This window comes from Ammospiza caudacuta, chromosome 22 (genome assembly GCF_027887145.1).
Source record: "Ammospiza caudacuta isolate bAmmCau1 chromosome 22, bAmmCau1.pri, whole genome shotgun sequence".
In the NCBI taxonomy this organism is placed as follows: domain Eukaryota; kingdom Metazoa; phylum Chordata; class Aves; order Passeriformes; family Passerellidae; genus Ammospiza; species Ammospiza caudacuta.
In genome coordinates, this window is record NC_080614.1 from 2,782,372 (window position 1) to 2,902,524 (window position 120,153).

At 52.3% G+C, this 120,153-nt stretch overlaps 1 protein-coding gene across 2 annotated transcripts; it reads left to right on the plus strand.

Moving 5' to 3' along the window:
* The first annotated feature begins 54,326 nt into the window (after positions 1–54,326).
* Positions 54,327–108,420, plus strand: EPHA8 (EPH receptor A8). 2 transcript variants are annotated; one of them, XM_058818800.1, is made up of 17 exons: positions 54,327–54,411; positions 67,448–67,512; positions 76,938–77,601; positions 90,576–90,731; positions 92,951–93,286; positions 96,791–96,915; positions 97,040–97,202; positions 98,315–98,411; positions 99,053–99,120; positions 99,540–99,716; positions 100,453–100,638; positions 101,247–101,308; positions 101,670–101,879; positions 103,849–103,998; positions 105,729–105,919; positions 106,878–107,033; positions 108,306–108,420. In XM_058818800.1, exons 1-17 carry the CDS (start codon positions 54,327–54,329, stop codon positions 108,418–108,420), a joined length of 3,006 nt encoding a protein of 1,001 aa, XP_058674783.1. The 2 variants fall into 2 exon arrangements, with proteins under 2 accessions (XP_058674783.1, XP_058674784.1); XM_058818801.1 differs by having other exon boundaries at positions 99,591–99,716.
* Positions 108,421–120,153: the final 11,733 nt, after the last annotated feature.

Sequence of the window (120,153 nt, forward strand, 5' to 3'; positions counted from 1 at the left end):
TGGATCCCTGGCAGTGCCCAAGGCCAGGCTGGGCAGGGCTGGGAGCAGCCTGGGACAGTGGGAGGTGTCTGCCATGGCAAGAGGGGGCACTGAATGAGCTTTAAGGTCCTTTGTAACCCAAACCATTCTATGATTTATGCATCTCTGTCCTGGTTTAACCCCAGCCAGCAGCCAAACCCCTTGCAGCCACTCGCTCACTCCCCCACCAGTGGTATCGGAGAGAGAATTTGAAGGGCAAAAGCTGGAGAACTTGTGGGTTGAGATAAAGACAGCTCAACAGGGAAACCAAAAGCTACACACACAAGCAAAGAAAAACAGAATTAATTCCCTGCTTCCCATGGGCAGGCAGGTATTCAACACCTCCAGGAGAGCAAAGCCCCATCCCATGGAACAGCAACTTGGGAAGGCAAGCGCCGTAACTCCAAATGTCCCCTCCTTCCTCCTTCTTCCCTCCAGCTTTATATACTGAGCATGATGTCATGTGGTCTGAAATACCCCTTTGGTCAGTTTGGGTCACCTGTCCTGGCTGTGCCTCCTCCCAACCTCCCCTGCATCCCCAACTTCTTCCCCAGCATGGCCTTAGGAAAAGCAGAAAAGGCCCTGGCCCTGTGTAAACCCCACTGAGCAATAACAAAAGCACCTCTATGTTATCAACCTTGTGTTCAGCACAAATTCAAAACACAGCCCCACATCAGCCACTATGAGTTAACTCCACCCCAGCCAAAACCAGCACAATTTCCTCGCATTAAGGGTGCAGGACTGAGCCTGTGACCATTAGTAAATGTCTGTTTTCTACACAACTCCCATTTGTGACCGGGTGTCTGTCCTGTTGCTGTGGGATCCTTTGTGTGGGGTGCACTAGTGGCCCTGAGCAACCCTCACTTGACATTTCCCATGTAAAGTGTCATTTCACAGCCCCCAGGTGCTATTTTAACACAGTAAATGCAAATTTGGTGCTCTAGGCTTTGTTTTGGGGTTAAGGTTTTGTTATTTTGAAATCCAACCTGTCCTGTAATCAGGTGCAAAGATCTGCTGCTTGCTCAGAAGTGAGGGATGGCAGTGGTGGGAGCACAGAGGCAGTTTGGATGTTTCTTGAAGCCTCTTGTGAGGAGAGCAGGAGAAGAATTGATACTAGTGGTCTGAAAACCCTCCTTGTGATTTGGACAAGCCCCGGCAGCCCCAGCTGATGCTGATGTCTTGGCATATTCTATTATTGATCTGGCAGACTGCCAGCATGTCCCCAGTTAATTTGAGCACTGGAAAAGGAAAGTGATGTCTCCAGTGGCCTCCATCCAGCTCAGCAAACCTGAGTGCCCTTTCACAACACAGACATGAGCTGCTTCAGCAGCCAGAGGCGCTTTCCCAAATTCTGGTGGTTTGCTGCAGACAGTGAGATCTGAAGCATGTCCCCAGGAGATTGGCTCGGTGACCTTCTGTCCTGGGGAGGAGCAGGCTGGCTGGTGGGTGTTCAGCTGCCTCTCCAATTTATGTGCCTGAACCCCCAGTACTGTCAGCTGTACGGAGCCCCCTTCAGTAAGTCACCACAAGTGCTGATTTCCTGTGTTAACACAATAATTCCTTTTATTGGGAGCAGAAGCTCTTGCTCTTCTTTCCCTGCACTGTTTATGATCACTCAAGGTAGGAAATCTACCCAGACTTCTAATCACGTTAAGCCAATTTGATAAAGTGTAGTTCTTAGTCCATGTAATAGCAGACACATGGATGCTCGGTAAGTCGTGGCACAGAGCTCTCATCTACAATGGGAGACACCCATGGACTGGGCCACAGCACTGGTTTCTGTGACCTGCAAGGAAACAGAAAGCCCTTGCTGAGACAGAGGCTGAAGGAGCAGTAAGGAGTAGTAGGATCTGAATTGCCCAGCACATTTGAGCACAATTGAGCATGGGCACAGTTGAGCACCTCTGTGCCTGGGAAGAAGCAATGCTGGCTGCATGGGGACGGGAGGGAGCTGGTCAGACATGTAACCTCATCCTGAGGGCTGCTGGTCAGAACTAGAGGCATGCAGAGTCCTGAGCGATGTTTTTGGGCTTTAGGAGCCGCTTTTGGCACGTCACAAGGCATTCTGTGCTGCCCCTGCTCTGAGCCTTGCTGCAATGACATGTCATTGCCTACAGCTGCTCACCCATAGCAGCACATGACATGTAAATGACAAACTGGAGACTGTGCAGGAAACGACTACCAGCACGAGTCAAGAGGTGGGAAATCTGCCAAAGAGTACAAGAGTGAAGGAGCTCAAGCTGCTTGGCATGTCTGGGGAGCGAACTGGTGGCAGCCTTTGCCCCTGTGCTGGTGCTCACTGCCATCTCTGCTCTCTGGCAAGTGCTGAAGAGCGTCAACACTAGTCAGGGTTGATCTGTGCAGAGCACAAATGCTTAGATTGGCCTTACTTCCTTTGTCTTGGACAGCCTGGAGATGCCCAGCATTGCAAGCAGTCCAGACAGTGACCTTTCCACCTCTAATGGGAGTAGTCAGTCCGTGTCTTGCTCCCAGGGAGCTCAGGGTCGAGTCTGTTGGGATGCTTAGAGGCCTGTAGCATATGGAAAGCTCTTCTCTGTGCCTCTTTCCTGCTGGCCCCAGAACCTCCTGCTGATGGGGAGGGTTGGCCAGGATGGGTCTGGTGTGCACATCCTCGCTAGCAGCACAAAGGAGCTGCCAACAAATGGATCTGTCTGGGTAGATTAGATCTAGCTTGGGACTGTGCAAAATTGTCTCAACTCATAGGTTTTCCATCCACTGGAGGTGTCCTGCTGGAGATGGAGTTTGCCCTTCTCCTCCTGGCTGAAATAAGGTAAGTAGAGCCCTGCCTTGGGTTTCAAGCTGCCTGGGGAGATAATCTGTGCCCCTCCAGCTGTGCTGAGCCTGCTGACGGGTATGATGTGAAGCTGTCTCTCTCTGCCCAAGGAGGCCAAGGCCATAAGTCACCTACTTGATGGACTCGGCCTTCTGGTCACCACTTTGAAAGGGAAAAGTTAAACTCCAGCCCTTGCCAGCCACCCTTGTCCCTCCACTTTGCTGTCCTTCACCTGGACTAGGTCTTCAGCCACTCAGCCCAGCCCTCCACCCACATTCCCCTGGTCTGCCATCACCCAGACCTTCTTCACGAAACTCATGCTGCAGAGGTGGCACCTCTCAACATGTGTCTGCCCATGCTCTGCTCTCTGTAGAGATGTGTAGAGGCACATCTGGACGGCCTACAGCTGCAGGTAAATACAGCTGCATGTAAATACAGCTGCAGGTAAATAGTTCCCATTCTGGCCTTCTGCAGGAGTCACAAGGAGGGCTCTGTGCTGGGTAGAAGATGGGTGGGATGACTGGTAAAATATACTCGGCAATTACAAGTGAGGGGGTTGTTCCCTTTATCCAACTTGTGTTCTTTTCATTTTTTCCAGCTCAGAGGGTCCAGTGAGATATTGCTTAGAGTGGAGCTGCCCCATCTGTTGATCCTTAATGCTGTGCTAACCTCACCTTGGTTTAGTACATTGCACTTCAGACCTGAAGTTGTTTCTTTTGTCTCTGAGCATGTAAAGCTGTTACTATTGAGCTGTCTGTTAGACATGGGGCTTTCTCCAGCGGGATTATAGTTGATGGTGAGTTTGGTGGCACTCAGGAGCAAGCCAGATGATCCCCATGGTGAGTGTGAACTCCTGTTTATCACCGCTGCGTTCCCCTCGCCCCATGACCGGTCTCTGTGAACAGTGAATTCCCTCCCCAGCTCCCTCCAGCCTCTCACACAGACTAACCCAGATAATCCTTTGCTATCTGCCACATCTCAGTAGATCTATTAAATACACACGAGTTCTTGTGTCCTTGTGTGTAACCAGGATATGCTCAAAGATTTCAAATCCCCCAGTGTAGGATTCTTATCAAAGTTTCTGCCAAAGTCTAAATAAATACACCCCTTTTACTCATCCATTTCTCGGCGGCTCTGAGGGTTTTTCTGTTTTAAAGGCAAGGCATTGCTGTTCCCACCAATGAGCTGGTTCACATCATTGGTGGTACAGCAGGCCAAGAGCTGATGGGAATCCGTGGTAGGGGACTGGATTTGGGGTTCCAGGAGCTTTGCACAAGTGAGATTGGGTCTCCCTGCAGCTCTAGTGGAGGATGAGGACAGAGGGGACTTGCTTTGGGGGTTGGCAGTGACTCATTTAATGGTGATGAAACTAAACCCTCAGGCTTGCCATGCGTCAAGACTCAGCCTGTGTCCCTCTGGGATGTGCCCAGCTGTTTGCCAAGTGTTGGCACTTAGCAGGGCCAGCAGAGCAGGTAGCACAGAGAGCACATTCCTGCTGATACTCTCTTTGCTGAGTGCCAGTACCTGTCCCCGCCTCCCTGGCTCTCCGCAAAGGGCTCTACCACTCCTGCATTCCTAATGCAAACATTGCAGGAAGATGATTCAGCACTTAGCAAAGAATTGCAGATGCTCCAGAGATTATTTTGAGCATTTGGAGCAGCTCTGGGAAGTGATGGGGTGCTCAGGTCCCTGCACTTCTCCATGTGTCAGCCACAGCCCACACAGGGATGTGGGACACAGCCCTGGGACAGCCCCACGCACTGCTGTTGCTGTGTTCCTGTCCCTGAGCCTGCCTGGCTCCTCTGCCCCTTCCAAATCCCTGCAACACCAGCAGGGATCCTGCACTCCCCTTCCCCTCAGGGAGCAGGCAGCTCATCTTGCCAGAGCGATCGAACACAATTTCCTTTTTCTGTGTCACAAGCTCATTCCTGGGGTTGTGCTCAGGCCAGGTGCTTGCAGAGAGAGGTCTCCTGTTGGGAACAATCCCTTCCCCTGGGCTGGAAGGATTCCCCTGGCTGTATTTTGAGTGGGGACTAACTGGTGTTGGTTTAAATATGGAAACTGATGTCTGCCATGATGGGAAGCAAAAAGAATCCAAAAGCAGCTGGAATCAATGGCTGCAGATGAGGGGGATGAATGGAGCCCTAAGCTGATGATAGGCTTCAGCAGGAGTTGTAGGATCTTCTCATCCCTTGGGGACACTGGCTGGGCTCTGAGGGTTCAGACATTGGCATCTCCAGTGATCTCTGATCCTCAGAGCACCTCTGCTGGCTTGGCCCTGTGCCCCACTGAGCCCCAGCACTGATGCTAGTGCCCTGGATGAAACCACACTGCTGGAGCTCTGAGCATCCTGAACAAGCTGTTTAATTTGGGGCAGTGATGAGGGCTGGCGCAGTCTTCCTCCCTGCTCTGAGGGGAGCTATCTCCACCCTCTGGTCTTGTGTGTTTGGGGCAGGTCTCTGCTCATTGAGGGGTTACTCTATTTAAGAAAATGCCCTTTTCTGGCCCTGCTCACTGTGCCATGTCACTCCCTGACTTCTGTGAGCTCTCCTGCTGAGTCTTCCTCCATGCTCTTTCCCGCATGTCCTGGACAGGCTGGATGATGTTTCCCCTCACAGCCCTGTGGAATCATGGCCCGCATGATTCCCCTGTCTGCTGAACCTCTTTGCCTCCTGCCTTGTCCTGGCATTGCTGATGGCCCTGTTGGCACTGAGAACGGGCACTCAGCGTGGCCGCTCTGCCCTGGAGGCAGCAGGGAGGCGATGGGGGGCCCAGAGATTCCCAGCTGCCTGTCCAAGGGATGGTCTAGGAGGGCATCTTATATGCATGCACAGGTGGATCAGGGCACTGGATGGCTGCAGTGGGAAAGGGGGGAGCAGGAAGGTGCACACACAAGCCTTATCTCAGAGGAGGGGCAGGGACAGACCCAGGCAGCTGTTGCTGGGCAGGATGATGGAAGAAGAGGATTATGGCAAAAAACAATATTAACAGGGTGTGCTTCCCCACCTCACTTTTTTTTTAATGCAAGCTCAGATAATGCAGAACACAGCCACAGAGATTTTGGCTCAGATTTCCCAAAAAAACCCTTTAATCTGTGATGAAGCTTGAGACATCTCCAGCACAAAGAGATGGGTTTTTTTAAAGTTGTTAACGCCTTAAAAGAGGGGTTTAGGAGAGAACAACATTTGGTGTTGATTATAATCTCACGGCATGAGTCTCTAATATCCCTTGTTCACACAAATAGATACACCCAGCTACCTCCAAAGCATCCTTCAAGAAAATTCATGAGGAAATGGGATTTGCCATGTTGGTCCAGCTCACTCAGGGTCCCCTCTTCAGAGGTGACTGGACTCATGCACTAAAGGTGGAAATCCTCTGCCACCCACATGAACACTTCTGCAGCAGCCTGAGAGGGAAAGAAATCCCTTTGGAGCACTGTATCCCCTCATATTTTAAGTAAATATTTTGGCTATCACTGTTGGAGGGCCAAACCCTGTTACACTGCTGCAAAGCCTTTGGTGTTTTCCAGGTTGGAATTAATTTAGGGATTGGTTGGCAGGACTTGCTCCAGGCCCCCCTTATCTAGGGAGGCAGTTCTAGGAAACTCCAACAGTTAAATCATTACCTCAAAAAGAGCAAAACAAGTGAAATCTGATGGGCACTGTTGATGTTGATGTCACCCATAGAAGGATGCCAGCTGTGTGTCCTGCTGTGCCTCTCTGCTGTTACACCCTGAGATGTGACCAGCACCACCAGCGTGCCATCTCTGAGGGCTTAGTGCAGTTGGGAGAAAAAGGTACAGCAATGATTTGAGCAAGGTGTTGTGGTGAAGTAGGTGATTTTCAGAGCTTCTGTCCAACCTCCATTTACTCTGTGATTGCAAATTTTTGACATATCTCTTCAATTTTTCCCCTGAGGATTGAATCCATGGCTTTAACTGTTTTTCTCTAACTGGAACAGAGAACTATCAGAGAAGCTTACAATGTTTTGGATTGGACAGGACCTAAAAGCCCACCCAGTTCCACAGTGGCAGTTCCACCCCCTGCCATGGGCAGGGACACCTTTCATTATCCCAGGTTGCTCCAATCCCCATCCAACCCAGCCTTGGGCACTGCCAGGGATCCAGGGGCAGCCACAGCTTCTCAGGGTAACCTGTGCCAAGGCCTCCCCACCCTCACAGGGAAGAAGTCCTTCCTAATTTCCATTCTAAATCTACCCTCATTCACCTTAAGGCCATTTCCTCTTGTCCTGTCACTACAATGCCTCTGAAAATGTCCCTCTTCAGTCTAAGCAAATCGTGAACTCAAGAGTGCTGCTTCCATTCTTCAGCTAGAGAAGATATGGAGCAAACCCAAAAGACTTTTAAGTGTGGGCTTCAGTGCAATCCTCGTGCCAAGACAGGTTGGAGCAGGACAGCTCAAGGTGGACTGTTTGTCTCACCGCGTTCTTGAGGAAGGAATATCTGACTCAAAGTTATGCCACTTATCCAGGGTGTGTGGTACCTCAGCCTGAGCCACGGGGAGGTTTCCTGCAGTTCAGGTGACCATTTGACAGCTCTGTACCCACTGCAACAACCCTGTGAGAGCACTGTTATGACTGTTCCTCCTTTTATGATGAAACAAAGAGGCAGTTTCTCACCTATTCCACTTCCCACAGGTCCTACCAGCTCTGTTTTAATGTGATTTGGACCCAGCTCTGGAAGTATCAAGCGATAGGTCCCTCTGTCCCTCTGTCCCTCTTGTCCTGGTGATGTTCATCTGACCATGCAGGCTCCATTAGTATTCAGACATCCAGGTGGATAGCAGCCCTGTTGCAATGCTGGGGCCTCAGGCTTGTTATCACACCACACACCTGAGCAATGCATCACTGTGAACATCCTAGCTGGGGCAGGCAGAAACATCAGCACTTCTGTCTGTGTTCAGCCTCTGTGCTGGCTATGGCTGTTTGCCATCCTGATGCTGTACTTCCAGAGGTTTCCTTTCTTTGAGGAAGCTGGTGTTACTCAGTAGTGCCTAATGCCTGTTCCTCTTCTCCCTGGCAGGGCCATCCCTCCTCCCCCCCGCACAGTTGCTGCAGCTCCAAGCCACATGCTCCATCTGTGCCAGGGACACAGTGGTTCTTGCTGCCTGCAGGCATGTCCCAGCATTCACAGAACTGTGCTAACTTTGCCCTTCTGCCTTCTGTTCACCACCTTCCAGATCTGCCCTTTCTGGTTCTCTCCACACTGTTGTCTCCAGGACTTTTCTAGCTCTAGGATGGTGTCTGGTCCTGGATGCAGGACATTCCCACTCTGGACTGTCCTCAATGGGAATGGCAAAACTCTCCTGGTACCAAGGTGAGCAGTCAGTAGTGTTCACTTCAAAACCCCAATGCTCATCCAAGCTGTAAATGCTCTAGCCACTGTTATTTCTACCAGGAACCACATCAGGGGTTAGCTCGAGTTTCTTTCTTTTAGCAATCACAGAATCTCAAAGAGATTTGGGTTGGAAAGACTTTGAAGCTTATCCCATTCTACCCCCTGTGTTCACCTTCCACTCTCCCATGTTGTTCTAAGCCCTGTCCAGCCTGGCCTTGGACACTTCCAGGGATGGGGCAGCCACAGCTGCTCTGGCAACCTGTGCCAGGGCATCACCAGCCTGCCAGGGAAGAATTTCTTCCTAATAATATAAATTTTCTGTGTCAGTTTAAAGCTATTCCCTTTTGTCCTATCACTACATGCCCTTGCAATAAGTCCATCATGCTGCTCAGAGCAGCCTGCTGACTCACTGCTGGTCGCAAAACTGAGCTGCAAAACCCACCCACTTGTGTCCCACCGCTGCTGCGGTGCTTCTGCCTGCACTTCTCTGGGTAAATCCAGTCCACTTGCAAAATTTCCTCTCCAGCAGGGTGCACAGAGGCATGTGAATTTCTAATGACAACTGAGATTTGTGAGTATTGACTTCATTATTCAGTGATTAAAATATTCCAGCTTCATTGCAACACAGGGGTGCATTAATGATTTATAGTATTGCATGTTGATTTGACACCTTAGCAACCTTTAGAAGTGGATTGTGCCATGGATTCTTCTGAAATCTGGAAATTAAGTCTTAAAATTTAGCAACTCATTGACTTGAAAGGTAGGGCAGTGAGCTGGACACAGCAGAGGGGTATGGTGGCACCAACTGCCTGAGGGAGTGCCACTGGCCAGGGGACACCATCCATTTCCAAACATGAGAGGGGGCTTGTGCCTGGCGTGGCTGTGCTGATTCTCTGTCATTCTTGAGGGACCTTTTTCAGAATTTTATGTCTTTTATAAAGTGATGGGGTCCTGGGAGCACACAGGCTTCCAGGAGTATTTCTGGGCCATGACACTTCTCTCCATGCCTCTGTCCCACCTTTCCATGGGACAGAGCCCCGTGACCATCTGTCCCAGCAGAACACCCCAGCCCTTCTTGCTCCTCTAGTGAAGAAGGCTGAGAATGAGACACAGCCACTTGTGTCTTTGCTGTCCCTGCAGGGAGTCCATCACTGAGTGTCCATGTCCATCTTCTGCCTTACCTGTTATTATCAGCAAATGCTTTGAGACCTGCTTGTACAGTCTCTTGTACACAGTGGGGGTCCCCATCGATCCCTTCATCTCTTACCACTGCTCTTAGCGGACTCCTGCGGCCGTGTCTTTTCCTCTTGCCTGTGTCCTGAGAAGAGCAGGAGGGACAATTTCAGAGGTACAGATGGGAGGAGGGATGCTTCATTCCAGACATCCCTGTTACAGAATTTCCCCCTTGCCTGCAGCACCCTCAGCCCCTGGGGACCTCCAAGCCCCTTTTGGGAGTTTCATCCTATCTCCTTTTTATCGCCACTCCTTCCTATCCCAATTAGCTGCTTGTTTAAGGTGCTGCAAACTTCACTTGATAAGTTTACCTAATTGCTTCACTTAAGTTAATTTCTTCTTGGCTGAACAAGAAAGCATATTGTCAAAGCATATTTGTCACTTTCATTAATGTCCCTGTCCATGGGAGTAGGAGAACTTGGGCCTCTACCACCACAGCACCCTTCCTTGACCAGGCAGCACCCTGCTCCCCAAGGCTCCTGAAGGCTGGAGGAGAGTGGAGGTGGGTGCTGCACCTCAGGCAGCCCTGCCTACCTGTGTGCCCCCACGGGCAGGTTACAGTGTGCTGGTGATGCTGCCTCCTGCCCCCAGTTCTTGCCAGACCCTGGGAACAGGCAGCAGTTTTGAGGCGCTCTCAGCAAATCCCATTATCCAGCACTGCCTGTCTGATGCATAGGCAGGGCAGGTGAGGGCAGGGAGGCTGCCCAGAGCTCAGGTAATGAGCCCCATTCCAGGCAGCAAACACCTCTGGCATTAACCTGTTGTGGGTAAAGGGATGATCCTCATGGATCAACCTGCCTGACATGGGGAGCAGCATCATGGGGACACCCTTGGCCAGATCCAGAGCAGACCCTGCCCAAGGCTAAATCCAGTCCCTACTCTGCATGCAGGCTGGATTTGGGCCAGGATACTGTCTCAAGTGACTTCCCTGAGTCCTAGCTGCTCACTGGGAGTTAGCAGAGCTGGCAGGATGCTGAGCTGAGGTCTTTGCTGCTAAATGAGGCTGGCAGTGATTGTCAGGGAGTTTGCGTCTACTTCTTTCTTCTGGAGGGTTCTTATTTTTGTTCCCTTTGCATGTGAAAGGATTTGAGGCAGTAGGTTAGCTCATAAAAAGGTTTCCCTGGGAGCAGCTGCCTGCTGGACTTGAGGTGAATGCCCTGGAGAAAACGCCTCCCACTCCAGTGAAATCTTCCTCCCGTGACCTGCACTGGGAGGTGAACTTTTGTGCGAAAGAAAGATAATCCCCTTCGCTCACCGGGACTGAAGGCGCTGTGATAAAAGCTTTATTCAAGATCAAAGACATATGCTTTTTTTTTTTTTCCCTTTTTTTTCAAACTACTACCTCAAACAAAAAGTTTGGTTTATGCTGGATTGAAGCTCAGAGTGGTGACAGCTCCACAGCTCATCTTCCTGGCTGGTCAGTGCCAGTGGGGATGGGGACAGTGTGGGGATGGAGGGCACCGGGACCATTATCCCAGCACAAAGAGGGTTTAGGGGCTCAGCTCCATTTCCCAGTGCACAAAACCACTCAGGGTTCAGGTTCCCTTTCAGTCAGAGGGATTATCAGGCAGCTGGAGCAGTCGGGGGTGGCGGGGGGGAAGCCTGGGGAATGGTTTGTGTTTGATCTTGCTCAGCAGTTTCATCTGTGCGAGTGTCCGGCGGGAGCTGTGCTTGGGGGTCCAGGAAACCTTCTGCGCTGGAGGTGACATAAAGGGCTGGGGCTGCTCCCAGGGTGAGCTGAGTAATGGGGGGTGTTGTGCTGGTTTGCACTTCAGAAGTCAGGCCATGGGCTTCCAAAACTCTGGGCTCAGATACAAGTTGCAGGGTTGTTTCTTCATTATCAGAGCCCCAGTGCTGGGACCTTTTATGAGGCTTTCTGCCCAGCTGCAGATATTTCCCTGCAGCCAGACAAGCTGGTATCCAGTACAAGTCCACCCAAAGTGTCTCTTCTCAGGGTGCTCAATGTCTTGTATCAATATCTGTGTTGTCAGGACTTTTCCATTCTCTGGGATACCCTGCAACTGAGGATAACTTGTGTGGTAGGGTGTATCACAGGATACCCAGCTGCAGGACTTCCAGTGTCATGGGACAGCCCCAACACACATACTCCATGTCCCCAGACACCCTTTGGTGTAAGACACCCCATGCCCCATCCTGCAGAACAAAGAGCAGCTACAGCATGAGAAGCTTGATTACCAGGATCACGTATTTCAGTCAGTGAAATAAGTCCTACATAACCCCACTTTCACCCCAGCACTGATTTTCACATCACAGCCGTGCGAAATGGCAGAGGTTCTCTCTCTTCCGCTGCTATATCCTCTCCATGTTTAGCCCTTTGTAAAATCACAGGCCGAATATGTGCTCAGGATAACTCCTCTGAAGCTAATGGACTTATTATGGTCCCTCATTTCAGACCTAAGCTCAGCAAACCTGGTCTCAGGGGGAAAAAATATTTCCAGGGATGAAATTCATTCTGTTGTGTGCAACACGTTTTGCATGGAGATAAAGTTCCCTCTGTGTGGCTTCTGCAGGGCCTGGTCCCCTTGCTGTCCCCAGGCACAGCTGGGCATGCAGCCCACAGCCCAGATCCAGCTCTGCTGCAGTGAAGCAAAGCCCAACTGTGCTGAGGCAGGGACATCAGATGATGGTTTCCAGCTTGTTCTGGTGAAAATCTAGCAAACAACAGGTCAGGGCATTGGAAAAGACCTATTTGCCTTATGCTGTTAGTATTTAGAGAATTTGCTCTCCAGCATCCTCCAGCTGGCTTAGGCACAACTGTCTCACCAGATCAGCATTAGGCTGGGAGAAGATCCTCCCTGACAGCACCAAGGAGCCAGGAAGGGTGGACCAGCAGCTGTATTGCTGATAGGATGCCACCACCTGCAGCTTGAAACCTCCCTACCTTATGCTCCTCCTGCACAACCTTCCCCTGCACCCATATACAGATGCCAGCTTGGATGTGTGAACATGGCTACTGAGATTGAAATGGGAAAGCAGGAAGCCCAGGGGCTGGCTGAGTTCGGGATCTCATGGCCCAAGCAGAGAGAAGGGGTTAACTCACACAGATTTGGGAAAGGGGGATGTTTTCCCCGAGGAGCTTATTGAGACTGTGGCCATATCATAGGCTGTTGCAAACAAATATGTTTTGAGAGGCTAAGATAGAGATTGCTCCTGATTCCTGCTGGGAATCCTCAGAACAGAGTGTAAAATCAGTACAACATCCTACGTCCCTCCAGAGAGAGGAGTGATATGGACACCTGGTCCCACTGAAGGGTTGCAGGGCTCTACTTTGCAGTTTTGAGGTCTGTCTTTAATTAAAGAAGAGCAGCTGAGCTGGGATAGTTCCCAAGTCTTGGGGAGGACTTCCCTTCTCTGGAAAGAAAATGCAGGAAGTTTTTGATGTGGGGAAGAGCTTTCACTGAGGCCTTGGCCAACACCAAATTCTTCTGTTGTTCCTGTGGGTGGAGCAACACCACACTCCATTCTTGTGGCTGCCAAAGGATGTGGACACGAGCCTCACAGAGCTGTCTGACAGAAGTCAAGGAACAGGTGGATAAAGGAGAGGGGCACAACCCAGACCTTCTCATAGGAAAGCTGTCCTTTTCTTTACAGTCAAAGCTGCACTGTCAAAGGGGTCGTTCTGGACACGGGGGACTGGCAGCACGGTGGCTGATGGAAGTGCACTCTCACTGGGTAATCCAAGAACTCTAACGATCTGCCTTTGATCTCCTATTCAACAGGGAGATTTATTACAGCTTTCATTTCAAGTCAGAACTGATGAATTTCAGTGGACCTGTCGAGTGGCTACAATCTGGAGGCATTTATCTTTCAGGAGGAAGAAACCATCTCCTCTCTGTCTCTTAAAATGATGGCGGGGAGACACGGTGCCCAGCCAGCGAGCCTCAAATGATGTCTGCAGTGTGACAGCAAAGTTTGCCTTGCTCAGGGCAGGCTCTCTGCTCCAGCTGTGGACCAGAAGCTGCTTCAGGGGTTTTTCTGCTCTGACACAAAGTTAATCTGCTGATTACGTGTTGCTCTCCCTCTCCCCTGCTTCTGCAGACAGCCCAAAGGGACTGAGATCCAGCATCACAGGCTCCCAGGGCCATTTCCCTGCAGCTGAGGATCCTCTGGATCTGAAAGATGCCTCTGCTTCTCCAGCAGAATGTGACCTGGAAACCTGGTGTCCAAAACTGTCTTTTATGTTTTAGATTGTGCAAAAGTTCTCAGTTGCATTTAAACGATTTTCTGCAGTTTAATCAGAATCTACACATTTTTCTTCTGGGTGCTCATAGGTCCTGGAGGGAGCCCATGCCAGACTTTTCTTGTAGGTGCAGTTTACCTGTCCCATCTAACTCTATTTTCTCTCAACACCCCCCTGCTGATGCAGGTCTGCAGCTACAGACCCCTTAGAGGAGTTCCAGGATGGCATGTGCCATCCTGCAGCAGGGGAAAAGCTGGGGCTCTTTGCTGAGTAATGCCAGATTTATCATTCCTAAGGGCCACAGAAGGAGGCCCTCAGGAATTTAGCACAAAGGCTCATTTAGCAGCAAAGACCATAGGCACTATTTGCAGAGCTCCTGGGCAACTCTTGATGGTGTTGCTGCTGGTCTCTCTCCACACCATGTGGCTGCAATGGCAGGAGTGTGTTTGTGTTACATGTTGGCACTGGTTTGGGATTTGCACTGAGAGATGAAGTCCAACTACATCTGCAGCTATTTCTCCCAGTCTCCAGAACTGGTACCATTGCTTTGGTTCATCCTCTGCCGCCTCCTGTCCCCGTCCATCCCTTTGGGGAAGAGGCTTTCCCCTGGTCAGAGGCTGTACCTTCTTGAAGCTCTGTCTCAGTGCAGCAATGAGTGTCCCAGGAGCACCACGCAGGTGAACACAGCATCCATGTAGCTCCTGTCTCAGCCTACTCTTCCAACCCTGGAACCGTAACCCAGGGGCACATGGCAGAGTTACAGTCTGCCCGGAATGCTGGTGTTGCAGCACATCACTGTCAGAATGGCAAGAGGACACATTGAAACGTGCAGATCTGTTTGTTATTACTGTGTGCCCACCTGCTTACAAGGACTTAGGCTACTCTGTTATCAGAGACCTGTGGAGAGTGGGACAGGAGACTGTCATTCAGTTAACGGGTGATGCTGCACACTCAAACCCCAGAACACAGACATCATTACCAGAACTCTGTTAAAACTAACCTTGTTTTTTCAGTGAGCTGTGGATTTTGAAAGGATTGTTTACTGGAGAGATGCAAGGCTAGGTGTGTGAAGGTAATGCCATTCCACATGCTGTTTGCATTATGAAATTTCTTGCTTTGAAGCTGCTTAGCAAGGTCTAAATTCTTCAACAGAAATGCTGATATAGTGCATGATTGGTAAAACTTGCCATGTGGGATGAATACTCCCTTTTCAGGAATTTCGATTTAAAAGTCTGAATTAATACCAATCATTTGTTAAGTTATAATGATGTTAGCTGTTACCATGAAAATTAGAAATTTGTATACCTGGAAAAATATTTGCAAGTCGATACACTAAGAGCCACATTTATCACTGTGTGGCTAATGTTTTAGTTTGTGGACAGGAAGATTCATATTTGTAAGATATTGTGGCTCCTTAGAAAATTCAGTAGATCCCTCCTTGGAAATATTTCAGGTGGATACGAATGTAACACAATGTTAAGCCACAGCAATTGCCACTCATAAATTAAGCATTCCTGTGCTCACTTGAAGGCAAACCCTGAGTGTTATCTGCAGAAGCTATTAGAGAATTAGATATAATTAGTTCATTACTCTCTACTGTAAAGGCAGGCAGAATTGTGCTGGCTTCACCTGTTCGCTTGCTTTTTACCTCACAGCTTTGATGAACTAATTTTATTGTGAATCTTTTGCCATGAAGACACATGTGACAGCATTTTGGTTAGGTACAGCTATTTAGTGATTCAAACATAGTTATTCTTCCTTGCCACTTATAAATTGAAATTGGAGTTGATATTAAAACAGTTTAAATTGATGGACCACAAGTACAGTAAACAGTAGCTCATTCCTTTAGGATAATCTGAAACCATGACTTTGTAGCAGTTTAGTTCCACATGTCAGTCTTACACACTCACTGACCTAACTGAGCTACATGTGCAAAACTCATGGCAGTATTATATAGATCTTTGATGTTTTATTCCTAAATATTTATATCTCATTACCTTTAATAATCCAAAATCTATTGTACAGACAGTCTTGAAAAGCTGTCTTACCATCTTGGAACTGAACAGGTTTGAAGTACAATTTGGCAAGATATACACTGTTGTCATTTTTCTGAGTAAAGCTGCACCTGAATAAACCCTGGCAAACTTACACCAGAAAAGTTCTGACTGTGAGCAAGTATTTTCAATAATATTTGCACTTACCATGAGCTATTCTCAAAAATAAATAATATCAAATCATTTAATGCATTTAATGCATCATAAATGCATTTGCCACACCTTTATAATCTCTCCAGTAAACCCAGGTTGCTGCTATTTAAGTTACAAATCAGTTGGTTGCCTGCATATTGTTCATTGATACTTAACTGTTGTATGATAAATTTTCAACAGCTTTCTTGTAATGATGGAGTCAAACTTAGTTAAATTCTTTTGTTTCTGAAACTTTTAAAGGAACACTCTAAACTCTAACTTTAGTTTTGTTAAATTTAAGTGATGTTAATTTTCAGTTCTGTTATGTTTCAGTGATGTTGAGGTTCATTTCTGTTAAGTGTTGTGAAATTCAAGTGATGTTAAGTTTTAAGTTCTGTTAAATTTAAGTGATGTTAGGTTTACATTCTGTTAATTTGAAGTTCTTTAAATTCATTTAAGTTCTGTTAAATTTAAGTTCTGTTAAGGTTAAGTTCTGTTAAGTTTAGTTTCTGTCAAGTTTAAGTGAAGTGTTATTCAATTTAAGTCCGTTATTTTAAGCTCTGTTAAGTTTAATTAAGATTAATTTCTGTTCAGTTTCAGTAATGTTAACTTTAAATTTTGTTAGGGGTACTTTTTGTTATGTTTGGGTGACGTTAAGTTTAAGATCTGTTGAAATGTGCTTATTTAAATGACAAGATACTGTTATTTTGTTATAGAGACAAGATGGAACTGACTGAAACAGTTATGATGAAGAATTTGGTACGCAACTGTTTAAGAATATAAGATACTAGGTTGTGTAAAAATATGTAGGATGCAGTTTATTAGATCCTTAATTTCAAAGAAAATTCTATGGGTTTAAACATTCTACATTGATCAATTAACGTAATTATTCATAACAATCTTTGCTGTTTTATCTTCCATAGGTAACACAGAGGAATGAGTAACAATTCCAAATTATGGCTGCTATTAATTGTAAGCTGTTTAGAACTTTGTTTCTTGCTTTTATTTTGCTTTATTTTCATATATGCATAGATGTGTGGAAAAACATACTCTCAACTTCTTAGGATGGTTACTGCTGATGTATTAATGATTCTGAATATGTTGTGGATGTCACAGTGTGAATTCACTGACTTTTCATAATGGGCATTATCCATAGGATATTATTTGAGGTTGGCACATGCATTGCTTTGGTTGTTTGGAGCATGTTTGTGGTACCATTGACTGCTTAGCTAAGGATGAATGACAATGCCAGCTGGTTTACAAACTTTCCCGTACCGTTGGTAGCTATCTGAAGGACATGTATAATTTTAAGGAACTTTCCCAACTGCTATTACTAAAGGCTTGTTCATAGGATATGTTAGGGAAAGCCTTCCAGTTAAGGCCTTCACCCTGGCCAAGCCCCAGCCCTAGCTGGTTGGAAGTATGCCAACAGACCCAGGTGTTTTCTGCATTAAAACTGTACTCAGGTCACTTTGACTTGCCAATTTGGGCTTATAAAAGCTGGACCCCCTTTTGAGGTAAACCTAGAAACTTTTCCCAGGAATGGTTCTCTGGGTCCTCATTGTGAATCAGAGTTTGCCAGCTATTGCAGACTCTCGGTGATGGTACAGTATTTAGGCAATTGATGATACATCATTCTAAATAACAATGCTTTTTCTTGTGTGCTAATTATTACATGTATTACCTTGCTTATTTTTGCTTGGTGTGAGTTTATTGCTTTGCCACATTGCTTTACTTTTATGTTGCCTTCGTGTTCATAGTGAGAGACGTGCATGTTGAAAAAACAAAGAAGGGGGAATAGGCTCCTCAAGAACATTTAGATAATGCAATACTTATACAAGAATTTCTGAAAGCAGATCATCAATTTTGATCCCCGACAGAGTGATACTGCTCTGAAGATTTGCAGATACAGAACCTGTGCAGGCCAGAAATCTGGCCAAGCAAAAGCCTGCTGCACTGCCCTGGAGGACTGACCCCAAAGCCACAACGCCTTTGGTTATGGTGAACAAAAAGAGCATCCTCCATGCTCCTTGGGTTTTTATGTTGATTCCTTGTATCCCATTGGCCCTTCCCCTTTGCTCCACCCCTGTGCCCTCATCCCATTGGCCCTGGTGTTCTGTCCCACCCCTCGAGATCCCTATATAAACCCTTGCTTTCGCTGCCTGACCAGCTCTTTTGTCCTTGGATCCCTTTGAGGAGGAAGCTCAATAAAGGGTCTCCTTGGAACACCACACCATGACCCTGTCTCTCCTTCTGGATTGACTGGATTGTAGAAAAGCAGAAATCACCTGGTGTGAGCACAGAGGTGTCTTTTTCAAGACACTTCTTCGGGAAGGTTGCAACACTCTGAGCAATGCTGGCTATGACAGAACCAGTTTCTAGAAGTTTTACATAAGGATCCACCATTGGATGTGCAATGGCAAGGCCGAGCTGATTTACTAACCTAAGGGAGAACGTAGGCATGTGTTTTTATTGCCAACAGGTCTAAAGTGGTTACCTGCTTGTCTGGACAAACATTGATTGCCTCCAAGGAGATGAGGCCCAGTGAGAGGAGAAATGACCTAATCACAGCCCAGCCCTGGTGCCAATGCAGGAGCAGGGGCAGGACTGCCAGGACATGGCCTTGTCTGGAAGCTCACGAAGGCAGCCTGCTTGTGTCGCACTGCACCCACTGTATTGTGTTCCTGCTGACCTTCTTCAGTTATTCCCCGTTCCATGCTTCCAGAAGGACATTCGGTAATGCCAAAGACAGCATTTCTATCTAATGGACTTCCTCCTACCTAAACAGCACAGCCTCTGAGCTCCAGCCATATGAACTTTGGAAGAGGAGCCATTTCTTTCCATTTCCTGGGGACATTGGACACCATCTTTTTGTTTTCCTCTGCTGTGAGTGTCTTTGTCAGTGGCATGGTTATATTTGATGGGGTTTTTATTGATTGTGATCTGTGTTCCTTGTATCTTATCCTGTGTCCAGCAGATGACCAGTAATAGTCTTAATAAGATTATTACAGGTGCAGACTGTTTTGGCATTAGGGTACATGAACCCTTCGCACAAAAAACAAAGGGGGAAATGTTGATATTGGCAATACTTTACAAAATAAGGGCCTTGTTACCCTTTGAAAAATATGGCTCAGGCCTATTACTTTGACTAAGTAGAAAAGGACTATGGGAAAGTGACTCAGATGAATTACAGGTAGAAAAATAAGTTATATAACTACTACATGTTCACATTGTGGTTTATGGTGATTAGTTGAATAACATTTGTTGTGCTTAAATGGAATGTAACTGATAAAGGCCTAACTGCTTGAAAAGTCCTGGTTTTGCAATTAAGAGTTCTCTCTTGCACCTGCCTGGGGAGTCTGCATCACTCTGCTTCATAACTATGGATCTGTTAAACTCGTGAACAGGCAGGTCCTGGGTCACAGGGCACAGCCAGGGAACACTTTTAGAAGTTAAGGAACAAGTCTTCAAAGTCCTTCTGGTGTTACCTTTACTGTCCCTTTTCCTGGCCACAGATACATGAGAACCTTTCTTCTCCAGAAAAAGCCCTGGGAAAGGAAGAAGTTGAGAATCAAGGAGCAAACCCAGCCAGTGCCCAGGAATGCAGGTGCATTGCTGGACTCTGAGTTTTTTATAAGTTCTTCCCAAGCCCTACTGCCCATAATCAGATTATGAAACCTTTGACTCAAATTAATGCAAACAAACGGATCATGCAGAGAGCCATAAAAATAAAGTATCATAATAAAAAACCTAAATTGAGAGCATCTTCTGTAAACAGAGCGCTGTAAACACAGTGATTTGTCTCTCTGCAATGATATTTGGTGAGGTATGAAAGAGCCCCAAGAGATGGCAGGAAAACGCAGCTGTTCTCTCCTTGCAGGAGGTGAGGAAGGAGAGGAGGGATGGGAATGCAGCACAGCTCCGATGGCTCCAGGGTCAGCACAGGCTCCACTGCGCTCCCGGAATGGGAAGAGGGATCCTCCAGGATGGGTCAGATTGGAGGATCTGCAGTGGGTCAGTCACTGGTGCCCCCTCCCTGCTCCAGCAGGGCCATCCCAGAGCACAGGGCGTAGGATTATGTTCACACAGCTCTGGAATGTCCCCAGGGAGGAGACTCCACAGCCTCTCCGGGCTCTACTCAGGGCTGGGCACTGCACAGAGAAAAAGTTGTGCCTCCTGTGCAGGGGGAATTCCTGGGCTCAGGCCCTGCCCGTGGCTCTGGTGCCACTGCTGGGCCTGGAGCCGAGCCTGGGCCCTGCTCTGCCCCTCCCTGCACACAGGGACAGCCAGGCCTGAGGGCCCCTCTCAGCTGGGGCTCCTCTCCAGCCTGAGCAGCCTCAGCTCCCTCAGCCTTTCCTGGGCACCGAGGTGCTCCAGGCCCTCCTCATCCTCACAGCCTGAGCTGGCCCCGCTCCAGGAGCTGCTGTCCCTGCTGTGCTGAGGAGCCAGAGCTGGACACAGCACCCCAGAGGTACCTCCCAGGGCTGGGCAGAGTGGCAGGATCACTGGCTGGCCTGCTGGGAATGCCCTTCCTGATGGTCCCAGGATCCCATTGGCTCTTTGTACCCAGGTCGCTCTGCTGGGCAGAGACGCCTTGTTCTCCCTGGGTCCTTCTCCACAGAGCTGCTCCAGCAGGTCTCCCCCAGCCTGGGGTGGTTGTTTCTCCCCAGGTGCAGGACCTGTATTTCCCTGTTCTCTACTTCCAGACAGTTCTTCTCTGCCCATCAACATATTAAGGTCCTTAGTTCCCCATGTTTTCCTTCCATTTTGCTCTGGCTCATTCCTCTCTCCACAATCCGATGCAGAGTGTTTAAACCAACACTGGGCCCTGATTCCCAGCTCTCTGGAGTCAGCACCACTTCCTGGTGCCACGGAATTGTTTGCATTATTTGCAGATTTGGATGAATGTCTGAGTGACTTCTATGTGGAAAAAGGGATTTTGGTGATTACTGAATTCCCAGGCAGGGAATCTTCTGGAGATAAGAGGATGAAATGGTGCCAAACATCTTGGGAAGGCTTGTTCTGCAAAGGGAACACAAAAATTCAACATTTGTAAGGAATATGAACAGCATTTCCATGGAAGGAGATGAGGTGGAGCAACTGGAAATTTCTCTCTGGAAAAGGATGGAAGAGGGTGACAGCTGGAAGACAATGTCAGTCCAGGGAGTGTCCTGCATTTCCCGCTGCTCATCCCCAGTTACAAATTGCCATTTAGAGCAGAGGGAACCATCCATTTCCAGCACTCCTGAGTGGACTTTCAAATCCAGGATTTTGACAATTGAACCTTCAAAAGTTGGGATTGGGTCAATTCATGGAGAGCTTCTCCCTGAGCTGAATTCCTGCTATAAAAAATGTTCACTTTTCCTGGTCTGTTATTACTATTCCTGCTCTTGAACTTCCCTGGAAAAGCAGTTTTCCACCTAGGAAGGTGTCTTAGGTTAGAAGACATAGCTGAGGGTGTCCATTCTACCACCATCAGTCAGAGCTGGGGCAGCTCTCTGCTGTTCATGGGGCAGTTTTCTTTATCTCTCCCACAGCCAACCCTCCCTCCAGGAGATCTCTGCTGTCCATGGCCACTGAGTGTCCCTGCATGGCTGAACAAATTCAATCATCCCATGGGGAGTTGCTCCGCCCAGGGGAGGAGCCAAGCGTTCTTACCTGGATACAATCTGAGATTTGGGACACCAGGGCAGCCTTTGCCCCCTGCATTCCCAGGGGAGCAGCTTTCTGCTGACCTGCATTCTGAGAGGAGCAGCTTTGTGCTGCCCTGCATTGCCAGAGGGAGCCCAGGCCCATCTGCAGCAGCCCTGGAGCTGCAGAGGAAAACTCCCCCCTTGTGCAGGATCCCTGCTGCAGCAGAGCCACAGCTGGCACTGCAGGAGGGCTGAGCCCCCATGGCATGGGGCTGGGACACCACCCTGACAGGGGGTCAAGTCCTATTCTGACTCTGTCAGTGTTGTTTTATATTATTGCATTTTTAATTTTATTTTTATTTTCTTCCCTTATAAAGAGCTCTTATTCCTACTCCCATATCTTTGCCCTTAATTTCAAAATTATAATAATCTGGACGGAGGGGGTTTACATTTTGAACTTCAGGGGAGGATCCTGCTTTCCTTAGCAGACACCTGTCTTTTCAAACCAAGACAGATTTGCTTTACAAGTCCTACTAAATAGTAATAAATAAAATTAGTAATAAACTTATTACTAATTTCTAATAATATAAAAATAAGAAACTTTTCAAACTATGACAAGGATGAAGTTTAAAATTATTTACATTTCTCCTCCTGAAACTCATGTATTGATTTTTAAAAATTCTGGCTTGGGAAATTTTCGGAAAGATTTTGAACCCTTTCTCCCAGTTCTTTGAGAAGGCTCCAAACTGTGAAGGAGGATGAGGGGCACTGGGTTTCCAGCTGGGTTCCCACAGGGAAGGGAGCTAAGGGGCTGCAGCTGCAGCCAGGGATGGCATTCTAGGGGGAAACAATGGAATTTATCCACTTATCCAGCTCTTCTGGTGGTCCATGAAGATTCAAGGCTTTTGGACAGTCATGAAGATGTTCAAGGAGGTGTCCAAGGTCAGGTGAGACAGGGCTGGAAGCACCTGGGATAGTGGAAGGCGGGGGTGGAAGAGGATGAGCTTTAAGGTCCCTTCCCACCCAAACCATCCCATGATTCCATAACTGAAGCATCCCAATTTCTCCTATCTTCAAGGGCACTCAGGAAAAAGGAGGAAATGATGCCCACGGAAACTTTGCAGCCGTGGGCTGTGAGAAGGGACCAGCACAGACTGGCATGGGAGGCATGATCTGAGAATGATTGATTCGGGAAAGGAAGGTTTGTGAAAAGAATTTCTGGTTTGGAACGATTTGGGAAGGGATGATCTTGGAAGGGAATGTTTGAGTTAGGAGGATTTGGGAAGGAATTATTAGGAAAGAAATTATTTGAGTGGGGGTGATGGTTGGGATGATTTGGGAAAGGAAGGTTTGGGAAGGGATGATTTAAGTGGGGATGGTTTGGGAAGCTTTGGCAGGGGATGATTTAGGTGGGGAGGATCTTGAAAGAAATGTTTTGGGAAGGGAAGGTTTGGACAGGGAGGATTTGAAAAAGGGATGATTTGGGTGGAAATTACTTCAGAAAGGAATAATTTGGGAAGGGAAGTTTTGGGTGGGGAGGATTTGGGAAAGGAACATTTGGGAATGGAATGTTTCTGTAGGGAGGCTGTGGGAAGGGATGATTTGGCCAGGTTTTGGTAGGGAAGGCTTGGGAAAGAGATTATTTGGGAAGGGAATATTTCAGAAAGGGATTATTTGGGTGGGAATGATTAGGGAAGGGAAGTTTTGGGTGGGGAGGATTTGGAAATGGGAGGTTAGGGAAGGGAATGTTTGGAAAGGGATGATTTGTGTGGGGATAATATGGGTGGAGAGGTTTGGGAAGGGAATGTTTGTGTCAGGAGGGTTTGGAAAAGGGAAGATTTGGGAATGGGTGGTTTTGGTAGAGAGGGTGTGGGAAGGCATTATTTGGGAGCAGATGATCTGGGAAGGAATGGTTTGCCGTAGGGAGCTTTTGGGAAAGGAAGGTTTGGGAAGGGCTGATTTGGGCAGTTGTGGTTGGGGTGGGGATGCTTTGGGAATGGCTGATTTGGGCAGGTGTGGTTTGAGGGAATGTGGTTTGTAAAAGGAAGATCTGGGTGGGGAGGATTTGGGAAAGGTTTGTGAGAAGTTTTGGGTGGGGTGGGTTGGTGAATGGAAGTTTGGGGAATGGAATGTTTTGGTACGGAGGGTTTGAGAAAGGAATAATTTGGGTAGGAATTATTTGGAAAGTAATGATTTGGGAAGTTTTGTGTGGGGGAGGATTTGGGAAAGGAAGGTTAGGGAATGGAATGTTTGGAAAGGGATTATTTGGGTGGAGATCATATCAGTGGGGGAGGTTTGGGAAGGGATTATTTGGGGCAGGGCAGGTTTGAGAAAGGGATGACTTGGGTGGGAATGATTTTGGAAGGGATTACTTGGGAAGGGATGTTTTCAGGGGGGAGTATTTGGGAATAGAAGGTTTGGGAATGGAATGTTTGGAAAGGGATGATTTGGGTGAGGTGGTTTGGGAAAAGGATGATTTGGGTGGGAATTATTTGGGAAGGGAAGTTTTGGGTGGGGAGGATTTGGGAAAGGAACATTTGGGAATGGAATGTTTTGGAAGGGAGGGTATGGGCAGGGAGGATTTGGGAATGGAAGGTTTGGGAAGGGATGATCTGAGTGGGGATCATATGGGTGGGGAGGTTTGGGAAGGCCCCTGTGCAAGCCCATGATTTCCTTTACAGCCCTGGGCTGCACACGTGTGGCAGGATGTGATCCCAGGGCCTGATCCCACATGCACAGGGCACCTGCTGCTGCACACAGCACGGCTGGGATGTGAGTGTGGGTGGCACAGCAGGGTAAGAGCCAGTCACACTGTCCCTAATCCATCCTGCTGCCTCCCTGCTTGGCAGAGAGGGCTGGCAGAGCTGTCGCTGCCTGCCAGGGATGGCTGTGCTGGTTGGCCCTGTCCTCATGTGAGGGACGTGTGGTGAGAGCAGCCTCTGGCATTAGCAGGCTGCTCAGGTGTCGGCTGCTTCAAGGGCCACCGTGGTCCCCATCCCTGCAGGTGCAGTGAGGACAGGGCTGATGGCCTCACTCAGCAATGCCAACTCCAGAACACAACGCAGGAGATAGCCCTCAGCAGTGCTATCCAAGGTACTGTTGTGTCCTGGGCTTCAGGAAATGAGGAGACGCTTGATGACACATCTGGTGAGCTCTGCATTGGCACATGGTACTGCTGTGGAAGCTTCTACCTCAGGCTTTGTGTCTGCTGGATTTGATAGTGTCTTTAGAGGGATCAAGGATGCAGGGGGGTGACTGGAGCTGGACAGTTTGGAGGTTTTTCCACAGAAAATGCTGTTTTGCTAGTCTTGAAGACATTTTAAATTATCTTGGGAAAAAATACTTCTTTAGAAAGAATGTGGGATTCAGGAGGTTCCAGATTTCTAACATGAACCGTTTGGAAGCCATAAGATTGGAGAAGATCAGAATCTCTTTGTTCAGACCTGGTCTGTGCTTCAAAAAGTAAAACTGATTCCTCTGCTCCTGCCTGGAGATGCAAAACTCCTTCACAGTCATTCACGTGCCATATGTGGCATCTGTGCCATCTGTGGGCACTGTGGTGTTTGCTGTGCCCTTTGCAGATGTTGTTTCTGTTTCTGGAAGGAGAACAGTGACCCAGTTCCAGTGAGAAGAGTTGGGGTGTTCTGCACCAGCCTGTCTGTGCAGCACCAGAGTCTGCACCAGTGTTTCCAAACTGCTCCAGCCTCTCCAAACTCTGCTCACTCACATTTGTGTGTTGTTTATCTCTTGAATGGAAAAAGAAGATATATGTAGTTTTCTTTTTTATGTGCCCCATCATTAAGATAATGCTGAGCAGGAGAGCAGACCCTGCAGCGCTGTCAGCCTTCCTCACAGGGACCCAGCCCAAAGAACATGCAGCTCTGGGAGCTTGCTGCGAGGCCATCCATCACCCACACCCAACTGTCCCATGCAGACAAAGTGCCAGAGCCCAGCAGAAAGAGGAGAGAGGGGTTCCCTCAGCCCATCACAGACCGAGCTACTCCTACCATTAATCCTTCCAGAGAATGTGGCTCCTTTCTCTCATAAGGGCCTTGAATTGAATCAGGGCAGATTTAGAATAAATACAAGGGAGGAGTTCCTGGCTGTGAGGGTGGTGAGGCCTTGCCTCAGGTTGCCCAGAGAAACTGTGGGTGCCCCTGGATCCCTGGAATGTCCAAGGCCAGGATGGACAGGGCTTGGAGCACCTGGGACAGTGGAAGGTGTCCTTGCCATGGCAGGGGTGGGACTGATGAGCCTTAAGGTTCCTTCTAAAGTTCCTGTGATTCTTGGGCAGCATTGAAAAGATCTTGGTTTCCTACTTACCTGTCTGCATTCATGGGCAGTGACTCATTTTCTGTCTCCCCAACTGCCTCAGTGGACCCTGGATTATTCACCACCAGGCACAAAGGCAGATGACAAAACAAAAGGATGATAAAGCTGTTCATGAGCACTTGAAACTGTGTTTGCCTCTCTGACAGATCTTTCTTTGGGCAAGATATTGAGGGGATGCTCTGCAGTTTGTGTGTGTTGGTGTGAATGTCCCCTTGGAGCAGCAGATAATCTCCACCAGCCTGCAGAAATTCAGATTAGTTCTTCCTTCCCCACAGGACTAAGACCAGATCCCTGCCCTGAAAACAGCTCACGACCTGGAGTTCTCCCCCTGTATCCATCCTGCACAACAGCCTTTGTGCCCTGCCCCTGGGGACAGCCAGCAGCAGAGGCCCAGTTGGCAAAGACCTCTGGCAGTGGCTTTGGCCATGCAGAATGAGGACACAACGACCAACACAACAGGCAGGGACTGGGGCCAGGGTCTGTAAGGTGGGATAAGCAAGATCCCGAGGTGAGACATTACCCTGGAATCCCCACTGCTTCCCAAAGGGTGTTAAAGGCAGTTTGTTGTCACTTCTGCTGGGGATGGTACATTGACCAACATCCCATGTCCCTTCTGTCACACACAAGGGCTTCTGCTCATGCCACTTGGACACTGCTAGGTGCCGAGGGCAAGTGGAAAGGTTCATGCTGGAAATGGCATTAAATAAATCCCTTTCCCAATGCAGTCTCCCGCTGAAGTTTTACATCACTTTTGATCTTACCAAAAGGTAAAACAAGCAGGTTTAAAAGGGGAAGTGTCAAGATGACTTCAGATGGGAGCCCTGTTGGATGTTCTCATGCAGGTCCCTCACTGATATGTGTCTGTGTCTGGGACATGAGTTCCCCACTCCCCTCCTCCAGCTCACTTCTCCTGTGATCCCATGGGAAACAATCCTGTCCATCTTAGGGGCTTTTCAAAACCCCTCAGGAAATACCCCAGGAAGAGCCTCCCACCACACACAAGGCTCTCTGGGCTCAGAAAAGGGATATTTTGGGAGCTGATGCCCAGGCTGGTGGGACCCTGTCGGCTCTTGCAATGCCCACAGGCTGGAAACCTGACCAGGGCTTGAGACTCAAGGACTGCTCTGTGTGTCACCACCTCTTGGTTTGTTAGAGCACAAAATGGTGACATTTAAAGCCTTTCTCCCTAAGAGGAAGAGGAGCACACAACGAGAAGTTGATGACGGTGGCCGTGCCCTGCAGCTCTGGGCTCTGCCCTTCCCTGCCATCCTCTCTGCTCCCCATCCACACCACACCTGCACGGCTGGGCTGGGGCTGTTGGCCTGCACAGGAGCAGCGGGGCAGCAGCTGCTGCTCTGGGGGCATGGAGCAGCTGGAAGGAACGATCCCCCCATCCTCCCAGTGCTCCCAATCCTCCCGATCCCATCCTCCCGATCCTCCCGATCCTCCCCATCCTCCCAGTGCTCCCAATCCTCCCGATCCTCCCCATCCTCCCAGTACTCTCCATCCTCCCAGTGCTCCCAGTCCTCCCGATCCCATCCTCCCCATCCTCCCCATCCTCCCAGTGCTCCCAATCCTCCCAGTGCTCCCAATCCTCCCGATCCTCCTGATCCTCTTCATCCTCCCCATCCTCCCGATCCCCCCGGTCCTCCCGTGGCTGGGGCAGATCCCCTGTGCTCCCTTCTCCCCTCCCGCTGCAGCCACGCTCCAAGCCAAGCGCTGCAGGGGTAGCAGAAAGGAGCTCAGCAGGTCCTGATGGGGTTTGGTGCTGCGGTGAGCAATGGAGGTATCAGCCCAGGTGGGCAGGAGGCTGCTGCCCTTTCCCCAGGCACACTCTTGGTGGCCTTGCTGGTGCCTGTGAAGGGATGAAGAGCTGCTGGGGTGAAAGCAAAGCAGTTGGAGCCTACAGTAATCCAGATTCTGGCACTTTAGAGAGGGCAATTAACAGTCCAGAGCTGAAGAAGTTTTGTTTCTGTCATGGCTTTCTGGCCATCCTACTACTCTTTCTGATAGCTGAGTGGCAGGATTTCTGGGGAAATGCAAGGGGTTGAGATGAGATCCTGAAAACCAGGATTGGAGGTTTGAATTTCCAGCTCAGGCAGTACCCTGCAGGAGGTAACAGGGATGTGATCCCACCAGTTGCAGACCAACTGGCCACCTGCTTATCAAAGCTTGGGAGGCTTAGGCTGGATATCAGGAAAAGACTCTTCTCCCAGATGGTGGTCAGGCGCTGCCCAGGCTCCCCAAGGAATGGTCACAGCCCCAAGGCTGCCAGAGCTCCAGAAACATTGGACAATGCTCTCAGGGACAGGGTGGGTTTGTTGGGGAGTCTGTGGAGGGCCAGGGGTTTGACTTTGATGGTGCTGGTGGGTCCCTTCCAACTCAGGATATTCTATGATTCCATAATTCTATGACACTATGAGAAGCAGCCATGGTGGATGTTCCCAGTGATCCCTGGGCACTGCTGTTCCTTCCAAGTTGGAGGTTGGTGACCTTGGCCAAACTGCAGCTGCTGCTTCAAGCCTCCTGCCATGCAGGGGATTTGGGGTTGCATGTCAGAAACGCACGCTCAGAACCCTGGCACTGGCTTTCCTGCTTGCCTGGGATGCTGGAATGCTGGGCTATATCACAGCATAGGCTGCATGACCTTCAGAGTCCCCATCCCACCCAATACTTCAGTGTTCAGCCCAGTCAAGGCTGGGAAATGCGGTTAAATGCCATAAACTAGCCAAGGGGTTGGAGAAAAACCTTCTCACTCTGCACCCTAATGGTGTATTTGCTAGATTGGATCTGTGCCTCCCTTTGCCTCTTTGTCAGAAATCCAGGGAAAATCACAGTAAGGAGCTAACAATTTGGAGGACAGGCTTAGCCATGGACTGTGTGACCTTTCTGACAAAACCCTCAGCAAAAGCCCCTGCTCAGCCTGTGCCAAGTGAGCTGGTGACAGCAGGAGCTCCTCCGCCTGGGGGTTGGTGCAATTTGCATTGGCTCAGGAAAATGTCACAGGTTACATGCTCTGGGGCAAGTTCTGTTCTGTCTCCAGCAGTTCAGGGGGGAATTGGCCACGCTCTCCACCTCTGACCTGCTCCCAACCCATCTCAGAGCCCTGTGAAATCTGCAGCCAATAGCTCTTGGCTCGAAGACATTCTGTGTCAAGACACCAGAGTGTGACTAGTGCCACTCTAAATCCCATCACATCAGCCTGGGAATGAAAGAAGCTGCTCTATCCAACAGCAACTGTCTGCCTAAGGATTCAGAGTGATAGGGAAACCTCTGCTCAGAGATTCAGGGCAGGCAAAGGAAACGATATGTTCTGGGCTGGTGGAGCTGGGGAAAGAAGGAGCAGTGGCTGGCTGCCTCCTGAAGAGAAAGAATGCTGTGGGAGGGGAGAGTGGTGTGGTGCAGGGCCCGGGAAATGAGAAGGGGGCTGGTACTCATCCTAAAAATCAGTATTTCTGGGCAAATCCTTGTTGGACTGGGTTGGAGCAGGTTGACAGACCAATTTTGTCTGTGTTGGAAAAAATCTGCTAATGGCAGCTGTTCTTGGAGCCACTGCCCACCATCCCACTGTATCCATTTCACTGGTTTCCCATGTCTCAGGGGAGTCCCACCACAATCTGTGGCTCACAAGGGCCATGAATGCCTGCACTCACCTCCAACAGGCACCTTTGGGATGCAAGGCACCTGGGGCTCAGGTGAGGAGAAGCCGCTGCTGGGACCCATCCTCTTTTTCAGGGCCGGATTATCTGAGGAGGTCTGCCTGGTGCTCCTGCTGGTGCTGCTGCAGCTTCCCAAGCGCGGCCTGGGGTTCTCCAGAGCCCTTCCTTGGGGTTCAGCTACCTCGGGGACAGCAGGATGCTGGCTCCAGTCTGTCTGGAAGGTGCTGGAATAAAGCACAGTGTAGAAGAAGCCTGGGGAGGGAACTGTCCCTGCTTTGTGGGACTGATCGTGGCCCTGCATCCCCCTGTGATGAGCTGCAGGTCCTGAGCCCCACATCAGCTCTGGCCAACGCCAGGCCCTGCTCTGGGGCTGGAGAGGAGCCCTGTCCCCTGGGTGTCAGTTTGGCTCCTCTAACGAGGCAGCTCTCACTGGCATGGTGCTGTGCTGTGGGGCTGGGAGGGCACAGACACGGGGACAGAGCTGACCTGGCTTCTGTAAGCACCAGCCTGGCCCCTGAATGGCAGCTGTGAAAGACTGGCTCATTTACACTAATGCAGTAAGAGCCCCGTCTGAGTGCGGGCTTTGTGTGGGAGCAAACTGCCTCTGCTCCCTGGAAAGGCAGCATTATGCTGCTCTCTCACTCCAATATGCTAATACACCAACTCCCTGCAATTTCATTTTCAACAGGGACTAATTTAAAAGAAATGACCAGCCTGACAGTGGACTTCAAAGATATCTTTTGATGAGTTTTAGCAGCTTCAGCAAAACTCTAATTTGAATTTCAGTGGCTGCCATGTGATTTTCTCTGTGACAGTTAAGAGAGATGATAGTGCCAGCTCCATCTGTCATTGGAGCCTCTTCTCTTCCCTCTTTTCACTGATTTGTTACAGAGTGGGGGAAAGGAGAGAGGGGAAAAGTTGAAAGAGAGGGTGGCTAAATTCTGGTGCTCTTATGCAGAGGCATACAAAGGAGAGATGTGGAACTGGTGCTGAGAAGTGATGGGAGCAGCTGGGCAGCATCACTGACACCACAGACAGGACCCCAGCCCAGGTAACACCCCAGCACAGGCAGCACCCTGCTTGCACAGGCAGTCTGCAGCTGCAGGGTTTGACAAGAGGGTGCACTGGCTCAGGCATTCTGGGTAAAACTGATAATGGAACAGGAATACTTTCACAAGGAAATTAGCAAGTGTTTTCTGTCCTAGCTGGGCACTCGGGCTGGCAGCCCAGTCAAGGTGAAGCAGCCTGGGTGCTGCAATCCCCTTTGTGTTAAATACATTTCATTCAGGGTTGCAGCATTGGACAGCAGCTGGAATCATGGCCGGGACTGGGACAACGTGTCACCCAGTCCCTGTGCTGTGAGACAGGACAGAGCATCACCAGGCAATGGGGGCCGTGCAGGGCCTGTCTCCATCTCCTCCTGTGTCAGTCCCGCACCCCACCACCATGCACCACCAGCTAAAATCATGGCTGTGCCTCCCGGGTGGATGCAGCACAGCTCCTGCTCCCCCTCGCATGTCTGGAGCTGCCTGTTATGGTTGTCACCTGTGATTTCATGCTGCCTTTTACATCTTTAGCTTCCCTTGTCAGAGACAGCTTCATTGCTGGCTGCCCTGGGCCCTGGGGAGTCCTCTCACGCTGAGCTGGCAGCTCTGGGGGCAGAGGCACCGCAGCCTTTTGTTCCCTGGGACCCGCATTTGCATCCCCCTTGTGATGCCTGTGCACAGAGCCACGGCCGGGCGTGTTCAGGGCCACTCCCAGCGTTTGAGCTTGCCCTTCTCTCACAGGGAAGCCCTGGCCCGGATGACGGGAGCCACCTGGGGCAGCTCTGGCTGCCCAGGGCATGCGGGCAGCATGGGAGTGGCTGTCAATCCCACTGTAAGCCCCAGGCAAGCGGCAGGACCTGCTCAGCTCATGTAAAATCTGGGATTAGAGACCTCTTCAAGTGCCCCTGTTCCCAGTTACAGCTGCTCCCAGAGGCCTAGGCCAGGAGTCACGCTAGCAAAGCCTTGTTTTTCTCTGGTGCCCTGCATTGTTGGCTGGTCCCTGGGAATGGGATGATCACAGCCTGGGTTTCTCAGTGGTCAGCATCCTGCTAGTGCTCACTGGTGACACCCTGAAGCCAGGCTGGGTCCCTGCCCTACAGAAGAGCCTGGAGAAGGAAAGGATGTGCCGCATCCCCATGCACCCATCCCATCAGTGTATTGCCCATGCACTCTGGAGCAGTGCATTCCCACACCTCTGGGAGCCCAGCACCACAGGGATCAGTGCTGGGAGATGTCTGTGTGAGACATGGTTTGCTGCCAGGGTGGGCAGCAGGACCCTGAAAGCTGGAGATAGTAACTCTCTGCAGACCCTGGATGCAAAAGGAGCTGGAGATGTGATGAGAATCATAGAATCATGGAATATTCTGAGGTGGAACGGACCCAGAAAGATCACTGAGTCCAAATCCTGGTCCTGTATGAAAACCCCAACAATCCCACCCTTGCCTGAGAGCAGTGTCCAAATGCTCCTGGAGCTCTGGCAGCCTTGGGGCCATGACCATTCCCTGGGGAGCCTGGGCAGTGCCCAACCACCCTTGACTGGGGTCAGCTGCACGAGTGCCATGCCAACTTTGAGGGGTCTTTGCATCGTGTGGGAACATGACACAGCAAGGAATGAGACAGAAGCAACAAGGAAACCCTGCAAAAAGGAGGTGAGCATGTCCTGAATGGCACCTGCAAGGCCAATAAAGGGCTGTATCCTGCCCCTGCCAAACCTGGGAGTGTTTGGACCAGGACTGCCAGTCCCAGTGATGGAGGCAATGGCATTCCCCTGTGTTTCTGAGCATTCCCTCTTTTGGCATAGTAGAGCTACTCCTGCTGACGATAGCTCATGGATACAGTGCTCACCCATTGCCACCCTCGAGCAGTACCCCAGGAGGACACGCAGGTGGGGACCCCTACAGCACATCCCTGCTGCTCCCACTGTGCCCTGCTGCACAGAGCTGGGGCCAGTTGCCATCTGAGCCCGTGTGACAGTGCTGCCAAGGCTCCCTGGTGGGGACCCAGCTCTCAGAGTTAGCCTCTGCTCTGAAAGCCTCTGTGAAATCACTCCGACGTTAGGCACTTCCTAATAAAGCTGTCACAGACACCCCCATTATCTCCCGGCTCAGCCCCCTGCCCTCTGTTTAACCAGATAATCTGCTTTTTAAAAATACCTTTTCCTCTGGCTCAGTGGAAGCTCAGGTCTGTCCCAGTTCCTTGTCACTGAGGCGCACTGAGGAATTATCAGCACGCAGAGCTTTTTTTTTCCTTTGTCATTGTGTGATACTGAAAAGTCTATTTTGTGGCTAATTATGCTGGCATCTGCGTGCCTCCCTTGGCGTGCATCTGAGCCTGTCCCTGCTGCAGTGGAACAGCCTGTGTGGGGAGGCTTCTCTTCCATTAGACATGCAGAGATCAGACCTGAAATTTGTCCCAGACCTATGCACAATGCTGATGCTCCAGCCTTACACATCCTTTTGTCCTCGACCCTTGGAAATCCCTATTTCTCTCCCACAGCCTGGAGGATGAGTGGGTTTTCTCTCAAGCAGCAAGGTCTGCCACCAGACGGTGGCTCTGGGATGTGTCAGGATGTGAGAACGTTCCTGGGATCAGGCTGCAAATGTCACTGCAGCATCTTGGTCATTCTGTCCTGTCCGCCATCCTGGCCGTGTCCCCTGCTGTCCCCACCAGCAGCCAGTGCCTAGGAGGCCTTGGGGGTCTGGGCAGAGCCAGTGTGGCCCCACTCCAGTTGCCCAGGGTCTCCAGCTGGTACCCAAGTGGGACAGTGCTGCTGCAGATGCCTCTGCAGATGTCACTGTCCCTTAGGCTCACCCCAAGGGCCATGGTGAGAATCTGTTCCCCTTCCCCACTGTGCCCAGCCGAGATAACTTGCCCATGATGATTGCAGCCTCAGACATCAAGGACAGCTGGGGACAAACAGCACAAAGGCTGTTCCCACCTTGTGGAGGAGCACCAGGCTCTCTGATCACCTGTGAAGTGCCAGGACGCTGCCCACTGTAAGGTGTGCCCTTCAGAAAGGCTCCCTCATCCCAGCAAGCCCTCGGCCAGGGAGGCCCCTCCCTGGGCTGTCCTCAAGGCTGGCAATTCCTCTGTGTGTTGGACAGTTGGTGGTGGCCTTTCCTTGCCTGGCCTGGCTCTACAGGAAATGGGCTGGGTGGAAAGGCTTCACCTGTGCTTTCAGTCTTGAATTTTGCTGAGAGTAGGGGAGTGGAAGGAGAAGCCACCCTGAGCCACACCATTCCAGGCTCTGCTGGTGGTGCTGGTCAGGCTCGGTGTGACACCTGGTCATCATCTGGAAACCACACATAAAAACCACTTGGCCATGAATGGGCAGATTGCAAAGCCCAGCTGCCATTGCTAATGCCTTGGTTAGTCACAGGGGAACTGGTGTAAAGCATTTCACGACACCCTAGGGGTCAGGAAAATGATGTATCAGCCTGGAGAAGAGGCTGATTTCAATTCCAGGACTGAGTTCCCCTCTCCTGGGAGGATGATGTCTCTAATCCAGCTCACCTTGCTGAGACAGAGCACCTGTAACACCCATGGCCCTCCCAGAGCTGGGGGCAGCCCCAGCTGTAATTACCCAAGTTCACACCAACGTGTCTGGGGTTAAATTGCTGCTTTGGAGAGCTACTGGGGCAACACCAGGATTTGTGTCAGATAAGAAGTGTGACATTGTTTTGCAGAATAAAAAAGAGCCTTATCAGGAGTGTACCAGCCCAAGTGTTGTTCAGCTCTCTGAGCAGCTGGCTCTGGGAGTGGGCAGTGGCTGCAGGGGCTGGATGGGCTGGATGCTGGGTCCCAGCTGGCAGAGGCCCTGCCTGCACTGGGTCCCTGCACTGCTCTCTTGGATATGAGGGAGAGGCTGAGCCATGCAGTGTGAGCCTGGCCTGTTGTTTGCACGGGGCTGGCAGCTCTCTGATGGCTGGGACAGGACCACAGCACACATGACCCACAGCTGGAAATGCCTCCAAGCCACTGCATCCCTCTGAAGGATGGCCATAGTGCCACGCTCCTGATATCCAGGAGCAAACTGGTGAGGAATCATGGGGAGGTACATGGGGCATCTTCCTATAGCACCATGAGAGGATGAAAAGAAGGAAGTTAAAGACAGCAGTGCAACAGCTGAGAGGAAGATCATCTGAAGCTGGGAACAGGACCCTCAGATGTGTTTCCAATGCCCCTGCACTGAGACAGGGCCTGGGAACAGAGAGCAATGAGCTCTCACCAGGGGACTGTATCGCCACTAAAAGGGAAGAAATGAGTTTTTCCACATGCATTAAGACAAGACACACCATCGTGAGGGCAGATGTTCCACACACTCAGAAATGCACAGAGAACTGCGGCGTCTTCGTGTCTCATCACAGTGGATACAGCAGAAAGTGAAATAATGAAAATGATAATGGGTGGAGAGCGATTTCCACATGAGAAGAGAGGAGAAAGGAGCTATTTAGTTTGAGAAGGGACGAATGAAAGGGTGAGATGGATAGAATGATGAATGGGACAGGGGAGATGCATCCATCAGCCACTCTCAACAAGGCAAGAGGTGCCTGGGGAGCTGAAAGGGCCCTTCTTGCAAATGGATGCAGGAAGGAGCTTTCTCCAGGTTCCAAGTGATCTGTCTGTAGAATCTGGGGCTGCAGGGTTCAAGTGACCTGTGGGATCCAAGGCAGCAGGAAGCAGAGGACAAAGTACCAGCTCATTTCTGCCTGCAGTGTCTCCATGTCTTTCTACCTTCTCACCAGTACTGAGCAAGGCAGGATCTCTGTTCTGCTCTGTCTCCTTCCCCAAATGGCAGAGATGCCCAGCAGCTCCTAGTGTGGTGTTTCCCTCTAGTGTCACAGCAAGCAGATTGTGGCTGCGGCCACTCATAGGCACAAAGAATGTGGTGGTGACCACAGGGCCCTGGCACACTGCAAATGAGTCAGCCAGGCATGAAATCCAGTGCTGGGCACCAAACGAGTTATGAAATGACTGTGTACCGCAGACACAGTGGGCACACCCATGGGGATTGGAGTGCCCGTGTCCCAGATGCAGCATTGCCAGGTGCTGCACCCCAAGGCAGGGAATACAAGTTGAGGCAAGCTCAAAGACAGTTCCCTGCTGAGTCCTGGCCACTCAGTGCATGTATGACTGGGCAAGGAGCTCTGGAAACTGGGAAATGCTGCCTGGGATGTAGTTGGGCACTCCAGAGTAAAGGTGGGGGCAGAGGGGGAGATGGCTGTGGGGGAGCTGCATTGCACAGAGTCTCAGAGGTGCGTGTGATGTGGAAATTGGTATTCAGAGGATCCCTGTAGTATTTAGGAACAGTCAGAAGGGAGTTATCCAGCCAGAATGAATGGGCAAGGAAAGCAGCATTAATACTGTCTTTTCTATGTTGCTTTTGTCCCCTTTCTCCAGGGTCAGACAGCAATGTGCCTTCTGGGGCTTCCCATGGATGAAGAGTTGCTCTGTCCTTTTCCTGTGGAGATGGGAGCTGCTGCTCCCTGTGCCCTGTCCCTGGGCACTGCTCTGCCAGGCACACTGGGCACACTGGCAGCTGGCAGAGGAGCCAGTGACAGCCCTGTGCTCCTGACCCTGCCAGCTGACAGTGACAGCAGAAGGGGGATGCTGGGGACAGTGACATGGTGCATGTTGCTCCCACAGAGCTGTGTTAGGATCATTTGGGGTGTTTTTCCTGGGTCTGCTGACGTGACAGTCCAAAAGGCTCTGCTGCCACCACAAGGTTCTTTCCACACTGTTTCCATCCCAGTCGGTGTTCCCTGCTGGAGACCACCTGTGTCCCAGCCTCACCATCCCTGTTTGGGCCAGATGGAGCAGGTGGGGAAGGAAAAGACCCCAGGGCTCCTCACTGCATCCACATGGCACCCCGAAGGTCTTCAGAGCCACACTCTAGCAATCAGCACTGCCCTGTCTCACCTCTGTGCCAAGGATCTGCCCTGCCCCACGGTCTGGCTGTGTGGGGATGACAGGCTGGGCAGCTGCAGGTGGTGGCAGGGGCAGTTCCCACCAGCAGCCCTCCAGCAGCTGGGAATGATGCTGGCACGGGGTCTGGAGTGAGCTGAGGAGAAGCCTGCTGCTGCTGCTGCCTTCAGAGCTGTGTCCTCCCAGGATGTGGTGGCTGGGTCAGAGTTCAGCTTTGCTGCCAAGTCTGGGAATGGCACCTTTAAATCAGCACCTGGAACCAGTCCAGAATGATACTGGCTTCTTTCTCTCTTCTTTTTTTTTTTCCTCTTTCTCTCCTTCAGCATTTCCCACAAAGCAGAAAGACAGGAAAAGCATCTGTAAGGCTTAAAAAAGGTGTGGATGTGGTGCTTAGGGACATGGGTTAGTGATGGATCTGGCAGTGCTGGGTTAACAGCTGGACTTGATGATCTTAGAGAGCTTTCCCAACCCCAGTGATTCTATTATTCTGTGACTGTAAGTTGGTTTTGGGGTGAATTGAGTGATTTTTGCTGTTTCAGCATGCAGCAGATCTTGGGCTCATATGCCTGAGGAGAAAGATAACATAGGCAGGGATCTGATTGAGTTTTAAAAGTCATGGACTTTGCAGATGCCTTGCAGAGGCAGGACACAGCCAGGAAGTGGCACACAGCTTACAAGGGGATTCATCTCATCACCAGGGATCCATTGCTCAATCAGGGATGCACTGCCTTTCCAGCCCCAGCCCGCAGCAGGTTACCTGAGGGGATCTGTCCTGGTGCTCCTCACTGGTGACCCCCGCGTGCTCCTCTGGATCCACCAAGCCCAGCCAGTGTGCAGGACTCTTGCCAGACCCTGTTCTGCAGGGTCAGCTGGGAGGGCAGTGTCCAGCACATCCCTGCACTTTCCATCTGGGAGTGCCTGCACTTCCCCATGCTGACAGGGTAATTGCAGTATTGTCATGACATGTAGCAGATCAAAGACTTGGTGCAGGGGAGGTGGCAATGGTGGTAAGAATGACATGCAGTTTGCATTTAGAAAGCACTTAAAAGGCAATTATCCAGAGCTGGGAGCCCTGGCCAGAGAGTGTGGCTCATGTATTTTAATGTGGATTTCAAAGAGATGAAGATTGGTGCCCAGCAGGAGGCCTGGCAGTGCAGGCAGCTGTGTGCAGCTTGCTGCAGGCCAGGCTGCACTGCAGTGGCCTGGCAGGGAGCTGCAGGCACAGGCAGCTGCGCTGAGCCTGCTCCTGATGCTCTGCTGCAACCACACATCCCTCCTCTTCCTCTCCCTGCAGGGCCATCCTGCAGCTGAGAGAACAGGACGTGAGGAGGAGGAGGGACTCTTGGCATTGATCCCAGGCATCACTGCTTTGGAACAGCTCCTTGTTCATGGAGAGGGAGGTAGGGCTGTCTGTGCAGGGCCAGGAGATTTCCATGATCCTTGTGGACTCCTCCCACTTCAGGATATTCTATTCTATTCTATTCTATTCTATTCTATTCTATTCTATTCTATTCTATTCTATTCTATTCTCTTCCTATTTTTATTTCTATTTCTATTCTGTTCATTTCCATTCTAGATGGGCTCTGGTTGCTACAGCCAGCTACATCAATACTGGCTTTCCTGCTCTGGCCCAGGGGCTCAGGGCCTCCTTTGTGCCAGCCACTGACCATGCTGCTGATCAGGGGGGTCTCAGCCTCTCCTCTTTGCTAATCCAAGGCAGCTGCAGCTTTGATAAGCCGAGCATATAAAAAGGAGGAAATGAGAATTTTTGCACAGGCAGTCAGTGACAGGACATGTGTGTGTGTGTGTGTGTGTGTGTGTGTGTGTATGTGTGTGTGTGTGTGTACACAGTTTTAAACTAATTGAGGACTGGTTTTGATTGGGTGTTAGGAGGAAATTCCTCCCTGTGAGGGTGGTGAGGCCCTGGCACAGGTTGCCCAGAGAAGGTGTAACCACACTCCTGGCAGTGCCCAAGGCCAGGTTGTACAGGGCTTGGAGCAACCTGGGATAGTGTAAGGTGTCCCTGCCCATGGCAGGGGGTGGAATGAGATGAGATTTAAGGTCCTTTCCAACCCAAACCATTCTGGGATTCTCTGATCCCTCCACAATGGATGAGGTGCCTCCCATGCCTCTCTATGATGCACAGTCCTGCTGAGGGCTGCCCTGAGCCAGCCAGACTCCCTCGCTCCTTCCCAGGCCCTCATTCCTGCCCCACTGGGCTGGAAGGGAAGGGCCCCTGCAGCTCCATCCCTGCTTAGCAGTGGGCATTGCTGATGGAAAAGAGGGACCTCCCAGGGCAGGCAGCTGGTTCCCTGTTTTCTATTTAGAATCATAGAATCCTTTAGGTTGGAAAAGACCTTTAAGATCATTGAGTCCAACCCGCACCACCAGGTTTACCATTAAACTATATCCTCAAATGCCCCATAAATAAGTTATTTAACAATTCCATGGATGGTGAACTCCACCTTTGCCATGGCAGCCTGTTCCAATATCTGAACACCCTCTCAGTGAAGAAACTTTTCCTAATATCCAATCTAAACCTCCCCTTGCACAGCTTGAGCCACTTCATCTTGTTCTGTCCGTGTTCCCTGGGAGCAGAGCCTGACATCCCCAGCTGTCCCCTCCTGTCAGGAGCTGTGCAGAGCCACAAGGGCCCCCTGAGCCTCCTTTGCTCCAGGAGCTCCCTCAGCTGCTCCTGGTGTCCCAGGCCCTTCCCCAGCTCCGTTCCCTTCTCTGGACACACTCCAGCCCCTCTGGGTCTTTCCTGTCATGAGGAGCCCAGAACTGACCCAGGATTTGAGGTGGGGCCTCACCAGTGCCCAGCACAGGGGACAATCACTGCCCTGGTCCTGCTTTGCCTTGGCCCCTTGCCCACCTGGGCACACACTGGCTCATGTTCGGCACCCCCAGGTCCTTTTCTGCCCAGCAGCTTTCCAGACTTTTCTGCATGCCTGGAGCACTGCCTGGGTTTGGTGTGACCCGAGTTCAGGACCTGGCACTTGGCCTTGTGCAGTTGGCCTCGGCCCATCACTGCAGCCTGTCCTGATACCTCTGCAGAGCCTTCCTGCCCTTCAGCAGATCCCACTCCCCTTGGTGTTGTGAGTAAACTTATAGAGGGTACACTCAATCTTCTCATTCAAATCATTGGTAAAGATGTTAGACAGGACTGGACCCACTACTGAGCCCTGGGGAACACCACTTTGGGACAGCTGGGATCTCCCATCTGCTGACAAATGGTGGAAAGTGGCTTGATAAGCACTTCCACCCGATCCCTCACATCGCATCTGACTCCATAGACATGTGTGTGAATCTCTCTGGTGTGGTTTGCTGACCATTAACCCTTTTATAATGGTGAGTGTCATTCTGCTCCCTGGCCCTGTCTTCTAGCTCAGGGGGAACAGGCTTAGACAGAGTAAACAGGTAAAGCAGCAATCAATAAATTATCACTTGTAATTATCATAGAACTCCAGAATGATTTGGGTTGGAAATGGAAGGGACCTAAAAGCCCATCCAGTTCCATCCCTTGCCATGTGTGGGGACAATTTCCACTGTCCCAGGCTGCTCCAAGCCCCATCCAACCTGGCCTTGGACATTTCCAGGGATCCAGGGGCAGCCACAGCTGCTCTGGTCACCCTGTGCCAGGGCCTCACTACCCTCACATGGAATGATTTCTTCCCATTATCTAATATAACCCTTCCCTCTCTCAGTTTAACCAAGTTGAACTTCTTCATTGCTGGGTGGAGCAGCAAAGAGCACAAGGAACATCCCCTAAGCCAAGCTGGAGACCTGTCATAGTGCAGGGAGCACTCCACCAAGGCTCCCAGCCCCTGGGCCACCCCAAGGGTGGGCAGACAGCAGTTCCCCAGAGCAAACCTGTCAGTGGTGAGTGCTGAGCTGGACTTCAGCATCTGCATGTGAGGAGGCAAAGGACAGGACGAGGGCGAGCGGGTGCAGGCGGCATCGCAGCACGGCTCGGTTCGGGCTGGCACCTTTGGGCAGGCACCTCATCCCTCTGCAGGGCCAGATGGAACTTCACCGAGTGCAGGAATATCCGGACGTGTGTCTGCCGGCATCAGCCGGGCCCGTGCTGCAGCCTGATGTGCTGCTGACAGCGCTGCCCTCACTGCGGGCTCTGTCTGTCTGTCCGCCAGCCCATCCCCGGGCTCTGCCCTTGACAGGTCTGCCAGGGAAGGTCTGACAGCCATTCCAGGGCAAGGGGCCGTCTCCCTGCGGTGCTTGGAACCCCTGCCAGATGCCCCACCTGGCTGAGTGTGTGCCCTGCTGAGAGCTGAGCTCCAGCACCCTGAGAGCCCGAGCACACCCAGCGGCAGCGACTGCCCAGCACCAGCTCCCCCAGCATCGGCTCCCCCAGCACCGGCTCCCCCAGCATGGGCTCCCCCAACATCAGCTCCCCAGCACCGGCTCCCTCAGCATCAGCTCCCCCAACACCAGCTCCCCAGCACCGGCTCCCTCAGCATCAGCTCCCCCAACATCAGCTCCCCCAGCATCAGCTCCCCCAGCATTGCCTCCCCCAGCATGGGCTCCCCCAGCATCAGCTCCCCCAGCATCACCTCCCCAGTATCAGCTCCCCAACATCAGCTCCCCCAGCATCGGCTCCTCCGCCCTCTGGAAACGCTGCTCTGAGCTGCGGGGGTGCTGCTCGGCCTCCCCAGGCTTGGACAATCTGGCAGTTGTCTGCAAAGAGCCCCAGCAGCCCCTGTCCTGGCTGCCCAGCACCTGCTGGAGCAGGCAATGCCTTGAGGGAAGTTCAACGGCTTTGTGCCAGAGTGGGACAGGCTGAAGATAAAACAGCTACCGGGATATTAATTCTGATTTCAGATCACAATTCTGACTCCAGTTTAAAGCTGTTTGCTCTGTGTTGCTGTTCCCATGAACAGTAGTACCTACTGCAGTGCCCTCACACTGCCCTGGGATGATAACTGGGACATCAGCTCTCCTGCAGGGGAGGAGATGTGGTTAGTGGATCCAGCAGAGTCATGTAGAGAGTACCTGGCCCGGTCCTTAACTTCACCCATTGATTTTGGAAACTTTTCCTTGGTGGTGTGTATGTCTTATCCACATTCACCAAATTATTTAGGCAGGAGAAGTGTTCTAGCTTAAGTTTAGGTTTGTCTCCTCACAGACGTCCACTGAAGAAATTGTTCCCTCTGTGGGAGACCCTGGTGCCAGGCTGGAGCCCATCCTTTAGGACATTTATGCCACTCCTGGATGTAGGTTTTCCTCATCTCCTCATTTCTGCTGCATGGGAAGTACTCACAGTGTCTTGGGAGTGGATAAAATAATTTTCCAACCCTATGGGACAGGACAAGGGCATTCCATGTAATGTGTATGTGGAAAATCTTGAGACAGGACATCTGCTGGGCTTTAAGACAAGGCAAGGCAAGACTTGGGGAGTAAACCTGCAAGCAAAGGAGAGAACAGGACCCGGGTCTCTATCTGCTGTGCAAAGGCAGTTCTGTCCTCTCTGTACCCTTCTCTCCTCTTCAGTCATTTTATTCAATAACTTCTGGAACAACAGCCTTTTCTTGTGGGTAGAGGAAAAATATGGTCTGGAAATCTTCAACATTGATCATGTTATGGATGGTCTGCTGTGCAAGACTGAGCTTCCCAGTCAAGCCGGGAGATAAGGTTTTTACTTGGCTGGTTAGAGTGTGGTACAGTTCACTCTCGTGTGCCTCAACTCTGGAAGCAACATTTTGAATGGGATTTTGGCCCCACAAACCCAGCTTGATTGGTGCAATCCACCTTCCCAGTTCAAGGCACCTGCAATACTGCCAAGATGGGCTGGTGTCTTCTGGAACTTGGGAAAAGCAGAGAAGCCACAAATTCTACTCTTTCTAAGGTGTGATCCTCACTCCAGAGTGGTCTTCTGCATTTGGTTTCCACATCTGACCCTCCAGGGACCTTGTTGGGACAAAATCTATCTCTCCAAGCCCTGCAGAAGGATGAGCTGCTGCACGAGGCTCTGTGTTCAAGGCTCACATCTGCCCAAGGGGTCCAGCCATGCACCATCTGTGAAGGGCTGGAGCACAGTCTGGAGATGCTAAAGGTGGGGGTTAAATCCTCTTGGGCAGAGGGAGGTGTGACTCTTGTGTCCCCCAGCACAGGTGAGTTTGCTGGTCACTATGCCTGCAGTGTTGGTTCTCCTGACCTGCTGCTCTGTGTCCTGGGCTCTGTGGGAGGATGCTGCAGTTCCCTGGCATGGGAACAGAGCTTCAAGCAGCTTTCTCACAGCTACTGGAAGTAGAAGGTTGTGGTGAAAACAAAGGTGTCAAGGCCTTATTTTTGACACTGGCTGGTTCTGAAGCATTTGATTTCTCTGGTAGCATTCATCTGACTGAGGCTGAGGAAGCTAATTACAGGAGTGTGGCACAGAAACCCGAGGCATGTGGGAACACCATGGGAAAAAATGAAACATATAAAAGACATGCTTTAATCAAAGAGGACTGCAAGAGAGGGAAATCTCAGAAGAGCTGGTGACTGATGTGTGGCTGGAGAACTGGCAACTGAGAGGGAGGCAGAGGCAGTGAGCAAGGTGTGGTTGCAGAGCTAAAGCTGGGGCACAGCAATTAGAATTTTCCAGGCAGAAGTCACCCTGTCCAGAGTGACACCTTTGAAGGGTGAGCAGTGTGGAACCTTCATAAACTGCTGAAAACACTTGACACCACCAGAGTGACCCGTGGCGGAGATGAGAGCAGATCTGAGAGCAGGGATGAAGCCAGCACAGCCCCTGAATGCTGCATGGGCTCTGATAAGCACCCAAAGCAAAGCACCCGCAGCTGGGAGAGGCAGCAAATGCAAGAGCCTGTGAGCACCAGCAGATGCACGGGGAGGATAAAGATGAAATTGCCCATGCTATTAGCTCAGATGAGTTCTTCAAAGCAGTGAGGGAAAGAGCTGCTGCAGAAGGCAAATGGACTCTAAATATCCAGGTCAAGGCAACTAGCTTTACTTTGAATACAGATATTTGAGAGCAAAACAGAAAGTATCTCTACAAAAGGAGCCACTCTGAGAGTGGTGAAGAGACTCGTCCCTGCTGTGTGTGAACATCACCTGAGTGTGCCACTGACCAGATAAGAACATATTTCTGCTAACATCAGCATCTGAGTGCTGTAACTGGAGGACCAAAGGAATTGAATGTGTTAGGGACTGTCCTCCTGCATAGCCAGGCGATGGAAACACGGGGCATGGAGTCTACTGCAAAGCTCTCAGTGGCTGGATTGGGATGAGAGACCCTCAGGGCACGACGCAGTCAGAAGTGCAACTGACAGCAGAGCTGCCTTCAAAGGGAGCCTATTGCTAAATTAGGGCACCTCAAGACCCCCGGACACGGTGGGAAGGAGAATTACTATGCTGTTGAGAAATATTTTCAATGAGAGCTTAGAAAGAAGGCATGGGCCTAGGGGTGCTGCCTTGGTGCACTGAGTGCCTAAGCAGGAGACAGTCTTGCCTTGTGGGCAGACCAAAGCCTTGGATGGCTCTGGCCAGTGCCTGGTGCCCCATGGGACCTCACACAGCACAACAGGGCCTGTGCCAGGGTTGCTGGCAGTGAGTGAGGAGGTTTGCTGCAGTGTGCTTGGGATGGGGTACTGGAGAGGAGAACAGCCATGTGGAAAGCTGGAGTGACTAAATCAACTCTGGAGCTCTGTTAATTTTGTCTTATGGAGCGACTGTTTCCAAAGATAGAATGGGAAAAAATGTATATATTCAAAAGTTAGAGACAGCTTGCTGTCAGTCAGAGCAAGAGCAAGATGACTGGGGAGTGTCTGTCCTTCTTATTCCTGGGCATTTCATCTCAGGCCTTGCAATATCTGGAGTTTGATGACATTCTCATCTGAAGTCACTTGACTTCTATTTAGCCCAAATTCCCCAAACCAGGGGAGAAATAAACTTCCCCCATGCTGCAGGCTAGGAAAATCTCACAATATTTGAAAACATGGCATGGGGAAAAGTGCTGCCAGAATCTGGCATTGTGACCCCTTGCTTCTGACTTCAGCTGAGCAGGCAGCAATACAACACAGTTTGGTCGAGCCCTTGAAGTGTGTCCAGGGGCAGAGCTGGTCTCTGATGCTGGAGCTGTGGTGTGACCCAGCAGTGGTGGCAGGTTTGGTGCTGAGGAGGCCGTGGGGTGGCAGGTTTGGTGCTGAGGAGGCTGTGGGGTGGCAGGTTTGGACTGAGGAGGCCATGGGGTGGCAGGTTTGGGGGTGACGAGGCTGTGAGGTGGCAGGTTTGGGGGTGAGGAGGCCATGGGGTGGCAGGTTTGGGGGTGACGAGGCTGTGAGGTGGCAGGTTTGGGGGTGAGGAGGCCGTGGGGTGGCAGGTTTGGGGGTGAGGAGGCCGTGGGGTGGCAGGTTTGGGGGTGAGGAGGCCGTGGGGTGGCAGGTTTGGTGTTGAGGAGGCCGTGGGGTGGCAGGTTTGGTGTTGAGGAGGCCGTGGGGTGGCAGGTTTGGGGGTGAGGAGGCCGTGAGGTGGCAGGTTTGGGGGTGAGGAGGCCGTGGGGTGGCAGGTTTGGGGGTGAGGAGGCCGTGGGGTGGCAGGTTTGGGGGTGAGGAGGCCGTGGGGTGCAGCTGGTGGTGCCAGATGCTGCCAGCCTTGGTTCCTGTGGCTGCTCAGCTGCTCCTGGCTCCCCTGTGCAGCTGGGGCTGCTTGCACTGACCCTTGGGAGCAGCAAGCAGCCTCCTGCTGGCCTGAGCAGCGAGATCCAGAGGAGACTGTGGCCTCTGCCCTGCCCTGGTCACACTCGGTGCTTCTGGGGGGCAGCAGGGGCTCAGCTCCAGGCTGAAGGCTGGGCTTTGTCCACATCTGAGTCCCAGACCTGAGTCTTCACAGTGTGAAATACAGGTGTCCTCCCTTACCCTTTTCCACCTTCTGTTAAAACACAGGTTATATTCTGGACAATTTCCAAGTGAGTCTGTTAATTATTTCCTGAGACAGTATTAATTGAATACACTTTCTTTCTGAAAGTTCAATTTGTTTTTTCATCTTCTTCTTGAACTGATGAAGGGCTTTTCACTGACCCCTCACACCCCACAGGGAGTTAAATCTCAGTGACATGAGGTGGAGGGGTGGATGTTTGAAGAAATTAGGCTGCAATTCTGAAAGGTTACCCAAGGTAACCTGGTTATTTATAACTGCAATAGCCAGGGCTGGGTGCATAGCTCCAGTTCTTCCTAAGTATTCCTGCATCCAACATCCCACAAGAGGAAATGCTACTGGGCAGGAGGCTGGCTTCACACTGCATACACAGAGACCTATGCTGGGTAATAAACAGGCCCAGGTGGTGCCATGGTCCCTGCTACACCTGAACTTTGTCATTGGACAGAGCAAATATTAAACCTAAGGCTGCAGCTGGGGATCCCAGGATGTGTAACCAAAACCAGAGGGGAAAATTGTGGTTTTGGACTGTCCTTTACCATTGCCAGCCCCACCTTTGCATGCTGGTGGCCTCTTCCCAAATCCTCTGAAGTGGCAGACAGCACAGACAGAGCTCTGGGAAAGCACAGCCCAGGTAAGCAGGACCTGGGTACCACTCTGTAGGAGCAGCTCCTGCCTGACCAGTACCTCCCTCTGCACAGGGAAACCCTGCCTGGGCTCTGAAGTGGCTGTGGGTGTTCCCATATGTTTAGCTATTGTTTCCCCATTACTCATCCCATTTTAAATGCAGCTTTGTTTGGTTATTTTTGTAGCATCCAAATTATTTTTGGACAGCATCTCATTGTCAGCTTTCAAAAGGATTATGTCTGGGTCTACCCAGCTCTGTAATTAAGTCTCTTTAAAATTTCCACTTCCAGCAGAAACAATGTGCTTGAAGTGAAGCTGACAGTTTCAACAGCATCAGAGCATTCTCTTGGCTATGCAAGGGTCGCCAGAGATGGGGCTGGAGGTATTTTCTGCCTGTCTTGTGTCTTTGCCCCTCAGCACCAGTGATTTGGGGCCAGAGTTCTTTAGCTTGGGATTGCAGAGACTGGGAATGCCAGAGGGTGACTCTTGCTGTAATGTACTTCCAACACAGGGCTGCAGGACTCTAGAGGTGGCTGGTGCTGTTGTCCTGCTTTCCTTTCCATCTCATGACAGTGTCTGAAGAATTTTGGTCAAGAAACCAGAAGAAGAAGCAACTTTGGGAGTGCCCCGTTTGATCCTGTGGAGGATTTGTATCCCATGGCACAAATATCAGGAGTTTTGGGTGCCTTGGAGAACATTTGTCTCATTGCTGCTGGAGGAGCCTGATGGTGCAGGCAGGGTGAGCTTGAGCTGGGAGAAAAGCAACCTCTGAGCAACTCAGTCTAGGGGAAGGTGTCCCTGCCCATGGCAGGGGATTGGAACAAGATGAGCTTTAAGGTCCCTCCCAACCCAAACTGCTCTGGGATTCTCTGGAAGCAGTGGCCAGCTCTGTGAACAGAGGGGGCGGCGATGGGTGGCAGGGGATGGGGATGGAGGTGCCACAGCCATCTGGCGGGCACAAAGCTGTTCATCTGTCCATGTGGGATAAAGCCTCAGAGACAGGACAGAACAAACCATGCACATGAAAAGAAAGAGCAAGGACAGAAGGGAGTGAAGATAAGTGTGGAATAAATTGGGAGAAAAGACACACAAGCTGGGTCCAAAGATGCAAGAGGGATGGCCCAGAGCAGGGTGATGCCAGGGTCCTGTGTGGGAGGGATAGTGAGCTGGGTTGCAGATTCCAGCTGTCCTGCAGGGACCCTGTGTTTTCCCAAAGCCTGAGCATTTCAAACCACCTGCTTAGCCCACAAAGCCATTCCCTTTGGCAATGTCGGAGCTGCTGGGCTCTGGAGACTGGGGTTAAACACATGCCTGGGCTTGTGGCAGCCCCTGTTTTATTAGCTCCAGCTAATTTCTGTTTGTTTGTACCAGCCCTTCTCTAGAGAGCTCTGGGGCTGTCCCTGTGTCCCTTTCTTTTCCAAATGCATGTACACTGGATGGGGGTTGCCTGCCTTCTCCCACAGCTGCTGTCTCTCACAAATGCCATGGGCAGCCTTGTTATTTTCAGGTGCTGTCAAGTCCCAGCTCCTGGAGGCCTGTGGTTATAGCAGCAGAGCCTTTGGCCTCTATGACCATTCAGAGCAGAGCCAGGGGCATGCCAAGGTTAGAAATTGGAAGGCAAAGAAAAGATATTAAGAGTGCTGAGGTGTACTTGTGGCACTTGTGCCATTTTAGCACCTAATTCATGGCCTTTGTTTTGTGATGTGTCTTTGAAGTGGTTGGACTTGATTGTGTTGCCCCTCTGCTCCTTCAGCCAGCAAAGCATCATTGGGCTGTTGGCAGAGAAATCCAGAGGCTGTCCCAGCCCTGCCTGGATGTCAGAGCTGCAGTTTTGGCTGGAGCTCCTGCAAGTGCTCAGCTGGCCACGCCAGCATTGCAGACAGGCTTGAGACCCTCTGCAGAGCACCCCAACCCCTCTTCTGTGTGCCCCAGCCCTGCTGCTGACCCGTGCTGTAGCGCTGCGTGCTGCGGTGGCTCCCTCCAACATTCCCATGGCAATGTCCCCATTTGGGAAGCTGAGGGGTGGTCTCTGGGGTCATTACAGCACTGTGTGTCCCCAGAGTGGGGCAGAGGTGCTCCCCAGGCCTCCCTTCAGGCACGACACAGAAGCATTTTTCTCCATGCTTGGAATGTCTGGGGATCACCAGGACCCAATGCCAGATACATTTCAAGCGTGCAGCCCATTCCCTCACCATGCCTCAGGCGATGCTTCCACCTTGGGCCTGGGGCTGTTGGGGCGATTTCACTTGGTTTAAACTTCTGACTGCTCATCCCCATCTCCTCTCAGGACCAGACTGCCCTGCCAAGGCATGAGCTAACATCTCCTTTTGGGCAATAGGAACATGGTGGGACTGGGATATGCAGGGACCCAACTCATGATCCCTGGGAGACTCTTGCTGTGCATCTCTGTACAGCCCCAGTCCCTAACAGCTCCAAAGCCACTGTGTGCCCATGTTAGACAGCAGAGACTTAGCTCCACTTCAGCCAGACACAGAATAGGCAAGAAGGCAAGTGCAACCCTGGTGCTCTTGGATAAAAGGACTAATGCTGTTAATATCCAGCAATCAGAATTTCTTAGAGAGAGAACAGTGCTGCATCACCTTCCCTCCTGCTCATCCTCTGCTTGTTTAATGAAAATCAGAGACAGCCCTTAAAGAGCTGCTTAGCATTTCAATACATTTAATATCCTCACTGATAAGGGAACGATGGATATTACCAAAAGACCTTTCTTAAACTCTCCCCTTCTGCAGCTGGTTCTCCTGGCTTGTGTTTGTCTCAATTCCAGTTCCAAACAGTCTCTTTCAATGAGGAAAAAATGATGATGAAATTATTTTTTTTTAACATAAAGGATATTAATGCACAGCATTTCTGATAATGACAAGGAGAGGCATGCCCAGCCTCCCCAGCCTTGACCTGAATTAATTGTGTGCTGATTGCTCAGCTGGCCAGTGGTTCTCACAGTCGTACCTCATCACGAGTGATGCCAAGGGCTGGCCCTCTCTGCTGGCATTAATGGAACAACTTGGGCACCTGCTTGTGATAATGAGGAGGAGCAGCACCCTCCACCTGGCTGTGCTGAAGGACTGGAGGCGATCTTCAGCCATGGATCTCATGAAAGGTCCTGGCTGAATGGCTGCTCCCCCGGGTAGGAGGCCAGGCAATGATGGGAATACCCGTGAACCCCAGGGAGGACTGGGCAAGCAGGGAAGGCACCTGGCTGAAAAAGGATCTTGGCACATTAGGAAAAGCACAACCCGAAGGCACTGGAAAGGGAAAAAAGCCTGAGTCTGCCCAGGAGGCAGGGAGGAGGTGAGACATGGTCCCTGTGATCCTCAGCCTTGCAGCTGAGCAATCTGTCCCAGCCCTGACACAGCACAAGGAATTACAGTGATTTAGCACCCAGATTGCTTCAGGTGAATTGTTACATGCACGTAGAGAACTTGTCAGCATGTTTATGCAGCAGATGCCAGTTTAAAGGGCTGTCCACTGGCATCCTAACATGGGGCACACGGGAGCTCCCTGAGAATTCCTGCTGACAGCTCAGGCTGAGGCAGAAAATGTAAATGTTACTGGGGGATGCTACGGCCACCAGAAGTGCAGAGGGAGATGTCCCACCTGCATGGGGCCAGCACCCCCCTTCTGTCCTGGGACCTCTGGGGCTCTGCTGTGGAGCCAGAATGGAGGGCTCAGGATAGGGGGGGAAGGCAGTATGAATCTGACTTCTTAAACCTCAGGTTTTAAAGCTCCTTGGATTCAGGGCTGTTGCCTGGTCAAGACATGGATGGAGCATACTTTAAGGCTATTCAGGTGGAGAAAGTCCCCCAGGAGTCCTGTCCCCCTACTGACAATGATCAGTGCTTTTCTGGGAAGATCCTGGACCTCTGTGCAGTGTTGTTACTGCTCAGGGACATACACAGCTCGTCCTTGTCCTTCTGCAGACACTGATGAGCGGGAAGAGCACTGGGTCTGGGTGAGGGCACCGTGTCCCATCCTGTCTCCTCCTCCTCAGGAAGGGATGTACAGCTGGGGACAGATGGATGAAGAGGTGTCAGGGGTTATGGAGACCTGCACCACAGCTCTGTCTCTGCCCTGAGCATCTCCTTCTCTGCAGGGCTTGGAGCAGAGAGTCCTGGCTCTGCTGGTGTCCCAACCCAGAGTGGCATGGGTGTGGAGATGGTCCTGTTCCCTCGATGACTGCCAGTAGTGCCTCCACCAGCCTTAACCCTAAGGCACGTGCTCCTGCACATGCTACAGGAGAGCACAAGTGCCTGGACGTGCTGGAGAAGTGCTGGAACACCAGAGGCAGGGCTGCCCTCCTCAGTCCAGGCACAGATTTGCTCTTTCAAGGCTGCAATGGTCAATCCCTGGGTGCAAAGCTGGATGCAAAGGGCAGCAACCACTCAGGTTAGAGCTATCAAGTTACCCAGGAGGCTGTGGCCTCGCTGGTGAATGCACAGTGACATGGGAGCTGCTGAAAGGGGGTAAATCCAGGCCTGCTTCCCTCCTTTGCTGATCTGTCTGTCTGAGATGCACTCTCCTCTCTCTGCTGCATCTATAAATATCCTCCCCATCTCAGTGACAGCCAGGTGCAGGACCATGGCTGAGGGACGTGGCCAGAGACTCATCAAGGAGAGGAGGCAGCAGCACTCAGCAAGAAGGGGGAGGCAGCTGGGCTCAGGCCAGAGGTAGCTGAATGGGAGCCTGGGGACAGCTGCAGGTGGGGACAGGGATCCTGGTGTGATGCCCTCCATGCTTCTGTTCCCTGCTCTCTTTGGGGTTCCTGGGACGCCTTGTGACCACCCCTTGTGGCTGCACATGGATCCTGGCGTGGAAGGGGTCTGCATTCCCAGCCAGGAGCATCCCAAAAGTGTTTGATCCTATACCAGCTCCAGCACCCCTGACAGTGCCCAGCCTCGATGCACATGCACTGATTATGCACTCAAGGCACATCCTGACCACGAAACCAAGTGTCCAGGGAAAGCAGAACGTCTGTCCCTACCCCCACAGCCCTTGTGTGCCCAGTGTGTGTGCACTGTGTTGTGGTAGAGAGCTCACACTGACTGCACCCACCTCTGCTTGCAGGCATCCCACTACACCCATCCCCTCTCCCCAGAGCTGACAGTGTATCTGAGAGGCCTCCCATGCCCTGGCAGGGATTTCAGGGCATTTCTGGCTCCTGCAAAGCTGCTCTACAGTGTGTGACAGCCAGCACAGCTTCTCTGCAGTCCTGGAGCACAGCAAACCCACACCTGGGGGGACATGCAACAGCTGCTGGCTCTTGGCCCCTCTGCAAGCCCCAGAGGACCCACAGTCCTGTCACATGTGGGGCTGGGAGGGCACAGGGGCCTGGAGAGCCCATGTGGGCAGCTGGGATGTGCTGAAGGTCTGCAGGGTTGGGGGAATGGCACTGGGAGTGGAATCACTCAGTGCTGGAAGGCCAAAGCTAGCTTCTGCCTCCCCAGAGCTTTATCCAGAGTTTGGGACTGAGATCACAGAATCATAGAATTGTTTGTGTTGGAAGGGACCTTAAAGACCATCTCATTCCACCCCATATCCAACAGACCACGTGGCTCCAAGCCCTACCCAGCCTGGCCTTGAACATTCCCAGGGATGGGACAGCCACAGCTGAGCACACTGCGAGCCCCCAGGGCGGTCACTTATCTTTATACTCAAAACTACGTATACAATATTTACCTATTCCCCCAATACCTTTCACCCTTATTGACCAGTGCACTTTTAGTAAGAACCAATCCCAAAGTGCCACCACCACCACAGAAGATGGAGGCTAGAAAGAAGAAGAAGAAGAAGGACAGGACACGCCCCAATTCCTCCATCTCACTTCTCTAGACCCCCCTGTACAGAAATCCTAAACCCTGTGTCTTACACTCTAATTAACCTATCCCTACACCATTTATCCCAGTGAAATCCTCCCAGTCCTCATACAGGTGTCGTCTCCTGTGTAGGATCAAAGTCCAGCCACCAGACGCTTCTGGCAACATTCCAGGACCTCCGAGCCCCCCAAGGATGGTCTCGGTCCCTCTGCACCTCGGTCCTGAGGTGCTGAGATCCCACAGGCACCCTGTGCCAAGGCCTCACCACACTCACAGGGAGGAATTTCTTCCCAATATCCCATCCATCCCTGCCCTGTATGAGTGTGAAGCCATTTCCCATTATCACTCCATCCCTTGTCCAAAGTCCATTTTCTGGAGCCCCTTTAGGCCCTGGAAGGGGCTATAAGGACTCCCCAGAACCTTCTCTTCTCCAGATGAGCACCAGAGCTGGAGGTAGCTCTCCAGGGGTGTTTCAAAAGAGCCAGGCAGATGGTGGCAGTGTGAATATCATCCCTCTGGAATGCCTGGCTCTGCTTGGGCACTGTGGGAAGAGAGCTGAATGATCCAGCACTGAGCTGTGACAAGCCCTTTCAGCAAATGGAAATGTCTGGGTCAGAGTAGCAATGTGATAGCTGGCAGAAAATTTGCTTTCCCACCAGCTGCAGGGGTGCAACTACTGTGGCATCCTGGGGGGCTTCCTGGTGGCTTGGTGTGATTTGGAGGCCATCAGCCCTGACCTTTGCTCTGAAGTCCACTGTAAAGTGCCCTGTGTAGCTGTACCTGTCACCTGAGAGCCCCCTCGGCCTCTGCCAGCTGCCCTGGCAGTGTCTGGTGTCCCCTGAGGCACGGCTGTGTCCCTGCCTGAGCACTCTGCGAGCCCATCCTGTGATCCTGCTGATGACAGGATCTCTCCAGCACTGTCTCTGCACTGCCTGCTTCCCAGGCAGGCAGGGTACACAGCCTGGAGGGACCCGAGGTTCTGTGCTGTTCCCAGGTCCTGGTGATGAGTGGTGCAGACACATCCCCACAGGTACAGCCCTCATCCATTCTGAGTGAGAAATCACTGCCACTACACACTGGGAGGCGGGCAGGGAGCTCCCCTCACTCCTCCATGCAGAAAGCTGCACCATGGGGTGCCCCAGCACGGGCTCTAGCATCTCCAGGGAACATACAGGGTGCACAGAGTGGCATGGAGGGTGTGCAGCACCCCTCTCCTTCCCTGTCCCCACTGAGCAAATCTCCGTTTCCAAGAGATGGCCTGACAGGCGACAGAAGAGATGCCTATGCTGCCCTGTGTGCCTTGCCCAGGGGTGGCTCCAGGGGCAGGGTAGAGCTGCAGTCACAATGCACTGGCCACGAGTGCATGAAGGAGCAAATGAGTCACTGCACGTGGCGTGGGTGGGAGTCAGCATCTGTGGTTACCACGGGCAGGTATTAATGATTGTTCAGCATTTAGATGGGGAAGCAGTGGTGGCTGTAGGGGGTCTGTTGACAGATGTCGAGTGTTTAATGCTGAGCAAGGTACTCACCTGGCTTGGCAATTCTGGTGGCTCCAAGCAAGAGGGATGCAGAGGCTGTGGGAAGGATGCTTTGTGTTCCTTAGGTAATCCCAGGAGCCTGTCCCAGGTCATCCTTGCCCAGTGCCCAGCCTTTCTGCCTTGGCACAATTGCTGTGTCTTCCCAAACTGCTTCGGAGAGGGTTGACCCTCCGTCAGGTGACAGCAAAGAGGCGTTGTGAGCCCCGTGTGCTGTCCCCTGCTCCCACTGCCACAGGTCAATTGCGAGCAGAGTGTCCGTCCCACAAGGATGTGGCACGGAAAGCATCGAGATGGGGGTGAAGGGCAGCAGTTACAAGGGGTTTTCCTCTCCTTGCACACCGAGACGGACGGGTAACCCCATCCCCTTCACACCTGACCCCGGCCGAGCGCAGGGCTCCCCTCAGCGCCGCAAGTTTGTCTCTGGCGGCGGCGGGTGAGGAGAGCGGAGCGGGACGGGGGCACACGGGGCAGCGGGGGCTGTGGGAGCAGCCCGGGGCCGGGGAGACGCGGGACAGCGGGGGCTGTGGGAGCAGCCCGAGGCCGGGGAGATGCGGGACAGCGGGGGCTGTGGGAGCAGCCCGGGGCCGGGGAGATGCGGGACAGCGGGGGCTGTGGGAGCAGCCCGAGGCCGGGGAGATGCGGGACAGCGGGGGCTGTGGGAGCAGCCCGGGGCCGGGGAGATGCGGGACAGCGGGGGCTGTGGGAGCAGCCCGAGGCCGGGGAGATGCGGGACAGCGGGGGCTGTGGGAGCAGCCCGGGGCCGGGGAGATGCGGGACAGCGGGCAGCGGGAGCCCGGGCCAGCCCGGCTCCGGGCACAGAGCGCGTGTGGCGCGGGAAGGGGGGCTCGCTGCAGAGCCCACCCAGCCCATTGGCTTGCGAGTGGTGACGGGCAGGCTGCTCCCTCCCTGCCGCCCGCCCGTGTGGCTGCGAGCAATGTGCGCAAAGTGCCTTTGCATTGCCGGCCACTGCCGGAGCTCCGGGCAGAGGCAGCTCGCTCGCAGAGGTGCTGGGACAACCGAGGTGGCCCTGCGCTGGTGGCCCCCGCCGGACCATGGCATGGGCACAGGGGGATCTGACATCCTCGCTCTCCATCGTCATAACCTTGGCTGCCTGCCTCTCGGCCACCACCAGCGAAGGTAGGAACCGGGGTGGCCCTGGAGTGACGGGGCAGTGTTAGGGGCAGCCGCGGGATCGCTGTGGCTGTTCGGATGAGCCCACATGGGCTCAGCCCTGCCGGGCTTTGCTTCTCTGTGCTCCCAGGGGAGTGCAGCTCCAGGTTCTTCCTGCCTGCCTGAGTTTGCTAATCCTGGAGCTTTTGCACCAGAGGCAAAACTTCGGAGTCGGTCAGGAGAACCTGACTCTGCAGCAATGCCGGCAGCTCTGCCTTCCTCCTGTGCCCGGGCTCTGCTGCAGCATGCAGGGGTGGCTGCAGAGAGGACAGGGACACCGGCACCAGCTCAGCCATGGCGATCCCCATCCCTGGAGCTGGCAGCAACGGGGCTGGGCGCGTTGGCCGAGCAGCGTGGGCTGTGATGGAGTGAGTGGGTGGGCACAGGAAGGTGTGCGGAGGATGAGGGGAGCTGGAAAGAGCATTCAGGTGGGAAACTTCTCGTGAGAGAAAGGGCTGGAAACTTCTGAAGTAGGAAGCAGGGATGCAGCTGAGGATCCTCTCCCGACATCTTGGAGTCAGCCACGTCAGGCCTGCTCTCTCCAGCCGGCCACTCTACCCAGCTGCCGGCTGCCCTCATCCCCGGCCCTCGTCCGTGTCCCTACTCCAGTATTCCAGGCCCCTCTGGTTTTCGGCAGTGCTGCTCCTGCCACCCACCCGCTCGCCTGTCTCCCTCTGTGCTGGCAGCGGCGGCACGGCTGCTTCCCAGGTCTGCTGATCTTCATCGCCAGGGATCTGCTGTTCCCGCTCCCGAGCGTGTCCTTGGCACCGGCAGCAGCATCCTTCCTGCCTTCTGCTGTGCTTGAGAACCACGGCCAGCACGGCACAGGCTCTGCAGCGAGCCCCGGGGCCGGTGTCCCTGCCCCATGGAGGTGGTGGCATCTCTCCCTTCTCCTGCCCCAGCATCTCTGCCATCCTTCCAGCACATTGGGGCCCAAGGGCTGCCACCCCTGTGCCTCGTGCACTTTGAAGAACCCTGCTGGGTTGGGTCCTTGTGCTTACTGCCATCATCCAACACCCACCAGCATTTTCCTCACTTTTTCCCCAATTTCCAGCTATTTGCTGGTCCTAGCTCTGTTTTCTGCCAAATGCCTACTTCCTGGCCTTCTTCCTGCTCCTTTTCCCATCTGCTTTGCTGCCCACACAGGGGGATGCATTAGGGTCTCACTGCTGGGGATGGGCTGTGACGGTGCAGAACGGGGCCCCAGCACCCCGACACTCCCAGCCCTTGCTTGGTCTTTGCTCTGGGATGCAGCAGCTGCCCTTTGCATCATGCCCTGGGCAGGGAGTGGTGCAGGATGCTGCCTGTGCAGCGCCAGGCTCTCAGTGCTGCAGCCCCGCAAAGCCAAACAGCCCTGCCCGGATTTGGCACACGCTGGGCTCTGACAAGTGAGGCAAGGGCCTCCTTGCTGTACTCTACGGAGGAGATCCTGGATGCTGAGTTGGGCTTTGTGGTGTCTGCATGGGTGGCCAGGCCCTGGACTGCCGTCTGCCTGTCGCCAGCTGGGACAGACCTGGCTTTCCCACAAGATTTGTTGGAAAAGAAAGCTATCCTCAATCACAGCCTTGGTCAGGAGGTTACACAGGGCTGGGGATGTGCTGGGCTCTGGGGCAGACTGAGCAGTCTGGATCTCAATTAGACCAGACAGGAGGCACTGAATGGCATCAAGAAAAGGTGTGGGAGCCTGCAGAAAGCTGGTGGTGCTCCATCCACCACCACAATGACGCTCATGGATCCTGGGGCTCTGCTGTGCCCTGGCATGGAGCACGCAGTGCCAGCCAGGTCCGCAACACGAGCACTGGAGCGGGGATGTGGCCGTGGCTCTGCCGGTCCCCAGTGCGCCAGTGCTGGGCTGGGAGCAGCGTCCGCGCTGGATCAGCTGTGGTGGCGGTCGTTGAGCACCCTGGCGTGGGATGGGACTGGAAATGTGGGAGATGCCGCAGAGCAGAGCCCAGCCTTGGTGCATTCCACCCTCCAATTGTGCCAGGCTTGGCTGCCCCGTCCCAGAGCGTGTGGCGGCTACGGGCACGGCGTGAGGGTGTAGCCTGTTTGCCCATGAGCTCTGCCTGCTCCCACAGCCTCTCCGTGCCCTGCATTTCTGCTTGTGCTGCCAAGCAAACCCAGTGCTGGTTTGGGAACCACAAGGTAGAAAATTACAACCACAAAGCAAATTTCAGGCCACGGTGTGCTACACTCTGCGTGCATGTATTGGGAGGCAGTTGGTGCATAAAAACATGTATTAACCTGTTCAAAAAAAACAGCTTCAACCCTAGTTTTTTTCCTTGCCAAGAGCTCCCAGTGCCTTTCTCTTTCCTGAAATATTTGTTCCAAGAAGTTTTAAGCTTATATTTTTTATTCCTTTCAGCCTTGTGTACAGGCGTGTGCGAGAAATAAGAGGAAAAGGGAATCGCTATTCCATGGGAAATCCCCCATTTCAGCACAGCAGCCATTGCGAAATGCATTGAAAGCCAAAACTCAGATTTTGTTTTAAAGAGGGGTAAAAATTTTCAGGATGTGGAAGATTTTTATTTGGAGTACTGAAAAAAGAATTGTCTGAAATTATTAAATTGCTTTAGAGCAGGGAGGTAGAAAAATTATTTTCAATATATATGATATTTCAATATAAGATATTTCAATAATATGAAGTATGAGAGACTAAAAATATTTACACTATTGCAGACTGAGTTGCATAGGTGAAAATATTAAAGCAGCTATTTTATATTATAGCACAAATTGAAGTCAAACAATAAAATACAAAATATCTTCGTTAAATTGGAAGAAAATCAGACAAGCAGAAATCACCACATTTGGAACTTGGGTGGGGGGTAACAAAATTGTATTTTCTGTCAAAAAATGGCACTTCAAATGCTGCTGCTGGGGGTTTGTTCCCTCCCAGGTGGTGCCCCCAGCTCAGCTCTGCCCTCCGTCCATGAGACGGGTGACCTTCCTCCCCATCACAACATGGACCCCGTGGCCCGCGGGAGAGCTTGGAGAGCTCCATGTGGGGACCTGGTGAAGCAGGGGAGGGGGATTTGGGGACATTTCCCCCAGCTTTTGGGGGCACATCGCGCTGGCTGAGGCAAACAGCAGGTGATGGGGATGGGGAGGATGCTGAGCCGAGGAGAGGATGCTCATCTTTTCCTTGTACCACAGTGATGGGGTTTTGTTCCTCTACTCAACAGGGATGGGGTGCGGGAAGGCACCAGAATCCTTGGGAAAACCCAGCCGCTCGCTGCGCTGCTGCAGCGGGGGCCACAGAAAGGGTTCATGGGGGTCTCCCCCGCTAATCTCTCTTTGTAATCTCATTAATTGCCCCTCTGCTCAAACAGAAAAAAAGGTAAAAACTAATCTGCATGTTTATTCAATGCTTCTTTCCTACTTCTCTGCAGCAATGCCAAAGTCGGGGCTGCAGGAAAAGCAAGACATTGAAAGGGAGAGGAAATCGCCTTTTCCGTTTTAAAAAGGCTGTGGGGGTCTGTGCTCCTCTCTGAGGATAGGAAACAAGACTGTTTAAGCTTATAGACTTTTGATGATGGGGGATGGAGAAGCATTGGTTTAAAACAGGGAGCTGGTTTAGGCTACATTAGTGAAAAAAAAATCTGGGGATGTTTAATTTTTTGATTGCTCCCAAAATGCTGATATAAAGCAAATATTTGCATAATTTTAGGTAGGCTTACAGGGATATGTTTCTGGTGCCATCTTCATTTCCATCCCTCTTGTATTAATAGCTTATAAAACTTCTGGAAAATCAACCTCCAAAATTTGCAGAAAAATAACACACCTGTGTACGAAACACACCTACTTTGGCAGGTTTTTCATTCTCCTTGAATTCTCATTTCCTGAAATTGCAAGGGGTTGTTTCCAGTGACAATAAATGAGCACCCATTTTGGTGATGGTGGAAATGGATCTGATGAAGCCAAATTTAAGTACAACTGAAAACCTGATGAATTGCTTCGGAGAGGAAAGAATTCCTTATTTTTTCGATTGCTGAAAGGTGGTTAGCAAAATATTTTGCTCAAAAAAAAAAACTCAACAAGCCAGCACCAAACCCCAGCATCAAAGATGCTCGGGAAGGGTGGAAGCTCATCCCACACATGCCAGGTCAGTGCTGGGTGCCGGCGGCAGGGCTCGGGGAGCACAGGTTTTCTGGAGACATCCCGCCACCTCCGCTCTTTGTTCTGCTCGGGTCCTGTGTTCTGCCTGTCCCTGCTGGCCTCGCTGGCAGTCTTCGGTGCTGCCTTTATCTCCAGGGGCACATCCATTCATATGATAACTCTATTCATACCCTGACAGTTTTTGATAGTTCTTTCTTCTAACCCAGCCTGTTTGCGTGGCCAACGCTCAAAATGATTCCTCTGTCACAGAGGCGATTAACCCCTTCAGCCTTACCAGTCCCAAAGGCAGTGGTCAGATAATGCACTTGTATTACCTTCAAAACGAAACAAAACCCCCCGTCCTGCCCATGTCGGTGCGCGATACTCGGTGTCATAAACAACTGTGTAAAGGATGGAACTCCTTGATGGATCAGATCCAGGCACACCAATAAAGCCTAAGGATGGAACTCCGTAATGGATCAGATCCAGGCACACCAATAAAGCCTAATGAAGTGTATTTGGCCCAGGGATAGCGGCCAGAAGAGTATTCACCGTTTATCTGAAAACATCGGCAAAGGCAGTGCTGCTTTTAATAATCCCTTCCAAGGGCTTGTCAGCCCCAGCCTTTAAAAATCAGGCCCCTCATTCCCTAATACAAATTTCCCTGGCTTCACCTTCCAGCCATTTGTTCTTGTTGGGTTTTCCTGCAGGATTATAGAGCCCGTCTTTTTCAGCGGTGAAAGTGGTAAACTCAACCCATGCACCTCGCAGCCCTTGTGGGCACGAACAGATTGGGCTCTGCAGGTTCCCTTCTGTGATTTTTCTTTACCTCCAGCCCTGCTTATCATAGTTGTGCCTACAGTATCTTCTGCTCTGTGTCCAGTTTCTCATATTTAAAATGCTTATTTACCACATTAGTGAGTGACAACAGTGCTGGCTGCAGCTGGACAGATGAATCCATCCCAGCTCCATCCCAGCATCAACGATGCCACAAGTTCCTGGGTCTTTCCTTGGATGAAATACCTTCTGTATTATGCACCTTCCATGCAATTATTAAAGACTTTTGTGATATTTAATTACCAGTGGTATGAGATATTCAGCCTGTTCCCTCAAAGGCAGTTAGTATTGGTATTTTTGTCTGTGAAAATGTTCCATTTCAGAAAGCTATTTTTAAGAGAGCAAAGGCAAAAGCCTTTAAAAGAAATTATCTTGCTTTTAAAATGTCATTGGGGTACAAACAGCTCAGCACAGTTTAGGGTGGCCAACTGGTGCGAGAGCAAAGATGTCCTCAGAGAAATTAGGGAAAAAGCATACGACAGCCTGAAAAACTGCCATGCAAAGCCCCTCCAGATAATCCAGATAAGCAAGCACATTTGTAAAACCCACGTTTCCCTAGTGAGGATTCCAGAGAGGATAACACTCAAAGCTTTACGAGGACTGCAGGGACACAGGGATCGGTGGGAAGGGCAGAATGGCATTTTCAGGGTGCTGCAAGGTTTGCCCTGGCTCTGATACGGGCACAGATCTCCAGTGCCAGGTTTGCCTGGGTGGCATGGGAAGAAGTGGCAGTATGGAATAAGAAATCTTCCAGATCCCAAACAGGCAGGAGATAACTGAGGGGGCACGCAGCTTATGTGTGGGGAGTGAGATAGTCTGGGAAAAGGACTTGGGACAGTGTTAGCAGCATACGTGGCATGAGCTTCAATGTCCAAAAAATGCAGCAGAGGTTGGAAAACTTGGTGACTAAAGCTGAAAATGCATTTGTGTCTATTTTATTATACCAAACGGATGTGAGAAAAGAGAAGAAGGAGTCAGGACTAGTGTGAGGACACTGGGACAAACCCCTCTGGACACAGCTCCCCTTTCTTGGACTCTGTACCACAGAGGTGTTGCTGACTGCAAGCAGAAGACGTTTATCTTGTGTTAGAAAACTCCTGTGTAATTTTTAAAGGCTGTCACAATATTGCATTACTGGTACCATGAGGTATTCAGGCTGTCCCTGTACCTGAACTGCAGCTCAGAGGGAGGGCACAGGTCCTTTACCAGTTCCTCAAGCTTCTGGCTTTGGTCAAGGATGCCAGGAGCCACTCTTTGGTGGTGTGGGAGTTGAATAGATCTGTTCTCACAGGTCTTTAGCCAGATGAGATATCAAGGGGTGGCTGTGCCAGGCATGGGCTCCTCTCTGCTCAGGGACAGGGCCGTGTCGTTGTGCTGTCCCTCAGGCTGGGGATGTTGTGGAAGGAAAGACACGTGTGACTCCCAGATGGCCAAATACAGACCTGGGGGCACCAGCTGTGCCTCCTCCAGGGCCACAGGGACCCCAGTTCTCCATCCCCAGCCTCACTGCAGTCTTGCTTCTTCCCCTGTTCACTTTGGTTGTTTCCACGGAATTTCTTGAATCCCTGACCTTTCTCACACCCCTATCTCCAGGGCCTTCCCACCTCTTCCTCTGGCTTCTGCCCTGAATTACAGCGAGCCCAGTCACCCCTAGAGCCTGAAATAGTTCCTTTCCCACCAGCTGCAGGAGCAGGGACGTGGGAGTGTGGGGTCACCCTCACTCAGAGCCCTGTCCAGCCCCACATGCTCATCCTCGAGCGCTGGGACAGCCCGGGGTGTCCTGACATTTCCAGTTTCAGCTTGCACTGGAACCAGTGAATGCCACAGTGCCAGGCTGTACACCTGTACTGGGGATGGGTACACACCTGTACTGGGGATGGGTACACACCTGTACTGGGGATGGGTACACACCTGTACTGGGGATGGCTGCACACCTGTACTGGGGCTGGATACACACCTGAACTGGGGCTGCACACCTGTACTGGGGCTGGATACACACCTGAACTGGGGATGGGTACACACCTGTACCAGGGGTGCACACCTGTACTGGGGATGGGTACACACCTGAACTGGGGATGGGTACACACCTGTACTGGGGCTGCACACCTGTACCGGGACTGGGTACACACCTGTACTGGGGCTGGGTACACACCTGTACTGGGGATGGCTGCACACCTGTACGGGGGATGGGTACACACCTGAACTGGGGCTGCACACCTGTACTGGGGATGGGTACACACCTGTACTGGGGCTGGATACACACCTGAACTGGGGATGGGTACACACCTGTACTGGGGCTGGATACACACCTGAACTGGGGATGGGTACACACCTGTACCAGGGGTGCACACCTGTACTGGGGATGGCTGCACACCTGTACTGTGATGCACACCTGTACTGTAACACCCTGCCCAGTGGTGGGGAGTGTGTTTAATTTGGGTCTCCTACACCAGCATGCCCAGTTCTCCCTGTCTGCCCCCCTGCACACAAGCATTGGGAGTCTCTAAGCCAGGAGGATACATGACCATTTTACATCTCTATTTTCTCACCTGTAGTTTTGAGAGGGAACATCTTTTTGTTGTTCGGCTTTTGATATGCTTTTTTTTTTTTTTTTTTCTGGGAAGAAAAAACCTGCCCTATAATTTCAAGGGTTTTAGCCTTAGAAATACTTTATTCAGGGTGTTTTGTTTGGTTTCATTTTTTGCATTATTTCACAACACCTCAGTCCTACCATGGGTAGGTAAGGTGCTCTTGCACTGCACATTATCTTACATGATATCATGCAGGGGCTGGAAGGATCAGGTTGATAATTTTATTTTTAAAACCTGAACTGAGGCTTTTTGTTAGCACTGATTGAACAAACAAGCTTTCTTCCTACATCAAAGTATCTCCTGCTCTGGGTACAGTGAAAAGGGGTGACCCTCTGGGCAGTCCTTATGGGCATTGCCGCTCCTGATGCATTACAATATGATATAAAATTAAATGCAGAAAGTTCACAGCAACAATCTGGAGGTCTGAGAAGAAATCCTGAAATGGGAATTAGGGCACAGCCAAAAAGCATCACTGCTTTCATTTGAAAATGTTTCTTTTTAGCTTGATGGGTTGGTTTTTGGTGTTTCTTTTCGGTGTTTATTTTTTATTTCTTTGGTTTGTTTGGTATTTTTCTTCTCTGTTGGTTTTTTTTTTTTTTTTTCCCCTTTATTTTATTTTATTTTGCTTTCTTTTATTTTGTTTTCCAGCCTGATTCTGGCATTTCCAGAAATGTGGAAATCCAAAATTCCTGCCAGATTTGATGATATTTCCTGGATCTACCCGCACTGCTTTTCTAAACTCCTTCTCTGGGCAGCCGAGGCCGGTGGGTGCCGAGGGCAGCCCCATCCCCGCGGTGTCCTGAGTATGTGCAGCCTTGTGGATGAGCAGCTGCCTGCAGGAAAATCCTGCCTGAATCTGGCTGCTGGTCTGGCAGAGCAGCAACCCAGTGCTGGCCTGGATCTGTGGGGAGCATCCCTGCACAAGCTCCCAAAAGGGGGGATCTGATCTGCCCTCCAGGCAGGCTGCTCCTCCCTCTGAGCCCTCCCCGTTGGCCTCATGTCTTGGGGAATAAATGGCTATTTTTCATTCCTTAAAGATAAATACTGTCCCAGGGATCAGGAGGCTGAAAGCAAAGCTTCCCATCCTGTCCTCTCGCCATGTTCCAAGGCCAGTAAGACTTGACTTTGTGTCTCAGCTTTGCCTCCTGATTTGGAAAGGTCACAGCTGCCTGTTCAGCTGGCCCCTGCATTAAGTGGTGGGACACAAACAGCTGACCCACCCTGGCCCCACCAAGTTCTGCCCCAGATTAAAAGGAATGAATGCCACTGGCTCTTGTTCCCCTCCTCTCAGGAAGCCTTTTGCTGCTCTCTTTCCCCTGTGGATAACCATCCCTGTGTCATTCCCCCATGAAGAGGGGCTGGGGCTGTGGGGCTGCTCTGGGCTGTGCAGAGTTGTGGAGCTGAGCCTGCTGGTCTTTGGGTAGTGGGGAGCAGCCAAGCTGTGCTGGTAAGAGTTTAATTATCGATGCAAAAGGCATTGTTGCATGGCGGGGGGGGAGCCTTGCTGTGAATCTTGGGAGGCCTTTGAAGTTGTGATGGAGAGGAACTGAAGCCCAAGGGAACAGGGCTGCTCCCAGTGACCCTTCCTCCCCACGCCTGCGCTACAAAGCCCCTGCCTAAGAGGGAGATGGTGGAGTAATTAGAGGGAGGACCACAGTGAGTTAACAATTAGTGAGGGTGCTCAGAGCCCTCTTTGGTCCCCCACTGTTTTTCCAGAGGCTGGGACTCAGCACATCCACCAGTGTGTCACCTCCAGGCTTGTTCCATCACCCCACCATGAACCCGGGGTGGGCTGAGGATGCACAAGCTCCCCTAGGTACCACAAGCCCATTCCTGAGCCCAGGATGCTTGGATGTGAGATTCCAGTGTGCTCCCACATCTGTTTTTAGGGATGCAATACATCCCTGCAGGACCTGTGGCCAGCAGTGAAAGTGTTGGGAAGGGTATGTAAGCACTCACTCTTTATAGATGATATAGATATATATGATACAGATATAAACATAGATATTGATATAAATATAGAGATAAGATAGAGATATACAGATAATATAGATATATATATATAAATATAGATATGGATATAAATATATAGATATAGATGATACAGATATATAGATATGGATATAAATATATAGATAAGATAGAAATGTACAGATGATATTGATATAGATATAGATGATATAGATATATATGATACAGATATAAATATAGATATTGGTATAAATATATAGATAAGATAGAGATATACAGATGATATAGATATAGATGATATAGATACAGATATAGATATAGATAGATACAGAAATAGATATAGATACAGATATATGGCAAGAGATACATGGTCCCAAGTAAAACTCACATCCTCTGCATGCTAGTCCCACTCTCAGGTCCCTCACTTATCCCAGGCAGGATATAGGATTTGGTAGATATGGGAATGGAAATGGATACAGATATAGATCCAAAAGCAGAGATATAGGTATAAATACAATATATACATAGATCATATACTGATTTGCACACTTTGACTCCTGCCTAGGCTGCAATGTCCACTGCTCATGCACCATTGCACGATGCAACTTTATGCAGCATGAGGGTCTGCCCTACGTGAGGCTCTGTCTGCAGACCCCAGTTGTGCTGGGTAACGACCTGCTCTTTCCTAGGTGCTTACATTTGAATGGGCAATCAGGCTTGACAGCTTTTCCACCAGGGCGAGAATTTCCCCTGACACCTCCTGGTGTTTTGGCTCAATACCCGAGGCAAGGCCAAGGCACAGAATGGGGAAATGACAAAATGGTGCTGAGAAAAACAAAATGGAGCTCACGGTTTGAGACTGATACGTGCAGACAGTCCATAGCATCAAAGAGAATTGCCCAGCTGTAGGAGAGAGGTCTCCCAAACCAGCACATTTTCTGAAAAAATGTTTGAGCTGAAAGGGGTCCTTTGTGGTGGTCTTGCTCACTCTGCGGCTTCGCAGGGGGCTCAGAGCATGGGCCCCGCGGGGCAGCGCGGCCGGGGGCTCGCTGCACGGGGCACAGCAGGCACTGGGGGTGGCAGCTGCCCTTGGAGCTGGGCTGGAACCTGGGCTGGAACCTGGGCTGGAACCTGGGCTGGAACCTGGGCTGGAACCAGCTGGGTTTTGGGAGGGCGTTGATGTCCCCATATAGGAGCGTGTCACGGTGCTGCTGGATGGACACTGGGATCCAGTGGGTGGGCTCTCCATGAGTTAACAGGAGCTCCAGGACACACAGTGCCTTTGTGTTTGTGCAGTGCTTGCTGTGTGGGCTTAAAATGCAGGGCTCTGAGCACTTGGCTGAAGTGAGGGAGTAAAAGAAACTTATCCCTCTTCCCTCAAAGAGGAATCTGACGATGGGTGGGATGCAAGCGGCATAGGTTGTCTGGGAACCAAAGCAACTGAAAGGAGAAGACTCCTTCAGGTCATGACAACATCTCTGTGAGACTGGGTGATGACCACATGGTGAGGGTGGTGGGATGAGGTGTAGCAAGCTGGCTCCAGGTCCCACAGGCTGTTGGCAGACAAGTCTGGGGTACACCCACTGTATGCGCTCAGCATCATTCCTCACAATGCGATGATCCCGCTGGACCCCAGCTCATGCAGGCTCCTCCTGCTGCTTGCAGAGCAGGGGGAGGCAGCCACATCCATTGCTGAGCATCCCAGCGTGGGAAAGAGGGTGCAGAGACCACGGTGGGGGGGAGAGAGGGTCTGCAAAAGCTGTCCCCTCCGTGCAACTGCCTGCTGAGGGTCACCAGGACTGTGGTCCTGCACTGTGAACAGGGAAACTCCCAAGCCTGGGCTCCTGCTGGGTGAATTACCCAGGGAAAATAGGCAGAAAATCTTCAGATTAACAATAACAAATAAAAATGGATTTGAGATCTCAGAGGTAATTACTCTGTGCTGAGGGCAAGGGGCCTCTTTAGCAGTGGGAGCAGTGCTGCGCAGGGAGTGGAGGGGCTTGGCCTGCTGTTGGGCCAATGGAACCACACAAGAAACCCTGGAAATTCTTTCAAATTGTTCTGCTAACATTAATAAATGCCTCAAAAGCTCCTAATCTGCTCTGTCAGGAGCATGACGTCCGGGTGTTTCACAGCCAGCTCACGTCTCTGCTCCTCTCTCCTCCCCTCTCCTTCCCTGCCTGGTAATAGTAAATGAAAGTGGCACCCGTTCCTCAGGCTACAGAGAGCAGCCTCATGCTGAGCCCAGGCTCTGCAGGGACTGGAGCCACTGTCCTGATATGCCCTGTCCCTGCTGTGACAAGCTGGTCCTGGCAACAAGAGCACCATCCCTCCTGAGCCCGGGGCCAGCCCAGCCCTGGTGCTGCAGAGGGATGCTGTGACCAGGTGCCTCCAGGTCCACTTTGGTGCTGCTCAAGGGTGAGGAAAGGCAGCCAGCAAGGATGAAGCTTCCTGCGGCATTGACCTCACTGGGTGGCTCCAGGATAAAGGGAATGGGGAAAGCTGGAGGCACTGGGGGTCCCTGTGGGAGCCTGGTGCTCTGGGGGGTGTTGAGGCATCAGGGTCCTGGTGCCCACTGCTGCAAGGGTCAAGGCACCTTGCTGGCAGTCTCCCCCAAGCCTCCATCCCTCTGGGTCTGCACCATGGAGCTGGGGCTCCTTCCCCATGTGCTGAGCAACTCGAGGTTATCAGGCAAGGCAAGGCTGTCCTCTGCTTGATGCTGTGGGGTCTGACCATGGGGCTCAGATGGCTCAGAGACAGCAGTTCCATGGCATCCTGCTTTCCTCCACTGCTGCCACTGCACAGGTTTCCACAGGAAGCTTCTGAGCACACTGGAAGGCATCCTCACGTCTCCTACCATGCAATCTGCTCCCCTCTTCCTGCAGTTTGCCTCTGTCTCCTCTTTAAGTCGGGCTCCTGGTGGTGGCAGGGATTTGGAGGTGCCGGCTTTGATGGACTTCTCCAGTGGGGTGTCAGCCAGGACCATGGGGATCTCTTTGTGCTGGAGCTGGGCACTGCAGTGTGCAATTACAGCAGCTGCTGGAGTGCAGACTTCAAACCAGGGATGCTGAGAGGGAGCTGTGCCTAAAGGGCTTCCAGAGGAGAAGTGTCCAGCTGAGAAATGATGCTCCAGTTGCATCAGTCTTGGCCCACGGTGGGACTGGTGGACAACCTCATGCTGGGAGTTTGTTTCCACAACCCTTCTTTGCTCTGCATTCCCTCCAGCCTGCTCTTTGCAGCTTCCTCTCCCCCAAAGGTCACACTGCTCTCAGTGCTGGGGCCAGGACTCAACTCTATCCTGAACCACCAGCTCTGGGGAGCATCCCTTATTGCCATCCCCAAACTCCATACCTGTCTCATATCCAGCCAGGCAATCCCTGAAGAAAGATTGATGGATGGGGGGCATTTTCAAGGAAATGGCAAGTGAAGAGGGCTTCTTCATGGTGGCTCTGTTCCTTGGGGATGGGGACAAAGCTTTCTAACACAGCTTTTACTCCTGTGTTTTCCAGTGAACTTGCTAGACACGTCAACAATCCTGGGAGACTGGGGCTGGATGACTTATCCCTCACATGGGGTAAGTATGAAGTGACTGTTGGCAGGGGGACCCCAGTGGGATGGGTCACCATGGGTCACTGTGGCAGGAGTTAGGGGATGAGTAGGGAATGGACATCTCAGCCCCAAGTCAGTGCTGATGAGGCAAACAGACCATGTCTGTTGGGAAAATGCCAGCCTGATAGACTGGCAGAGGGATACAGCTGTTTTGGAAATGCCATTTCACCTTCCGTGTGCCCTGGTAAGGATCAGGCCGTCACCAGGTCCTGAACTCTGCAGGGACTCAAGAGCTGGGACATGCTAAGAAGTGTCTCATTCCTCACCGCACTGTGAGCATCAGGGGGAACAGCCCCAAATGACCAGGAAGGTCCCAACCAGCTGGAATCCAAGGAATTTCTGTGAGCACTGGGCAAGAGGGGCAGGGCAGCCTCCCCTGTGGATGGCATCCTACAGCAGAGGAGTGCAGAGGAGGGATGGTGGCTGGTGACCCCCACCCCCAGCCTGCCATCTCTACCAGCTGGATCCTTCCCACACTCTCCCTTCATTTGCATTTCCATGCCCAGGTTTTCCTGACACAGTAGCTTTCTGGAAATAGTAAGTTCCAGATGTCAGGGTGACCTGGCTGGAAGGATTTTTCTCATTCATTTAGTGAACAGAAACAATCCCATAAATACCCACAGGACCAACTGCAAGGCACAGTGGGGCTTTCTGCAGGCACAAAATGTGCAAAATTGGGGTGCCTACCTGGCTGTTGCTGCTGTGTTGATTTTTCATGTCCATTCTTTTTATCCTCTCTCTGAACTAAATGGTCCTAATCTTTTCAATTCCACCTCCCACAGAAATCTTCCCAGGTCTCTAATAATTTTCATTGATCTGTTGCTTGAGACTTTCAGTCCCTGCACTGCTTGAGCAGGAGTGATCAGAACAGTGAATTCATAATAATACCAATGATCAGATTTCTATCAGACTTTATCATATATGTAAATATATTAAATTGTTAACTCAAGTCTAATTTTAGCAGTTAGTTGTTGCAATGATGAGTATCCTGGGAATGTAAGAGATTGAGAGGTACAAGGTCAGAGGGGACTGTGGAACTAATGTGATGTGATCTCCTGCATAAATACGGGCCTTCAGACCTGTCAATTCATTCAGCTCTGAGAGCAGCACAGCTTTGAGGAAAAAACATCCTTGGCTGCAAAATTGCTGGTGCTGGTAAATGCTGCAGGTCCTGTGGCGAGGCTGTTAACGTGCCCCTGTTAAAAGCGATCGCTGCGAGGATTTGCCTGCCCCTGGTCTGCAGCCAGGGGACTTTCCTCTGCCTCTGCCTGCATGAGGCAGATGCTGTCCTGCTCATGGCTGCCCTTGGCTGTCACTGCTGTCCTGTCACTAATCAGCTGTCATATCATCCCAGCCCTGCTGCCAGATTGTGGCATCCTGGAGGAGCCTGACACACATTCGGGGCTTCCTCTGCTCTCCTGCAAGGGAGGGTGTTTTTGGGATTTTCTGGGAAACAGGGCTGTTTTCCATTGTCCACATCTGTCCTTAACCCCTCCCCATGGTCAGGCCACAGCTGCCTGCAGACTGCCCAGGATTATCCTTCTGGGTGCCCAGCCCTTGGTCCCTGTCAGGAGTGCAGGTGGAATCCATTGCCTCACTGAGGGTGAATCCCCTGGGCTGCCTGTGCTGGGCAGGGCCTTGCACTCCCAAAGGAGACAAAAGGATTGAGCCTACAGGAGCCTCATTCTCAGCACACCAGGGACTTCCCTGGCCAGCTAAGGTGCAGTATCCTGTGCTGGACACTGACAAATCCAGCGATGAATCCAGAGCCCCACCCCATTTGGACTGTCAGCTGTGACTGCACGGTGACCACAGGGGTTGGGGCTGAGTCTCATGGCTCTCTGCAGCAGATGCCCAGCAGTCCTTCACCAGCAGCTCTTGAACACCAGTACATCTGAGTTCTCCACCTTATTGGTGATGTTTATTAAAAATAAATAATAATATAATGAATAATCTTTATAATAAATTAAATTATATGTAATAAATTAAACAGTAAGGAAATTTTAAAAAGAGTAAATAAATATAACAAAGAATAAAACAAAATTATAGTACTGGATGCCAAAAAAGTAAAAGAAAACCAAAAAGGCTCATAACATTAAATGCTGTGTACCACCCAACACCAGAGCCACCTCTTGGCCATGCTGCTGAGTCCTACAGGACCTTAGTCAGGCGTGGGGTAACTCCACTGTGCACTTACCCTGTGCTTATGCCCAAATTTTGGCCCTGTTACCGACAGGATGACCACATACCTGTGTGGAAACTGTCTTGAACACCCTCAACTTTTCATATATTTTTCCAGCTGGATGTTTTAATGGCTCCTCTAAACACCAGTCTGGACCATGGTTTTTCCTCCATGGGCAATTGTATCACTAATCCGGAAACCACATCTCACTCCTTTCCCTCCCTGCTGGTCCTTCACCTCCAGGCCCTTTGTGAGTAGGAAATTTGCTCTGGGATCTGTTTGCTGTCCCCAGGAGCTGCATTGGGGTGCTGGTGTCTCAGGGGAGCTGGGGTAGAATCCTTGCTAGCAGTGCCAATGCTTTGGCTCTGAGCAGATGCAGCCCCCACAGTGCAGTTCAGGCTTAGGTGGGAGAGATCTGGTGTGATCCCTGCACTAAGGAAGGAACTCCCTTTGCTGGTCACCATCTGTGCCCAGTGCTTTGGGTGTCCCTGGGGCTGTCCCTGTCCCTGCCCCGTGCTGTAGCTTTGGGCTGGGGTTGTATAGAGGCATTGTACTGTGAAGCCAGATTTTCGTGGAGGTTTATTTTTACTGCCATTTCCTTAATTTAGATACTCTAGCTGAAAGATTGATGGCAGTGGGCCCCCCATTCCTGCTGCCTCCCAGCTGTCCTGCCTGAGCCACAGTGCAGGATTTCCCCACAGTGTGTCAGCTCCGTCCGTGGGCAGACACAGACAGCATCCTCTGCCAAGGGTCCAGCACTGCTGGCTGAAGTCATGTTCCTTTTGCTGTACCCACACCTCCATTCCGCCAGGGCCACCACACGGGTGTGACAGACAGGAGCAGGTGGGTAGCTCTGCCTGGGTCTTTTCATGGCACTAAGCAGCACAGAGCCTTGGTCCCCAGCCTGAGGAACTTCTGAAGAGGATTTGTGTCTGCTATTTCACTGCCTAGTGCCCTATGGCTCGCCCTGTGGCACCTGCAGGTCCTGTCACACCTGAGGGTCCAGAGGAAAGGCAGCAGCTTCAGAGGCTTCATCCTCTGGCTGGGAGATCCCAGAGCTACCTGTACAGCCAAGGCAAAACCGGACGGGCACCATTCATCACACCTGTGGGCAAGGTGAACTTCTTCCCTCACTGGAAGGTCACTTGCCTCACTGGAAGGTTCCTTCCCTGTCTGGCTTTGCCAGGGCCAGCAAGAGCAGAGGAGCAGGAGCTGGGAGCAGTGGGCACAGTGAGGGTCAGCAGTGCCGTGGGCCCTGGGGAATGTCAGGCCATCAGGGAGCCATGCCTGGCCTGTTTTGACATTTTCTCTTGACAGACAATTAACTGAGGGGTAATTGGCTGTAATTGCTGCTCAGGGGTTTAATTGCATCCCCCCCCCTCACCTCCACCCCAGAGACACGTGCAGGAAGCAGAGGGGTCACCGGGAGCATCCCTGTCCCACAGGCTGCGGCTCCTCTCAATTATAACTTCAAAGGGCTCCCAGGAGCTTTGCAGCTCGCTCCTTTCCCAGAACAATTCCCTTTGCATTGAAAATTAAACTCTCATCAGTGTGGTCAACCCCTTCCCTTGCCATGCCTCCTGTATCCCAGTTCTCCCCAGCCAAACGCCCCAGTGCCCCAGTGCCCTTCTCTCCCTTCTCCTGGCTGGGCACGTGACCTGCTGGATCAGAGGGAGCTGATCGGCCCCGCTGCAAATTGCCTTTCTACTGACTAATTAAAACACTGATGAGATAAGTCAACATATTATTAATAATTATTGTATCGTCTACTTTGATTTACAAAGTCAAACAGGAAATTATTTTGTTCAGACACAGGGCATCTAAGGAGCTTGAATGATGCCTTGCAAAAGCTAATTAGAATGGGAGCACCTTGGGTGCTGGAGGAAGGCCCCCCACGCTGCCCATGACCTCCCCATCCACTCCCACCAGCACCTTCTGTGGTGACCCCACAGTTTCCCTCTTGCAGCAGGGGCTGGGGTCAGCCCAGAGAGTGGCTGGGCATTGCCACCCAGGCAGCTGCCCCAGCATCTGTCACAGAGTCATGGACTGTCCTGAGCTGGGAGGAGCCACAAGGGTCATCAAGTCCAACTCCTGGCCCTGTACAATCCCCAGCAATCCCACCTGGCATGCTCCATGTTGGCTTTGTTGATGGGAATGAGGAAAGAACTTCAGAGGGCTTTGGATCTCCCCATCCCTGCTCCTTTGCTCCTCAGAAAGGGATGCATCCTGAAGCCCCTGGGCACAGTTAGCCAAGGGTGCTCCTCCTTCATCCTACATACCCAGAGAGAACCCTGTCAGAAACGCACCAGATCTGCTGAAACCCCCAGCTGAAAGCACAGACACTCCCAGCAGTATTTGTGCATTAAGAATGGGGATTTCAGCCCTGGGACTGAGCTATTTGCAGAGCCATGCCTACACACCAGGAGACTTTTTTTTGCCTGGGTCTGATCCTGCAGCCAGCAGCCAGTTCATGGCTGGGATGATCCTCATGTGTCATGAAGCAAGGTCTCCCTTTGCCCCAAGCTCACTCTGTAAAATCCCATCCCCTGTGTGAGCTGTGCTGTGTCCTTGCTATCCCACCCCCCTTCAGGTTCATCTCTTCTCAGACCACCAAGAGATATTGGGGCTCTCCCATGTGCCTAGGCCATGTCTCTGCTCTCCTTCACTTTGATGTCCCTGTTGTATTTCTTGGGTTTCTCTTCCAAGCTGGAGCCTCTACCTGGGTCCAAAGTACCAGCAAGTTACAGCTCAAGCTGTGGTGAAATTAATTTTCTTTGGGGAAAAAAAAAGTGTAGGAAAGGAACATTAGAAAATAAAGATTTAGACTGGTAATTGAGATAAAAGCTCATCTCCCAGTGCTTGTTCAGTAAATCCTGGGTTATTGCTAATTCCCCAGATGCTGGTCACTACCAGTAGTTAATCACCTGCAGTGAAGCTCAGGGTAGTTAACTGCCTGACAAATCCCTCCTTAGGCACAGCAGTGACTGATTTCATGGGGATTATCTCCATTAAGGCCTCCCATCTAATGATTTATAGCTTCAATAACAGCCTTCTCTTTTTTTCCTCTCCCAGTGACAATGGTGTGAGAAGGTGCCATGGCGTGCTGGGAAGGAAAGTGCTGGATGTCTCAGTGGCCACAAAAGCTTTGCTATGCCAGGCAGACCTGGCATCCCTCCTGGAAGCTGTCCCAGGGCTGGGGACACTCATTCCTTTGCACTCTGAGGATGGTGGGAGGCTGAGCTGCTGCCAGGGGGACACAGCCTCTCCTCTGCTCCTCCTTCTTCTCCTCTGCTGTGCCACACAGGCCCTGGGAGACTTATAAGACCTTACTCAGCTGCCCAGATATCTGGTGTTTGCATCTCTTGCCTTTCATAATCTGGCAAATATTTTATAACTGGTGTTGACTTTAATTTAAACGATTAGGCAAACTCCTGAATGCAGATGCAATCGCATCCTCCCCAGCGCGCGCGCTCACCACGTTAATTATGATGTCCTCATTTCCATCTCGCTGGGGGATCTTATCACACTGGTGGGGCCCAGCTGATCTTTGGTTCAAAAATCCATCTCAGCCCATGAACGGAGAGCCAGCAGTGCCTGGGGTGTGCATGCTGCCTGTGTTCCTGAACCAGTGGTGCCCAGTGTCACAGAGGTCCCCTCCTGCCCACAGAGCCTGGAACTAAGGTGAGACAGAAAAACCCCTCCAGTCATGGGCATTCCTGAAGCAGGTCCTTTCATCTCCCTTCCGGTACCTAAAAGGGCCTACAGGAGGGTTGGAGAGGGACTTTTTGCAAGGTTAAGCAGTGATGGCTTTAAGCTGAGGGAGGGTATATTTAGAATGGAAATTGGAAAAAAATTTTTCCTGTGAGGGTGGGCAAGCCCTGGCACAGGGTGCCCAGAGCAGCTGTGGCTGCCCCATCCCTGGAAGTGTCCAAGGCCAGGCTGGGCAGGGCTTGGAGCAGCCTGGGATAATGGAAGGTGTCCCTGCCATGGCAGGGGGTTGGAACAAGATGGTCACTTCCAATCCAAATAATTTCTTGGATTCTGTGATCCCAAAGGCCCTGTAACTCCTGGGACCTGGTAGGGCCTATGGGACCTTGGTTGAGCTGTGACATGCTGGGAGATGAATCTGTGGCATGTGAACCACGAGCTCAGGTAGCCTGCCTGCCCCATTCTTAGTGCACTTTCCCTGCAGGCCGGGTGTGGCATTTTGGGCTGGTCTCAGACTGGGATCCCAAGGGACCGTGGGACAGAACTGACAGTGCAGCTGCTGTGCAAAACAGCACTAAGTTTGAAAGAGTGATGGTGCATGTGCAAACTCTCCAAATTCACCCCAGAGGCTGGAGGTGTGGCTGACACTGACTGTTGCTGGTACTTGGAGGTGGGCATTTATCTCCTGCTCTGTCAACAGGGAGGATGCTGCCTGCTCTGGGACTGCCACATGGGAACTGCCATGTGGGGACGTGGGGAGCTCCATCTCCTCTGCCAGATTTAGGAGAGAATGTCTGGAGACCAAAACCAACCAGATGAGCTGGATCCAAAGCATTTTGGTGCTCACAATAACCTCATCTTTCCCTTGCCAGACCCTCGCAGAGAGCCCTGCCTGCCCGGGCAGTGCCGAAGGGGGATGGCTGTGCATTGTGGGGACATCCCTGCTCACCCCCACAGCTCTGCCCTCACACTGTGTGGCTCCTCCCGTGCACAGCTCTGCTTCCCTTCCCCCGGGAAACTCAGCAGGGAAAAGACAGGAAACAGATGTTGTGTTAATTTGTGCTCAATTAATTTCGACAGCGGCTTCCACCCCCTCGGAAGCGCCGCAGCAGCAGCCTGAGCGCCACTGGGAGTGGGACTGGGGGCTGCTGTGCTCTGCAGCACTGCCAGGGCTGGCACACACTGCCAGGGCCCCTGTGCAGCAGGGCAGGGTCCTGGGTGGCACAGCACCTTTGACAGGCTCGTCCCTGGGCTGCTGCCCTCATCCCTCTGCCCAAGCTGACCTGTAGCCTGGCCCTTTTCCACGCTGTCCACCTGAGTACTGGAGTGCAGGGCATGTTCCCAGTGATCCCAGGACAAACCTGGGCTTTTCTGGGAATTCAGAAGGCAATTTTTTAAAATGTATCACAAAACATTTTTTTTCCCTGGGATTTGATTTTGACCCCCTTTGCCAGCATATTCCCCTTAAAATGAGCTTCCATTGTAGTTTGCACCTGGAGCTGCTGCCTTTTCCAGGTTACTTTAGGCTCTTTAGGACAGAGAAGCAGGGTTTTCTCCTAAATGCAGGAGAGAACTGGAGATGCTGGAGAAAACTGGAGATGCACATGTGTGCAGTGAGTGCTCTGATCACCCTCACACGAGCAGAAGGCATGACAACACATCCCCAGGAGCAGCAGGTCAGGGAGGTCAAACAGGGAAGGACATTCCCATCTGAGAGGGGAGAAGGGAGTGGACTGCTTTACAGGTATCACTGATACCTCTTTCCTGTATCTCTTATGTTCTGGAGGTGTGCTGCCCTCTCCTAGCTGTGCCCTCTCCCTGCACTGCTGGCAGCACCCAGCGAGGCTGGCGGGTGCAGGTCCCAGGGATCTGCATCCTTGTCAGCTCCCACATCACCAGGGTGAAGGCTGCAGCTCACCTTCTTGGAGCAGAGCATCCTTCTCTCGGGACTGCTGCTTTGTGTCTAATGAAACACTAGTCACCACTCGCATAAGAAAACACCATTTTTGCCCTGTCAGAGCAAGCCTAGAGGTTTAATTTAAAGTACTTAAAATCCTGCCTAAAAGATTTGTTTTCCTGCTCTGTGCAGCATGGCTGGGGATTTACCTGACTCCCCCAGCTCCCACAGACAGCTCGGTACACACAGCTGCCCAGGTGGGGCTGCTCCCTGCCAGCTTCCAAGCACAGCCAGGACCCCAGGAAGGTGCTGGAGGGGGATGCTGAGGCTGGGGGTAGAAAGGTGATGATCATTTGGAAGCAAAGGAGCAGGAGTCCCAGAGCCTTCCCCACTTTCTGCAGCATTGCACCTGAGGCTGTCCCTTACGGCTGGGCTTGGGCATGGGGGTGGGACTTCAAAGCCTGTTTCTAAGTTTGGGGAAAAGCCACATGGTTTGAAGTTCTCCTCTGCTCCTCTTTCTCCTCCCTTTCTCTCCTAAGAATTCAGGGGTCCCAGGCCCATCCATGGGGGTATGATTGGAGTACCTGGTTTGAGCAGAAATGTGAGCTAAAGAGGTGGTGAGAAGCCCCCAGTGCAGTGTGTCCTGGTGAGGCATGTGGTGAGAGTGGAGAGGGAGACGCCAGGCAAGACTGAGCCTCCAGAAGTGTCATGTAGCTCTCAACAGCTAAGTTCTACTTGTTCCTCGCCTCTGGAACTCATATCCAAAATGTCACTACTTCTTCTCACTTTCTATCACTTAAACCCATGTAGCATCCCTCCCTTGTGTGACGCCCATGTCCCTGTCCCTCTAAACTCATCCAGACCACCCTCCATTGCAATCCTGCTTGCTGCAACCTGCTTTTGCCAGTATCCCTTCCCCAGGTTTGCCCTGCAGCCACAAGTATATGGAATTTTCACCCTGGAGCTGTCAAGCCATGAACATTCTGGTTCCCAGAGCCAGCCCTGATCCAGCCTCTCAGCTGGGTTGGGCACTGTGGGCTCACACTGAGGAGCCACACTGGCACCACCTTGCAGGGTAGAAGAGACCTCTGAGCCCCCATGTGTCCACATTTCTTGCTGACAGTGCTGTGCTCAGTACAGGCTTCCCCTTCACCCTCTGGTATCCACCCAGAAACTCCTTCTCCAGATGGAAAGCACCCAGTTTAGTTTGTGCATGGGCAGTGCACGAGCCAGTGGAGATGCAGGTGAGCACAAGGCAGGTGGTTCCTGCTACTGCTGGGAATGACAGGCTGAGCACCAAGGAAAGGTGCTCGCAGACATGACCTGGAGGGTTTGAGCCCTCCCAAACACACATTGCCATCAGCTTCTGCCAGGACCTCAGCTAGTGTTCCTTCTTCAAGCAGGGCTGCACCTCCCACAGTGCTACACCTGGGTGTCACTGCCCAGGTTAGTGCAGCTAATGAGTACTCCTCATTTCCCTTTGCTCTGGCAGCAGCGACCTCCCATCCAGACACAGCAGCAGAGATGGCACACACCCCTGCATGCTCCCTGCTCCCCCAGGGGTTGGGAGCGTCTGGAATGACCCGTTTGCTCTGTCCTGCAGTGGGATTCAATCAATGAAATGGATGAGTTTTTCAGCCCCATCCACACCTACCAGGTGTGTAACGTCATGACCCCCAACCAGAACAACTGGCTCCGGACCAACTGGGTGCAGCGGGACGGGGCGCGGCGCGTGTACGCAGAGATCAAATTCACGCTGAGGGACTGTAACAGCATGCCAGGCGTGCTGGGCACCTGCAAGGAGACCTTCAACCTCTACTACATGGAGTCCGACCGGGACCTGGGCACCAGCACCCGCGAGAGCCAGTTCCTCAAGATCGACACCATCGCTGCAGACGAGAGCTTCACCAACGTGGACCTGGGCGTGCGGCGCCTGAAGCTCAACACGGAGGTGCGGGGCGTGGGGCCGCTGAGCAAGAGGGGCTTCTACCTGGCCTTCCAGGACATCGGCGCCTGCATCGCCATCGTCTCGGTGCGCGTGTACTACAAGAAGTGCCCGGCCACCGTGAGGAACCTGGCGTCCTTCTCCGAGGCCGTGACCGGGGCAGACTCGTCCTCCCTGGTGGAAGTGCGGGGAGAGTGCGTGGGCCATTCTGAGGAGAGGGACACCCCCAAGATGTACTGCAGTGCCGAGGGAGAGTGGCTGGTGCCCATCGGGAAGTGTGTGTGCAGCGCTGGCTATGAGGAGCAGCGTGATTCCTGCATGGGTGAGTGCTTGCAAGGGAAGGGGTGCCTGCAAGGGGCTCTTGCCTCTTTGGGGAAGGGCTGAAGACAGAAGCCTGCTCACAGAAACTGGGACAGCCAGTCTCTATGGAGGCCCAGGGCTGTCCATGCCTTTTCTGGCTGGCTTCATGCTTCCAAATATGTGGCTGGTATGACTGACAAACTCCCTGGGAGTTCCTGTGGCTCTGACAGGTCCTGGTGCACAGGGCAGGGCTTTGGGATGGGGACTGGCTGGCAGCAGGACAGGGGCTGCTCTGGTTCCATCTTTCTGTACCATGGATCACTGGCCCAGAGATCCCAGCTCAATGCCCCCAGCAGCTCTGACTGGTGCTGAGATCTCTGGTGTGCTCCAGCAAGGCACTACTTGGCCTCTCCAAAACACCCACTGCTGGAATGGGTTTAAAAGCGAGAAAAGCAAAAAGGAAAACACTGATCTTTCATGGAGCAAGGTCGTTGCCTCCATCTCTCACCCCCCAGGGCTGCTGCAGAGCCCCTCATGCAGGGTGTGGGGAGCCTTCCCAGGGGCCCTCAGTGCCACTGGGCAGCTTTGAGCTGCCAACTGAACAAACTGTGATAAGGAACTGGGGTGACCAGCAGCAGCACAGGGATGTGTGCATACAGAGCACAGGCTCCCCAGGAGAGCCCTCCACACAGATTTGTTTGCTCTCTGTTTCTTCATGGGATGTGTGGAGGGGGAGCAGCACAAATATGAGTGCGGGGCCTTTGTTTGAATTTCGTGGTAACGTCAAGTTAGGGAGGCTTGGCTCAAGGTCAGGACGTCCAACACCAGACTGGAATGGATCCAGGGGCTGCTGGGACCCACGCTGGCTCCTGCAGGTCTCCAGTTACAGAGTGGGAAGGATGGGCAGAATAAATGCTTTTATTTGAAACTCCTTCTGTCTGTGACAGTCGATTTGAAAGTTGTCCTGGGATAGATCTAATAACTCAGGAAAGGTCTTCCATCATGCTAAAGAGTGGGTGCAAGATGTATGTGGGGCCGTGTAGTGAGAGTCCTATGTATTGGATAAGTGGGTCCTAGCTATTCTAAATGAGTTACAGCTGCGAAGTCCTTAGTTGGGCAGCAGCTGTGGCTCATTTAGAATAGCTAGGACCCACTTATCCAATACATAGGACTCTCACTACAGGGCCAGGCGTGTGCTGCTGCAGGATGGGACACTGGCGTGGGCCTCCTGGTTGGCTGTGCCAGCCCCACCCCTACAAGGAGCTGCACGTTGGCTCAGACAGACAAACCAGCCCTTCCTACTGCTCCGTTCCAGCAGGGCTGTGCTGCACACTCTGCCCCAGGACATCCCCACCCCAAAGGCAGGAGGCTGAGCAAGGCTGTGGCATTGGTGCTGGGCTCTGCCTGCCTCATTTTCATGTGATTCCTTGGATAGGTTTGCTCTCTCCTGCAGAGCCCCTTCTCTGCCCTCCTGCCTGTTTCTGGTGGGATTGCTCCTACCACAGGCATGGCACAGGAGGAAGTGTGGTCCAGCAGGTGACCCCAGGTGGCCCCACAGACGGACTCAGACCCAGCAATGCTCTCTGGTAAAACTCTCCAAGCCTTGTGGCATCAGAAACAGGACAGAAATGTCACTGGGCTTTCTCTGACATGGGTGTTGTCTCACTGTCCTGCCTTCCCTGTACCATTTTTCTGGCTCCAGCACAGTTTGATGACCCAACATCAAGTGAACAGGGGCTCCTTTGCTGCATCTCCTTTGCTGGGGCAGCAGGACGTGTATTTACACATGAAGGCAAACAGATGCAAATCTCTGATCTTGTGCCTGATTGGGGCAGAGTTCATTTTTCAGGCTGAAAAGTGCCTTTTGGGGATGATTTATAAGCCCAGCAGATCTGTTGGAGTTGGAAATTAGCCGTTTTAATTGTCAGGCGGATAAAAGCAGGATTCCAGTGGCTGTCGCCCCAGCAATTTTTCATTCTCGGTCACAGGGATGAGATGGTATAAATCACTCCTTGTGGCCCTAATAATCTTTCTATAAATATCAGGGAAATTCATTTTTTGCTTGGGGAGAGGAGGTGTGGAGGGGGAGAAATTAGAGAAGATACTTTGCCTCTATGGCAGTGTTTAAAATATGATTCCAAATTAATTTCCTTCTGCCTTTCACAGCCAGACGCTTTATTTGTCAAAGCTAAAGATATTTGAACAGTGGAGGTTTCTTCCCCTCCTCTTTAACATTCATTTTCCTAAGGGCCTGCCAGAGTGATGGAAGACAGCTCAGGAAACCAGACCACAGCCAGGGCTGTTCCCAGCCCTTCAGAGGAGAAGTAAGGCAGTGCCACAGACCTGGGAGGGAAGGGGTGAGGTGGGACATGGTGAATGATGTATAGGAACATTGGGAACTTCTTTGCCTTTCACCCCCATTACAGAGTTGTAGAATCCCAGACTGGTTTGGGTTGAACGGAATCTTAAAGCTTATCCTGTTCCACCATCTGCCATGGGCAGGGACATCTTCCACTTGACCAGGTTGCTCCAAGCCCTGTCCAGCCTGGCCTTGCAGGGATGGGGCTTGGCTGTCATCTATCATGTTGGATCCTTCTGCCCTTTTTTGGGGCAGGGGATGGTGGCTGGGGTCTCTTGTTCCTGCACTCATCCCAGCAGGATCCACATTTTGCCTTGCTCTGATGTCCTGCTGTTTGCAATAAGGATGTGAGGGGCAGTTTCCATGGGACTGAGGGGGGCAGATCTCAGCCCAGGGGCACTGGGATTGTCTGAGGATGCCAGCTGGCTTGGCATTGAATCACAGCCCCCACACACCAGATATTTGTCCCCAGATCTGTGCCTAATGCCTCTGCCAGATTCCTCTCCAGAGAACCCCCTTCCCCAGCTGGGACTGGGCACATGTGCTACAGCACCTTGCTGGACAGAAATGGGATTTGAGCTGGAATTCCTACATCTGTTGATGACATCCTGGGGTCTGCCAGCTCCTAACATTCCCAACATTTAGCCCCACAGTATCTTGTGCCACAGCCACCCCAAGGATAAAACTCCTCCTGGCACAGCACAGCCCGCTTGTTTTTCCCTCTGTTTTCAAGGTTCTGAAGGACTTTTCTTCCCTCGCCCCCTAACCCACAGCCTCGGACTGCTCTTTCCTCCTTGAAATGCAACAGTCCACACACAACACATTAACATCTCTTACACACAGCAAATAGCAACTGCTCTGCCTAAACAGCAGAATAAGCAAGAGCAGGAGGGAAAGGGATCTGTCCCAGCAATTTATCAGATAAGGAGACAATCAGCATAATTCGCCTTATTGATATGCAACTGCTGTGCAGGACACATAGATACCCATTTCAATAAGGTCAGTGCAATTGGAGGGATGGGAAAGGGGAGCCTGTTTGTGCTTCTGTGGCCCGGGAAGGGCACATAATCCACCTCCCCAAAGGCTGAGAGCTGGGCCATTGGTACCCTGTCCTGTGTGTGGATGGATGGATGAATGGATGGATGGATGGATGGATGGATGGATGGATGGATGGATGGATGGATGGATATGGAGGGTCAGGCAGGTGAGGGCAGTGGCTCTTCAGCCACAGCCCTCTATCAGCCTTGGTCAGCCCCTCTTGGGAAGGGCTGTCAGGCTTCTGAGCCACCAAGACCTTGGGTTTTGGTGTTGGTCCTTGGTGGATAGACCTTGGTCCTTGGACCATGTAAATCCATGGTCCTTGCATCACAGTCCCCCTTTTGAGTCAAGTCCCAGTTATTTCTTGGGCTGTATCTCTCGCCAGCTATCAGTCAGCACAACTTCAAGTTGGGCTAAAATCTGTTGAGCTGCTCACAGGTTGTACATGCAGAGGGAGTTTGTTTGCAGCAGCAGCAGTGCCATGGCCACAGATCATGGTGCTGCTCTCTGGGAGCTGACACAAACCCATCCAGCATCCAGTCATGGGGGACCCCCAGGAGCACAGAATCTCCCAGGAAGGGTTTTTGTTAATAATCAAGTGGAACAGAGGGCAGGCCCCCTTTCCTGTTGTCAGAGTGGGTGGATGAGCCTTTGGCAGAAATGCCACTCCCAAAGATCTTCTTTGTTGAATATCCCTGGCTTTCAGGAGCTGTTCAGACATTTCTGCCTGAAGTTTGGAAACAGACATCTTATCCTCTGGGTGTTCTGGTTTCTCTGGCTGCTTTCCCTCCGTTCTTGGGACCTTCCGTTTGGAAAATGGTGATGAGGGAGCAGGAACTGAGCAATTCCTAATTCCTGCTCCAGCAGCCTGTTTGTACACGAGGATGGGTGTTTGCAGCCTGAGTGAGAACAGCCACCAAACACAGGTCTGATGTGTGTGGCTGAACGAGGATCTGGCCCTGGGTTAGATTGTACCCAGCTCTGCTTCAGCAAGAAAATGGCCTTTTTCCTCTGGGCAAAGGAGAGGGACACTGCCACTGCTGGGACCCTTCCCCTCCAGCCCCCAAAATGAAGGAGAGGTGGGAACAGACGAAGGACTGCTGAGCTCTCTCGTGCCTCCTGTGGTACACAGCTGGTGGAAATGGATCTGGAGAGTCTGGTTAGCAATCTGGAAGCCAGTTAATTTTTTCCAGTTGGTGGGATTCATGCTGATGAACCAATCAGCAGATTTAATGTACCTTAAAACTTCCTTGTGGGCAACTTTAATCGAGCAATTAAAGCACCACGGCATTGCTAATTAAGAGGAGAAAATACCCAGCTTGGTAATTATGTGCTTGTGAATACAGTTTTGTATCCATGGACATTTATGAAGGAAGTCCCACAGCTGGTGGGGCAAGGGGGGTGCAGAGCTGTGTGAAAGGAGGGGAAACCCTTTCCAGCTGCACCCCAAAGCCTGGGACAGGGGCAGGGAAAGCCCTGGAAACGCCTGAGGAGAAACGTGCCAGGAGAAGGCACTGGATGGGGATTGGAGCAGCCTGGTCTACTGGAAGGTGTCCCAGCCACAGGTGGAATGAGATGGGCTTTAAGGTCCCTTCCAATCCAAACCATTTGGTGATTCCATGATTCTATGAGAATATCCCGTTATGGCAGCTCCAAGCAAACATCTTGGATGATGTTTCAGTTTTCTTGGTGTGGATTTCAAGAGGAATTTCTGTGCAAGTCCCAGCACACACATGGCAGGCCCAAGCCACAGCCTCACCTGCCTGCAGCATCCTCTGCCTGCTGTACCTGGTACCCAGAGCTGGTGGCACCAATGCCCCAGGTGTCCCACACAGAGGGGCTCTGCCATGAGTGTACCAAGACAAAGCTTCCAAGGCCAGGAGCAGAAACAGTTCCAAAGTGGTGCTATGGGAGTTATGCAAAAGTCCTTTCTGTGATGCCAGACAACAGAATGAAAAAAAGTTGGTGACTCACAAGATTTTCATTGTGATTTGCAAGGCCATAAGCTGCTCTGTAAAATACAGGGAATACTTACTGGTGAGATCATGTCACCTCCTGGTTATCCCAAAGCGAAGGAAGGAAGGAAGGAAGGAAGGAAGGAAGGAAGGAAGGAAGGAAGGAAGGAAGGAAGGAAGGAAGGAAGGAAGGAAGGAAGGAAGGAAGGAAGGAAGGAAGGAAGGAAGGAAGGAAGGAAGGAAGGAAGGAAGGAAGGAAGGAAGGAAGGAAGGAAGGAAGGAAGGAAGGAAGGAAGGAAGGAAGGAAGGAAGGAAGGAAGGAAGGAAGGAAGGAAGGAAGGAAGGAAGGAAGGAAGGAAGGAAGGAAGGAAGGAAGGAAGGAAGGAAGGAAGGAAGGAAGGAAGGAAGGAAGGAAGGAAGGAAGGAAGGAAGGAAGGAAGGAAGGAAGGAAGGAAGGAAGGAAGGAAGGAAGGAAGGAAGGAAGGAAGGAAGGAAGGAAGGAAGGAAGGAAGGAAGGAAGGAAGGAAGGAAGGAAGGAAGGAAGGAAGGAAGGAAGGAAGGAAGGAAGGAAGGAAGGAAGGAAGGAAGGAAGGAAGGAAGGAAGGAAGGAAGGAAGGAAGGAAGGAAGGAAGGAAGGAAGGAAGGAAGGAAGGAAGGAAGGAAGGAAGGAAGGAAGGAAGGAAGGAAGGAAGGAAGGAAGGAAGGAAGGAAGGAAGGAAGGAAGGAAGGAAGGAAGGAAGGAAGGAAGGAAGGAGCCAGTTTGTCTTCCAAGACACATAAGCTGTGACTATCTAGGAGCACAGAATCATAGAAAGGTTTCGGGGCTGGAAGGGACCTTAAAACTCATCTCCTTCCAAGCCCAACCCTGTCCAGCCTGGCCTTGGGCACTGCCAGGGATCCAGGGGCAGCCACAGCTGCTCTGGGAAATCTGTGCCAGGGCCTGCCCACCCTCACAGGGAACAATTTCTCCCAATATGCCATCTAAACCTGCTCTCTTTCTTTTTTCATTAGGAAAGACTTCTTCCTGTAGAGGCCTATCCAGCCTCGGGGGGACCCTTGGGTTCACACTTGTCTCATACCAGGAGCTCCAGCTCACTGTCACAGACCTGGCTTCAGGCAGGGAGCCCAGGGGTGCTGGGCTGTGTGTGTGGCTAATTCAGCCCAGTGAGATCTCTGGAGAAGGCAGGAGGCAGGACAGAGTGATCCCAGGATCCCCAGCATCACTCCCACCTCTAAAATGCGGTGGCTAATTGCATTTGCTTGGAAAACAAAACAAAGCAGAACCCCAACATCCCTTTACTTATTTCTCTGCTAAGGAACAAACAAAAAGGATGGAGCTGCCTGCAGAGCACCACTGTATTTCACCAACACAACAATATAGGGTTTGTCCTTGGCTGAATATTTTGTGTGCCACTTTTCCTCTGAGTTTTCTGTGTTTCGGTGCTGACAGAAATGAAGGGTGAGAATGATAGTGAGCTGGAGTTCAGGGTAGTGATGGGGATTAATCAAATTTTATTTGTGCTTAGCAGGTCTCTGTGTCCCTCTGAGAAGTGGTGAGGAGCAGCTGGGCTATGATGGATGAGGATGTTCACCAGTTTGGGAATGTGGATTTTCAGGGGATTTTTATTTTGAACTCTTCCATAAAACTTGGCTGCCTTTGGGTGATGAACACAGGCTGTTCCTCTGGATTTCCAGTGTGCAGGTGCCTGGGAAGCTGTTGTTGGGGAGTTAGGACACAGAACACAAGAAAGACCTGGAATTTTGCACCAGTCCTTGCACTGGGGATAGTGTAACACACTGAGGGGCAGGAATCTCAAATTCCCCACCAGCACGTTCAGAGGCTTGGTGAGACTGCCTTGCATGGAGAAGATTCTCCTCATCCCACAGAGCAGGAGGGCCCTGCCAGAAACTTGTTCTGCCCTTGGCAGGAGCTCCAGATGCCACTTATGTCACTGTTTGTGTCAGGGCTTCTTCCCCTTCTGAAAACTGCTGCTGCTGCTGCCACTTCTGCAGGAAGGAGAAAGATCCCGAGGCTGGTGGAGCCCAGCAGAGGAGTGAGGGCTGTGCTGGCCCTGCAGGTCTGGGCACCCTCATCTCACAGCTCAGCCCCTCTACACATCCACAGCCATAGGGATGCCATGCCGTGCCCCCCAAACTGCCCTGCAGCTCCTGCCAGGGATGGGATGGAGCTCTTGGTGTCCTCTGTGTCATTTCCTCTTCCTTGCCTTGCCATGGACACAGAGTTACCTCCAGCACTGTCGCCTGCAGGTGTGACACCCCTTCCCCTAAACTGTGCTTTCTGCGTTTGCTTCTGGCCTGGTGAAATCTGTGGGGTTTTTCAGAAGCTTGGGATACTTCTGCCTAAAACTCTTTGACAAGACTGAGTTTGGGAAACAGCTTTCTTCTAATTCTGGCACTAGGCTGCCTGTTTCCATGCCATGCTACTCCAGCAAGCTGTAGCCTTTCCCTGGATAAGCTTTATAAAAAAGCCTTTGCTCTGAGCATGTCAGGGTGTCTCACCTACACAAATCTTCACAGCCTCACCTCCACTCCCACAGGAGATGTCTGCACCAGGCAGCAGAGCAGCACTCAGAGCAAACTGGGACTTGGGTGTTTCCTGCTTTTATTTTGCATTTTTTTTAAGATGTGGGAAAGAGAAGAGTGTAAGGTGTGTGCCCAACAGTACTAAAATCAGGCTGAATGGGCGTGTGAGCAGTCTGTCTAGCAGAAGGTGGAAGGGGAGCTGGATGATCTTTGAGGTCCCTTCCAAACCAAACCTCTCTGGGATTCTGGAATTCTGTGCTAGAGGTGTGGTTCTGAGTGATTCTGTGACTCTGAGACCTGCTGATTTTTCTATGGCAGCATCATGTAGATTTCCAGTTTGGGATGCAACCAGTCTCTACAACTGCAGCTCCAGTTTTCCCAGCACTACAAGTGCAATTACTCCACTTGGAAGACCAGGACCCTCCTAAATACAGCTTGTTCTGGTGGCAGTGAAATCCGGGTATCACCAAGACGGATGCAGGGTGTCCTTTGCTGTGTGTGCCATTTGCTGGGAGCCACAAGCACAGGGTCCTTCTGGCTTTGCAAAGCTTTCATGGGTAAAAAATTCCTCCTGTTTCCTCCTCTGAAAGACTCAGGGGTACAGTGGGGTGTGAAATGGGTTAATTGTGGTTAGAAGGGCCAAGAAGTGGGGAAGTGATGTGAGGTGGAGTCTGGGGCAGCAGGAGACAAGTTCAGGGGTGTGTGGTGGTGAGATGGGTTGTGTTGGGGATGGGAAGATCTGTGAGCAGTGCAAAGGGGCTCCAGGGAGGGAGTGGGGCTGTGGACAGGCCAGTGTGGTGCTCAGGGCTGAGGCAGAGTGGAGACAAGCAGCACAAGGAGGGTCTGTGAGCACCAGCAGGCCCTGGGGCCAGGCATGACCTCTGCTCCAGGAGATCACTGAGAGCTCCAGCCCAGCCAGGTCCCCAAACTCCCTGCAGGCTACAGAGCCTGGGCTGACCTGGATTGTAGGGAAACAGGAGCACAGCCCTGCTAAAACAGAAGATTTTGGGCAGTGAGGCAAATGTGTCATTTTAAGACATGACTGAGAATAACTGGCTTCTGTTTCAGTGTCTGTGTCATATGGGAGCTGAGATTTGAGGCATCATGCTGAAACTGGATTGAAAGGAGGCTGGGATTTTCTGTGCTGGCTTGTGCAGCCTGGGGGGCTCTGGGACTGGTGCCTGTCTCTGGCTGTCACAGTGGCTGTGACACCTTTATTTCCATCTCTATCTCTTCTCAGCATGGCCAAAGGGAGACACATGGCTGCTCTTCTGCTGCTTGCAGATGCCCAGATCTGTTGAAGGGTCAGGAAGGGTGGCACCAGTGTCACAGGGCTGCCCCATGTCACCCTCAGCCATGCCCTCACCCTGCCCAGAGCTCCTGGGCAGAGGACAGAGCCAGGAGAGGCGGACATGAGGGCAGTGCTGGCATTTGCAGCCCTTGGTGGTCCCACCAGGGCCACCTGCAGAGCTCTGCTTGCAGGCAGCACTTGAGAGGGAGAGGAGCAGCTCATTCCCTGCTAGCGGATCCCTGACAGCTCCATCCATCATCTCCTGAGCTCTGCCAGCTCATTAGCAGATGTTGTCCTGTCCCCAGAGGATGGAGGGGGAGTGAAACAAATGGACCGAACTCCAGATGGCTGGCAGGGCCCTCCGCGTTCCCTGTTCCTGAGACAAACCTGCTGCTGCAGGGTCCTCTGGGCAGGTGACACGTGCCAGTGGGGCTGGTGGGCTGGGCAGACAGGCAAGGTGGGCAGGGCAAGGCAGGGAATCAATGCAAGCCCCACGGGATAGACCCAGACGGGTCTGCAGTGATCACGGGGGACTCACCTGTGCAGTACAGGGCTAGAGATGTGCTCTGCCCACGTTCAGCACTGGGTGGTTTGTCGGCTCTGCTGGTGACACCAGGATCACCCAGGGGTCTGGGCTGCAGGGAGAATGCAGGTGTACAAGTCCTGGGCTGAGTGGCAGGTGAAGGGCTGCTCCTGTCCCACCGTGCATGTGAGACCAAACTGCAGGGACAGGCAGCTGGGGCTGGCACTGGGACATGGCAGCACTTCTGGTGGCTCACAAAGAGGCAGGACCTGAGAGCCTCAGATTCAGAGCAAGGGTGTCAACTACATAAAATAATAGGAATAAAAGATACCCTCACCTTCCCCAGGGCTCCAGGGAGGGCACTTCTGGCAGGTGGCCATAGTTGACTGCCGTGAAAACAACAGAACAACCACTCTGCACCTCTCTGCTGGATGGCTGCAGACTTGGGAGGCTCCTGTGTGTGCCACAACCACGGCTGTGGAGCCCAGTGTGTTTCAGACCTGGTGCATTTGATTGAATTTTTCCTACTGGTCACTGCTCTGCTGTTTGCTCTTCCCAGAGCTAACCTGGGACGTCCTGGCCTTCCACAAGTCACTGGCATGGCATGAGAGAGCTCAGTCCAGAGCAGGACATGCCTGGCATCCTGTACTGAAGGTGTCTCATACTGTGTGCAGGCTGGAGCTGGTGCCCTCTCCCGTGAAGGCTTTTCACATGTCCTGCTCCCCTCAGAAGTGGGCACTGACCCCCTGAGCAGTGCCTGTCCCAGCACCAGGTGCTCCCCAGCCCTCCCTGTGTGCTCACGCTGTCCATGTGCTGGGAACTGGCTCCTGACGGCTCTGCCCTGGTGCACAAATTCACCTGTAATTTGTCATTTAGTATAATTTTCCCCTTGAGTGCATCTAAAATAATTGTGACTCGTTGCTACAGGTAATTAATGGGTTTTTTTACAGCATTAAATGCTAAGTGATTACAATTGCTCTGTGCAAATCTGCTGTGCTTCGTGTTCCCATCCTTCCTGCTGCCTGTCTTTTCCTACCTGAGATAGCACTGATTTCTCTGCCCTTAATTAAATAGAGGTGGAGGGAAGCACTCCAGTGCCTCTGGAGCCACAAGTGGCTGCTTGCTGCATGGGTGGAGGTGCTGGTTTGCAGGTCTAAGGGACATTCACAAGTTAAAGGCAGCAGTTCCTGTCCTGCACCTGCCCAGCACCAGCTGGGGCTGTCCCATTGCTCAGCTCCCATCTGTGCTCATGCAGTGTTTTCATCCTTTCCCATGCAGGAAAACTGGGAAATTTTCTTTCTTATGATTTATTTTGGGAGTTTGGTTGGGGCTTGTCCCCACATGAGAACAGGATGTATCCATGCTCACATAATGCAGACTGGAGGTGCTGCATCAGGGGGCACTTGGCAAGGGCAGAGTCCCTGAATCTCTTGGCATCCTCAGGACCAGTCAGCACCAGAGCCTGCCAAATGTCTCGGGCTGTCCTTGGGAGGACATGAAATCCCCTGAAAATCTGCATCCCCCGTGTTCTCTCCTCTCCTGTTGCCCTTGAGGGGGTGAAAGGTGCCAGAAGAGCTGGGGAACAAAACCAGCCCTAAGCTGCTGCAATTTCACATCTGCCTTCCCTTGCATCCCCAGTTTTGGGCATTTCTGCTCCTTGCCGTGATGGCCTTTGGGGAGTGCAGAAGCAGAAATTTAGGAACAAAGTCTGGAACTGCTGGCCTTTGCTGTACCAAGGTGTGACACCAGCCTGTGCCACCACCTCTGGCACATGCAGCACGTGTCCGTCCTGCCAGTGGCATCACTCCTGAGCATTTGGTGTAAAAGTGCCACAGAAACTGGAGACAGAGCCCAGAGAGGGACCAGCAAGTGCTCCCCACACCAGGGATACATGACTGGAGCACTGCCTTCAGCTGCCATTGCTAGAGTGGCTCGGTTATAAAAAGGCCCTTGTGTCACTGTACAGTGTGTGAGAGGTGGAATGTGCTGGTAGCATCAGTCCAGGGAGATCTGCAGCAAGGAAAGGAGTGCTATTAATAAGAAAACAAATCAGCACCTTGAAACAGAACAAACAGCATGGAGGGACACAGCCACTGAGGATGCTGGATCACAAAAAAAAACCCTTTTGCATGCCTGAAAGCAAAGATTGAGGCTTGTATGCAAATCTGGCCACTGGAGGTAAAGATGAGAAAATGAAGGTATTACTACCTCAGTGGGAAAAAACAGAGATGAGTCAGAGTCAGGAATAATCCTTGAATCACTAGAACTGGTCCTAAAAGTGCCTCATGAGTACAGGGACCCAGACAGAGCCTGCTTTCCCTTATTTGCAATCTGAGTCTGCAGGAGAGGGAAGATCCTTCCACCCCCAGACAGATACCTGACATGCCACATGTCACTCTTGAAGAAATCGATTTTTAACGAGAGACAAGCTGTTTGTTTGTGTGACAGATGATCTACCTGAGGGGCTGCTGGGAGAAGGGGTAGGATGAAGCAGAGCAATGGGTGTGGGATGAGCTCCTGCGTCAGGAGGAGGCAGAGGAACTGCAGGCAGGTTGTATTGTCAGAAAAAAACTTTTTTCCAAGGCTGTCTCATTGGGCCTGAGTGTCCCTCTGCCTCCAGAGGGAGGGCAACAGGCGTGCAGTGCCTTTTTGCTGTGCTATGCAACAAGAGAGGCTTTTTCCCCATCCTTTTGTGTAAGGAAACTCATTGCTCTGTGTGGCAGCTCCCCAGGGTCTTGCAGAGGGACATGTACCATGTCCCAGTTGTGGAGATTTAATTTCTGAAACTTCCCACATAGATGCTTTTGGGAACCTGGGCATAGCCAGTGTTTGTGGCAACCCCTGTGAAGTGTGGACTGTGTTGTAAGTTTGCCCCATAAATGGTATTTTGGAGTAGTTGCCAATAGATTTCCAGTGCTTCCATGGTTTGATCCTTGCAATGGTCTCTGTCTTGAGGGCAGGCAGTGTGGACAGCAGGCACAGGGGCAACGATACCTGGAGCTTTGCAGGCAGCTCCTGAACAGCAGAGGCATCCAAGTTTGCTTGTGAAGCAGTGGGGAACGGGTGTTGGGATGGCAGTAAGTGCAGCTGGGGGAACAGAAGTTTCCACAGAGCCCAGTTTCCAGACGAGCAGCTGGAGGGGACTCGCCCAGGTGCAGGGGAGAAAGGCTGGTTTGCTGTGCACTGCATGAGAGCAGAGCTGAGCTTTGTGCTGCTGGGATCCGCTGAGCCGTGGGATGCTCCTCATCCAGGCACATCCCTGTGACCTGTGCCCCTCTCCCTGCAGCCTGCCAGCTGGGATTTTACAAATCAGCCCCTGGGGACCAGCTGTGCGCCAAATGTCCCCTGCACAGCCACTCGGAGAGCCGGGCAGCTCGTGTGTGCCACTGTGACAGCAGCTTCTACCGCGCCGTGCAGGACCCGCCCTCGGCCGCCTGCACACGTGAGTACCCCTGAGTATCGCCTGAGTACCCCCTTAGTATCCCCTGAGTACCTCCCGAGTACCCCTTGAGTATCCCCTGAGTACCCCTTGAGTATCCCCTGAGTATCTCCTCAGTATCGCCTGAGTATCCCCCGAGTATCCCCGGAGTATCCCCTGAGTACCCCCTGAGTATCACCTGAGTATCTCCTGAGTACCCCCTGAGTATTGCCCGAGTATCTCCTGAGTACCCCCTGAGTATCACCTGAGTATCCCCTGAGTATCCCCCGAGTACCCCCCGAGTATCACCTGAGTATTCCCTGAGTACCCCCTGAACACCCTGAGTATCCCCCGAGTACCCCCTGAGTATCCCCTGAACACCCCTGGCTGTCCTGTGCTCACTGTGCTGCCCTGGGGCAGTGTCACATCCTCGGCTGGTGCTCCTGCCTGAGCCCCCTTGTACCTGCTGCCCAAGGTGCTCCACCAGCCCTACAACCCTGAGCATCTCTCTGGCATGTGAGCTGAGAGCCCTCCTTAGCTGCACTCCCTCGCTGCCTCTGTGCCAGCCCTATCCTGCTGCTCTCCAAACGCAGCTGACCAGGCTCAGAGAGTCACACAATCATTAAGGTTGGAAGAGCCTCTGTGTGTGTCAAGTCCACCCATCAGCCCAGCACCACCACCATGCTCACCCCTAAACCGTGCCCCCAAGGGCCACATCCACACATTTTTTTGAACACTTCCAGGGATGGTAACTCCACCTTTTCCCTGGACAGCGTGTTCCAATGCCTGATCATCCTTTCTAGAAGGCAATTTTCCTTTCTAGAAGGCAATACCCAATCTAACCCTCTTGTGGCACAGCCTGAGGCCATTTCCTCCTATCCTGTCACTTCTTACCTGGGAGAAGTGATTGACCCCAGCCCAGCTTTCCCTTCCCAGAAGTGCACGGGGTGGTCAGACACCCCTGGGAAGCTATGGGGTCCGTGCAAGTGTTGCTGTGCTCTCCTCCTCTGTGGGTGACACCAGGGTTTGTCATACGGTCTCAGCTCAGCTTTGCAATATGCTGCTTTGAGGGGCCCAGTGCTATTAAAAGGGGACAAGGACATCCCAGGGGGGTTCTCCTTTCTGCAGTTGGCCCAGGAGGACAGACAGGTGTGGCATTGCTAGCTGAGGCCAGGGTGAAGGAGGGATAAGCAGCACCTGACTTGTGTTTCCCTAAGGAATATCCACCCAAGTTTATTAATCTGCCAAGGAAACGTGACTTCACCTTTCCCTTTAGGTGAGCATATCCAGCTCATCAACTGTGGCTCTTCCCAAAAAACTTCATGCCTCACCATTGCTTCCTGCTTCCCCCAGAGCTAACAGCAGCTCTTACTGTCTGGCATTTGGCATCCTGATCCTGACTGTTTTACCTCCAGGGCATTTCACCCTGTGCCCTGCCTGTGTCTTTGCTGTCTCGTGTCCAGCACATTCGCTGCTCTGGGCAGTTCTCTGTCCCTTGCAGCAGTGTTTGTGAGCTCAGGTCCTGCTGCCCAAGGCACATCTCCATTTGACGGGGTCTCTGGTGTCGAGATGACCCCGAGGTGTCAGAAAGTCTCTTTTTCCCAGCCCTGAGACCAAAGAAGAAGACAGGATTCCTTGGCTCTCGTTCTCAAGGTTGTTTAGTTTTCCTTATCTATAACATTCTTTTTCTGACCTGCTGAAGACTGTCTGGCAGGTCGGGTTGAGGCACACTGACTGCCCTCAGGCCGGTGTTATCTTTTTATCCAAAAAACTACATGTACTTTATTTACAATAATTTTCCAATACCTATCACCTATGTTAGACAGTCTGTCTCTACTCTAAACCAATCAAAAAGTGCCACCATCACAGCAGAAGATGGAGGCTAGGAAGAAGAAAGAAAAAGACAGAACACACTCAGATTCCTCCATCTTGCCTCTTGAACTCCCTTTCTAAAAACGCCAAAATTCTACTTTTCCACCCTGTGGTAAATTCACTATCATTCTACTCAAACTCTTGTGGCTTGTACATCTTCATACAAAGTTGGGAGTTTTTTCCATGTGCTAAAATACAAGGCACAGGTGTCTTTGACCCCGTGCCAAGGTCTCTGAGCCCCTGCCAGGGTCTGGAGTCCTCCAGGGCAGCCAGAGGAATGTCCTGGGTTCCGAAATCCATTGGTCCCACGCTCCACCGTTTCCAATGCTCCAGCAGCCCTCGCCCTGCCTGAATCCCCGCCTGTCTTGCAGGGCCGCCCTCTGCTCCGGTGAACCTGATCTCCAGCGTGAATGGCACCTCGGTGACGCTGGAGTGGGGCCCGCCGCTGGACAAGGGCGGCCGTGCGGACGTCGTGTACAACGTGCGGTGCCGGCGCTGCGCGGGCGCCGCGGGGCCGTGCGAGGCCTGCGGCAGCAGCATCCGCTTCGTGCCGCAGCAGATGCGCCTGGTGCAGGGAGCGCTCACCGTCACCAACCTGCTGGCACACACCAACTACTCCTTCTGGGTGGAGGCCGTCAACGGCGTCTCCGACCTCAGCCTGGAGTCCCGGAGAGCCGCGGTGGCCAACATCACGACAAACCAGGCAGGTAGGAGGAGCAGACCCACCCCCAGACCCGGCCTGCGCGGGTGATGCTGATGTTTCTCCAGCATTGCTCCAGGCAGTGTCTGCAAGAGCCAGAACCTGCTCCAGCAGGGAAGGGCTGGTTTGGTGATGGGCTTGGGACAGCCGAGAAATGGGACCCATGTCTTTTATGCTGCTGGAGGTGGGTTCAGGGAACTGGAATGGGCTGGGGATAAATTGCTGCCCAAGGTAACTCTCACCCTACTCTGCTACTGCTTCATGGGATCCTTTTCCCTTCTCCATTCCCCTCACTTCAGCTTGCAGACACTGTTGGTGGCTCCATTTCTGCAAGAGACAGGGTACACAGAGAACACTTGTTTATTGACAGGAACACTAAGGGGAGTATGACTGTTTCAGGCTGATCCTCCAGCCTTTTGTCCCTTCCTAAAGGGCCATGCAGCAGTTCATACTTTGCTCTTATCTTACACCAATGCCATGCATGTCTCACCTTTGCAAATCCCTCACTGCAAAATGATCTTTCCTCAGGAAATTCCTCTGAGCAGTGCTGTAGCCCAGGTAGGACAGGACTTTGTTCCGTGGCATTTTTCCATGGAGCACACTGTGAGCAGAAAGATCAGGGCAGGGACTGACTCTCCTTGTCAGTCCTCCCAGTTTGAAATGAGCCCACAAGAACTTCCCGTGATGCTGAGCCCCTTCTGGTCTCATGGCAGGGGTACCAGTGGGAGAAACTTGGGAGCCTTGCTGGTTAGTTCATGGCTGGCATGAGAACAGGTCCCTTTGTCACTAATGCCAGCCTGTAGCACTTCTGCAGCATGTGGAAATGGCTCAGTCCTGCTGGCTTGATCCCTCACAATCCCTCCAAGTGCTGATGAGCTGCCTCAGCCTGATGTCTCAGACGGATATGCTCTCAGGAAGTGCTGAGTATTCCTATTTTGACCATTCAGCTGCAAAATGGATTCTGAGCAGGTGCTGTGAAAGCAGCGGGGTTGGGAATTTAGTAGTTCAGCTTCTGTGCTCCAGCTGCTGCATGTGACAGAGCCCCCTGCCCTCCAGGTGGCTGAGGGACCCCAACACTGCATGAGGGAACCTCCTGGCTGCTGTTACCCTTGCCCCCAGCCCCAATGGCTGAGGCAGTGCAGCACAGATTCCCTGGGCTGTTTGGAGGAAAGGCATTGCCCGTGCTCCTGCAGTTTAACTGATTCGCACCACTCCACCCTGTCCCATCTCCCCATCTGGTGCAGGGTGCTCTGTACCAGCAGCATTTTCTGCTTCTCAGAGGAGCCATCCCCAATGAGCTAAAATTGCTGCTGCAGTCCCTGTGGCCTCTTTTGGTCTCTGTGCTGCTCTGGTGACACCCCTGCACTGCAGCCATGGCCACTGCAGCTCTGTCTTCCCCAGAGCTGCCACATCCCATTTTTCACCTGACAATGAAGCTCACAAGTGGGGCCCGAAACCTTCCCATGAGTCAGACCCTATGGCTGCACCCGGCCATCACAGCACCCACCACACTCTGGGGAACTCCCAGTGGTTATTTTCCCAGTAGGAAAAGAGGCTGGTAAGTTGGTTCCTTCAACTGTGACAGCTACAGTTCAGGCATGCCTACAGGTACAAGAACAGATTCACAGGCTCCCAGCTCAGGACTGGGAAGATGACAAATATCTCAGGGCAGCAGAGCACCCCCAGGCACTTTTAGACTGCTGCTCAGACCCTGACCACACTTAGCATTTTCCCTTTCCCTCTTCCTCTGCCCTTCTCTCTTTACCACAGGTAGAACAAGAGGGGACTGTGCAGTAGGGATCTCCTGTTGTGAGCCGCTGGCCCGTTGCCAGTGGCGCGAGAGGCAGCGGTGCCCGACCTTCCAGAAAGGTCTCCAGTAATGGAGCTGCTCGCTCGGTGGCACAGGCACACACACACAGAGTCACTCCAGCACACACACACACCGTCACAGGCACAGTCACACACACACAACCATTGCAGCACACACACACACAGTCACAGGCACATGCACACACAGTCCCTCCAGCACACACACACAATCACTTCAGCACACAAACACCATCACTGCAGCACACACACAGTCACTCCAGCACACACACACACACACAATCATTGCAGCACACACACAGTCCCTCCAGCACACACACACAGTCACAGGCACATACACACACTGAGTCCCTCCAGCGCACACACACACACAATCACTCCAGCACACAAACACCATCACTGCAGCACACACACAGTCACTCCAGCACACACACACACACACAATCATTGCAGCACACACACAGTCACTGCAGCACACACACACCATCACAGGCACAGTCACACAAGCATTGCAGCACACACACACAGTCACACACACACACTGAGTCACTCCAGCACACACACACACACTGTCACATGCACAGTCACACAAACAGTCACTGCAGCACACACACAGAGTCACAGGCACAGGCACACGCACACACAGTCCCTCCAGCACACACACACAATCATTGCAGCACACACACACAGTCACTCCAGCATGCACACACACACAATCACTGCAGCACACACACACAGTCACTCCAGCACACACACATAGAGTCACGCCAGCACACATGCACACACACACCCACACACACAGTCACACACCATCACTGCAGCACACACACACACAGTCACTGCAGCACACACTTCAGGTAGCTCTTGTAGAATCACCAATGACAAAGAAGTGGAAAGGGTCTTTGTATAGAGCTCTGAGGAGGAGATTTATTCCAGCCATGCATGAAACGGTCCAGGGACAAAGATAAAAGAACAGTGAAGGGTCCAGGTTTAAATATGAGGGAGGCAGAGCAGAGCATCAGGGCCAATGGGCTGAGGGCTCAGGGCAGTACGGAGGCAGGACAAGGGGTGGCAGCCAATAGGGTAAAGGGGGCAGGACACTGTGGCCATAGGGGGTCAATGGTCAGCAGGGAAGGGAGAACACTCTAGGGCATATACATATAAGGAAAAAGGGGTGGAGAGGCCAACGGGCCAACCAGGGAGGTAGAACTGGGGCGTATTTGCATACACAGCAAAGCAGCCTGGGAGAGGCTTTGCTCAGTTGCCTTGAGCAGAGATTTTTCTGACTTAGGGTCTCTCCACCCAAGGAACTGTAATGGACCCTTTTTGTGTAGGCCCAGCAGCCTCCACACTCTCCATGACCTGCAACCACACTGGTCCTTCTCCTTTCTGGCTCCAGATGACAACAAATCACCCATGTCCCCTCCTGCCTGTGCTGGGACAATTCCATCCTCTCTCATCTTCTCAGAGCTGCCTTACTCCATGGGAAAGAGACTGATGCAGCCAAAACAAGGAAAAGCCTGTTTGCAATCCCTATCACAGCCCTCATCTCCACATGGCTTTAATTAAACCAGGAACCTGGTTTAAGCCTGGGGTCCTGCCTGGGGCTCTGGTTCCACCCTTCTCTGTTGCTATCTCCTGCTGCCCCCCTCAGCAGGCACCTAACCCCCTGTCTGGTCCCCAGCCCCATCACAGGTGGTGGTGGTGCATCAGGAGAGCACAGGCCAGAACAGTGTCACCTTGCTGTGGCAAGAGCCGGACCAGCCCAACGGCATCATCCTGGAGTATGAGATCAAGTACTATGAGAAGGTAACACTGAGCTTGTTTCTCAGGGAGCCCCCTGCTATCAGCCAGCCTTGCACAAGGGCTTCTTTGGAAGACCACGTGGTTGCCATGCTAATGCAGAGAAAGTTTTGTTGTTGATTTTCTCCAGGACAAGGAAATGCAGAGCTACTCAACTCTGAAATCCAAGAGCACCACTGCCACCATCTCTGGGCTCAAGCCTGCAACCCGCTACGTTTTCCAGGTGCGGGCTCGCACCTCTGCCGGCTGCGGGAGGTTCAGTCAGACTGTGGAGGTGGAAACAGGGAAGCCAGGTGAGTGTGTGGAAATGTGGGGTGTGGGAAGTGTAGGGCAGGGAGCCTGGGGCCTGTTGATGCCTTTCTCTGTTGTATTTACATTTCTAGAGTCCCAGCTCTTGGCTGTCCTATCTTCTATCACGTCGGGGTCACCACTTGTTGTATTCATATTTCTAGAGTCCCATACCTTCTCAGGCTGGTTTTCTCACACACAACTCTTCACAGCAGCATTGTTGTTGCTTTTCAGTCAGGGCTCCTCTCCAGCTCTCCCTGGCTGCCCCACCTCCTTTTATCCCAGCTACCTCCACGGTCTGCAGCTGCCGCCCAATTAAGGGCATCACACCTGCAGCCCATTTACAATAACTAGAATTGGGGCAGGGTCACTTATACAATACAGAGATCTTTTACTGCAATACATACATTTACTCAGGCCCCTATACTTCTCCATGGCCACTGTTCCTCTGCCACACAGGGAGGGGACCTGAAGGCACATCCCCCCAGTGTTTCAGCTTGCAAGGATTGCTACAGGTTACATTCCTGACATGTTTGGAACAAGAGGAAACAGACTCAAGTTGAAACGGCGTTCAGGTTGGACAATAGGAAATATTTCTTCACTGAAAGAAGATACTGGAACAGCCTGCCCAGGACAGTGGTAGAGTCACCATGCCTGGAAGTGCTCACTCAATCTGTTGATATGGCACCTGGGGACATGTTTAAGTGATGGCCTTGGCCATGCTGGTTAATGGTTGCACTCAATGATCCTAGAGGTCTTTTCCAACCTTAATGATTCTGTGATTCTATGCTTATACATTAGAAAGAAGAGGGAGGAAGGATGGAACAGTTAGGGCAGGGAAGACCTGGAGAGGTCCTGAGGCTCCAGTCTCCTCTCTGTACTGGTTTGCTGTGTCACCATGGCTTTCTCAGATCTCTCCTTGATTTCCCCACATGTAAACAGTCCCTGTACACTGGGAGAGGCTCAAAACTGGGAATAGGTGGGACAGTGCTTCATCTTTGAAGACCATTACCACATTGCCAGCCCAAGGCTTTGTCTTTGATGACCATGGGGTGGGTATGTGCCTGAGCTCAGCAGTGAATTCCAGCCCAGTCCCTTCCTACCCTGCTTTTTCCAGTGTCTCTCCGGTACGACACGATGACGATTGTCTGGATCTGTCTGTCACTCATCACTGGCCTTGTCACCTTGCTGCTGGTTCTGATCTGCAAGAAGAGGTAAGAGTTTTGTCAAGGCTAGTGAGGCTTCCTGGAGGTCTCCAGCAGGGACAGGAGGGAGGGGAGAACTTGGGCACAACTTTTCTCCTTTCAGTTTGTCCAGAGCATCTATAGGTCCAGGGTTAATAAGCAGCCAAGAGACTTCTTTTAAGGGTCACCACTTTCCCTGAGGCAGAGCCAGTCTTCAGATCTTCTCCTCATGCCAGCAGGCTGAATAGTAATAAATCAGTGTGTACGTTATAATATATGATATACGGAATGTCAGTAGCACGAGCAATAGCAATACCAGTACCAGAACTACTACCAGTACAAGAGCTGACTGGATGGACTGGTGGGTAGGTCAGGGGTGGAGAGATCTTTTCTACAGCAAACAGATCCAAGGGAGACTGTGTGCTTTGTATGAGCATACTGAGCTAGGCACGTGGAGCACACTTGCTTTTAGCACTGCCAAGCCTTGGAGAGCACCTGGAGAGCGCCCAAGTGTCAGTGCAGTGAGATGCAGGGATGCAGCTGGTGGATGGCCAAGTGTTTTCTCTGCCTGCCTACAGGCCCAGCATGCACTGCCTTCCACCCTGCTTTTGGAATGCTTGTGGGGGTGACGGATGGGGGCTTCTCTTCTGACCCTTGTCCTCCTGTGGCAGGCACTGTGGGTACAGCAAGGCTTTCCAGGACTCTGATGAGGAGAAGATGCATTATCAGAATGGGCAAGGTAGGACACTCTCTGGGAAGAACTCCAGCCCCATGGATGGACAGAGATGGACTGTTACCCCCTGACAGAGCTGTGGTTTCCAGGGGGAAGGGTTTTGTATCTTGCCTCCTTCTGGGAACCTGTCTTAGGAGACTTGAGTGATCTGATCCCAGGGGCATTCTGGTAATGGGGTTTGAAATGTTGACCACTGTGCACTGAGAGTGCAGCAGGATCATCCCAGAGAGCAGCAGGCCAGGGGCAGGAGTGGGGGAGTGGGACAATCATGTGGAGAACACCTGGGCAGCCAGGCCCTGAACTGCTCTGGGGACCCTGCTGCACCAAAGCGTGACTTAGGGTTCCTTGTGCTGCATCTCCATGGCTCCTCAGCCTGCCCTGCCCCTGCCCACCCTCTGCCCTGTGGCTGGTGTCCCTCCTCCCAGCAGGGCTGCCTGAGAGTGCTGATCTCCTCTCTCCACTTTGCAACCCGGCAGTGAAGTTCCCCGAGTCCAAGTTCTATGTGGACCCCCACACATACGAGGACCCCTGCCAAGCTGTGCATGAGTTCACCCGTGAAATAGAGGCCTCCCGGATCAAGATTGAGAAGGTCATCGGGTCTGGTGAGTGCTGATGCCCAGCTGCCCCTTTGCTTGGTGTCTGCTCAGGGAAATCCATGCTCTGAGGCTGAGCTGTGCTCCTGGCCCACTGGGATCAGAGCCATGCTCAGCAGGGCTTCATCTGCTGGAGATCAAAACCTTGGACAGAGTGGGGGTTTGCGGGAGTGAAATAAACCCTTTGGAGCAGCCTGGTGCGGGGGCTTGCTCGTCAGCAGGTGTGGGACTGGTGGCTCAGGCTGACACAGCAGATGGCTCAGCCTGTCCCCATGGGTGTCCCAGCATGCACCCATGAAAAAACCTGGGTGACGAGATGCAAATGAAATTGCAAGCAAAATGGCACATTTTCAGAACAAAAGGGAATTTTGCATAGGAACAGGGACTTTTTGAGAAACACAGTGCATAGCTGGAGCTGGAACTTCACCAGCAGCACCCTGAGGGCCGAACCCATAGGAATGATGCCACTGTAATCACTGCCCTTGGCCCATTGCCTTCAGTGACAGGCACCAGAGAGAGGTGGTTTCAGATGTTCCCACCCTTCCTGAGCTAGAAACAAGAGCTTATCAATCCTTTCAGAGGATTGAATCCTGGAGGGGTTGGAGGGGATTGAAATCCAGACTGAAACCCAGAGGGACTGAGGCATGCTGTGAGTATGCTGACAGGCTGGATGATTCATGGCGTTGGTGGGTGAGCACGAGAAGCTGAGGAGCTCTCCATGCTCCCGCTTTCCCTTGCCTTGCAGGGGAGTCTGGAGAGGTGTGCTACGGCCGCTTGAAGCTGCCAGGGAAGAGGGAGATTCCCGTGGCCATCAAAGCACTGAAGGCTGGCTACACGGAGAAGCAGAGACGGGACTTCCTGAGCGAGGCCAGCATCATGGCACAGTTCGACCACCCCAACGTCATCCACCTGGAGGGGGTGGTCACCAGGAGTACGTGGCTGGCAGGGGAGGGAGTGTATGGCAGAGCAGAGCTGGGATGCATCTCCCTGTGGGCAGCCTGGGAGATGTGGGTCAGGGCTCACTTTGGGTGCACTCCAGCCTTCACTGCCCCAGTGGCTTTTCAGATTTGTTCATTTACCTGGGACAGCCATCCCCTTGCCTTCTCTTCCAGAACAAAGTTCCCCATGGCAGTTCCACACCGTGCTCTGCAGCGTGCTCCAGATCATTGTTGGTTTGGGAGATGTCCTACTCAAAGGCATTTATTTTAAAGGCTGCCTGTACTGAATCATAATTTGAAGTCTTCCTCCAAAAAGGCACATTCTGATGCAAAGGCTCACACTAATGGCATGCAAATTTCAGCAGGGTAACAAAACTGACCTAGCCATGTCAATAGCACCTGGAGGGAGGGATACCTGTCTGGGTTGTTGCCACATCCCCATCATTGGGCCAGTCCTGCCCACTGCAGGGGTGACACCAGTCTGAGGGGCTGCAGAAGACCCACAGACCTGAATTCATGTCTCTCCAAGTGAAAACCTGGCACTGGGCTTCTTGGAGGAAGGTGACTTCTCTGCTAACTTGACCTCCCTTGTCTTCTGCAGGCAAATTGGTAATGATTGTTACTGAATACATGGAGAACGGCTCACTAGACACCTTCCTCAGGGTAAGGAGTGAGTTTGTATTTACATTCACTGCACATCCCCTGGGGTTGGTTCCTGCTCCTCAGCCTCAGAGCCAGTGAAACCCCTGTTTTAGAGAGAGCTGTGGGTGCTGGGCCCTCACCTCTCCAGCAGACACAGGCTCCAGGCATTGTGTCTGGCTCCCTGAAGTGACACTGCAAAAGCTGAGCACGTGTCACAGGCACTGCGAGGGCAGGAAGTGGGCAGGGGCACAAGCAGGAGGCAGTGGGGTCAGAGGATGTGCAAAGCCAAAGATGAGAGGCACTGGGGTCTGGTTTAATGACAGGAGCACCAACAGGATGGTGGTGAGCACCACAAGCGAACTCTGGGTTATTTCCTTTCCAGAAACACGACGGGCAATTCACCATCAGCCAGCTGGTGGGGATGCTGCGGGGCATTGGGGCAGGCATGAGGTACCTGTCTGACCTGGGCTATGTGCACCGGGACCTGGCTGCCCGCAACATCCTGGTCAACAGCAACCTGGTGTGCAAGGTGTCTGACTTCGGCCTCTCCCGCATCCTGGAGGACGACCCCGACGCTGCCTACACCACCACGGTGGGTGGCTCACAGAGCTGGTCCCTGCTGCTGGTTGCTGCCCCAGACACATGGAAAAGTCAGAGATTCTCAAGTGAGAATAGGTAGGGCAGGAATGGCAGTGTCACTTCCTGCTGATATCTGAGCCAACAGTTCAAACCCAAAGAGCTCCTGAGCCTTAAAGCAGTGTCCTTCGCACAGGGACATCCCAGAACTGAGTGTGCAGTGAACAAGGAGCAGCAGGACGGCAGGACAGGGAGTTATCAAACATCCCCAGCCAACTGCTCCCATGGGTGTGTGTGGCCTCTGTGTGCCCACTGGAGTCCTTCCCTAGGCTCTGTAGCTCCATCCACTCCACAGTTGTCCTAGAGCCCTCGATCCATAGGGGGGTGTTCTGGTCTACCCTTCAACACTATGGCCACACACTGGTTTTTCCATGTGACTGTGCCTCATTCATGGATGTGGGAAAGGTGGGAATTGATTTTGCAACCTGTGGTTTTATTTCATGCAGGACACTTTTGTCTGTGAAGCCCTGTTGAGATTTTTCTGGCCAACCTGGCAGCTCTGTTTCTTGATGTCCTCCTCCATGGGAGGTCATTAGGAGCAAAATGAAATACATTTTCATGAAATACATAGAATATGTTAAATAAATCAAGCTCTCTTTACTCTTCTCTAGCCATGAAAAGAATTAGTGTGCTCCCCTGGAACACATCTGGTAGACAGACTGTTCCTGATGGAGGCCAGTTTGGCGCTGTAGCAGAGGAGTCTGAGCATCATTTCTCAGAAGGACCAAGACTAAGAAGCAGAAAGAGCTTCAGGCTCCTTTGGGGTGGCTGATGCTGAGCATGTCCCAGAGCAGCTGTAGCTCTGAGGGATGAGTGCACCATGGCCCAGTCTAAAGAACGTGGCCTTTCATGGTCTTTGCTTGGCTTCAGCAAAGTGGAGAAGCTGAGCCAGAGGGGCTCCCTCTGTGTGTGTGTCCATGCATTCATCTGCTCCTTCTGGTATCTCAGGAAACCGCATGTCATTCCAGATAATTTCACTTTGGGCAAGGTTCCTGCTGCTTGGTTTCTGGTGCTTTGAGGTACCTTGGTGCAGTGAAACCCACCAGAGGTGGTTGCTCTGGAGGAAGATTGGATAGTGCATAGTGTGGGCAGAGCTAAACCCCAAGGATGCAGTGCCAGAGTCAGATCTCTGGTGAGGTCTCAGTCAGGGTACCCCACAAATGCGGTTTCTTTTGTGTTCAGAAACTTGTATTCCTCCTGTGTTGTCTTCAACATGCTCAGGATATTGCTTCACCCAAGGAACTCTCCCAAAAGACACATTGTTCATCCTCAGTTCTTATCAAGGCATGTGCCTGAGCAGGCAGGACTCAGCTGGGTAGAGGCAGCTCTCCCTAACAGGTGTCCCTCAATGGTGGTGGCACACCATTCCTGTCCCGGGGCTCTGGAAGCCCACCCAATATCCCCTACGCTGCACCTTTCCTCTTCAGATGGCTGGCAACCGCATTTCCAACTTAAAAGCATTCTTAGTCCATATATTGCCGATTTTTGTCAGCATGGTCCTTGAATTGAATGCATCTGCCTTTTCAGTCCTCGCCTGTCAAAGCAGGGAAGGACAGGGAGCACATCCCATCACTCTCCCTGTCTGCTCAGATCAGGCTCTCTGCTTGCACACAGAGTCAGCTCTGTGCTTGTGTGCTCTGCTAGCCCAGGGCTCCTCTTCATCACTTTGAATTCCTTGTCTCTTGAGCACCGGGGAACCAAATTGTGCATGAAGACCTTGTAAAAGAGCACAGTGTTCTCCTTGCTCTGCTGGAAACACCTTGAAGTCGTCCTTCACATACCCCTCTGGGCTTCTTTTGGGCAGATTCCCTCCTCAGTCCTTTTTAGAAGATGCCACCCCAGCTTGTCCAAGAGCTGTCCCAGCTGAAGAGCTCGGGATGCTGAGCCCTGCCCGCTCTGAGCCCCCACTGTCGCTCCTTTTCCAGGGGGGGAAGATCCCGATCCGCTGGACGGCTCCCGAGGCCATCGCGTACCGCAAGTTCTCCTCGGCCAGCGACGTGTGGAGCTACGGCATCGTCATGTGGGAGGTGCTGGCCTACGGCGAGCGGCCCTACTGGAACATGACCAACCGCGACGTGAGTGCTGCCAGCTGCCCCTCCTGCCCTCCCAGCCAGCCTGGGGCTGGCAGCAGGGCCCAAGGATCGGCTCTTGCCTCTCTAAACATCCCCCAGGGCTGTGCACAGGGTGCATGTCCCCTCTGTGCCGACAGCACTCCATCCCTGCACTGCACAGCCTTTGCCTTTGCAGCCCCGTGGCACCCAGGAGTGACCAGAGCTCATATATGGACCTACCTGCTGGCCCTTCCCAATCCTGCCTCATTCTGGGGACACTGACTTAAGTTCCTCAGATACAGATAGAGGCAGGGAGATCGCTGCCACACTGGCTGTGTGCTCTGTGGCTGTCTGCAATCCTGCCTTTCTGCTGGCTGGAGAGAGCCAGCTCATGTTGTGCCACATTTCCCAGTCCCTGGGAGGGGTCAGGGCTTCCTAGGATCATTGCAGCCCCACTGGACCAGCCTGCCAGTTCCACTGATGGGCATCCATCCCTTCCACTGTCCGAATGAGGCTGCTGAGAGCCTCAGCCTAGCACCACCCAGCTGGAGGCTTTGGACTTGTCTGAGTTGTGTGAAACCATTCTCACCTCAAGAGTAGCATAAAATCTGAAGGAAAATGTAGGTTATAATCCTGACCACAACCTGAGGGCAAAATTTTCAAGAGGAGGCAGTAAAATGAATATTTTGGCTCTGCAGAACCACAGGACTCCTTTTTTTACCTATAAGTACTACAAATGTCCCCCTGTGCTGGGAGCCCCCTCGCTTCCTATTTTTTTTTTTTTATTTTGTGGTGGCTTTGGTGACAGTAGGGCATCAATGCAGTGGCTTACACTACCTCCTCCACAAAATTTCTTCAAGCAGCATTTCCTCCAGCCTTGCTGACCAGTGCCACACCCCAGCTGTAGAAAAACTGAGTGTGAGTGCAGCCCTCATGGCTTGTCTGCTGGAGGGAAGCTGCAATATTTTAGGCCACTGGACCACTAAACAACTCCGTTGTCATAGCACTGATTTCCTGTGTGTGTGTGATGTCCAGTAAAGGTCTCCCCTGCCTGCAGAGCAGGCTTTGCCCCCAAGCAAGGCAGGCCTATCCCTATAGCTCAGTCCCTCTTGGATACAGAGTGCCCAAATGCCCAGGCTGCTCGTAGCCACTGCTGCCTTAAGCAAGCTCAGTGGATTTCAGCTCTTTAGATGATTATCAGCTCTCTTATGATTTCAGCTCTTAGCTTGCTTGCTAAGGTGCCAGAGGGCTATGGGGAGAAGCAGATGAGAGAGAAGAGAAGGAGAGGTCTTGGTGGTTCCACAGCGATGGTTTATTGAGGGGTCTGTTCCAGCAACAGCTCTTCTTCTCCTGAACGGGCTAAAACAGCCCCTTTTTATAGGGTAAAGGGGGATCCAAACTTGCCCAATAGTAAGGGTTAGGGGAAAGTGATCTATGGGGTTACAGAGATAAGCTGGGGTCTGAGAGGCAGAAGACAGGAGTTTATTTTGCTGTCTCATCATGACTCAGCAATTCCTACTGTTAAGTCTCAGCCCTCCACGGGGTCTTAGACAATTCTATGCGGTCTGCTGCAGTCCAGCCCGCTGCCAGCTCTGCACAGAGCCTGCAGGCAGCCACTCACTTGTTTAGCATGGAGCTTGTGCACATCCCTCTGCTTCCCATCCCACGGCCCCAGCAGCTTCCATGGACCTTCCCATCGGTGGGGCTGGAGTGGGATGGGGTGCAGCCCCACTGCAGCTGTGGCTTCCTTGCAGGTCATCACCTCAGTGGAGGAGGGCTACCGCCTGCCTGCGCCCATGGGCTGCCCCAGCCCCCTGCACCAGCTGATGCTGGACTGCTGGCAGAAGGAGCGCAGCGAGCGGCCTCGCTTCTCCCACATTGTGGGCATCCTGGACAAGCTGATCCGCAACCCCGACAGCCTCAAGTGCACAGGCACCATCAACAGGTGAGGGCTCCCAGGCGCCTGTGTGAGCAGGGCCCAATGACCTGATCCTGCTCAGAGCATGTGGGCTGCAGTTCTGACTGGCTGTAGCACCAGTGGCTGCCCTTGGGAGCATGGATGTGCACAGGGCCCGTGGACAGAGGCTGTGGTGAGTAGGGAGAAACTTCTGCACTTCATCCCCTTGCTCCCACCACGGCATCCCCATGCCAAGGCCAAGGAAGTGCAGCAGTGCCCATGCAGCAGCATCCCTGACTTTACCTGCCTGCTAGGGCTCTCTCTGTCCTGCTCTGCACGATCTGCAGATCAACTGTGTCACAGCTGTGTGCCCACGTGGGCAGGAGAACAATGGCATCTGGAGTAATGTGGCCAGCAGGACCAGGGCAGTGATTGCCCCCCTGTGCTGGGCACTGGTGAGGCCCCACCTTGAATCCTGGGGTCAGTTCTGGGCTCTTCATGACAAGACAAAAATGGAGGGATAGAGTGTGTTCAGAGCTGGGGAAGGGTCTGGAGCACCCTGGCTCCAGACTGAGGGAGCTGGGAGGGGCTCAGCTTGGACCTTCTGGCTCTCCACAACTCCCCAACAGGAGGGGTCAGCCAGGCAGCAGTTGGCCTCTGGTCTGGGAAATGAGGACAGGAAAAGAGAAAATGGCCTCAAGTTGTGCCACAGGAGGTTTAGGTTTGATATTAGGGAAAATTTTTTCACACAAAGGCTGGTCAGGTCCTGGCACAGGCTGCCCTGGGCAGTGGTGAAGTCATCGCCCCTGGAGGTGTGGATGTGGCACTTGGGGACATGGTTTAGTGGCAGCCCTTGCAGTGCTGAGTCAGCAGTTGGAGTTGATGATGTTGGAGGGCTTTTCCAACCTTAATGCTTTCCTGATTACATAGCTGCATTCAGGTGGCCCTACAGCCTGCTCACCTTGGACCAACGTTTCTCATCTAACCCCTTCTGTTCTGCTCCCAGGTTCACCCAGACACGCCTGGACAGGGGTCTCCTGGACCTGAGCAGCTGCCTGACTGTGGAGGACTGGCTGGACTCCATCCGCCTGGGGCACTACCGTGACAACTTCGCCATGGCTGGCTACTCCTCCCTGGGCATGGTGATGCACATGAACCTCGAGTGAGTAGCAGGGAGCAAGCAGTGCTGTCTGGGTGTGCCCAGGCCCACAGCAACTCCCCAGCCCCAAACAGTGACCTCCTGCCTCTGCTGGCTCGGCCTGGTTGGTCCCTGGGGCTGGAGAGGTATCTCCAGGCACAGGGTGGTGAGACCTGGGACAACGTCCAAGGCTGCACTGAGCTTTGAGGGAAGGTGTGTGAGTTGTACTGAGAGGCTGTGAGCTCCAAGTCACCTCCAGTGCTCTGTGGTGGCTCTCCAATGTCACTATAGGGCCATAGGAGGTAATTCAGGTTGCAAGGTGCTCCAGGTTGGGTTGCTCACCCAGCCTCCTGGTCAGAGCAGGGTCAGGCAGGGGGTTTCTGTCTTCTTGTGCTTCTCATCTTTGTTTTCCCTGCAAAAGGCACCTCTGGACTAGAGTGTGGCTGTGCTATTCTGCACAGCTTCTCCAGGATCACTGGGAAACAACCTTAGCTGGGCATTACCTTGGAGCTTTGTCAGACCCCCGTGCACAGGACTGGCTCCCTGCTAAGTGCAGCCAGGAGTGAGACATCACTGGAAGGTCATTCACACGTTACCAAGGGTGGGTTAAGTAGATAGAGCTGGAGAAGATCTGTCTCATCACCCTCCTGCTGTAAGGAGCTTGATTTCCCACCTGTCTAGGGAGTTTCCAAGTGGAGCATCCAAGCAGTACCAGAAAAGAAGGCAATTATGCCAGCTCCTGCCCTTATATCTGCTTACATCTCTCATCCCTTGCTGTTACCAGGAGTGACAGCCTGTTCAGCCTCTGAAGGCAGGGAGCTGCTGGACAGGGGTTCCTGTGGCAGTGAAAGGGAAGGCAGAGAGATACAGAGAGTTGTCATGTGCATTGGTCAGGGCTGTACATGAGCCCTTTGCTCTGGGATTGAGCTGATAGTGATCCTTGTTTGTCATGCACATCAGAGAATCTTTTGAATGGGGAAGGCTCATCATCCATCCTTCTGACTGGGTTATCTGAGGGCATCTCACTAAAACTGAATCCAATTTCACAGCATTGATCTTGTCACCTGTGAGCCTGTCAGGAGTGATGCTGCTCCTGCTCCCACAGGGCTGTCACAGGAGGACATGTCCAAGAGAATGGCAGTCTGTCTGTCCCTGGGAGAATGCCCATGGACCCTGGGCAGGACCAGCCTTGTGCTGATGTGCAGGTGGAGCAGATCCAGGCACAGGCTGCTCCATGGTGCAGTTGTCTCCCTGGGGCCTGGCTCAGGTGTCTTTGACAGTGTCTTTGTTCTCCAGGGATGTTCGGAGTCTGGGCATCACCATGATGGGCCACCAGAAAAAGATCTTGAGCAGCATCCAGGCCATGAGATCCCAGCTGCTGAACACAAACGGCCCCAGGAGGCATCTCTGACCAAAAGCTCTGCAGAGCTGCATCAGGCACTCCTTAACACTCACCCTGGCAAAGGGGCTGCAGGGTGGTGAGCAGGAACAGGGGCGCCAGCAGCTGGAGCCCTGCCAGCATCTCTGTGATTTCAGCATTGGTGGAAATGTGGTGTTCCAGATACCTTGGGGGTCCTGCTGCATCCTTCCCCCAGGGGAAGGGGGGAGCAGCCTTCCAAGCAGGCACATCATGATTCTGCCATTTCCCTGTGGGACTGGGGGTGTCCCCACAGCTGTGCAGGACTGGAGACAACCCCTTCACCCAGTGGGATGGACCTTCTCCTGCAGGTGCAGGAGCATCAGCCACATCAGCAATAAGCAGGAGCGGTGGGCTGGGCTTGCCGTGGCACACAGCTCCTGTGGATCAGGCAGCTCCTGGGATCTCTGAACTGAGCAGGATCTGCACCCTGCACACAGCAGGGCCTGCCCTGCTCCCTGCACCTCCCAGCACGCTCCAGCCTGGGCCTCCCCAACTGCACCTGCCTGAAGGTGACTCCATGGCCCACCTCCACCGAGAGCAGGAGGCCAGGGCACAGAAAACAAGGTGGCAGTGCCAGGAGCACCTGGCTCTGCCCTCAGACCATCCTGCCCAGCTGGGAGGAGAGTTGTCCAGGGCCTTCTGCCTGGAGACTCAAGAAGCCCTGGAGTGCTGCAGGACACTCTCCACCTTTTCAAGCCACCAGCACTACTCCATGGATCCAGCACAGCCCTCCAGGCAGCCCAGGCATATTTTCTAGGGCCACAAGCTCAGGTTTCTTTGCCAGCAGAATCGTCCTGGCCTCCCCCAGAAGAGAGAGGAAAGGCAGAGTGTGCTCCCATGTCACATGATAGAGGGACAGAGAAACAGCTCTGCTTTGTTCTTACACTGTCCTAGAGAGGCCCAGGAGCTGTGCCATCACCTGGCTGCCAGTGCCCAGGGCTGCTCATCACCTGCAGAGGAGGGGTCCTGGCCGTGTTTCCAGCTGCAATCACAGCATCCTGTGCTGGGGACAGAGGCTCTGGGCACAGGATCTCCTTGCTGGTGACCCTGGGAGAGTGGTCTGTCCTCCACAGGAGCATCTCTCTGGCTGAGCTTGCCTGGTGCTGAGCAGTGGCCTCCAGAGATGTGTGGAGCTGGTCCAGGAGGCTGAGCTGGGTGCAGAGCTGCACATGAACGGGGGAGTGGGGCAGGCTGTGGGCTGGGAGTTTCCTTTTGGTGTAAATACAATTTTCTATGGGTTTGGGAGCTGTTTTACTGAAGTAGGATGTTAGGTACACAAAATGGTCTCAAAGCACAGAAGCCTCAGTTGTGGGGCTGATCTCACAGCAAAAAACACCTGCTGGGAGCATGGCTGGGGGTGACAGGAGGGGAGGGACACTGGGGAGGAGCCTCAGTCCCTGCAGGGTCCAGCCTGACCACAGCAGCCTGTCCTTGCCACGGCACAGCAAACCCAGCAGCACTCCAGTGCAGGTGCTGTGGGATGTGGCCTGGGGGCTGCTCCTGCCAGGCCACAGGGGCACAGGGGGTGGGGGGTGGGTTAAAGCCATTTCTCAGCTGCAATAATCCTGGCTAAACCAGCCTGTCCGGGGCTGGCTTGGCTGTCCATGCAGAGCACTTGTGTGCTGATGGATTCTCTGACTATGGTGGGTATTTTACTTCTTCCTATGGAAGCTTTTTGTGAGGGGGACAGATGCAATGTGTTGTTTCATTTGTATTGCACCCTGCATCCTGCACTCAGCCCTGGCACACTCCCTCCCCACAGCCAGCGTGTGATGAAGCTCAGCCAAGCCCTGCAGCACAGGGGGCTGGTGCTGGCCCTGTCCTCTCTTCCCAACATTTGGGACTCTGTCATGGACACCTGTGAGAGCAGAGGCCAGAGCAGTGCCACACCTGTGTCCTTGGGGTTTGCTGGGCAGCCCCAGCCAGGTGGGCTGCAGGATCTGAGGCTGGGAGCTGCCAGATGGCCCCTTTGCAGGTGGTTCATGAGTCAGATCCTGCAGTGTGGGGTCCCTGCGCTGCACCTGGCTGTGGGGATGGTGGGGCAGGGTTTCCCTTTTATGTTCAGAGTGTGTGCTTCCCCCTGGACAATAAAAATCCCTCTTTCCGTGATCCATCTCCTTGCCTGTTACTGTCACTGGGCTGCGCAGAGCTGTCACTATTGCAGTGAGGACAGGGGACACCCCAGCTGCTTCAGGGGGACCAGCACCGAGATCTCAGCCAGTCACCACCCCCCTGCTCCAGAAAGCCTCCCACAAGTGAAGGATGCCTCCCTGCTAAGCAGAAGCATCCATGGGATGGGCCTGCAGGGAACAGCCTGGAGGATGTTTGCAGGCTCCCAGAGGGGGTGCTGTGGGCTGGAAGAGGACACCCCAAAACCAGAGTCATCCTATGTAGGAGCATCTCATGCAGGACATGATGCAAGAACAAGGTACCTCATGTGCAAAGGCTGCTCTCAACCTCAGGGGTGTCTTACAGGTTTCCCTAGACTCAGCCTTACCTTCTTCTGGAGATGCAGTTTTTTATTTTTTTAGAAAGAACAAAAATTAACACCAAAAAACCAAACCAGTAAAACCTCAGCTCTCATCTCCTGAAGTCTGAGCTGAAGTATATTGTAGGTCTGCTTGCAAAACTCTTCCTGAAGGTGTTTAGCTGTGCTCCAGCTGCCCTTCAGAGAAGGATTTACCAGCAGATGAGCTGCAGGACAAAGAAAGCCCCATTTTCAGGAAATGCCCTCTAAAAGCAAAAGGGCCCCACAGCGCAGGGTGGGGTTGGCTCTAAAGCTGTCCCTGCCTCCTCTTGTGCTCCCAGCCTTTGCCACACTTCAAGGACAGACAGCGTGACTGTTCACTGCCCCCAGCTCTGCTCCCCAGCCCAGCCATGGGGAAAGGCCAGCCCAGGGCTCTGTCCTGGCCCTGCACACTGCCAGGTTATCCTGCCAGCCCATCCAGAGCTTCCTTCCCCACAGGCCCCCTCCCACTGCTCTCTCTGGTGCCCTTCACAGCAGCACAGGCCCCAGCTGGACAAGCTGCTCCTGCTCAGTGCCCCTGTGCTGAGGCTGAGCTTACAAGTCCTGTGCTCTGCATTCCCCTTCACCTATCCCATGTCTGCATTTACATCTCCCATCACTATTACCCTGACTCTCTCCAGACCCTTCTCCTGTGGCTGCCCCATCCCTGGAAGTGTCCAAGGCCAGGCTGGACAGGGCTTGGAGCAGCCTGGAATTACGGAAGGTGTCCCTCCCTGCCCATGGCACGTGGTGGGGAACAGGGGCTTTCAAGTCCTTCCAACCCAAACCATTCTGTGATAAATATGGTTAGATGGAATCTCTGAAGGTCACCTCATCCCACCCCTCCAGGTGCCTGTGCAGTGCACACACCTGTGCAGGCTCTGCTCAGAGCCCCATCACATCATGCAGACAGGGGCAGCAGCTGTATCACCCCTTGCTCGTGGTCCAGGGCTGCCACTGTGCACAGTGGGACAGCCTGGGCATGCTGGAACTGTTACTGTTCACTGAGGACACACACACATTTCACTGCTGTATCTCAGTTATTAATAAAGCCACTGCCCACATTGTGCAAAACGTGCAAGACTTTCTTACATTCCTTAGAGCAAACCTTTGGAAGGGTGGATGATGCTGGTGCCTGGCTCCTTCCCTGGGCAGGGACACTCAGCCAGGCTGCTGTGCATGGCTTTGTGTGGGGAGGGGCCTGGCTACTACAGCATCACTGCCAAAGCCTGTGAGCATCACCCAGGGCATCACCCTGCTCACAGCCTCAGGAAGGTGAGGCACAGTTGTGTCATTTTTAAAGAAATTGCCAGGGAATTGCCATCCTGGCAAAGGCCCATCACTGGAGACACTTCTCCAGGACACAGAGCCAGGTTTTCAGACCTCCTGCACTCCCATCTGGCCAGGCTGGGGCCAGGATCCTGATGGCTGAGAGAAACTGGCTCAGCAGGAAACCCCGTGGGAAGAGGATCCTGGAGCTGGTCCAGAGGCAAAGTCTTCCATCCAAGGAGAGGTGATGGGCATCCTCTCATACACACCAGCAAATAAACCCCTTCCTGTACCAAAAGGGACCTCAGGATTTTCACACCTACTTAAACGTCCCCCAAGAGGATTTCATCCCATCTTGCACACTGGGAGCTGGTCTCTCCCTGGTCAAACAGCTTTTCTTTCCCACTCACACCAGCACTACCCCAGGCTTTCAGTAACTCCTGTGGGCAGCATTTCCCGGCTGGTTTGTGTGCCATCAGCAGGGAGCTCTGTGAGCCCCGAGTGCCTGGAGGTGGCAGTCTGGCCCTGCTGAGCCCTGCTGAGCCCTGCCCGGCTCTCCCCTCGCTGCCAGCCCCTGTGCAGGGTCAGACGGCTCCGGGGCTGCAGGAACAGATGGTGAACTCGGCTTCGGATTTCCTGGTACGATTCCTGTCTGATCACACACCAGCCTCCTCTGCCAAGAAGGCTGTATTCCCAAACCACCTCCTCTCCTTGCTTTTAGCACAGTCGTTTAGCATCACGTCCAAATAAATTACTCAGGATAATTTGATGTAAGATAGAAATATCAGCCCCAGCTGCTGCTTTAACTCTTGGAAGGATTATGGGTCAAGTTCTGCATGGGTTTTGAAGTGTTCTATAGGTTATATCTTGAAAACCACCATAAAGGAACTGAGATTCCATCATAGCTCATCCCAGGATGACAGAAGTGCCTGCTCTGCCACCAGCCCAATGTCTCCCCACCTCAAGCCAGCCAGGCTTGGGGAGAGATGAGCAGGGACTGCAGCCACCCTGACTTCTGCTGCAGGCCTGGAATAGAGCAGAGAGGCAGGTCTCACATGAGGAGAGCGGGTCTCACATCTCAGAGCAGTCCCTGCTGTGACAGGAAGAAGGAAGAAGGCAATGGCCCTTCATCCCCTCTCTCCTGTGGGTGTAACCCGGGACTAAGGAGCCTGGCTGAGCCTGCAGGCACGGGATGCACATCCCAGGCAGCCCCACTGCTCCTGCAGCATCCACTCCTCGGGAGTGCTGGGGCAGCCCCACAGCCCAGCTCCTCAGGCAGCAATGTCCCAGCCCCACGGCCTGGCATGGCAGGGTCTGCTGTGCCTGTGAGCAGGATCCTCATCTCTGCACCCTCAGCACTTTGTTGGGCCCTCTTCTGAACAGGCTGTCTGTTATAAATGATCAAATCGATAGCCAAATTTATGAAAAATTGAACAATTATTTATTTGGTCAATTACAAAAAAAAATAGAATTTCGAGCAACCACCACAATCCAGACAGCGTCGTCCAACAGAGTGATGGCTTCCCCTCAAAGGTTCACACTGAGTGTTTGCAGCTCCAGTTTATATACAGTTTATTCTGCCTGAGGCAAAGATGACCACATTTTTCTATTCACTTCTTCGATTGTAAATCCACTTCCATACAAATGTTGAAATAGACAAAGACGGATCCTGGTCTCCAGACAGAAGTCTAGGTACACAGGGGAAGTTTGCTTTCACATGAAATAAGTTGGTATCAGTCCCTGAGTACTCAGGTGCAATCAGGACGTGTCTGAATCTAGTGAAATTCTTGGGACAATGCAATTTATCACGGGCCAGGAAGGCCCTGATGTTATCTCCCAGGTACAGGAGACAACAATGGTCCAGGAAGGTCCCATTCAGACAGGCCTGATGCTATCCTGAGCTGCCAGGAATTAGTTGCAATCTGAATAGAACTCCGTTCCTGGCTGGGGAGGTTAAAACATAATTTCTACAATATTTTATACCCACACATATCTGTTTATACAGCATGAATTAACATTACATATCACACTGTCAAAATCTCCAGTATCCAGTCAAACAACAAAGCCTCTTCACTTTCCTGGGTGAAAACTCCTGGCAGTTGTGTTTTGGGAAACCCCAGTGCACATCTCCTGCTTGTGATGGTCTGTCTAGAATAGAAGTGCAGATAATCTGCAAGTGCCAGAAAAGCTTCTGGATGCAGAGCAGGAAGTATTTCCCTACATACCATCCTACTCATTTCAGGAAGAAAAAAACAAAAAGCAAGAATTTGTTTACTGAGTTAAAAGGGCAAAGGGGTTGCACACCACATGGGAAATTTGTGGAAAGGGTAAAGGCTTTGGAACTTGTTGATCTTGAATCTCAGCCATGACAAGTTTTCTATTTTGCTAATGCTGAAAAAAGGTGAAATTGTCCCAGCACTCACTGTTGTCTACCTGACCCCAGAGCCTTTTATTCTTAAAGATTTCTTATTACTCATCATGTCTCTCATTTCCTCCTTGCCTTCCAAACCTCCTCTCACAAGGTTGTCCTGAAAAGTGGTCCTTGCAGGGAGTGGGCAGGGGTGGCACTGAGCAGGTAACAACAGGCAATGTTCAGGTATATTCCTTCCCAAGCACAGAATGGTGCAGAGGATGGGTGAACCAAGGACCCAAAGGAATGGCAGAAGATGTGCTTGGGGAGGTTTAGGCTGGAGATCAGGGCAAGGTTCTTCCCCCAGAGGGTGCAGGCACTGCCCAGGCTCCCCAGGGATGGGCACAGCCCTGCCAGAGCTCCAGGAGCCTTTGGGACAGCACTGTCAGGTACAGGGTGGGATTGCTGGGGTGTCCTGGGCAGGGCCAGGAGCTGAGCTGGATGATCCCCGAGGGTCCCTCCCAACTGAGAATGTTCCATGATTCTGTCATTCCATGATTCTAAGGAGAGGTGAGGGATGTGGTGCAGGCCATGGGGAGCAGTGGCCTTTGTGCCTGGGCAGGAGCTGAGGGAACACAGCAGGACCAAGGCAGTTGGGGTGGATGGGCTTTGGTGGCCAACGGGACGTGAGCCTGGGGACCAGCAGGTGAGACAACACAGGCAGGGATGTCCCAAAGCCACCAGGTGAGCTCACACCTCAGAGCAGAGGTGATGAGAGGGAGAGGCAGGAGATGGCAGAGAGGCAGGAGCAGCAGGATCACAGTCCCTGCCCAGCAGGACTGATGGCATCTCACAGCAGGAACAAGTGAAACCCCATTTAATGCCTGGGTCCTCTAAACCTGTTATCAAAAACGAGGTTCCTCATCACAATTCCTTTATTTCTCTCACATTCAGAGTTGCCAGTGAAGGGTCAGCAGCACTTATGAAATTTTCAATTCTTGCAGGTTTTGAATTTACATGTTTTTTCTGTATCTGAGCTGGAAGAAGATTATGAATAAAAGATTAAAATTGGAGGTCTCCAATCATTTAAGAGCAATGCAATGAGCATTTATTCCAGGAACAAGCAGGAGCCAACCACCACTCCGTGCATACCAAAAATTAGCAGCAAACTTCAAACAGGGCCTAAAGGAAAAGGCTGTGCTCTTTGATGTAACACTGCTGTGGTGTGGGGAGAGGTCCCCACTGCTGGGGAGCTGCAAATCTCTGGGCTCTGCAGGGTCTCAGGAGCAGAGCAGCAGCCTCCTTAACTCCAGACACTTCAGAGGAGACACAAGTCCACCAGCAGCTCCATTGCTGCAGTCCTGTCATTGAGAGGTGGAAACATTGCATGGAAGCGCCTTGCCCAGGGAGTGGAGCTCTTCAGGAGACATGGAGGGATGGGTGGTGGGAACAGGAAGGTGGATAGGACAGATTCAGGTGAAGTAGGATGTGGCTGAGGCAGGAGGAGGAGGAAAGGGAGACAAGGAGCACAGGGAAGTCAAGGTAGGCCTGAGTGGGGCAGTAGATGAAATAAGAGCCCAGGGCAAGCTGTGCCTGGTGTGGAAAAGGGCTTTTCATGAGTAGAGGCAAAAGTTTACTGAGCACAGGCTTTGCAAAGGAAACAAAAGCTCTAGTGAAATCTTTGGTGTCTCTGCTCAGAGAGATGAAAACAGGATGGGACTTGCTGGTGTGTGGCCCCTTCTCTGCCCATGGACACATTTCTGTGCATGTCTCACCAAGAAAACAAACCCCAGCCCTTGCTCCTATCAATACCTGACCTTCCTCCCTGAATCCTTGCTTTTCCAGGTCCTTTCATTTATCAGTGCTCTGGTACTTCAGGGAAGGGGCACAGACACGGTTTGTCATTGCCAGCACAGCCCCTCTCAGGCTCTGACAGGGTAAGGGACATCCAGCCTGAGGGGAGGTGTCAATCTCCTCAGTGCTGTTCCTGCCTCTGTTTCCTGGTGCTTTCTGAGCCAGAAACTGAGCTCTTGCCCCTGCATGCCTCAGCTCCTTTGCCTGCACTGTGTCTGACAGTGATCAACACACACCTGTGCTTGCAGTGGGCTGGGACTGCCTGCTCAGAGAGCCCCAGGGCTGGGCTGCCAGGGTAGAGGAAGCAGAGGAGCTGTAATCAGGAGAGGCTGGCAGGACCCCTGCATGGGACACACAGTGCTGCAGGACAGCCTGACCTGTGACAAGGGACAGCGACACCATAAACATGATGCAGGCCAGGAGAACCTCGAGGCCCCCGTCACCAGCCCTGCCTCATCCTATGAAATTTCCAGGCAGTGAAACCTCTCTAAGCAGCAGAACCCATCGATAAATGCTGCCCATAAAGCACCTAAATGTCATCACACAGCTTTCTGAGACATTTCCCCACCTTCATCTTTTTCAGCAGCAAGGGCTTGGCCCTTCAGCAGCAGCAGCATCCTGTCCCCCAGCCTGTCCCACGTCCCCTGGGTGCACAGGCAGCAGCAGGACGGGTGGCTGTGGGTTTGCCCGAGCTGCAGGAGAGCTGACAGCCTTGGGGCAGCAGTGTCCCCGCAGAGAAACGGTGGCAGGCTCAGCCTGTGTGTGCACATGGCAGAGAAGGAATGGAGCAGGGACTGCAGGCAGAGCCTTGCTGTGCTCTGAGCCTGGAGACACTGTCCTGGAAGAAAGTGACCACGAGACTTCTTGTAGCTCACCTGCTCTGGTTTCCATACCCTTCCCTTGCCCTGTGTTCAGCTGCTCCTGAAAGCCTTCCACCTCCTCTCCTTCAGCTTCCTCACAGCCCACTGAGGGCAGTGGGCAGGGTGGGAAAACATCTGGGGTGCTCAGAGATTCCATGGTACTCACTGGGGATAGGAGAAGGGGGAATGGTTTGAAAATTAAAGAAGGCAGGGTTAGGCAACGTGCCCACTCCTGATATTAGGAATTAGGATGTTAGACATTCTGATAGATACTAGGATGTTAGGACTAGATATTGGGAATAAATTCTCCCCTCTGAGGGTGGGCAGGCCCTGGCACAGGTGCCCAGATCAGCTGTGGCTGTTCCATCCCTGGCAGTGCCCAAGGCCAGGCTGCATGGGGCTGGGAGCAGCCTGGGACAGTGGAAGGTGTCCCTGCCATGGCAGGATCTCTCCCAGTCTCAAACTCTGTTTCACCTCCCTGAGAGTGTCCTGTGAGCAGGGCCGTGCCCAAGGAGGACAGCTGTGACAGGGACAATACCCTGCCTGCAAGAGGATGGCAGCACAGAGCTCCTTCCTGGCAGAAGCACAGTTGCAGCACATTTGAAATTCCCTGCACATGTATTCAGGAGGGGCCTGGGCTGGGGGGAGCTGGGTTTTGTTTTCTCTCTGCAGAGAGCCTGTCAGAGACGCCCCCCTCTGGGAGGACAGGATGGACAGACAGACGTGGCTGGGCTGAGCAATGCTCGGGGTGTGCTTTGGGAGCTCAGGGAGCTTTGATGAGCCCTCCAGAGCTGACAGCTGCCAGCTCCCTGCCCCTGCAAAGCCGTGCCTTCAGTCTGATCCTCTCCCCACCACTGACAAAACCTCATCCTCAGCCTTTACACACCCTCGTTTCCCCTGACATGACAGCTTTGGAACAGGGACTGAGCCCTCCCGCCCACCCTGCCCTTGCTGAGAATCCACAGCTGGATCCTGTTCCATTCCAGAGCTCTGGTGCAGTCTGAAAAAACCTTTATTCTCACAGCCTGTAACTGGGACATCTCATTGTGGCCTTCCAGTACTTAAAGATGGCTTTAAAAAAAGAGGGATTTTAACTTTTTTCATGGGCAGAGAGTGACAGGACAAAGGGGGAAAACTTCAAACTGAAAGAGACTGGGTTTAAATGGCATATTGGGAAAAACTCTTCCCTGTGAGGGTGGGGAGGCCCTGGCACAGGATGCCCAGAGAAGCTGTGGCTGCCCTGTCCTTGGAAGTGTCCAAGGCCAGGCTGGACAGGGCTGGGAGCACCCTGGGACAGTCCGGGTGTCCCTGTGCACAGCAGGGAGTGGGATGGAATAAGCTTTAAGGTATTTTCCAACCCAAACTTCTCTTTGGTTCTGTGATGCAATGGGGAGGGCCTGTGTTAGGGATCAAGCTGTCGGGGTGAAAAGAAGCAACTCAAGGATGAGCAGCACCAGGCCCAGTTCTCCAGCAGCCTGATGAAACAGCTTTGGAAGACAAGAGCTCTGTACCAGCTGATGCTCTCTAGTCCTGCATCATTTGTTTCAATTTTCCAGGTCCACCACCATGTCTTGTATTCACATCCACCACCATGTCTGTATCCACATTTACTCTTCAAGCCTCTCTACATCCCAGAGCTTTGCAAGGGCTGTTGGGGGGCTTGGGGGACACTGTGGAATTTGGAGCAGTGGAAAGGGTACACTGGTACACAGGGTTGGCACCTAGGGCAGGTTTTCAAGGGCCAGCATCACAGCTGGGGTGACATTCACAGTTTTCAAAGAATGTTCGGTGTCCATGGGAGGCACCTGTGCTGACTGCCCACAGATCCTGCTGTGGCTCTCTCTGCCTGTGTGTTTGTGTGGGTTTGGAAGCTCAAGTGTAGGACATGAGAGCAGACACGTCATGAGTTTACACTCAGTGGGAAGAGGAGGTAGGGAAGGCTCCATCTGGAGAGGCCATGCAGGAAATTGCTGGTATTTTTGTTTGCTTGCACTGAACCCTTCTTCTCCCTGTTGTGGTTTCAGTATCTTCCCTTGGGGCAGAGCTGGGGATGCAAGCCTGTGACGGTGGTCACAAGGGTTGCAGGTGAAGAGAGAGGCAAGAATCTTGACCTCATGTTCAGAAGGCTTGATTTATTATTTTATTATATATATACTACATTATAACTATACTAAAAAGAATAGAAGGAAAAGTTCTCAGAAGGCTGGCTAAGCTAAGAATAGAAAAGAATGATAACAAAGATCTGTGTCCCAGCAGAGAGCGAGAGCAGCTCTGCCGTGAGTGGTCAGTAAATCCAAACATCCACAGGAGACCAATCACGGATCCACCTGCTGCATTCCACAGCAGCAGATAACCATTGTTTACACTTTGTTGCTGAAACTTCTCAGCTTCAACAGGAAAAAATCCTAAGAAAGGATTTTAATGAAAAGATGTCTGTGACACAAGCCTGCAGCTTATGGGGCCAGGACAGATACACCCTGCCCTGGTCACCCACAGGAGGTTGGGTTTGCCCTCAGGTGAGCCCCTTGCTACATGTGGGGTTGCTGGTTCCCAGTTCCAGCCCCCTCCCTGTGCACAGGTCACAGTGTGGGATGCTGCCTAACACCCCAGACCAGCGGGAGCCTGGAGCCTGGAGGGTTCAATCACCTTTTCAGCCACTACCCCTGAACATTTTAGCATCCTCTGGGGCCCTGGGAGGAGGGTGAGGGATGCCACAGCCTCGTGGCAATCCCTGATGAGCCCCAGCCTCGGTGGCTGCCCCTGCCAGTCCTTCCTTTGCTCTTCCCTCGATGATATCTCCCTGCTCCTGCACAGCTCTGGTACCCCTGACTGGCAAAGTTCCTGCCTCAGTGTCTTCCTGATGTAGGACTGGTCTGATCTGTCTC

Bases quoted from the DNA above. Each gene is read 5' to 3' on its own strand.
- EPHA8 (XM_058818800.1), top strand. From the start codon at position 54,327: ATGGCATGGGCACAGGGGGATCTGACATCCTCGCTCTCCATCGTCATA. The intron at 54,412-67,447 runs GTAGGAACCGGG...TGTGTTTTCCAG, and splicing joins CTCGGCCACCACCAGCGAAG to TGAACTTGCTAGACACGTCA. The intron at 97,203-98,314 runs GTGAGTGTGTGG...TGCTTTTTCCAG, and splicing joins GGTGGAAACAGGGAAGCCAG to TGTCTCTCCGGTACGACACG.